The sequence below is a fragment of the Panthera pardus genome, unplaced genomic scaffold (assembly GCF_024362965.1).
Source record: "Panthera pardus isolate Hobbes unplaced genomic scaffold, ASM2436296v1 HiC_scaffold_10, whole genome shotgun sequence".
Lineage (NCBI taxonomy): Eukaryota > Metazoa > Chordata > Mammalia > Carnivora > Felidae > Panthera > Panthera pardus.
This window is the reverse complement of record NW_026526655.1, coordinates 86,368,801-86,473,800: the sequence shown is the minus strand read 5'-3', so window position 1 is coordinate 86,473,800 and position 105,000 is coordinate 86,368,801. Positions and strand designations below refer to the sequence as shown.

At 38.7% G+C, this 105,000-nt stretch overlaps 1 protein-coding gene and 1 long non-coding RNA gene across 21 annotated transcripts in view; both read right to left on the bottom strand.

Annotated features, from left to right (window-relative positions):
• Positions 1-25,497: 25,497 nt before the first annotated feature.
• LOC109270528 (uncharacterized) lies at positions 25,498-73,281 on the bottom strand. The gene is made up of 4 exons (XR_008424624.1): positions 66,412-73,281; positions 62,267-62,368; positions 28,055-28,154; positions 25,498-26,543 (listed from the first exon to the last, which is right to left on the bottom strand). It is a non-coding gene; the product is annotated as an uncharacterized LOC109270528 (long non-coding RNA).
• A 16,910-nt stretch (positions 73,282-90,191) lies between these two features.
• GTDC1 (glycosyltransferase like domain containing 1) overlaps positions 90,192-105,000 on the bottom strand; it is a 396,458-nt gene continuing 381,649 nt past the window's right edge. For 16 of the 20 annotated variants that reach the window (XM_053909095.1, XM_053909115.1, XM_053909118.1 and 13 more), the window contains 3 exons: positions 102,738-102,808; positions 101,944-102,035; positions 95,663-96,790 (listed from right to left, as the gene is read on the bottom strand). In XM_053909095.1, coding sequence (XP_053765070.1) covers positions 96,707-96,790; positions 101,944-102,035; positions 102,738-102,808 — 247 coding nt within the window. In that variant the 3' untranslated portion in view covers positions 95,663-96,706. Of the gene's footprint in view, positions 92,371-95,662; positions 96,791-101,943; positions 102,036-102,737; positions 102,809-105,000 lie in introns of those variants that run through there. The other 4 variants (XM_053909103.1, XM_053909117.1, XR_008424608.1 and 1 more) reach the window with 3 other exon arrangements.

Below are 105,000 nucleotides of genomic sequence, written 5' to 3'. Positions count from 1 at the left end.
TTCGGTCAACTGATACATATGAAAAGCCCCACAACTTAATCTGAAAGCTAAGCTGGTGTCCTCAGAGTGAAACTCATTTGGATATGTTGTAAAGGTCTCACTGGCCTTTTGGACTCCGGAGCTTGGGCACTTTCTCTTCACTGTGCCTAGAAGGTTCTTTCCTGTATGATCTCGTGGATCGTGTCTTTACTTCCTTCAGACTTCCGCTCACATGTCACCTCCTCAGAGAGGGCCACCCAGGCCATTCTACCTTACACCTATACATATTCCTTTGTTCACTTTCTGTTCTCTTCCATTGCTTTACTTCTCTTCACAGCTCATATCGCTACCAGGCATCACACAGTCTCGTGTTTATTTGTCACTGATTTCCTTCACTTAAATGTCACCTCCATGGGGAGGCACTTGGACCTATTCATCGGGTATGCCTGGTGCCTAAATAGTGCTCACAGTGGGTCCTCAGTAATATTTATTGAATGGATGACACCATTCTGAAAATCAACACTCCAAGTGAACTGCTGATTGCATCACTTCTGGCTCAAAGCAAACATCTAAGAAGGGAATTATGGTGGAATGGAAAGAAAACTGGAATCGGAGAGAAGAGAACCCAGCTCCATCCGTGGCTGCATGAGCCATGTCACTTCGGGAAAATGACTCCACCTTACTGGAATTTAATTTCCGTATAAAATGAAGGGCTTTGACAAGATGATTTTTTTAAAAATTCCTTCTCACTTTAAGTTTTCTCTGATTTTGTTATTTAATTTGTCCTATTTGGAAGAAAACAATTCTCCATTGTTCTTTTCTGGCTACGTCCTCTTTTGGAAAAAAAAATACAATAGAATCATGTGTGTTTCATAAAAATTGTTACCTCAGAAGGCTTTATGGAGTTAGAAAATGTCACTATAAAGTTAAATAAATGGCAGCCAAGGGAGAAATGAGTAAGGAATACAGGGAGAGGCTAGAAATTTTAAATGAAATTTCAAGTGAGACGTGAGATTTGAAGAGACAGTTGGAGCAAAGAGGGTCCTCTGACAGGGATGAGGAGAATTTGGGGTCAAAGTACTGAGAGGGGAAAATGCAAAGGTAAAATGGGCAAAAAATTGGGGAACTGTTTAAAATTTTGGACTTCAAGCAATACAATGTAATGGAGTAGTTTAATTTTAAGGAAAGAAAAACAACCATAATTCAGAAAGAGATGGCGAAACAGTCCCCAGAGGGGTGTGGGGGTAAGCTCCGGTGGTGATGTGAGTGGTGTGAATGATAACCCCACACATTCAGACAACCTTGAGCTCTTCAGACGCATCCGAGAATAAATAAATGTAGCCGGAATCAAAGCTTCTGGCTATAATGACATGGATTTTTACATTCTTGTTCCTCTTTCTTGAATCAGATCCAAGCCAAACTCCCTAAACCCCTAATACGCTGACCAGAAAAACTCACATTTTCCCTCAGAAATGTTAATCAAAGGCTTTAAATTTACCTCCTTTAGAAGGCAGTTGTTTGGGTCCTTCCCAGTTTTATCAGTTATCCTCTACCTGCTTGGATCTGTGTTTTTGTTTTAAGGAAAAAAGAAAAAAAAAAAAAAAAACGGAGAGAAGCTGGTCTAGTGACCTAAAGTCCCTCTTTCATCTTCCTTTTGTTGAAACGATACGCAGATACCCTGGGGTAAGGTGGGAAATCCTATTCCACACGGGATAGAGTCATAAACTCTTATGGAATGTCATTGTCACGGGCGAATTCAGATATTATTTCAATAAACTCCTTTGAGCAACATAATCTATGAGTTTATTAAAAGACCCTCAGGTTTATTTGGTGGACTATAAATAATCTATATGCTCTTTCAAACAAAAAATTCAAATGGCAGAGCAAAGGCATTAAGCTTTCCCCTCAAGTTACATTAGGAGTGGATCTGCTTGCTGCCAACGCGGCCTCCTGATACGCTAGCAGGGGCTGGATCGGTTCCTAATGTAGCTGTAGGAGAACAGCCACTGCATCTGGATTTCCCACAGCCTCTGAATTAGCGGTGGGTGAACCAGGGTTCAGAAACACACAAATAAGCCGAGGCTATTTCTTTCCGCTTCGTCAAAGGGAGCAAGTGAATTTCATTTGCTTCTCCTCTGTGTCCGTCCACAGAACTCTTCATTACCTTCTTCAATTCTTTCTGCTGCTGAACATCTTGGATTTTCTTCCAGCCGATACTGTGGCTCCACACCCCCTGCCCTCTCTCCCTTGTTACCTCCTCCCCTTTCTCATTCCCTGTGTTTCCTCACTCACACGTACCTTTAGATTCTACCAAGTTGAATAATGACAAATAAAACTTGATAATTTCCTTTTCTGCTAGAGTGCAATTTTTTAAGTCCTCTTGGGGATGATTTTATGGATCCTGAGACACATAACATGCTTCTCGATAATCTGAGGCCTCATTCAAAAGCCAGCCCAGAGTCAGAAAAGATGCTATCTTGAAAATGTTCTCTGATGGGATAAGTTTTTTGAAAACAGGAATCTGACTTCTTTGTCTTTCCATTTCCCACCTCGTCCAGCCTCTGTTTTACATTAACACAGAGTGAAGCAAATGCATGAATAAACTGAATGATTGTTTGGGTATAAGTTGAATGTAATGACAAAATGTAAATACATTAATAAATAACCTGGTGGTAGCATCCGAATATAAATAAATTAATAAAAGCCTTAAAAAGTACATTCAAAAGATAAAGTTAATTGTAAGCAATAAAAAAAACACTGGAGGCTAAAAGGCCAGAAGTCTTTGGGGGAGAGGGATGACGTACGGCAAAAACTGACCCAAGTCAAGTCTGTTGTAAATGTGGATAACATAGCAGAGAAAGCGATAGTTGGAGCAAATATACGGAGTATTAAAAGGAGATGGAGATTTCAAATAAAAGCATAAAAATATCAACTTTGAAAATATATATAATTGCATCACAAAAGAAAGATTTAGACCTACTATTTCCCAAAGCAGTTTGTCCTTTTCTAATTAGGATCCCATGCAGTTACTGCTAATGCGTCCTAATTCATTAGTAGTAAATGGGCCTGATTTTAAAGTAACTCTTCCCCGTGGCATTAGAGTAGAATTGTTGGGGCAGAATAGGATATTCTAAAGAAGAAAGCAGACTAAAAATCTACTTCTGAAAAACCAAAGAGTTAAATGTTGATGAATGTCAATTCCTTGGAATTGGTAGGTACCTTTACCTGCGTGTGTCAGAGGTGTGCCCAGCTACAGAATGGATCTGCCGGACTCTGGCTTTTCTATTATTGCTTATTTCAAGTACAGTCTATGGAACCTTCTACTTGCATTGTCAACCTATTTGTTTTCCACACGATTTGATTTAATTTATTAGATTTCATAAATTTACTAAATAACAACAGACCAATGCCTGTTGGAGACAATCTCAAATTTCAAACTATTTTTTAAGGAATTACTTAATTATAGGACCCATTTTTGACACTGGTCTGTACCCTTCAAATGATGAGAGAAGGGGACACTCAAAAAAAGAATAATGAAAAGGGGTATTTACATAGTCTCAAAATATTATTGATTACAATGGAAAAAATAGTAAGGGTACAGGGAAAAAACCCACAAAAATACTACCCTAACCAAGTGATCAGAGTTAATATCATCAGTTATGAGTTATATCAATGTTAGTAACCCTCAATGGGATGAGGACACAACATCACTTCTGTAGTATTCTTTTTTTTTTTTTTAATTTTTTAATGTTTTATTTATTTTTGAGAGAGAGATCACGAGCAGGAGAGGGGAATACAGAGCGGCGGGGGAACAGAGGATCCAAAGCAGGCCCTGCGCTGACAGCAGAGAGCCTGATGCAAGGCTCAAATCACAAACCACAAGATCATGACCTGAGCCGAGGTCAGATACTCTACTGAGTCACGCAGGCGCCCCTCGCTTATGTAGTATTCTTACCAAAAATGCAGAACTTCACTTTCACCATTGCAAAACATCAGTCAATTCCAAAAGGAGAGACATTCTACAATATAGCAGCCCATCAAAATGTTATTTAAAAAATGTCAACATCATAGAACACAAAAATAGATTAAGAAATTTTCACAGACTGAAAAAAAAAAAAAAGAAAACCTGACAGAGCAATTAAATACAATATGGGATCCTGGATTGGATCATGAAAAAAATGGGTGATTTTAAAATGGACTGTAAGTGTAGAAAAAGACACTATACCTGGCGGCTGGGTGGCTCAGTGGTTAAGTGTCCAACTTCAGCTCAGGTTATGATCTCACAGTTTATGGGTTTGAGCCCCACATCAGCTCTGTGCTGACGGCTCAGAGCCTGGAGCCTGCTTCGGATTCTGTGTTTCCCTCTCTCTGTGGCCCTCCCCCACTCATGATGGCTCGCCCACGCTCTATCTCAAAAAAAAAAAAAGTTTATAAAAAAAGAAAAAGACACTATACCAATGTGAACTTCTGGTTTTGATAACTGTACCATAGTTATGTAAGTTATTTTTTGTAACTTTCTGTAAGTCTAAAATTACTTCAAAATAAAATGTTTTGATAAAGAGTATTGTTGCATAAATATTTTAATGCAGAAATCTTATATAAGTAATGATTGAGAAGGTACACGAAAAAAGAGTACATGTAACCAAGAATTTTAGGGTCTATTGAATTTGTTATTATGAAAAGCTGAACTTGTGTTATAGAATGGCATTAATAAATATTGCAAATCTCCATTTCTAGTGAGAGAAAAAGAAAGAAATACAGACACTATGATAGGTTTGGAAGGAAGTAGTGGCATTCCTTTCTTTTCAGAACTTTAACAGGAAACCTTTCTTCCATGGCAATTTGAGAAATTATCTTTCTGTCACTCGTTCAGATTTCTATTCCCTGTGCTCAGAGAAGTGACTCAAACAGTGGGTGTTCTGTGAAGATCTGTTGAATAAAAGAAGGTAAACATTTTCAGAATGACTTGTGAAATTGTTGTGTTTTATATACCTGTGAACCCACATATATATCAGTCCAATCTTCAATACATCCTAACCCTAAATACATAGTATTTCTTCCATTAATTATAGGTTACGAGCTATTCCCCAAAACTAATATGCCAGAAAACTGGAAGCCATTTCATTTATATTATAAATTATCCCCATAATCTCAGTCTATTCATGAGAAAATCATCCAATAAATCCCCATTGAGGGATATTCTACAAAATGCCTAACAAATACTTCTTAAAACGTCAAGGTCATCAAAAACAAGGAAAGTCTGAGAAAGTCTAAAAGCCAAGAGGAAAAATCTGAAAAACTGTAGCAGTGAAGAGGAACCTAAGAAGACATAATAATTAATATAATGTGGAGTCTTAGATGGGATTCTGAGAAAAAGGACATTAGGAAAAAACTGAAGAAATGTGAATAAACTATGGACTTTAATTAACAGTAATGTATAGTTGAGTCTTGAACAACACAGGTCTGAACTGCATGGGTCCACTTCTACACAGATTTTTCTTTTTTTTCAATAAACACAATAAAGTATCGTAAATTTATTTTCCTTATAATTTTTAATAACATTTCTTTTCTCTAGCTTACTTTATTGTAAGAATACAATATTCTTCATGTCATATACCACACAAAAATATGTGTTAATTGACTATTTATGTTATCAGTAAGGCTCCAGGTTAACAGTAGGCTATTAGTAGTTAAGTTTTGGGAGAACCAAAGATTAGATGTGGATCTTTTATTGTGCAGGACGTTAGCATCCTTAACCCCTGCATTCATTGTTCAAAGTCAACTGTGTAAATATCGTCTCATTAACTATAAGAAATATACCATCCTAGCATAAAATGTTAATAGTAGGGGAAATGGGTGTGGGATATATGGGAACTTTCTGTATTACCTTTGTAGTTTCTTTGTAAATCTAAAACTATCCTTAAAATAAAGTTTACTTTAAAAAGTTCAATGTAAATATGGGGCGCCCGGATGGTTCAGTCAATTAAGCGTCCAACTTCACCTCAGGTCACAATCTCATGATTTGTGAGTTTGAGCCCCGGGTAGGGCTTTGTGCTGACAGCTTGGAGCCTGGAGACTGCTTTGGATTCTATGTCTCCCTCTCTCTCTGCCCCATTTCCTGTCCACACTCTGTCTCTCTCAAAAATCAATCAACTTTTTAAAATTAAAATCAAATTAAAATAAAAAGTTCAATGTAAATAAAACATTTTAATAATTCACTTTCATAGAAATGTTTTAAACATATATAACAAATTTCTCTACTTTTTTAAACAGCAGTTTCAAGCATAATTTAATCTTTTCTTAAAAACTAGAGTACATTATACGTATCAGTTTTTATCCCTTATTATAATACAATTATTATTTCCTCCTGACAGTCTGAGGCCAGTGTGCACTTCTACTTTAGCAAAGTACTCTTATTAATATATATAAAGCATTTAGAATGGTGCCTGGGGGCACCTCGGTGGCTCACTCTAAGCATCTGACTCTTGATCTCTGCTCAGGTCATTATCTTGCAGTTGTGAGTGCAAGCCCCTCATCGGACTCTGTGCTGATGGTGCAGAGCCTGCTTGGGATTCTGTTTCTCCTTCTCTCTGCCCCTCCCCCACTTGTGCATGCACATTCTCTCTCTCTCTCTCTCAAAATAAATAAAGATTAAAAAAAAAAGAATGGTGCCTGAACATAGAAAGTTTACGGTAACATTAATATTATATGAAGATAATTGTCATTTACCCACTGTAAGCGGATTATAAGCTTTGGATTTTTCTAGTTCAATGATGAACTAATTGTAATCTATCCATATTTTGCTCACATGGTTGCTGTGGTGACCAAATATCAACGTTAGTCAATGGTCAGTCAAGATAAGAAATTAAGTCTTTGAGCACGGAAGAGTGAAGTTAGATGATCCAGCAGGAAATTACTCCTGTGTTTTAGGTCCCACTGGCACCATCATGCATGCATGGGGGTCCACCCATACCCCTCTGCCGCACCACCACATACACGTACCATCTTCCTTCTCTCTATTGACTTGCCTCCATCTTCAGGGGCAAAATAGACCAAGATGTAAAGTACCACAGTGAGCTGACAGGTTGTCTGGAAAGGTGACTGTATACTACCTGCGTTTCTAAAGTTTCTATCCAGCTTTCAAATGCTTCATGACCGGAAACCCTCCAGTCAGCAGCATGGAAGAGGTCGTGGGTGACTGGTTCGGGTCACTCTGAGGCAACACTTGATTGGAAAATTCCTTGCAGGATGCTTACAACTACTCCCTGCCTGGCTCCAATCCTGCCAATCAAAAATGAGGCAGGCATCCCCTTTTGGCAAGTGGCCAGAGGAGGGTGCTCTGTTGTTAGGGGAAGACCCTCCAGGAAGAGAGGAAAACAGACAAATAAGGATCCTCTTTACTCTCCATCTCCCTTCAAACCTGCAAGTGGAGCCCTTGTGGTGTTTCTCCTTTTTTGTCTCATCCTGTCACTCTCTAGTCTTTGAACAATAGGGGCAACAATGGTCTTGTCTAAATGATTTCACAGGCTATTATTCAGACACTCAACTTTTAACATTTCAATTTTGTCATTCTGTTTCCACACAAAAGGTGCACTTCTACAGTATAATGTTCTCAGAATTATGTCAATGAGCAGTAATGGCTTTTAACATTAAGTTGATCATTAACAACTACATTATCTGAGGCATAATCAGTGCTTCAGCCTTTTGTGAGATTATGACACTACGGAATTTGAAACTAATAGGAGGATGCACTCATAACAACATATAAAAATATTTACATGGTAATAAAAGCTTAGTGAAAAGCAAACATCTAAAACAGCCTACTGAATAAAAATATAAACTTCCATTTTATTTGCACAAGGTGAGTCTCTAATGGAGAATATAGGTGAGCAATATTACTTCCACAAATTTCTTTGTTCATAAAGGTTTCTATATTGTATGTAAACGTTCTACATAGGCATAATTTCAGTGGAGCTTTATCAGAAGGGCTTATTCCAAAACGTTTGTATTTTTTAAAAAAGTGAAAAAATAGAAAGGAGATTCTGTTTTAAGTATTATTGTATCTTCTCAAACTTTCAAACCATTTGCCAAAGGATGTTTATTGATAATCTTGGGTATTGTTTTTAAAGTTGTTTTCTTCTCCCCGCCCCACCTCCAGCTCTTCGATGAGAACTCATTCAGGGAAGAATTGTGTATATTTGCCTACAATCCAATGTTTACAACCATGTACCATCCCAGTGGCATTCAAGCCACAGGAGAACAATCACAGTGGTGACACCAAATCCTGAAATCTAGAGACATGCCCAAGTCTAAATGGACAATGTCTTATATGTGATTTTGGGTCTTGATTAGAATTCATTAGTCATAAGGAGGAAATATATTTCACCAAAAAATCAAGCCAATGTTCAGATAATCGTAAAGAGTAACATATATGGTATTATTATCCTTTAATAAAGTAATAAAATTTACAGAAATCCATCTTTTAAGAAATTTCTAAATCCAGAAATAACTTAGTACACAAAGTTTACCATCACATCATCTATAACAGTGACTGTCAAACCAACCGAAATATCCAGAAACAGAGGGATGGTTAAGAAACCAATGGCTAGGGGCGCCTGGGTGGCTCAGTCAGTTGAGCGTCGGACTTCGGCTCAGGTCATGATCTCACGGTCCGTGAGTTCGAGCCCCACGTCGGGCTCTCTGCTGACAGCTCAGAGCCTGGAGCCTGTTTCTGATTCTGTGTCTCCCTCTCTCTCTGTCCCTCCCCTGTTCATGCTCTGTCTCTGTTTCAAAAATAAATAAACATTAAAAAAAAAAAAAAAGAAACCAATGGCTACATTTTCACACATGAAATGTGTGAGATAGCCTTGTGGTAAATGACATAGCCATTAACCAAAAAATTAATAAAAATTATTTATAAAATTAAATGAATAAGGACAAATACAAAATCATGGGTGTGTGTGAGTGTCAAGCACGCTGCATGGAAAAAAAGGAGGAAGTGGGCTGGAAGAAGAAAATATACCTAATATTTCAGGTATATTTTTTCACAGTGCAGTTTTTCAAAGCAGTTTATTTTTCTATTCTTCTTCCTTCTTCTCTACTCCTCTGTGTTTCCAAATTTTCTTCAAAGAGAATACATTCTTTTTACAATTAAAAACGATGTCTATTTCACTCTCCTGTGTAGTTGTCCTTCTTGGAAGATACCGAAACAAACATATATCCAACGAGAACAATGTGCAACAACCATGGTTTTCATTCTTCCAAGCATTGAAAATCAGTCTTTTAATTTGAAAATACAAAAACTTGGGGCGCCCGGGTGGCCCAGTCAGTTAGACATTCGACTTCAGCTCAAGTCATGATCTCGTGGTTTGGTTCGTGAGTTCAAGTCCCACGTCAGGCTCTGTGCTGACAGCCCAGAGCCTGGGGCCTGTTTCAGATTCTGGGGTCTCCCTTTCTCTCTGCCCCTCTCTCTCTCTCAAAAATGAAATAAACATTAAAAAAAAAAAAAGATTTGAAAATACAAAAACTCTGCGTGGAACACATGTATGATTTCTGTGACTCCATCCCGGCCCCAAATCTTCCTTTCTCTGACAGGCCCCATCCACGCTGAGAACTCGGTATCATTTCCAGGTACACCTCCCTGCGCCCAGAAGGTTGGCAGCATCTCTCTCTGTGTGGAGTAAGCTCATTGTCGTTCACACTGACCTTTTCTGAGCCCGTCTCCCAGCACCAATACAAGAGGTCTTATTTAAGGAATGGAAGCAGCATATTTTGAGGGAGAGGGGACAGCTTTTATTGCCTCCTTCCAGGAACCAGGGAAACACGTAAGAGAATGTATGTCCTCTGATTGCAGGGAGGGAACTTGAGATGACAAATTGTAGCGTGAGAAGGCAGATGGGCAAGAGAGGATTGTTCAGCACACACTCATTGCTCCAGTCAAAGAGTTCAACTTGCTGACCTTTGTATGGTCTCCTTCCATCTGTCTCCCTTTTCAAACACCTTATATTATTTCTCCCTCCTGGGGTACTCACTCTTACCCTGCCATTCTTATTCAAGCCCTGCCTCTCTTTTTCTTTTTAAACATAGCCCATTTAAAAATAATAGATATAATATGATAGATAGATATCTTACTGACAGTACTTCAGATCCCAGAGGACCCTTCCCAAGGGTTCCAACCGAAACTTCAACTCTGTAATTTTTCTTATTATTTCTCATTCCTCAATTGCATGTTGGAAAAATACTGATATACAGAAGCATTATGCAAAAATTATACACTTTTGCTGTACAGACCTCCTGTTACTCAGTGTTTGACTTCCTCCCATCCCTAGAAGCTAAGCAATGAGAATGCTGTTCATTGAATGGAGTACCATGACCTTCTTTCTTTCATGGTGCTATAAAACTGTGAGTCAAGTACTATGCTGCATGAGATTCACCAGTGGGGGAAAAAAAAACAAAGAGTGCCCCCAGGTTATCTTCAAAAATTACCTCTGTGTCATTTATCTACTGCTGTATAAAAAATTGCCCCCAAACTCAATAGTGTCAAGCAAAGGTAAATATTTATCACATCACAAAGGTTTTGTGGTCAGGATTCAGTAACTTCTTAGACTGGCGATATAAGCCTGAGGTCTCTCACAACATTGTACTCAAAATAATGACCTGAGTTGCAGTCACCTGAAGGCTTGACTGAGACTGAATGATCCACTTCCAAGGTGGCTCACTCCCATGGCTGACAAGTTTGTACTAGCTGTTGATGAAAGGCCTCAATTTCTCTCCTTGCGGGCCTCTCCAGAAGGAGGCTCCGTATGGGGACCAGCTCTCCTCAAGGATAGTGATACAAAAGAACAAGAGAGAAAGACTTTTATGACCTAGCCTGGGAAGTCACAGACCATCATTTCCACTGTGTCATATTGGTTACACAGGGTGAGCCCTGTCCAATATGGAATAGGACTCTACAGGGGCATGACAACAAAAGGCAAAGATCATTGGGGGTCATCTTGGTCATCTTGCCATTGCTCTTGAAACCCTCCGTCAAGATGTGGAGTTTTTCTTTGACCAGTTTGAATCTGGACTCACCTATGACTGTTTTGAACAATTGAACACAGTGGAAATGAGGCAATGCCAGTTCTAAGTTAAGAGTCTTTTAAAAAGAGTAGCGATTTTGATTTCCTGCCTTTTGGGGTCCTGAGCCACTGAGAAAGAAATTCAGGTTATGTTGCTAAAAGGATGGCTACCTGCAGATGTGCTGAGATATCAAGCATGTGAGCAAGAAAGGCCATCCTGGTTGATTTTTCAGAGGACTCCGGTACCTGGGGTATATGACTGCAACCTCATGAGAAACTCTGATTAAGAATCACCAGCTGAAGGGTGCCTGGGTGGCTCAGTCAGTTAACGATCTGACTTCAGTTCAGGTCATTATCTCACAGTTCATGAGTTCAAGCCCTGCATCAGTCCCTCTGCTGTCAGCACAGAGCCTGATTTGGATCCTCTGTCCCCTCTCTCATCGCCCCTCCCCCACTCATTCTCTTTCTCAAAATAAATTAATAAACGTTAAAAAGAAAAGAATCACTAGCTGAGCCCAGCTAACTCATAGAACTATGACCCATTATATAATAAATTGGTGTCTTTAGCCACTAAATTTTGAGATGGTTATGTGATGACACAACCAGAAAAAAAAGTTATACAAGTTTTTGGTACTCATTTTTGGTATTTTATGTACAACCTTTACAACATAAGTTCTGTGATAATAGGAAACATACCTGGATCGCTGTGATGGCCTTCTAACTGGATTTTTACATTACTCTTGCCCCCAACCTTCCAGTCCCCAAATAGCAGAGTGGCAATCATTATAATGTATATTAAAGTCATTTTTGGGGGCGCTTGGGTGGCTTAGTCAGTTGAGTATCCAACTTGGGCTCAGGTCATGATCTCACAGCTCATGTGTTTGAGCTCCGTGTCAGGCTCTGTGCTGACAGCTCAGAGCCAGAAGCCTGCTTCAGATTCTGTGTCTCCCGCTCTCTCTGCCCCTCCCCTGCTTGCTCTCTCTCTCTCTCTCTTTCTCAAAAATAAATAATAAAACATTAAAAAATATTTTTGAGTCTTTTCTGATAGTCAGACTAAGCTACGTTTGTATTATGTAGTCTATCTATTTCATAATGTTTATTGGACTGTGGTTTTATTTATAATTTACATAATCACTTTTTTAAGTTGGTGTCCCTCACTACATCCTAATGTCTGACAGCCAAGGTGCATAAATATCTTCTTCATTAGTCTGCCCTCAGTTTTAAGCACAGTGCCTAGAACACAGTAGGTTCTCCATAAATATTTTTTGAACGACTCAGTTCCAAAATATCGGTGCACTTCTCTTGATTTTGTAACAGAAACTTATTTTTTTTGATGCTTTCATCTTGCTTCTTTGAGCTGTTTCTGGTGGCAAAGAAAAAAAATAAAGCCAATTAATGTTTCAGATAATTTTTTACAGGCTTTTAGAAATAGGTCACGGAAATAGCTACCTGAAATGTGACCTCTTCCAGTCATTGGCTTGACTTTGGATTCTCTTACAGAAAGCAGAGATCCAGTCAGTCTTTATTGAGACCAGCTCTTCAGATTCTATGTTGTTCATCAACATAGGATAAAAAAGTAATTTACCCAATCCCTTTTTCCAATTCTCATTTGACTTTCTAAATGTACTATAATACTCTATTTTTATTTAAAAAACTGATTTTCTACCTTCTCTGTTGCATGTTTATATTTATTAACTTATTTAGACTAAGAATAAAAGATTCTCCAGCTCTTTCCTTCAGTGACCTTGGAAAGCATAAAGCTTTGGTTAATATAATTATACCAATCCTAGAAAATCAAAATCACTACCCCAAACTCTTCAACACTAATAAAAAATGGAGCCAGACAGACTGTTAGGTAAAGCATATGCTAATAAAGCACAGAAGTGGTTAAACACAAGGACATTTCCCTCTATAGGAGACCAAAGGCCCAAATATCCAATAACAAAAATTTTAGCCATATGTGCACTTATGTAGAACAGATTATTAACGGTTATCCTTCGTAAATATAAGAAATGAATTACAATAAATCTGAATAATTTTAGATTATTTTTCTGAAATCCCAGCCATTAAGCAGTGATGATCATTCAGGGGAAATTTTCATCAAGATACACGTATGACAGAAATACCAAGTTCATTCTGCAGTGTCAAGTGGAGGCAAATTCTACAAATGCTTATATTCAAAAACATTTTCAGAGTAATTACGTTTTTTTGGACAACACTTTTAGCATTCTTTTTTTTTCTTACATATGCTTCTAAATCTGTGTTTGGAATCCAAATTTTAAATTTAATTACAAGCAGAAGAATATGCCTACTTAACATCCAATTTAGGCCTAAATTACCCTTAAATTTATAGAGATTCATGGAAGTTTAGGGTTGGAAGTTTTTTTAAAGTTTACCTAACCCAGTGGCTTTCAAAGTTTAATGTGCATCAAAGAGCTTCTCGAAACACAGACTGCTGGATGCCACCCTCAGAGTTTCTGAATCGGTGAATCTGGGGTAAAGCCCAAGAATTTGCTTCTTTAAGGAGTTCCCGGATCATGTTAATGTGACTGGTCCAGGGACCACACTTTGAGGATCACTGATTTAACCCACATTTAAATTTTACAGATAAAGGCATAAAAGCCCAGAAAACCTGAGCTAAATGATTGGTTGAGTGATTCTGCCACAGTCAGTGGCAAAAATGGCAGGAAGAGGCAGAACTAGGATGCAGCATTTCTAATCGCAGGTAGGGTCTCCTTTGATTCGACTTTCCCAGTCCGAGGTGTTTCAGCACCATTTGAGGTGTTGATGAGTACGCTACAGAAAAAATAAGTCACAGCCGAGGAAAAGGGAAGGCAACCCCAACACCCTCTCTCCCAGATTGACAACATTAAAGACATGCCGGACCGCACCAAAAATGGCATGATTCAGGTATTTCTTTGCGGCCACTACTCTCCTTTTGAAGTTCCTATCCCTCTAAACATCTAAGGACTTACTTTGCATTCTTACATTGCAACGTCTTTGTTGATAACTTTTCAGTAATTCCATTACAGCAAATCACAGGGTTGTCAAATCTTCAAGGATCAGAAGATCATGAGTTGACAAGTAGCAGATGCGCAGAAAGAAGTTTTAAATAACGTGCATTCATTCCCCATGTGGAGCCAAGTAGAATACCTATTACCCCGTGATAGTAAAAACCAGCCGGGGAAGTAACAAAGAATAGAGTTATGCCATGATATTTACTGTTTCTCCCACTTTTATTCAGTGAAGAATCAAAGAATTCAGAAGAAAGAAAACTCTTAGATTTTCAAACAAGCTGTTTCTGTTTAAGGACAGAAGTTTCTGTTAAAATTTAGTATAATTGTGATGTCACTGAGCACAGTGAAAGCTGCAGGCAAACAGAGCATTCTCATTGTAATACCACTACTGTAGGCATATTTGAAACACTATCGCTTCTTCAGACTATAATTATAACTGTTTGTTGCTTCTGTGGTTTCAAAGATAATAGAAGCTGTTCACAAAATTTACACAACACTGATGTGTTGCATATAAAATGTAGACAGTCACGTGTAAAATATCCCATTATATATTTTCTCATAGACAGAAACAGCTGAGAAACCTACAGACCATCAAATTATGACTCCAGTGTTTCATTACAAGCAATTAGACTCCGGAACCCAAAGGTACAACCGAAATGCTTGGTGTAATCTGGTTAATACCACTGAAGAGCTGGCCCACAGGTGTTTGCGTCTGTAGAAAAGAAAACCTCTAGTGGCTATAGGGGCTTGTTATTTTACTGGTAACTACCTCCATAGGCAGAGCATCAAATGTGGAACTAGTGAGAAGATACATGGTAAGTGAAGCCAGATATTCAAAATTATACTCATTCCTTCCACTGAATGGCTACTCTCTGTTACATACAGTCCTTGCCCTCGATGAAATCAAAATCCAGCTGAGAGGTGGGCATGAATTCATTCCTTTGTCAAACATTGAACAGTGCTGTGAAGCTCTCAGTACAACCTGTTAGTAATATTACAGAACACAGTGGCTTACGTGTTCAAAGGACTGGGAAATTAGGAAATTATCTCTAAGAAATGACACCGACCTAGGTCTAGAACACTTAAAAAAGTAGTTTCCATCTAGAAAAGAAAATCCCGTGGTGGGAGATAAAGTTATGAAAGACAGACGTCATATCCCTCAGAAAATTATGCTAAACAATTTAGACACTGTTTCCACATAGCAGGAGCCATGGCGGGTGTTTGAGGGCTATAAGCAGAGTAATTTCTGAGAAAACTCTTCTGGGTGGCACACCTTAAAAAGTGGACAGAAAATAAAAGGCACTTTTGGTAATGCCTGAATGAGCTGTCGTAAATAGAGGACCAGCCAGGAACCCATTACAAAATACAAACAAACAAACAAACTAACTAAAAAACAAAACAAAGCAAGCAAACAAACAGACAAAAAAACCAAGGGAGGGGCTAAAGAAGTTTGGATGAAATTTTAGCCTGAGGCAACTGCTAATTCCTGGTGGCCTGGAACCCAAATTTCAAAGACTCATGCTTCAGTGACATGACACAAATCCAAGGTCAAGGTAGAAATGGGGTATGAACACAACAAAACAAATAGAAGGAGACAATAAAATAATAGAAAAGAACTAAATGAAACTCAAAAATGTAAGGAGAAAACTAAGGAACTAAGTAAGAGGTTCTGTCCCTTTTCACAAGCAGCTAATGAACTGACAGAAAAATGTATGGAGAATCAACATGAGACTATTATGAGACTAATAAGGAACAAATCTCTCACAATAATAGTCAAGAAAAAGAAGAATACAAAATATACAATATGAGGAATGAAAGGGGGACTTAATTAGTGATGCAGCACATACTAGAAAGATTATAGAATATTATATCAACTTTATTGCAGTAAACTTGAATGATTCCATGAAATAAAAAAAAAAATTAGAAAAATTCGTAACCAAACATATTCACAAAGACCTAGAAAAATCTGAATCACCTTAGAACCCTCTCAGTAAACTGATAAAGTCATTTAGAATTTCCGCAATGGAAAACACTTCCTTGAAATACTCCTTCTAATGCATTCTACCAAGCTGTCAAGAAGCAGATTATTCCACTTTTTTAGAGATGAAAAGAAGAAGAAATACTATCTAACATATTTGGTGAGACTAGCATATCTCTTACACCAAAACCATGCGGAGTCAGTTTGAAACAGAAAATTATGAGCCAATCTCACATGAAAAAGGATATTAACAAACTAAATCCAGGGAATATATGCAAAAGATAATACATTATTACCAAGTTGTGGTTATTTCATAAAATCAAAGTTGATTCAATATTAGAAAACTATGGGCTAACTTCATTACACTAAAAGATTAAAGGAAAAAATCAAAATCACCCCAATAGGTACAGCAAAAGCATTCAATATAATGCAGCCACCGTTCAGAATAAAATTCCTAGCAAACCAGGAATACAAGAGATCTTCTTTGACTAAACAAAGAATATCTACAAAAGCATCTACAACAACAATTATACAGACTATCTTTAAAATCAGGAATCTGACAGTATTACACTTTACCACTAATTCTATTCAGCATTGTACAGGAGATTCTTACCATAAGGCAAGGGGGTGGGAATACTCCATTTAATTTCATTTATATAACGCTTTTTAAGTGACAAAACTATAGAAATGGAGATCAGACTAGTGGTAAGCAGGGGTTATGAAGGAGGTGAAGATGAGAGGGAAGTTGAATGTAGCTCTAAAGAAACAACACATGGGGCCCTTGTGATAACGCCCTATTATGTATCTTGACTGTATTAATGTCAATATTCCATTTGTGACACTGTACTATACTTTTGTAACATGTTACCATTGAGGAAAACTGAGTAGAGAATACACAGGATCTCTGTATTATTTCTGCATTTAAATCTATAATTATCTGAACATAAAAAGTTTAACTGGGGGGTGGGCAGAAACAAATTTTGCATGGAACTTGACAAACTGATTCTAAAATGGATATAGAAAAGCAAAGAGCCAAGAATAGACGACTGGGCCAGGGACATCAACATAAATGGCGAAGTAGGAACTAAGTAAGCGGCTCCGTCCCTTTTCACAAGCAGCTAATGAACTGGCAAAACCTGTCAGAATGAACTCACGAAGAATACTGAAATCCAATCAAGAACTTACAACCAGAGGATGATTTTGGTGAAGAAAGAAACTGCTGCTTTGTAGTGAGAGAGTGCTGTGGCATTTTAAACTGCGTCCCACCGCCAGCCCCCCCCCAACCCCACCACCAACTCGGATCTGTGTCAAGACTGTAGAGCACACAGTCCTCATGCACCTTGCTGCAGGGACCAAGACTGACCTTATGCTCAAAGAACTGTGCTCTGGGGTCTCCACTGGAGTTTCCTTAATGAGCAGCGTAAAAGCTTCCCTTTGTGTCACCCCATTTGGAGCATTCCCAGGGCTGGGGTGGCTTTCCCAGGCAGCTTCTGCAAAACATTTAAAGGCATAGGTACTGGCCGGGGCCTGGGCAAGGGAAAATACTTGGAACAAGCAATGGATAGACTGAGAAGCTGGAAAGGCAGGGAATGGAAAAGGAGATAAATACAGGAATAGGGATTTGAACAGCTTCCATGTATACCACAGAAGGAAGAATGACATATGCGTGGCCAGGTTGGGACGTATGTTAGAAAAGGCCTCAGAAGACCTAAGCTTCCACTGCTGGCTGGCCTTCAGTCTCCACATGAGTGGGAAGTACGTACTAAGGCAGAGTTTTAAATAGACTAGCTAAACACTGAACGAGTGTCACAGCACAGAGCCCATCCGCAGAGTAATTTGTAATGCATATTTGTCTTATAATTCCTATTTATTTCTCCTTTTTTCCCTATATTATTTATTTTCTTGAAACAGTTATTTTTTATTTACTAAAAAGATTTTTTTAATGTTTATTTATTTTTGAGAGAGAGAGAGAGACAGAGCATGAGCAGGGGAGGGTCAGAGAGAGAGGGAGACACAGACTCTGAAGCAGGCTCCAAGCTCCAAGCTGTCAGCACAGAGCCCGACACAGAGCTCGAACACATGAGCTGTGAGATCACGACCTGAGCCGAAGACGGACACTTAAGTAACTGAGCCACCCAGGCGCCCCAAGAGTAATTTTTTTAAAGGTTATTTATTTTTGAGAGAGAGAGAGAGTGAACAGAAGAGGAGCAGAGAGAGTTGGAGACACAGAATCCAAAACAGGCCCCACGCTCTGATCTATCAGCACAGAGCCCGATGTGGGGCGTGAACTCATGAACCACGAGACCATGATTTGAGGCAAAGTCAGATGCTTAACCAACTGAGACACGCAGATGCCCCTTCCCTATATTATTTAGAAGATAAATGCAAATATATATATATATATAAATAATTTTAAAACTAGGTTAAAGGGTGGGAGATGGAGCTATAAAGGAACAAAGTTTTTCTCTACAACTGAAGAATAGTCTGAAGAAATTCTTATCTAAAGAATAATAACCAGAGGAGGGACCTGACCTATCAGATAGCAAGGCTTATTACACATCTGTAGTAACTAAGACTGTGTGAGATTAGGTGTATGTGGAGATAACCCTACAGACCAGTGAAATGGGACAGAGATTTCAGAATCCGATCTGGACACCTAGGTGGAAACTTGATATAGGAAAGAACTAGTATTGCAAATCAGTGGCAAAAGAATGAATTTATCATTGACCTCTGCAAGGACAACTGATGATCCACACGAAGGAAAAAACAAAGTGGTAGTGTCTTTGAACACATGAACACTCAGTTCGGGATGGCTCACGAACTTACATGGGAAAAGCAAGACTTTAAACCTCTAAAAGAGTATATAGGAAAATGCACTTAACACTTCAGGGTAATAAATAACTTTCAAAGTAAACAAAAACATAAACCAAAAAGGAAAAGAGTGATAAAGGATTGCTGCTGTCCAGAATAAAATTTGAAAGCCTATGAATTAAAATGAGAATGTCAAACAACCCCTAGAAATGGGAAAAAGACATAATGAATAGTTTTTCACAGAAGATGAATGGAGAGTAAGCATAGGAAAAATTTCTCCATGTCAATGGTAATCAAGGCAATGTATATTTAAACTATCATGAAATACAATGTCATGTCCAAGCAGACCAGTTCAAAGTTAAAAATCTAAAAATGTCACGAATTGGCAATATGTGGACTAAAGATACTTCTCATACACTACTGATGTAGAATGAAGTGGTTACAACTACTTTAGAAAACAATTTAAAATCACAGGACAGGTGAATTTGTGCATATACAACAATACCACTTTTAGATATATGTTCTAGAGAAATTCCTCTTTTAAAAAAAAATTTGAGAGAGTATGAGAGGGAGAGGGTCAGAGGGGAAGAAAGAGAGAGAGAGAATCTTAAACAAGCTCCACCCTCAGGGCAGAACCCGATATGGGGCTTGATCCCATGACCCTGTGATCACGACCTAAACCAAAATCAAGAGTCAGATGTTCAACTGACTGAGCCACTCAGGTATCCCTAGAGAAATTCTTAAATATATGAACATGAAGAAAGTTATACAAAAACAATTATAGTAAAACTGTTTTGCAACAATAAGTCAGTCCAAATGCCCAACAACAGTAAAATAGACCAAAAAAAAATCAGAATGTATTTTTGAAATGGAGTACTATGCAACAGTGAAAAACAGATTACAGATATATTTATCAACATAAATGGATCTCAAGAACATCATGTGAATGAAAATATCGAGTTATGGAATAACACATTATAATTCCCTTTATATAAAGTTCAAAACCAGGTAAAATGAAACAATATAGAGATGTAGTTTATTTTTTTATTTAAAAAAATTTTAATGTTTACTTATTTTTGGCAGAGAGAGAGAGAGCGAGAGCATGAGTAGGGGAGGGGCAGAGAGAGAGGAAGACACAGAATCTGAAACAGGTTTCAGGCTCTGAGCTGTTAGCACAGAGCCCAACGTGGGGCTCGAACTCACAGACAGCGAGATCATGACCTCAGCCAAAGTCAGATGCTCAACCGACTGAGCCACCCAGGCACCCCTAGCGATGTAGTTTATATAAATATATATATATATAATCTTTATATAGGTTAATATATATACCAAGATGGTAAACTGAGGAAAACAAGGGAATAACTAACATAATTTCAGGATAGTGGGTACCTTTGGGGCAAAGAAAGGGAGACGCAATTGGGCAAGAACTCAAAAAACGTAGGCTTTCAAAAGTAAAGGTAGTATCTTTTTGGAGCGCCTGGGTAGCTCAGGGGGGTGCCTGGGTAGCTCAGTCAGTTGAGCATCTGACTCTTAGTTTTGGCTCAGGTCATGATCTTGTAGTTTGGTGGGTTCAAGCCCCAGGTTGTGTTCTGCACTGGCAGTGTGGAGCCTGCTTGGGATTTTCTCTCTCCCTCTTTCTCTGCTCCTCCCCATCATGCTGTCTCTCTCTCTCTCAAAATATATAAATAAACTTTAAAAAAAAAAAGGTAGCATCTTATTTCTTAATCTGACTTGTGAGCAGTGATCATTTTACTAGTTTTTAAATGCTACTTATATGCTATATACATTCTTCTAGTATGCTATATTTCACAAGGTATAAAGCATTGCATTCACAACAAAAGACATTTTATTTACAGTAAAAAGGAAAAACAAAAAGAAAGTCTGAGTATGAAAAAATAGATCAAGTCCATGTTTTAGAAAGATTATTCTAGTGGACACGAAGAAGAGAAACACCAAAGGCTACTACTATCCAGGAGGAAGAAAATGAAGTTCTAACCTCAGCAATGCCAGTCAAGTACAGATTTAAAAGAGAAACCTTGTAAAAATAAGTAAATGAAAAATAAATAAGAGAGAAACCTTGGGAACACATAATTGACAGAATAGATAAGAAGATACTGATGTGTTTTGTGCCTGGCTTATTTGTGCCTGCGTTTATTTTTAAGATGATGATAATGACCAAAGAGGCCTGTAGGGAAGACCTGTGTGAAGGGTGGGAGGTAGAATAGGAGTAAGCCGTGGAAAGATAGACCCACAAAAGAACAATGTCCCCAAAGCCAGGTGAAGAGTAAGAAGTTAGAGTTTACGTTAGTTAGCTTCCATCGCCATAAAGTATGTTCTGAGGTCATCTGCTATTATGAAATTTACAAGAATGGTTTTCTGGACTTGAGGAGAATGGAAGGCTTTGGAGCAGCAGCTATGGGAAATATAATGGGGGGGGGGAGGGAAACAGAGACAAAATGCTGAACAGCAATGAGGGCTTGACTGAAGTTAGAAAGCATGAACCTGTAGGAGAGTCATCTGGCATGAGTCATGACCTGGTCCAGCCACCTTGACTATCATTGAGCAGTTACCAAGACTGTAAACATTATCATGTCCAAAACATACAGATTCACACATGCAAGCACTAGCACATACACTCACACACTCTGAAGTCTGGGCTAAGCGATTTGTCAAAAGTCCATCAAAGACCATAGACCATGGGGTAGAGGAGACTTTGTAAAAGCCCTTTTACTAGGTAATATAATTTCCATGGATAAGTATTTCCATCTAGGCACAGCTTCTTCAGGATTCTGGTTGGACAGCACTTCTGGGAAAACTTACAAGAGGAAAGTTGCTGGGACAAATTACAACCCCCACTGCCTTAGTTGACTGCAAGGCAGTAGCTGATATTCACCCTCTTTCTCGTTCTGACCTTCTCCCACTTTTAGCCACTACTCTGGCTGGTCCAGGTGGCTTGCTTGGTGGTATGACCTAAGTCCTCATCTCTGAAATCTGTTTCTGTGTCCTTCTCAAGCCACAGTTACTGCATTTGCTTTTCACAATGGGCAGGAGAGGTGCCCTACACCTTTATGTAGCAGCAGGGTACCTGCTCATAATCATGGTCAATTACTTCTGCCAGTATGGTAACTTTCCTTGCTTGCTGACCGGCTATAATAAGTGATGTGGTGCCAGCCAGGGCTTTGAGTTCTATGATCCATGATGGAAGCATCCTTATCTGAGAACAAGGACCTCAGGTTACTACGGTGATGAGAAAGAGGACTACTATTTCCAGCCCTAAACTTTCAGACCCATGTATTTTGCCTATTGAGTCCACAGTACTATATAATGTTTTTTGTTGCAGTTGCATAGCATATCCTAAAGAATAGGACCCCATACTTTGAGTGTGTCATCTCTAAACCAGCCCCTCAGCTTTACCCCTGCCTTCAAGAAGCCATGCAGTATACTCCACAGTCAAATGCCAACTGCCACACTTCATCTGTTGTAAAGTGGTCCCTTGTTCCAAGGTAATGTTATGCAAGATTGCTTGTCAATAAGTTAGACACTCAAGGAACCCTCAGATACTGGTGTTGACCAACAACCAGCAAGCAGAAAAAAACCAACTTATACCTGGACTATGAGTGGATCTCAGTTAAGATGAAACACTGTACTTTCTATAGTACAAAGAATCTGATGTAGTCAATTCCAGCAAGTAGCTTGATATTGCAGGGGATATTACAACATCCAGGGATATTACTGTATCAGAGTGTGGCAGTACTTAGCTATGATGGAAAATTCTGGCTACATGGTCACTGAATATCCTAAGTTTAGAAGCTCAATTTCCACCAGAGCCCAGTATAATGCCAGGAGCTGCTTTTCAAATGGCATACAGTTCTCTGTTGCAGATGATCTGTTCTTGCTCCTGAGGGCCTTCTCTGTGACTCACCTATGGGTCCATATCATAAGCTCTATATGCTGTCTTTCTCTTTCACACATATCTCTAATACTATGGAGTCTGCTATGTCATTGGCCAAGGAACAGGCCTGCTTGCAACAGAGTCTAAGACCTACTCAAATCTACAGTCCCTCTGTGTCATCCAAGACATAACTTATAGTATTCCTAAGAGCAGGTTATGCTGTCTCCAAACCCAAAGATGCCTACCAAATGTGCTTCTCTCTTAGTGGTAAGAAGTGGAAGATGTTGCTGGATACCCATCTGTCTTGCCTCTAAAAACACCACGTTCAGCGAACCATTCACATAGGTTCTTAAGGGTCATTCTCTTCTGCCGGCCATTATGACCTTGTTACTCACCATGGTAATTGTGCTATTTTATTTCTGACAGTTGAGTGTTGCTACTTGGCTTCTACTCCTCAGAAGTCCTATCATTCCCACTGTTACCAAGATCAGTTCTTTCACAGCATGCCCCTACAATTAGCCCCAGCTTACAGAGGACATTCTACCATTGGGCTGCTTTTTATTAAATGCTTATTTATTTTGAGAGAGTGGGGGAGGGGAAAAGAAGCAGAGAGAGAGAGTCCAAAGCATGTTCTGCATTGTCAGCATAGAGTCAGACATGGGAGCTCTATCTCACAAAATGTGAGATCATGACCTGAGCCAAAATCAAGAGTCGGACCCTTAACAACTGAGTCACCCAGGCACCCCTACCACCAGGCTTCTTAAAGACCCTGATGTCCCCATGACCACCACCAATATATCCCTTATTTCCTTGATAAACTGAATGCTTTCCAGCCCTTGTGAAGAACTTGGCCAGTCAATATATTTTTCAGCCTTATGTGCTAGATTCATTGTAGCATGCCTTGTCCTCTGAGCCTTTGGATCCTTTCCTCCACAATTTCTTCCACTGGACTCCATAGAGATTCTAGGACTTCTGCTTCATTTATTGTAGACCACTGGTCTTATCCAGCTTCCAAAACTATCCCAGCAGTATATTAGAACTACCCTTCCGACACTTGCTAGAGTGTTTAACAGTGTATCATGGGAGAATGCCCCATATCAACAAATTCACCCTTGACTGGCTTTTACTCCCCTGATCCCCACTTGATCCAACACTCTAATAGGCCATTCCCAAGCATATTCTCCCGGTTCTTTTTGGAGCATGCTAACCAAGTCTCACAAATCTCTATCTTTTTCCCAGTCTGTACTAAGATTTAGCCATTGTCATAGGTATGGGACCAAATGAAGAGATGAGGGAAGACCTGAGAAACAAAACCATTGTGTTGTAAGGAGTCGGCCTCGTTTGGAGCCTCTTGATAGCTTTCGGGCAAGGAGAGAATTTCTATTTTCCAACAAGGTGTAAGTCTTCCGTAGAACGAAAGGTCTCAGCGGAATTGGCAGATTCAAGGTCTCAGGATCTCATTTGCTTCTTATCATGGCCTAATTTTAACACAGAAGACTTGTGTAAGAATTTAGCCTTCTCTAAAATTCAGCCCACTTTTACAAGTAAATACAGGGTGACTAAGCATTGTCTAATGTTAGTTGTGTCTATCCTTCAACTACAGAAGATGAGAGCCTCAAATGCTCACAGGTGGCTTTCTAACACTTTGCTTTAAATTGGTAGCTAGTAGATGTAAGCAGGTCATTATTTTTCTTCATTGAATCAATAGCACTTAGCAATAGTCACCCAGTTCCATAGTCCTTACAGATACTATTTCCCCCATATTTCTCAAATACCTGAGACATTGCACCAATTATTACATTCCCTTCACCTGTACTCCATCCCTGTTCGCCACAGATGAAAGTCTTAGCAATGGCACTGCCACACTATACATGGGATGATCAATATTCCCCCTACCACCAGTGATTGCCTAACATCTAGACAACAAGGAATCCAACTTCAGAATTCTACCCTTACAGTTGCTTCCTAAGACCACTTCTGCTCTCGACTATCTTAGATCTTGTGCCCTAGAAGCAGCCTAAGAAAGGGATTCTTATTCAGGTTATTTTCTGAGAGAGGCGGGGCAGGGCAGCAGGAAGAACCAAGAGAGGCTGCGGTCTTGGTTTCCTTCTGTTCCCATAAGAAGCTCTGGAGCAGAAACTGTACTGCAGAGTTGGTCTCAGCTTGAGACAAAAGGTTGACAGTTTTCTTCCCTCGTGTCAGACAGTCAATGTCTATAGTCCATCACAGGGGGCAGTGTTGGAGCTGGGTGTGTAGCCTTCCTGGGTGAGGCCCCTCCCCGTCAAGGGTAATTCTGCAGACAAGGGGACAGCTGTGAATGGTAATCAGCCTACACTACAGCAGCTAGGCAATGGATGCATCACAGCATGCAAGAGACCCAGCGGCATCCACTAAACTACTACTTCTTAAGATATTCTTAGTGCTCCAAATTACAGTAGCACAGAAGAGCAATTGCATAAAATCAAACCGTAAACTTAAAGTCATACCGTGGTATGTTGGGAGCTGGCCTCTATCAAACCACAAGAGTAGATTATACACAGCTCTTTCCAAGTCAGCATTCAGTGATGTCATGTCGGTAGCTCAAAATTGTCTGTGGTGGGAATATTTACACCACGGAAACAGGCAGAAGCTACACACCCGGTCCTTTATCCATCTGTCTGTCTATCTGTCTATCTGCCTATCTGCCTGCCTATCTATCTATCTATCCATCTGGAAAGGACAGTCAAGTTGTTAGATATTTACCAGCACACACGGAAGCAGTGCAAGACAGAAAGCTTTATTCCTGATTTTAAATATGAGGAAAACAAGCTAAGAAAGAGCAATTAAGTGATAGTTTTAGAATTAAAACCTGTTGCTATCTACCTCATTGCAATGGGAATAATGAGGTTTAGTTCAACACACATTTATTGAGTGACAACCATGTGCGGGCACCGTCGTCACTAAGATACATTCTCAGTCCACAAAGGAAATGGGATGGAAGTTCAATCTTTGGAAAACAAAGAAGATGGTATCTTGAAACCTTGATTGGATTACTTCAAGTTATTTTCACATGTTTGAGATTTTAATAATGTTCTAAAGATTTTTCCCTTTCAAATTTATAAAATGAGGGTTAAAAAAATTGAATCCCAATGCTTCCATTTATGAGATATATACTTTTGAAATGCACAAAGCTTAACACAAATAAATGAATTGTTAATAGGAAAATCAATAGTAAAGGGAACCGTCCTGTTTCAAATGGCTGAAGGAGCAGATCCCTCAGAGTCAAGATGAGGGCGTGACTCGACTCTACTTTTCAATTGAGTCAAGACCGTTTTTTGTTGTGGTGTTTCAAGTGAGTTGGAACAACTTTGGGCTTTTATTTTAACAAGTGACGTTTTCATGTGATCAGAATTCTTGTGGCCCTGGAGAAACAAGCAGCATTTCTCTCTTCCAACATCTGATTCCATATTGTTTTCAGAGCCAGAACTAGAGTTGTTCTGAAGAAGTTTCCAAATAAAGACAGCTCCAGCTGCTCGTGGTACACGCATCTTCTCATGTCCATTCAGGAAAGGTCGATTAGTTCAGTGCCTTCCTCTCTTCGGATGTTTGCTGATCTGCCAGTTTTAAGACGGTCATATTTCAAACCTTCTCTTCTGTTCCTCCCTTTATTTTCTCACACCTTTGTCCATAACCCACTCCCTATCATCCTAGGATCTCCACTTCATTTTTCATCCCAGCTGCACTTGCTTGCTCCTCTCATTACTATTTCTGGCAGAACAGTACATTATGGTCACACTGTCACTGGTCTTCGGTGCCATCAGGATACTCTGATGGAAGGGGAGAAATTAAAAGATGGCTTTCTATTGCCATAGTTAGAGGTATAATCACAGCAACAGAAACACTCATAACACTGGTAAATGTACCAATCTGAGCACCTTACTGGTTCTTTGAGAACCCAATTCATGTGTGCGTAGAAATATTCACACACACGCACACCTATGCACACATACATATGCACACACTGCGTATGATTATATATCCTTTTCCTAACTGAACACAGCAAAGGCAACAGTACTCTTCAAAGGGTTTCTTCTCACTGGGCCAAATTTTGTAAGTGTGCTATCCGGGAAGGTTGTATACGACAGACAAAGACCAAAAAGATTGCTTGTTCCAAGAATTTACTGAACGATTTCATATTGTTGAATTTCACCCATTAACACATGGATTTAGATCCTAACAATGACTGACAGACATTTGGAAAGCAAAAGTAAAAGTTGACCTGCAGACAGTTCAAATTTGCCATATGCTTGCTGTCACCATTAACAGTTTGTAGACCATCCTAATTTATGCTTCAGCTAGCTAACCTGATATATTTTAAAGAGAGGGCATACCTGTTTCTTTTTCAAATAAGGTATTTTATTTTTCCCTATGATTCATAAGTATGACAACATAATAAATGATGAAGGATAAATTTAAGATAGTTTGAAGGGCGAGGAACAGTTTTTTTGCACCCTGGGACCTATCACAAATGTTTCCACCTGAATGCCTGCCTCACTGACGAAATTCTCTAACAATATTCATCAGGTACAATTTCAGAAATAAAAGGTACTTCCTTCAACATCACGTAACAGAATTTTTAAGGGGAACTTCTTGGTGCTTAGAAATCACTGTAGTTGGAATTGTATATACGTAAATAAATGACTACAAATACTCAGTTTTTACCCCAGTTTTTGCCTTTTTGGAAAAGAATTCTATTATCCTCTCGTGTGTTTAAACAACTAAACATCCCATTAACTAGCTGCCCTTTCTTTCACTTCTTGAAGCTTCATTTCTCAGGCACCATTATTGCTGGAAGGGAGTTCCGATGAAAGGGAAAAGAGAAAGAGGTCCATGTGAGTTGTTTCAGAATTTGACACTTCAGTGCCAACCTACTCACCCTTTCCCCTTCATGTACTTAAGGATGGGTCTTCAACTTTTCCAGTTTTAATCAGATAGCCCAGATGGTCATGCTCATAGTAAAAATGTTATTAAAGCCTGAGTAAATAAACTAATTAAGAGATTTACTAATTAATTTTTAAAATATTCTAGATTCTGAACAAGGGCTATAGATTGTGTCATACAATCTTTGTCCCTTCTGTTTGCAACATAGTTGTTGGGAGGTGGTGGTACTCAATAAATGAATTTTAATTAGTTAGTTAAAACAGTTATTTATAAGTCATAATATGTATTCTGCTTCAAAAAGTGCCACGCTTATGTCAAAATATTCTGAAACAATTAAACCAACCGTCTAAAACATAGAACCATTAATTATTTTATGATAAGATACTCAGTTGCTTACATTTTAGCAACCGTCACCTTTCAAAGATCTCTTCTGAGGACACGGAAGGCACGGATCAGGAAAACAAGAAGTAACTCGCGGTGAGCCACAGAAATGAGACCTGGAAAAAGAAAAACGGTTCGACTGCGGGCTTGTGCTCGTCGTCACGCCGAGGGACAAAGCCCTCGGAGATGCTTTCAAAAAGGACCCATGACTCGCCCGACGCCACCCCTCCGGTTTGTCACGGCAGGCCCTCCTTGCCCTCTAAACTGTCACTGGGAGGAGGGCGAAGGACGCCCCGCTTCACGTGAGGCCCCACCAAGACTCTCGGTTCCTCTGCGACAGCGAAGCCCTGGGCAGCTGGCACCCTTCCACAGGGAGCTCCAGACACCCCTTTGCCACATTGCGAGTTTCCTCAGGCAGCAGATGTCTTGGAGCTGCTGTGCAGGTCTCCAGCTCTACCGAGCCACCTGTACCACATATTTAATGCACCGGCAATGCTTTTGATGCCGCTTGGGAAAGATTTCTTTCTTTCTTTCTTTCTTTCTTTCTTTCTTTCTTTCTTTCTTTTTTTTTTTTTAATTTAATTTTTCTCTCAGCCCCTGCACGATCGGTGGCACTACTGCATGAAATTCGGCCCCCTGTTGCAAAGTTTTGTACTCCGAAACAGAAGGGAGAAGCCTCTCCCCCCAAAAGATTCAGGAAAAGGCTGTCGCCTTCTAGAGCATGACAGTTACGCTTCGTTCCTTAAAAATCGAATGGTTCCGAAAGGCAGTTTTGCTGAACCACTCCACAGCAAAGTTAAGCAGCTAACTGTTAAACTGCTGACCTTCTGCAGCACTCCGACACTACCAAACTTTAAACTGCGGGTGCAATCCTCTTAGAACATTATCTGGAACACATTCTGACTTTTTCGGCTGCTAAAGTGATACTTACAGTACCATTGTGTCTGTTTAGTTTAAAAATGAGGTTGATAACGATAATGCTTTTCCATAAGATGATCTTCTACTTTTTAATGATACCCGTAGTTTCCCCTACATAAATGACTAAATCCTTACAGAATCTCGGTCTTGATTAGCACTCCTGCTAGTAAAATTTCACATACTAAATCAGCACCAGCTGTAGCAAGAAAGAAAGAAAAAGGCAAGTGTAAATGTTCCATATGCCCCACCAAATTGGCATCTGTGTCAGTAACCCTTTTTTTTTAAGCTATTGTATACATACATTCTCTTAAGTGTTTTGTTCACAGAATACTGCTAACAAAATTCCTCTGTTGGCATCTCAAGGAAAGAGCCTGTCCTTGATATCATTCAACTGCACAAAACACAATTTCTCTTTCTCCCCTTGTGGTCACAGACACACCTGAACGTTCTATTTATGTAAGTTGCTTCAAGTTAGCGAACCTTTATTTTGACATCTGTTCTCTGTAATGTGACACTGCAGTGCTCTTATAAAGCTGTTTTACAGCTGGAGTTAAATGGATAGCAACACCAAATAGTGTCAGAGAGACAATAGAATTATTTCGGTCGACCTGAAAGGTATCTCGGAGAGCAGGCTCAAAACAAATAACCTGGAATGTGGTGGAGATAGGAAGCATTTGTGATCACTCTCATCTCGTCATCCATATTTTCTTCAAATTACGAGGTGCCTCTACATAGATAGGTGATATAGCTATACCAGAAATAGTCCGAATGACATATGTAAAGCACGGTGTTATACTACTTTAGGTGGTTTCCAATAGTTTACCCACCAAGACCTTATTAACTGTCTGAAACCCATTAAATACAGTTCTTCAGGGACATATTCAAACCATCCCTAGGAATCCTACAATAGCCATCAGAAAGCTACAAACACAGAGGAGCATACTAATTAAATGGTTTACATAGAAGAAGTAGTGGTCGGGTATGTCCCAGAGAGCTATCTCATTGGAGGAAAAAAAATGTATTCTCCTCTCTCTTTGGAACATGGTTATGTTGGTGAAGGCCAGCCGACACGAAAAAGAGAACTGACCACTCTTTCTTTGTGACAGTTTTGATTCCTGCTCATGCGTTCTCACACATGTCGAAAACCTTATGTTGTTCTTGTTTATTTGGAGGTCTGCCTCTCTTGATCTGACTCTAAGCTCCTCAAGAGTTGAGATAATATCTGTGTGGTCCTGTATCTATCTTACCAGAGTATCAGAATTTAGTAGATATGCAGGAAAGGTTTACCCACATCAAAATGGCTAAGAAGAACTAACAGTTTTTGTTAAACCTAAACGAACTAGTTGGGGAGCAACTTACCAACTCAGATCAAATGACCCAACTAAATGAGGACAAGGAAAAATGGATGAAAATGTCCCTTACTTTTCTGAAGTTTCCTACTACATAAATATCTTTCATCATGTGTTATCATAGTGCTCTTGAGATTTAGTCAAAGTTATACTTGATTACCATTTTATACCTAAGGGTGAACACCAGAAGATATTTTGGATACAAGTTTGAAAATCACTTTGACCTTAAGATCTAGTTTACCTAAATTCTTTTCTTTCCTTTTTTTAAGTTTATTTATTTATTTTGAGACAGACAGAGACGGCATGAGTTGGGGAGGGGCAGAGAGAGAGGGAGAGAGAGAGACTCCCAAGCAGGCTCTGCGCTGCCAGCACGGAGCCTGACGTGGGGCTCAAACCCACAAACCGTGAGCTCGTGACCCGAGCCGAAACCGAGAGTCGGACACTTAACCGACTGAGCCACCCAGCGGCCTCTACGTAAAGTCGTAATGAGTAATTTAGAGAAGGTCATGTGGGAAAATCCACAATTGTAGTATATCTTGCAAAGTGCTTTTTTAAATTCATTCTCTTAAAAATACGTAGCTTCTCTTATAAGACAATGGCCTCTCTCCCCAGTACTGTAAGTGATCCAACAAAGCTGCTAGCCACCTCTCAGGGAAGCTGTGATACTGAGAAGTTTGGATGAGATGATCCGATGTTTATATACATGAAATCCAACTGCACCTACCAACCCTAGAGAGATCTTGTAGCTGTTATAATGATTATACTGAGCTGATTCTTAAAACATTTGGTCATATTATAGTTGGCAGTAACCGTGGTAAGATTTCTATTTCTACTAACCTATATGCTCCTGAAATGTAAGTACCGTTGTTTTTAATCTCCAGATTCCCACAGTGATGCAGAGTATGTATTTTAAAATGACTGTTGAGTACCTGAACTTTTTTTGAACAATTGATTCCTTAACTTGGTTGTCCCCTTATTTTTAGACCGAAGTTTGTCATTGACATGCTTATTTTCATACAGTCGTGTGGATGGTAAAGGAACACGCTGATACGGGATTTCCTCAAAGGACAGACAAGTATGAAAATGAACTTGGGGAGTCAATCAATCAAAAAGTCCTTTCCAAGAACACTGTGTATGCAGTCCTATGACACTTCTTCATGTAGCGTCATCAACCCCAAAGAATGAGGACAGTAACTTGAGCAGGCCGAAACAGTGTCAAGCCAGCATTCTGGTCACTCTATGTCTGTGTCTGGTTGTTAAGCATTTTGAGCATCAGCTTTGGTTTCTGATCTAAGGCAATTTGTGACTACATTGAGAAGACACCATATCATTATAATCTTAAAAAAATGAAGCAATAAGCAGTATGTGAAAAATAGGGTCATTTAGCCAATGCTTATAAGGAGGTTGTGGAAAATGGTCATGTTTAGGAGGCAAAGTTGTGGAGGTGATGACATCTGGAATTTGTACTTAGAGCACTGGTCTTCATATCCCAAGGTGATGTTCGGACTAACATGGTCTATGCATACTGGGAACTGATAGGTACCACTTGTCATTGCCTTTTATAATTCCATAGTCTTTGCTCACCAAAAGCTACCTCGTTCTCTAGAGTTGCATGCCAGGGTGGTTTGTATGTGGTGGTTGCTTCTTAAGAGGCCACAGCCAGGTCACACGCTATTTAAAGCACTCCTTTATTTAAGACAACTTTCAAGTGTTTCTTCTCCCTTTGCTATCTATGATTGCCCCATTTCAGTTTGCCATAGAACAGCTGTTTCGATATCCAGCATTTATCCGTTCTCCGCATGCATCCAGCCCAGAGGGATTGTTAAGCAGATCATTGTTTTAATTCTGGCTACATTCCAGGTCCCCATTATTAGTGATCCTGTCTTAACATTTACTCTTCAGTTTGGCTCACAGGTGATGTTGATTAAATTGGAAATACCATCTGGGGTAGGTTCTCGTCTGGTAGGCACATTCAAGACTGAGCACACCATTCTCTCGTTTTGGTGTGACGCTTTATGCCAAATCTGATGGCCTTCTGGACATGGTTTCGTGCAACCTGGGTTTGACTCCTAGCTTATCCTTTTGGTAGTTGTGCAAAATTGGGCAATCTACCTCACTATAGGGTTTCGGTTTTCTAATGAATAGAACAGGGAGAATAATCATTAAGTCATTTGTTCACTTAGTTCCTTGTTAATTTTGTAACCATTTACTTGGCAACCACTTCGTGTCCGATACTGTGCTAGGTGTAGAGAAATCAGAGATAAAGAAGGAATCAAAGCGGAGGAGAGAAGACACATACCCAGAATGATGGCACGACTACATGTACTGTTTACAAAACGTCTCTTTGCTAACAGATATGAGCAAAGAGCTCTGCAGCCTGGAAGAGAGAGCAACAAAATGGGCCTAGGAATCATAGGATTTCTCCAGAAGGACATGAGCATTGAACTGCATCCTGAATATCAAAAGCTTCAAACTTTGCTTTTGTACATCTCATCGGTTAAAATGTCCGTGTCACGATAACATATGATAATTTTATCTCTTCCATTGGGGGAAAATATCAAACGTGTACAAATTACTTATTCATTTCATTAATTGATTTAAATGAGCAATGAAGACTTTAAAACATGTGCTTCACTGTTGGTGGGAATGCAAATTGATGCAGCCACTCTGGAAAACAGTGTGGACGTTCCTCAAAAAATTAAAAATAGACCTACCTTATGACCCAGCAGTAGCACTGCTAGGAATTGGCCCAAGGGATACAGGAGTACTGATGCATAGGGGCACTTGTACCCCAATGTTTATAACAGCACTCTCAACAATAGCCAAATTATGGAAAGAGCCTAAATGTCCATCAACTGATGAATGGATAAGGAAATTGTGGTTTATATACACAATGGAATACTATGTGGCAATGAGAAAGAATGAAATATGGCCTTTTGTAGCAACGTGGATGGAACTGGAGAGTGTGATGCTAAGTGAAATAAGCCATACAGAGAAAGACAGATACCATATGTGTTCACTCTTATGTGGATCCTGAGAAACTTAACAGAAGACCATGGGGGAGGGGAAGGAAAAAAAATGAGGTTAGAGTGGGAGAGAGCCAAAGCATAAGAGACTCTTAAAAAGTGAGAACAAACTGAGGGTTGATGGGGGGTGGGAGGGAGGGGAGGGTGGGTGATGGGCATTGAAGAGGGCATCTTTTGGGATGAGCACTCGGTGTTGTATGGAAACCAATTTGACAATAAATTTCATATATTAAAAAAATTTTTTAAAATTAAAAAAATTAAAAAAAAAACCATGTGCTCCATACCACATTGGATTGTTTTGCCAACCAAATGGTACAATTTGTGAACAAACACCTTTTAAAGTACTGGAGAAAGCTCTTTCAAACGTGTGGGTGACATTGCTTGTCCGGCCTATCCCGAGAGGCTATCACAGAAAAATGTGGAAAAATGTTGCAAATGTAGAACACCGATAATAATAAGATGATAATTGCTAACACTTAGTTTGTTCTTACAATGTACTAGACCCCATCCTAAATGTTTTATATATATTTGCTCCTTTAATCCTCACAACAGCCCGCAAGGCAGGTTCTGGAGGTAAGCCAAATAAACATGTCAGTATGGAACCATTTTTGACCTACAAAAATGACAGTTTCATACGGTTCAACCTGGTATTACACCAGTATTTTAGGTGTAATATATTACATCACTATATTAGATGAAGAAAAGAGGTGCAAATAGGTTAATTTACTCAAGATCACAGTGTTAGTAAAAGATTATTATTTTTCTTATTTTTTATGGACATTGTGAGTTTGTTAGAGTTCTTGGATTACAAGAATAAAAGTCCAAAATGTCTAACTTGACAGAGAAAAATAATTGATTGAAAAGATATAGAGTCGCTCATAGAATCAAAGGAAAAGCTGAACAACAGAATATTTCTAGAATCCCATGGTTTCTCATCACCTCAAGGTCTACATCCTCTTTAAAGCCACCATCATTCCTCACCTGGATGAATGCAGGAACCTCCCAACTAGTCCCTGGGTTTCTGCCCTTGACCTTCTTCAGGCGATTTCCAACCTAATAAACAAATAGATGGTTTGTTTCTTTCTTTGTTTGTTTGTTTGTCTTAATGTTTATTCATTTTTGAGAGAGAGAGAGAGAGACAGAGCACAAGCAGGTGAGGGGCAGAGAGAGAGAGGGAGACACAGAATCCAAAGCAGGCTCCAGACTTTGAGCTGCCAGCACAGAGCCTGACACAGGGCTTGAACTCACAAACCACAAGATCATGACCCGAGCTGAAGTTGGAAGGACCCACTGAGCCACCCAGGTGCCCCCAAATAGATGATATTAAATGTAGATCAAGAAATGCCACTCTCCTACTTAAACTGTTCAATGGCTCCATTTCACTCCAGGTCAAAGCCAACATCTTTTCTCTTGACCATGGAATCCCTATGTGATCTTCCCCCAGCCCCCAGACCACTCTGACCTCACCTCCTACCACCCTCTCTCTCCTTCCCTCTGCTCCACTCACATTCCTTGAAGACCCAGGGCATAATCCCACCTCAGACCTTTGCATCTTTGGGTCTTTCTCCAGATAACCCTGTAGCTCATTCCCACACCTCCTTCTGGTTTTTCTCACACCTCACCTTCTCAATGAGATCTTCCTTCACCCCCCATTTAAAGTTTCCTTTTTATTTAAATTTATTTATTTATTTTGAGAGAGACAGGGCTCAAGTGGGGGAGGAACAGAATAAATGAAACGGTCTCTGTGCTGAGAGCAGTGAGCCCATTGTGGGGCTGGAACACATAAAACATGAGAGATCATGACCTGAGCCAAAGTCAATACTTAACCAACTGAGCCACCCAGGCACCTCTTCCCCCCCATTTAAAATTTCAATCCCACGTGGCACCTGGGTGGTACATTTAGTTAAGCGACTGATTCTTGGTTTCAGCTCAGGTCACAGTCTCATGGTTCGTGAGATCCAGGCCCACGATGGGCTCCACGCCGACAGCACAGAGCCTGCTTCAGATTCACTCTGTCCCTCTCCCTCCCTCTCTCTCTCTGCCCCTTCCCCGTTCTTGCTCTCTCTTTCCCTCTCTCTCAAAATAAATAAGTAAACATTTAAAATTTCAACTCCGCCCCATAGAGAAGCATCCCATCCTCCTGCTTTCCTTAATTTTTTCTCTGTAGTACTTATTATTGTTTCACATATTATACGTTTGCTGACTTACATTTATTATTGATCTTAAGTAAAATACTAGGGCAGGGACATTTTGCACAGTAGATAGCACCTAAATAAATACTCGTTGAATAAATGAATGACTAAACCATGGAAAAGTAACACAAACAAAGAAACAAATAGAACAAAACTACACAAAAGTAGAGTGTTGCAGAGCCAGGATGTTCCCACTACTCTCCATGAAATTGTGTTCAAAATAATAATTCTTAGAAGAAAGTATGATGGGCATAGCTTAGGTCCCATGCTCATCCACTGGTCAGAATAGGACAAGACACAATGAGTCTCTAAAAAAAATAGCAGACGAAGGCATTATACTTCTAATACCATAAGAAGGAGGAATGGATTCTAGGTAAGTAAAAATCAATAGATATACCACCCACTGCACATGCTGACCTTCTTGATTGGCTTATCTACTTTTTACTGTATTTTCTAGGCATTCAATATATCATCTAGTATTCTTCAAAAACAGACTTCCATGAAAATTTGATTTAAAATCAGACTTCCCAGTGCAAACCATTATTGTTTCCATTTTCTTTGTATTGATTATCTTTCCACAGTTGTGGGTAAACTTTAAAATATACTATACATATATTAGAATACCGGTGTATCTTATAGAAGCGTTTTTGAATTCTTACATTTAGGATTTTTATTTTATCTTAATGAAAATACTGAAATTATCAGCTTCTAGCTGATTATACTGCTTTTGCTGACAACAAGGCAATGTGTGCTAATTGAAAAAAAAACTGGACACATAGACAAGTATGTAAAGCTACTTAGATCATGCCTTACCCCTTGTTTTCATCCTATCCCACAGATATAGTGTCTTTTAACATGTGGGATATGTACTTCCAGTATATTCTTCTTTAATTTTTTTAATGTTTTTTTTAAATTTATTTTTGAGAGAGAGAAAGAGAGAGACAGAGCACGAGCAGGGGAGGGGCAGAGAGAGAGGGAGACACAGAATCCAAAACAGGCTCCAGGCTCTCAGCTGTCAGCACAGAGCCCGACGCAGGGCTTGAATTCATAACTGTGAGATCATGACCTGAGCCGAAGCCGGACGCTTAACTGACTGAGCCTCCCAAGCACCCCTGTACTTCCAGTATATTCTTATATCCAGCATACAAAATCACTAGATAGAATATTTTATGCACTACTCTGTAAACTGCATATTAGATAAATTAGCATAATGCATGTTATTCTACAACTTGCATTCTTCATTTTACATTTTATCATGGACAACTTTTCATGCCACATCGGTCTACTTTATTCAAAGTCCATATAGTGTTCCATCAGATGAATGTATCATAACTTATTTAACCAAACCTTTAATGATGAATATTGCTGCTAAAAACAAGGCTACAACCGATGTCACTATATGTAAATGTTCATTTGCATTTTTAGGGTAAAGTCCAAACTGTACAATTACTGAGTGAAAGTGCAGATCTACTTTATATTTTGATACGTATTACTAGATTGTACTAGAGAAAATTTATCACAACAAACATTCCCATCAACGACATATGGTAATGTTCACTTCTTAACACTTACCATCATTTAATAAAAGGCATGGAATCTATTAGTTTGTCTGTGAACTCTAGACTTTAGATACCAGAACTTATACAGTTCCATTTTTCACTGGTAATAGGAGGTGAGTCAGACAACTTAGAGTCAAGGGGGTTTCAACATTTTCATCAAGACTGGATCCTCCCTGAAGTAGACAGATGGAGGCCGAAATATAGTACTTAGAAACACAGTATATGCCAACAATGGAAGTACAGGACACAGACACCTCCAGCCCACATTCTCTGGACTTTGGCAGACAAACATGTTTCCAGTGATCTGAGGTTCTACCTCTGATCCTTCACAATACAGCTACTACAAACTCATTGAGTAGACACATCAGATAAAACATACCTGCCATCCCTGAACTAAGCTGTTGGTTTTGTCACATGAATGGAATTCAGAAGATACAGAATTCTCACCAGATGTATTTCAGAGGACGGGGGAAGTGTATGTGGCATCTGATCAGTGGCTTTAAGTCCATTTTTTTAAAGTGCTCCCCGGGATGCCAGGGGGGCTCAGCTGGTTAAGTGTCTGACTTTGGCTCAGGTCATGATCTCATGGTTTGTGAGTTTGAGCCCTGCATCAGGCTATCTGCTGTCAGCACAGAGCCTGTTTGAGATCCTCTGTACCCTTTCTCTCTACCCCTCCCCTGCTTGCTCTTGTGTGTGCTCTCTCTCTCTCTAAAAAATAAATAAACTTAAAAATAAATAAGTAAATAAAAGTGTTCCCCAATGTTCAATAGTATCAAAGATGTGAACAGGTGGAAGCCTAAAGCTTGGTTTGTGGGTGCGCCTAGTGGAAAATAATAAATAGGCTGATTCAGAATGATTCTGGTCAGAACCTTGCTGGTGACAGAAACAAACATTACCAGAATAGCAACTACATCCATTTGATTTCATAAAACAATTAGAAATTCTGTAATTTTTGTCCAGTATATCTTCAATGGTACATATATTTCAATAAATAGATAAAACATAATCTGCTGTCCCAAATTTTTTTAAACGTCCTTGATACTATATTAGTAAGGACATTTAATGCTAGCTGCTATAACAAACAACCCCCAAATCTCGTGGGTTAACACAACAAAATATATTTCTTGTTCTCAAAGACATCTCTGATGTCTCAAAGTCTCAAAGACTCTCTGATGAGAGTTTTCCTGGGTGCCTCTTTCAAGTGGTGACTATCGGATCCAAGCCTTGTGTATCTTGTGACTTCAACGAATGACCTCCATTGTTACTTCCAAAGGAGAAGAAAAATCGTGAAAGATCACAGAGATGGTTTGCTAGGCAGTTCTGGAAGTGCTGTATCTCACTTCCATCCACTTCTGGATGGCCAAGACCTAATCTCATGACCAATCCTGAGGGAAGCTGGAAATGGAGTCTCCTTGTGTGCCAGAGAGAGGAAATGGGATGGGTGAACATCCAGAAGGGCCATCTCTGCCACAAGTACACAACCAGGCTTAGGAGTTTTATTGTTCTTTGTAAATCTAGCAGTAAAACTCACTTACTTAAAAATTTGAAGGGAAGCAGTGTCAGAGTGGCTCAGTTGGTTGTGAACATCTGACTCTTGATTTTGGTTCACTTTATATTCCCAGAGTCGTGGGATCAAGCCCCACGTCAAGCTCTGCGCTGAACGTGGAGGCTGCATAAGAATCTCTCTCCCTCCCTCTCTCTCTTTCTCTCTCCCTTTGCTCCTCTCCCCTGCTCACTCTCTCTCTCCCTAAAATAAAATTTTTAAAAAAATTTTGGAAGGAAAATTGTTTTGCTATATTTTACTGAGTTCTTTATGCCATACAATTCTTCATTCTTGGGAATAAAATTGTATTATGAATATGACTGAATTCATAGAATCTTAGATCTGAAAGCTGGAAGTGATCTCGAGAGTTTTCTTAGTTGAATTCACCTCCTCAGGCAGGTGATATTCTCTCCAAAAGTGCTCAACCTTTTTTAATCACCAAGAATACCTTCAGTTATTTCTCTACAAAGACCTTATGTTTAGAAATAATTTGTCTACCAAATCACATTTATGGGGCAACAGCATTCATTTTTACCATGTGTTACTAATCAGAAATAGATAAAGCTGCAAATCAAAAGTTCTGAGCAGAATGTGGAGACTAGTCTTACACTGAATTAATGTAAAAAGCCAGCCAGATACAAAGAAACCTGAAGTTCCAGTGAGCCTTTGCGTTATCTTAGCATTATGGACTAAACTGTGTCCTCTCCCAAAATCATACGTTAAAGCTCTAACACCCATGTGACTGTCTTTAGAGATAAGGCCTTTAAGGAGGTCATTAAGGTTAAGTGACGTCCTGAAAGTATGCCCTCATCCAGTAGGATCGGTGTTCTTATCAGAGGAAAAGACACCAACGGTTCTTTATGCACACACAAGAAAGTCCCTGTGATAACAGAGCAAGAAGGTGCTGTCTGCAAGGCAGGAAGAAAGGTTTCACCAGAAACCAGGCCTCCCGTCCTCTTGATCTTGGCCTTCAGACCTCCAGAACTGTAAGAAAATACATTTCTATTGTTTAAACCACTCAGTCTGCAGTATTCTGTTATGGCAGCCTGAGCAGAGTAAGATACTCAATTAAAAGTAAAAGTTTTATACATCTTTAAAATATGAAAATAGACCTCAAATGTTTACTCTGTCATAGTCCATTGTGACTAGGAACAACTGAATTATCCTCCTTTGGTAAAGAGCTTTACTTCTGAAGGATGGTGTCATCTTAAGTCTCATTTTTGCTAGATGCGAGTCTGTATATTGTGAGCCATGTATCAGAAAGTCCTGGCTGGAGGAAGAATGCACCCCACAGACATGGAATTAAATAAGACTTGGTGTTTGTTTATTTGCTTGTTCTTTAATATAATGTCCCACCTTCCGGAGATGCAGGTTCTAGCTGTGATATTCTCCCCAGCAATCTTCACATATAAGCATACATGTACGTTAAAGGATATTGAAAGTGTCAACCCAACTTATTATTTTTAGATTAGTGCAGAGGATAAAGATAAGGGAATCATGGCAATTAAATAAAACATTTCAATCTGCCACCGACAGATCATTTTCCCATCCCTCTTCAAGGCAAGCATCAGTACACACAGGTGAAGGAAAAGTTATGAGGCAGAATGCCAGGGTCATTTTTTGCAAAAATTTCAAGCCCTGTTTTGCAAAGAGGCACTAGTCAAAGGCATTTGCCATTGGGTCCTCTCTCCCTCCCCCTGCCCACATGACTCTCGTATTGTACTTCTTGAGTCTGCTTCTCTGACCAACACAGCCTTAAAGAATGTGAAGACTGTTAGAAAGCAGGATTTAGCATCCCCATTTTAATAATAAATACAAACACACACTTACCCAGTACGGTTTACGCCTGCCTGCAACCAAAACAGCTGAACAGATTGTGATGAAATTCAGAGACTGACAGTCTGACAAAAAAATCCCTTTTTGTCTAAAATCTGGCTTCCATAGGTTTTTGCAAATCTAAATATTTGATTTTGCACTGGAAAAGGAGCCAGTCTTATGTACAATTTATAAAATAAATGTGTAGATACATGTTTAAAAATCTCCAAATTTTGTCAACACATACTGTCCAACTTTAAAGACTTTTTCTCCCCCATTTTTTTCCCTATGACTTGGGTGTATTTTCCTCCTGCCTTTTAAGGCTTTAACTATATTTATCTAATAAGAACTCTTTTGCAAACCAGTGTTTCAATAGTGATTTAACAGTAGATTCAGTGTCAAGTTGGCCTTTCCGCAGCAGGGACTTTTAAGCCTTGCTGTATTATTCTTGCAAGACACTCAGGAGCTGGAGTTGGGACATATAATATTTTCTTTGAAGTTTGCCTTTCATGACACACGGGGATGCAAACAGGCTTCAGTTACTCAACAGTCAAATAATTCCACCACACAGCTACCAGGGCCATATGTTGTACCAAATTTTCTAATTATGTCTTTGGGATACTTGCTACATGAGGTCAGGCAAAGGCAGACTAGAATCAATACAAAACTCCTTGTCTACACAGGACATGTAGGCTTTGAGAAATTTCATTTATCGCTTCAAAATTCCTTTGGGAAGTCATAATTACAATAAAAATAACTTGATGAAAACCTTAAAGATATTTCTGATCAATTAACATATGTTAAAGGTACTTATTGTACCAGAGATTTTGTTTTTGTTTTTTTTTTTTCAGGATATATTTTTTTTAATATGAAATTTATTGTCAAATTGGTTTCCAGACAACACCCAGTGCTCATCCCAACAGGTGCCCTCCTCAATACCCATCACCCACCCTCCCCTCCCTCCCACCCCCCATCAACCCTCAGTTTGTTCTCACTTTTTAAGAGTCTCTTATGCTTTGGCTCTCTCCCACTCTAACCTCTTTTTTTTTTCCTTCCCCTCCCCCATGGTCTTCTGTTAAGTTTCTCAGGATCCACATAAGAGTGAACACATATGGTATCTGTCTTTCTCTGTATGGCTTATTTCACTTAGCATCACACTCTCCAGTTCCATCCACATTGCTACAAAAGGCCATATTTCATTCTTTCTCCTTGCCACATAGTATTCCATTGTGTATATAAACCACGATTTCTTTATCCATTCATCAGTTGATGGATATTTAGGCTCTTTCCATAATTTGGCTATTGTTGAGAGTGCTGCTATAAACATTGGGGTACAAGTGCCCCTATGCATCAGCACTCCTGTATCCCTGGGGTCATTCCTAGCAGTGCTCCTGTTGGGTCATAGGGTAGGTCTATTTTTAATTTTTTGAGGAACCTCCACACTGTTTTCCCGAGTGGCTGCACCAGTTTGCATGCCCACCAACAGTGCAAGAGGGTTCCCGTTTCTCCACATCCTCTCCAGCATCTACAGTCTCCTGATTTGTTCATTTTAGCCACTCTGACTGGCATGAGGTGATACCTCAGTGTGGTTTTGATTTGTATTTCCCTGATGAGGAGTGACATTGAGCATGTTTTCATGTGCCTATTGGCCATCTGGATGTCTTCTTTAGAGAAGTGCCTATTCATGTTTTCTGCCCATTTCTTCATTGGATTATTTGTTTTTCGGGTGTGGAGTTTGGTGAGTTCTTTATAGATTTTGGATACTAGCCCTTTGGCTGATATGTCATTTGCAAATATCTTTTCCCATTCTGATGGTTGCCTTTTAGTTTCGTTGATTGTTTCCTTTGCAGTGCAGAAGTTTTAATCTTCATGAGGTCCCAATAGTTCATTTTTGCTTTTAATTCCCTTGCCTTTGGAGATGTGTCAAGTAAGAAATTGCAGCGGCTGAGGTCAGAGAGGTTTTTTCCTGCTTTCTCCTCTAGGATTTTGATGGTTTCCTGTCTCACATTCAGGTCCTTTATCCATTTTGAGTTTATTTTTGTGAATGGTGTAAGAAAGTGGTCTAGTGTCATTCTTCTGTATGTTGCTGTCCAGCTCTCCCAGCACCATTTGTTAAAGAGACTGTCTTTTTTTCCAGTGGATATTCTTTCCTGCTTTGTCAAAGATTAGTTGGCCATACTTTTGTGGGTCCAATTCTGGAGTCTGTATTCTATTCCATTGGTCTGTGTGTCTGTTTTTGTGCCAATACCACGCTGTCTTGATGATTACAGCTTTGTAGTAGAGGCTAAAGTCTGGGATTGTGATGTCTCCCACTTTGGTCTTCTTCAATATTACTTTGGCTATCCGGGGTCTTTTGTGGTTCCATACAAATTTTAGGATTGCTTGTTCTAGCTTCAAGAAGAATGCTGGTGCAATTTTGATTGGGATTGCATTGAACGTGTAGATAGCTTTGGGTAGTATTGACATTTTAACAATATTTATTCTTCCAATCCATGAGCACGGAATGTTTTCCCATTTCTTTATATCTTCTTCAGTTTCCTTCATAAGCTCTCTATAGTTTTTTAGCATACAGATCTTTTACATCTTGGTTAGATTTATTCCTAGGGATTTTATGCTTCTTGGTGCACTTGTGAATGGGATCAGTTTCTTTATTTGTCTTTCTGTTGCTTCATTATTAGTGTATAAGAATGCAACTGATTTCTGTACATTGATTTTGTATCCTGCGACATTGCTGAATTCATGTATCAGTTCTAGCAGACTTTTGGTGGAGTCTTTCCGGTTTTCCACGTAGAGTGTCATGTCATCTGCAAGGAGTGAAAGCTTGACCTCATCTTTGCCAATCTTGATACCTTTGATTTCATTTTGTTGTCTGATTGCTGATGCTAGAACTTCTGACACTATGTTAAACAACAGCAGTGAGAGTGGACATCCCTGTCGAGTTCCTGATCTCAGGGGGAAAACTCTTCAGTTTTTCCCCATTGAGGATGATATTAGCTGTGGGCTTTTCATAAATGGCTTTTGTGATGTTTAATATGTTCCTTCTATCCCGACTTTCTCGAAGGTTTTTATTAAGAAACGTTGCTGAATTTTGTCAAATGCCTTTTCTGCATCGATTGACAGGATCATATGGTTCTTATCTTTTCTTTTATTAATGTGATGTACCACATTGATTGATTTGTGAATGTTGAACCAGCCCTGCATCCCAGGAATGAATCCCACTTGATCATGGTGAATAATTCTTTTTATATGCTGTTGAATTCGATTTGCTAGTATCTTATTGAGAATTTTTGCATCCATATTCATCAGGGATATTGGCCTGTAGTTCTCTTTTTTTGCTGGGTCTCTGTCTGGTTTAGGAATCAAAGTAATGCTGGCTTCATAAAATGAGTCTGGAAGTTTTCCTTCCCTTTCTATGTTTTTGGAACAGCTTGAGAAGAATAGGTATTATCTCTGCTTTAAATGTCTGGGAGAATTCCCCAGGGAAGCCATCTGGTCCTGGACTCTTTATTTGTTGGGAGATTTTTGATAACTGATTCAATTTTTTTGCTGGTTATGTGTCTGTTCAAGTTTTCTATTTCTTCCTGTTTGAGTTTTGGAAGTGTGTGGGTGCTTAGGAATTTGCCCATTTCTTCCAGGTTGTCCAGTTTGTTGGCATATAATTTTTCATAGTATTCCCTGATAATGCTTGTATTTCTGAGGGATTGGTTGTAATAACTCCATTTTCTTTCATGATTTTATCTATTTGGGTCATCTCCCTTTTCTTTTTGAGAAGCTTGGCTACAGGTTTATCAGTTTTGTTTATTTTTTCATAAAACCAACTCTTGGCTTCACTGATCTGCTCTACAGTTTTTTCAGATTCTATATTGTTTATTTCTGCTCTGATCTTTATTATTTCTCGTCTGCTGGGTTTGGGGTGTCTTTGCTGCCCTGCTTCTATTTCCTTTAGGTGTGCTGTTAGATTTTGTATTGGGGATTTTTCTTGTTTCTTGAGATAGGCCTGGATTGCAATGTATTTTCCTCTCAGGACTGCCTTCGCTGCATCCCAAAGTGTTTGGATTGTTGTATTCTCATTTTCATTTGTTTCTGTATATTTTTTAATTTCTTCTCTAATTGCCTGGTTGACCCATTCATTCTTTAGTAGGGTGTTCTTTAATTTCCATGCTTTTGGAGGTTTTCCAGACTTTTTCCTGTGGTTGATTTCAAGTTTCATACCATTGTGGTCTGAAAGTGTGCATGGTATGATCTCAATTCTTTTATACTTACGAAGGGCTGTTTTGTGACCCAGTCTGTGATCTATCTTGAAGAATGTTCCATGTGCACTCGAGAAGAAAGTATATTCTGTTGCTTTGGAATGCAGAGTTCTAAATATGTCTGTCAAGTCCATCTGGCCCACTTATTGTACCAGAAATTTTGTACGAACAGATTATATCACCTGCATTGTGAAGTTCCAGGTTAAAGCAGATACCTTTTATCCCTGTGCGTGTTATCATATTGTTTTTATGGTTTGTATATTGTAGTAATTCAGCTGCCTTAATGCCATTTCTATAAGGGAGTTCTTAATCATTTTTTATCCTAAAAAGGAGAGCTCCTCCTTTTATAAGATTTCTAAAGGTTATGCATGATTCTTTTCTTTCTTATTAACAGTATATAGAGAGAAAAAACAAGAACAACAATAAACGGCCAAGGAGGCATCTCACCCACTAGAGAGAAGTAAGGTGTTGAAAAGCATTCAATGACTCAATAAAAAGCATCACTATTCCCCACAGGAAATGCAAGCAAATTGGAGGGGCCTGAAGAGTCAGGCATGGCCACCGAGGCATCCATCCTGCAGTTCTGAAGAGCTGAGGAACTGAGGGAAATAGTTTTGTTTCATTACACAAATATAACCATTTCAATATTATCTTAAACTTTAAACAAGAATTCTGATGTACTTTAACATTCATTCATGTACAGCAGCATCTGAGCAATCTGTGTGGTAGAAAAGGGAAGACTGGGGGATTTCAGGAAGTTTGGGGTCTTCTGGAACACTCGTGGCATAGTAGAAAAGGGAGAGAGATTTGCACTCGTAAGAAAGGGACACTAGCAGGATTTCCGTGATGGCAGCCTTAGCTAATAAGAAGATCCAGCTCTGCCATAGCCATCAGATCACATCCTTGCCTGCAACGGGGCTGACCATTTCTAAGTCATAGAGCATGGAAAAGGGGGGGCAGGAAGGGCATACGCTGAAATAGTAACTGGCAGTCATCCTGGGACCTTGAACCCTGAATGATTTTTTCTTTCTGCATATTTATATTATTCTAACATTATAAAAATGAGCGAGATTGAACTATGTCATCAAAAAAAGCTCCTAAGAAGCAACCAAGGTTTCCACCAGTAAGTGAACGGATGAACTGTGGTACGCCGAGTCAATGGAATATTATTTGGGGCTAAAAACGAGCAAGTGATCAAGCCAAGAAAAGACGCGAAGGAAACTTCAGCGCAGATTACTAAGTGAAAGAAACCAATCTGAAAGGGCTACATACTGGATGATTCCAACTACATAACATCCTGCGAAAGGCAAAAATAGCTTAAAAATCAGCAGTTGCCAGGGATTAAGAGAGAGAGAGAGGGATGAATAAGCAGAACACAGAGGATATTTAGAGCAGTGAAACTAATACTAGACGATACTATAATGATGTGTGATATATGCCATTATGTATTTGTCCAAACCCATAGAATGTACAACATCAAGAGTGAACCTTAAAATAAGCTCTTCACTTTGGGTGGCTGTGAGGTGTCAATGTATATGTTCATCAGTTGTAACAAGTGCACATCTAGGATGTCGATTATGGGGGAAGCTGTCCATGTATGGGGGGGACAGGGTATATGGGAGCTCTCGGTACCTTCCTTTCAGTTTTGCTGAGAACCTAAAACTGCTCCAAAAAACTAGTCTTTAAAAAAAAACAACTAAAAGTCAGAGTAAGAGTGACCAAGTATCATGTGCTCTAAAGAAATTTATAAGCATTGGCCTGGCCTGTCTCTTGCATCCAGTAACTAAACATACACCAGCTTGTTATCTTCTCCAATACTAGTACCAAGGAAAGGTTGGCTAAATGTGCTTAAATAACTCATGAGGGTGAAAAAGGTAAATGCTCCATGTAGTCAACCACGTGGCACTCCATGTATCTTCAGAAAAAATTACGATTATAAAAATAAATATCATGTAAGCCATATTTGGAAGAATTACAAAGATGCACCAGAAACACCCTCCAGATGAAGCTTCACAAATTAAGTCATTGACCTGCATGGAGTTGAACACCAAACAAGGTGCCCCTTCTTCTAGGAGTAATGAATATTCTTCAAACGGCAAGGGAGCGCCGGCTGCTGTTTGATGCTGATGACATTGAAAATTTAGGAGAACGGAAAGCCCATCATTTTTCATTTGTATGCAAATTTATCTGTTCCAGAAATTAACCCCTGGACCCCACGTCAGTTTTCATCTCCAGGAATTTTCTTTGCCAGCACCACACGGTGTAGTCGTGTCACTATCCTGAGGTCACCGGTTTCCCCAGTTTAAAAACAACCACCATCCCCAAAGTCATAATGGTCCTTTGTTTACCCTCATTACTGGTGGATAAAGAGCCATAGAAGGAAAGGCCTGTTGTAAAATGCACATCTCTGATGGCCGCCCCGGTGCCAGCAGCATTGAAATGCAAACTGCATACTACTTTGGCCAAACAGCTCTCATTGACCACTGCTTCCCAGTCTTAAGGTGAACCCAGGACAATGGACCAATCCTATTACCCTCCTTTTCAGCCAGATCTTCAACTGTTAAAAAGTTCCTTTGTTATTTCCCACCTTAGACAAATGTCACCATCTACATGTGAAGGGGAGAGAGGTGATTGAGGTTTTTAATTGATGTGGATTTAATTATGCTAATTTAGACAGCTGTAAAGCATTTCAGTATAGCTGCATAATAGGACTAGCAAATACAGGCGCCCTTCACTGTAGGGGCTTAATTTTTAACCTAGGTAGCTTTAAAAGAGAAAAGGAGTTCAAAAGCCTGGGCAATTCGAGATTTGTAGAGGGAAGTCCATCCACCTCAGAAATACTTAGCCGACTCTCCCGCACCTAAGAGCCTGAAGAAACACTCATTCTTGACTGAAAACTCCAAACTTGTCTCTAATTAGAATAGACCATACTAAATGATGGATTTATCAAGAGATGATGTGAGATAACACTAAACTCGAATTTGGGGATTAAAAATGACCTTTATTTCCATCTCTGGAAATAATCACACAATGAAAATGATGATAAAAATGAGCAAGCATTTTTTTTTAATTTTCTTTTTTTAAAAGGAAGGGACTTCTGTTTGTTTGTTTAACTTTAATGACAAGGTGAGTTTACCTTACTGTGTATCTAACGTGACTTCCCCTACCAGCAACATGGAGATAAGATATTTAGCATCATCAGTGGGAATATAGTATTTGTTTAGTTTTTAAACTGCTGCATAATACTGCTTTGGTGTTTTTGGAGGAGTGGGGGTTGGTGAATAATGCAGCAAACCCTATTTAAGTTGTATTGTAAGAATGACACGGAATCCTATGCGCTGTCCTGATGCTGAAGAAATGCCAGCTGGTGAATTCACTGCTCTCGAAGGAGGCTTGGTTTTAAAGGGCAATATTGGACAGGCCAGTATATAATAGTATGAGTGGAGAGGAGGAAGGAGTTGAAGACCTTTTATGACTTTTTTTTTGTGGCTTGCTGAAGTAGGGAGGTCTGAAAATGCTTCACTTCTGTTTCCATTCACCTCTGGGTTAACGCTTTCTTCGGCACTCAAGCTGTCCCTACAGACACTGAAAGTCTCCTCCTAGGAGGCCTATTACATTTCTAGGGGACAAAGAGCTTATAAATGAATCATCTTCCTTTCTCCCGGCCATTTCCTTCTACCCTGTCAGCCTTCTCTTCTGTGCTTCTCCTTTGTCCTATACTAATCAGAGATGTAATTAACTAGCAAAGAAAAGAAGCAGGGGCATCTGTCTTGGGTTCCACACAGAGGGTGGAGAGGGACCTTTCCAATCCTGCCCCAGTTTTTGGTGAAAACACAGATTTGGGTTTGAATTTTGACTCTGGGTTTTACTAACCCTTCAGATCTTAGATGAGTTATTTAATTTCACTGACTGAACTGATTTACCAAATGAAATAACATAAGCACTCATAGTTCACACATTTGGTGGTGCTACGTGAGATATAAACAGTGCCTAATATTCTGTCCAGCACACAGGGGCATAAAGGAGTTTGTTGTTTTCCTCTTTTTATCACCCACAATACTTTATACCTTCTCCATCCCGGCACTCCTACCTTCTTTCTCTTTTCATTTGTCCAGTGCCTCTTTATTCATTCCCATCTTATTTTCTCCACTCCTAAAAATTTACTCTTTGACCTTTTTCACGTCCTTCTCCCCTTTTGCCAATTTATTACATAATTTTTGTTCTTTTGGTTATTTCGCGCAAATTCTTTCAGTATCTTCCTCTCATGTTTGCCCCCTTTGAGAGTTACAACAAGAGTGGAGAAGGGAGGAAGTTGTTAAAATGGGGATCTTAGAGGAATGGAGAGAAAAATAACGTTTAAGAACTTTATGGATGAAATTCTGAAATTCCTTTGCCTAAAGGAATTGAAAATAGTATGTTGACCGATATAAAGCTATACAAATTATTTCATTCTATCTCTATGCTATAAGCATAATCTAAAATATGGAAATCAGGTATGTAAAAACAATATGAAAAAGTGGCAACTCAGATTATTTGAGGATTTGATTCTAGCAGCCATACGATTCTGTTCTTAAAAGGTATAGAAAAGGCAAGAACAGTAAAGACGGTAGCAGTCTTTCGACAATGTTTTAATAAAATGCATTCACAATCATATAATAACAATCATGGGATTTTTGTTTCTAGCAACATGACAAGCTGAAGCAACACAAATAAATCTTTCTCTCCTAAATTGTGGGGATGCTGGATACAATATAACAAAAATTATAATACATAGTGAAGTTTGAAAGGAAAATGAAATTGCTTCAGAAATAAAGAAGAAATTTGTGGTCAGAGTGATAAGCACATATCTGACGAGACAGTCACTGTGGAAGATACTGGTTTAGGTAAGCAGCAAGAATATTTGCTTCTGCTTGCTACAGGGGAAGAAATAAATTCTCAGCAAATATTAAACCCCCAAAGATGAGCCTTATGCAAGTGTCCATTAATACGGAGTTATTTGAAAATCTCAAATAAAGAATATGATGTACAGGAAAAAAAAAAAAGTGAACTTGAGAAAACCAAATCCCAAACCTAGGTGTAAGGACTCTGGCACAGACTGGGGTCTCAACAATCTTACAGCTGAAGAAAAACCCACAATACTAAAATGACAAGCCACACAAGAACACAAATTTCTGAAAGGGAGAATCAGGAGACACAATAGAAAGGCTAGTACCCTTATGACCTTAATGTAATAAAGTAATCCACAAGAATCTACAAAATAGTATGTTTAGAATGATAAAATCGATTAGAGAAGGAATAGCTATGAAAATGAAACAAAATATAATTTTAAAAAAGGAAAGGCAAACTTGAAAAATAACCAAATAAAACTTGAAGAAATTTAAAAATATGTTCATTAAAATGAAAATCCTCAATGGATGAGCTGCTCAGTGGCTAAAGAGCCATTGCATAAACTGGAAGACATGTCAAAGGAAGAAATTATCCCTAATTAGTACAGAAGGAAGGAGATCAAATGCAATTTTCTTACTGCTGAGAGACATGAAGGAAAGAATGAGATGGTCAAACATAGGCCTAATAAGAATCACAGAAGGGAGCTCCTGGTGGCTCAGTCAGTTAAGTGTTCGACTCTTGCTTGGTTTTGGCTCAGGTCATGATCTCACGGTGTATGGGTTTGAGCCCCGACTAGGGCTTTGCATTGACAGTGTGGAGCCTGCCTGGGATTCTCTCTCTCCCTCTCTCTCTGACCCTCCCCCACTCATTCTCTCTGTCTCTCTTAAAATAAATAAATAAATGCAAATAAATGAATTATAGGGGATGAAATAAATACAAACAAACCCATATCTAGATACAATATAATAGAAATAAATAATGCTAAATTTAAAAATACATATATATTAAAAGAAACTGGAAAGAAAACTCAGATTAACTAAAGTACAATTAGCTGAAGCAAACTTTGCATCAATAAAATAGAACCAGCAGAAAATGGAAGAAGATACTCAAAAATGCTATGGAAAAACAACTGTCACTTTAAAATTTTATATTCAAATCAATTATAATTAAAGGGGAAGAAGATGATAAAGAGATTTTTGAGTAGAAACTGATAGAGTTGACCATTTTCAGATTCCTTACTGAAAGAACCACTAAAGGATGTTCTTCAGTAAGAAGAACATTGAACCAGAAGAAAGGAGAGACACGAATCAAATAATTTAGTAAATATGTGGGTAAATTGAAATAAATACTGCAGTAAAAATATAATAACTTCGTTTAGGAGACAAAACAAAGAGAAGCGAAATAAGACATTGATGGTAGAGGAGTGTAGTGATTGGAAATTAAAACAAGTATTTCAAGTGTTCTTGTTAAAAAAATGGAAGACTAGAAATAGAAAATATGGTTCCCATTTAATAACAAAAAAGGGGGAAATGCAAGCAATCTAAATAGGAATAGGGGAAAAATTAGAAAGTGAAACACGGTAAGTGGAAATCATAAACGCAATTTGAAATCATAGTAAGTCCAAATATTTCATTCATCTCAGCAAAGTTGTGTGGATTAGGTCTAACACATTGAAACCTCATTAGCCTACATCATGTTTCTATATCATGTTTCTATAACTAGTTGTAAGGAAGTCTTGGACATAATAGTTTGGGGAATTCTACTTGGAGAAGAACAGCTAAGATGAATAGTTAGAATTCAGTGACAGCACAATTACTGACTTCCCTTAGGATAAATTATGCAGCAACAAAAGTCAGACAAATAAAAAAATGACGGTATGGTACACAAGAAAGCTCACTGGACCAAACCAGGAAATGTGTGATTTTGTTCTAGATCTGCTACTAATTTTGTGATCTTAGAAAACTGATTGATCCCTTCTAGTTCTCTATTTCATCCCGGATACAATGAGGGGGTTAGTGTTTTTGTTAAGCTTTCCTCTGTCAAATAAAAAGACCATGATACTTTGAGGTAATAAGAAAAGCAAGGGCAAGAGGTATTCTAGGCCCTCCCTTTTCACACCCTCGTATATCCCTCCCACCTCTACAACTGGACTTCACTAATTTTAGTATGTCTGTTAATCAGAAGAAGGGTTGTTTCCAATGGGTTCTGTGGCAGACACCATTAATTGACTCTCCAATAGCCATCCCTTCCCTTCTTTACAAAAAAAGAATACGAATTTTGATCAGATTGGCACTAGGCCTATTTCAATACTTTTCTGATACCCTTCGCTAAAAAAAACTAATTCAACTGAGTAAAATTTAAAGATCTTTTTGGCTTTATTCAACAATTCATGAATCAGGCAAAATCCCATTTAACAGATAGAAAGAAGTTCTAATGAGCTGTACAAACTGGAACACTTCTATGGGCAGAAGGAAGCAGGATAAAAAAGTTATTAGCAAAGAGTAGATTATTTCAGACCAGGCCACCTTTCCATGGTGGATAGAAGGGGTCTATAGGGCAGATAACCTTACTGGTGCTGACCAGGTAATTCCAGATTGACTGGTTAAAGGTCACATCCCGGGGAGAGGCCGAAACTCCAATTAGGTTAGATATTAAGCCTTGATTTGCTATATGGGGCTTAGCACAAGTGACTCTATTTTGGACCTGTTGTCTCTTTTTTAACAGGTGCTAGGAAAGGCCATGTGACACAGATCTACCCAATGAGACAGAGGTGGAAGGCCAATAAGGATGTCTGGGAAAGCTTTGGCTTTCTTGATGTGTAGCAACCATCTTGTAGCCATAAGGCAACATAGCTGAGGAAAGAAACGAGAGAACTGTATTGAAATACGTCCTGATATTATTGAACTATTGACCCCAGACCAGCAGCTACCTTCCTCCAGACATTTTGTTAAGGAAGATAACGAAACCTCCATTGTTTAAGCCAAGTTTTCAGGTTTCTGTAACGTCTAGCCGAACATATTCTTAAATGATAAAGAAGGATTTATTAAGGTTTGATTGTGTGTGTGCAGAGCCATTAGTGATGAATCATAAAACTAGACAAATTAAAACATGAATTCAGAAAAGTAAAGTCGAATATTGAATCCCATCTGTACTTTGCATAATGAAAGATATTTTAAATGTGTTACTGAAAATTAAAACAAACAAACAAATAAATATATTTACTTATATTTCTAGATACTGATTGTACAAACTTGTAACTAAACTTTCAATACATGAATACTCTTCAAGGTTACCTGATCAGTTTGAAGCAGATGTTATAAATATGGTAAAACATCTGATGTTTAAACCTTTGAAATTCTGAGAGACACTTTAGTAAATGGGTAGGGCAAATAGAAAGAATATGTGATTTTCTTTCATTTTATGCACTTGGACTTTTAGCACCGGCAGAATTCAGGCATTAAAAAAACCCATGTCACTGAGATTCAATCTGATGTTGAGCGGTCTGAATATTTTGTATCCTGTAAAATATAATAGATTTACATAACATTCATCACCAATAAACATACATTCCTAAGTTTTGATCCATTTAGTTGGAATGTCTTAAATATAGAGTTTCAACTAGTGTTCTCACCTAAGTTCATTGAGGATATTTCCCAACGTTTCTGATTTTTCATGGACTAATCAATACTGATTCCAAGATATATTTGAGATGCCTGCTTTAATAGTTTCTTTAAAACCTTTACCATGGATCAAAAAACGACTGTCACACATTCTGTATGCATGTTTGAAAACTTGGTTTGCTGGGCTAAAACAGAGATAGAGAAAAGGGAAATCTCATTCCAACATTTAGTGCCTAGAGAGGGAAAATTTTATTAATAGCAAAATGACATTGAGGTGCTGTTTTAAAAATGGGCTTCTTCTTATGTAGAGTTCCAACTGGGGCAGGGGTTGGGACAGGAGGCCAGGTGCTTTCCTGTTTATTTTTTAAAAAGTCAGAAACCTGTTCATTTTTAAGGGAAGGAATCAGAAAGCCATGTGATGCAAAGGAAGATAGCATGGACTGCAGCCTCAGACAGATTTGGTTGCAAATTCACTCACATTACTTTACTTAATATATAGTCACTGAGTCATTACCACATTCAAAGTACTTCGCTAGGGCCCAGAGATAAAATGATGAACAAAATAGCTGCATTTCTTGATCTCATGCAACTTACGGTCCAGTACAGAAAACTCATTTCAAGAAATGCTCGCACACAAACGCATACTATGAAAAAAATGATCGGGAGCTTGCAGCTATAAGTGGTCCTGATTCAGTCCGGGGCAAGACAGAAATGAGTCCCTAAAGAGAACGTTCAGGCTGCAATTTAAAAGATATAAAGAAAAAAAACCCTGAAGCAGGGTCAAGTTTCCACGCCAAGGGTACAGCATGCACGGCAGTCCTGAGGTGAAGGCGAGTTCAGTCCATTCAAGCAAGTAATGAGCGACTCTGTCTGGGTATCTTAGTCAAGAAGAGAGTCATCTCTTGCTTTCTGAGTAACCATTGGCAAGTTACTGGACCTCCTTAAATCTCAGGGTCCAACTCTGCAGGATATTGTGGTTATTAAATGGGATAAATGAAATTCTATGGTGATAATTCAATATTGTGAAATTAAATGTTAATTAAGTGATGACTTTCTGTACATAAAAGGGCCTGGCATCTAGTAGATGCTGAATAAAACTAAGTTCCCTTTCCTTTTCTCAAGCTGAAATTATACTAAGTCATTCTACTCGTTTTTATCTCATTGGAAGCGGTAACTTCAGATATAATGAAACTTTTCATATGATTGACTGTCTGATATTCCATGTGCAAATTCAAAGCCATCTCATGTTTATTTATTTAAGGTATTCTTAGTCTTGTCACTCATTTCTCAGATCAACTAGTTAGTTTCCATTCTTATCATCTCTGATTATATTGGATACAGTGCATTTTCTTATCAGAGCTCACTATCTTTTTGAGCCCACTACCCTGGTCTATTAGGGTTCTCCAGGGAAACAGACCAAGGGGATACGAATATACGTAGAAAGAGAGAGGGATTTATTTTAAGGAATTGGCTCAGGAGATTGTGGGGCCTAGCGAGTTTGCAATCTACAGATCAGGCAGCAGGCTGGAGACCCAGGAAAAAGTTGATGCTGCATCTTGATAATGAAGGCAGTCTGGAGGCCGACTTCCTTCTTTGTGGAGGGACCTCAATCTTTTCTCTTAAGGCTTTCAACTGACTGGATGAGGGCTAGCTACATTATGGACAGTAATCTGCTCTTCTCAAAGTCTACTGATTTAAACGTTAATCACATCTACAAAATATCTTCACAGCAACATGTAGACTGCTGTTTCACAAAAAAAACTGGGTACCCTAACCTAGCCAAGTTGACACAGAAAATTAACCATCACACCTGGTCATGCAGATTGAGTTCAATTCAGAGAAGTACTTTACCCAAAGGCTGCTGTCTCCGTCAGGGCCTGGATCTCTGGGGTGCCTGAGGACACAGGACTTCTCCCCAGGGGAACGATTGCATGCCAGCTGACCTCTAAGCCAGTCTCAGAGACACGTGAATTCAAGACATCAGGGAAGGCCACAGTGAGAGAGGTTCAGAGACTGAAATGCATCCTCACAGGAAGCAGGAAGTGAGCAGGGATCACGAGGCAAAGGAAGGCTTGGTTGCCTAGAAGTCAGGGGGAGAAAGGAGTCTCGGGAGTGTACAAGTGTGAAGCAGCAGGAGAGATACCAACAGAGAGGGTCACAAGGACCCACGAGGATGGTAACACTCAACAATAGGAAGCTGCAGACACTGTTGTTGAGAAGACAAGATAACTGGATCTCCAGAGGCGCATTCTTCGCCAAGCGATATATCAGTTTCCACCTGAGTCCTGAATGTGCAGCTGTTGTTATGCCTGAACAATGCTCCAGAACCCCCAGTCCTATGACTATAAAATTACTATTCTTCCATATTGTCATATATTGTCTTTGTCCGTTTGGAGGGCTATAACAACACCACAGACAGGGTAACTTAAAAACAGCAGATACTGATTTCTCACACTTCTGGAGACTGATGTCCAAGATCAAGGTGCCAGCATGGATTCTGGCGAAGGCCTGTTTTCTGGTTCATAGAAAGCCATCCTCTCCTTGTGTTCTCACATGGTTGAAGGGGTGAGAGGGGTATTAATCCCATTTGTGACGGCTCCACTCTCATGACTTAATCACCTCTTGAGGGCCCTGCCTCCTAATATTATCACATAGTGCATTAGGATTTCAACATCTGCATTTGGAGGGGGACACAAAACAAGCATTCAGATCATAGTGTTTTCTGGCTGCGGACCTTGGCTTGCCTCCCTACCCACCTTGGGCAATGATTTTGAAATTTGAGGCCCAGTTTTCACATCTGTAAAGTGGAAATAATAATAGTACAGCTGTAGTGAAAATTTAACGAAATAATCAATATACCAAAAGCTATTAATACTGTGGTTGGCCAAGAGTAAGTGTTTAATAAATGTTAACTGTTATCATAAATCCATCTCCTCCATCAGAACCATGTTGGGGGCACCTGGGGGCTCAGTCGGTTGAGCGTCCGACTTCAGCTCAGGTCATGATCTCGCCATGTGGGTTCAGGCCCCGCATCGGGCTCTGTGCTGACAGCTGGGAGTCCGGAGCCTGCTTTGGATTCTGTGTCTTCCTCTCTCTCTGTCCTTCCCCCACTCATACTCTCTCTCTCAAAAATAAATAAACATAAAAAAAAAAAGAACCATGTTAGAAAGTTAATCTCTTGGCCACAACAAATGCCTCTCTTTATGCATGTGTATATGACATTTTTAATTCTGTGTATGTTAGTATATTTCTATTATATTTCATTCGTGTTTGTCCTGTACCTTCTGTATTTTCCACTAAAAGTCAGGATCTTACAATATGTCTCATACTTCCCAGAATGCCTCACAATTCCTAGTGACGATTATTAAAATTAACAAACGTTTATTGAGAACATATTACATTCAGTGTCCCATACCAGGTGCTGTTCACTACAGTGGACTAATATAGTTATCAATACGGAACATTTTCATAAAGTTTGCATACAAAGTCTCACCACCAAAGTGAGAGTATAACAGTATAAACCTGGAGGCCACACGACTGGGTGACTAGACAAACTCAAGATTCAGTAAGTCATATTCAGTTTTCAACATTTATGAAACGCCTGCTTTATGCAAGCAGGACACTCCTGAGCTTCAAAGGTGTTATACATTGACTTGACATAAAGATGTATTCTTCTCTGTTTAGACATTTTTGTTTGAAGAGGTGATCTATGATTTCAATTTTGATCAGATGCTAGCAGCATTCTTGACACTAAACAGACACAGTAAGTTGCTAATCACAGCAAGGGTCACTTATTTTCTCTATTGAGTGAAAGAAACATGACAGCTCTCTGTTCATAATGCCAAATTCAAAAACCCATTTTCCTTTTAAAACCCAAGTATCACGTTCCCTCTAACCACACCTCTCCTTTAAACCTGGTATTCACTTCTCTCGCCGTAGTTTGCAAGGCCCTGCTTAGTAAACAAAACGTGCTATCTGCAGGAATTGAGGGTTAAAGGAAAACTGAGCCCCATAACCAGGTCCTATGAGCAGAGGGGTCAATTATGTCCTCAGCATTGCTACATGCATTCTCCATGGGCCCTCCTTCCCCACAGAACCCAAAGAGCAAAACAGAGTATCTTCCCGTGAATACGTTATCAGTACTAACTTGAGAGTCTTGCTGTTGACAATATTGATTGTATTTCACTCCCTTCCTGTGATCTAAAACCAGATCCAACACCCCTGGGCCCACACTGGGGATGTACAGCAGCTGAAGGGCCAACTGCCAATGGATCTGGAACAGAGTCTTTCCAGCCCCGGCACCTGACTTCCTGGCTGCCTCCCGTTCAGGTCTCATTGGTTGATGCGGCAGCTGTGGTTCTGACAATGAGCTTGGTGTTGGGTCAAGTTTTTGTCTGGCTGACTTACTCCCTTGTATGCCATTTTCTTGACTCACCCTTGATTACAGGGAATGTTCTTTATTACCTTTTAAAATCGTATGATATCCATAAGCAAAGCTTTGGATTAGAATTTTTGAAGGCATTACCCATGACTGATTTTTTTTTTCAAAGCTGAAATGCAAGAAGTAGAGCCAGAGTCAGCCCAAACCCTGTGTTTAGCCCAGCAGTGTATCAAATATCATTTGTAACTTCAGAATCGAATGCACAGATTTGTTTTCCCTTCCTAGGAACCTGGATGCAATGTCTGCCTGTGTAAACAATTTATAAATGCAAAAGTAGTAAGCATTTTATGCATTAGAAAGGGTGTGAGAATCTTCCTTTCCCCAAAACTGTAAAAGACTAAATATTTGTGTTATATATAGCAAATGTGAAATAAAAAGAAGTATAACTCTATCTATATAACAGAGCTTTATACAATAGTTATAAGATAAGTCACTTGCAAAACTTGCTTACGCAAGGAAAACACTCTCAGTGTTGTTTTTTTAAATCACAGAACACCATCGCCCTGTGATAATTAATGTCCATGGTATGAAAATTCTATGTGATATAATTTATTTCTGCTTTGTTATAAAAAAGGTAAATTGACTGCCAGCACTAGAGATGTTGAAAATAATGCTGCATATGTTGAAAAAATAATTCATTGCTTTTATTGATTCTGCTAATTATACATTGATATCTTTAAAGAACTATCTTTATGGTTTATCATATATATATATTTATATACATAAAATATCTAAATATTACAGAAATATACAAAGTAGAAACTAAGACTCCTGCAGAAACTCTTACACACCAGTCTGGTGAATATTCCTTCAAACTTTTCTCTTCATATTCTAATGTACATGGACATAATTTTTACCAAAATGAAAGCATACTATAATTCCTCTTTGTGATTTCATTTTTTAAGATTATATTTAATATTAAAACATTTTTTTAATGTTTATTTATTTCTGAGACAGAGAGAGACAGAGCATGAGTGGGGGGGGGGGGCACAGAGAGCAAGGGAGACACAGAATCCAAAGCAGGCTCCAGGCTCTGAGCTGTCAGCACAGAGCCTGATGCGGGGCTCAAACTCACAAACCTTGAGATCATGACCTGAGCTGAAGTTGGTCACTCAACAGACTGAGCCACCCAGGCGTCCCATATTTAATATTTCTTAGAAATCTCTTCTCTTTCATGATGTCTAAAACTGTCTCATTCTTCAAAACAAAACAAAACAAAACAGGGGCACCTGGGTGTCTCAGTTGGTTAAGCGCCCGACTTAGGCTCAGGTCATGATCTCACAGTTCATGAGATTAAGCCCCACATCAGGCTCTGTGCTACAGCTTGGAGCCTGGAGCTTGTCTCCCAAGCTCTCTGCCCCTTCCCCACCCCTGCTTGTTCTCTCTCTCTCTCAAAAATAAATAAACATTTAAAAAAACTATCCCATTCTTTGAATATGTATAAGTATTATAGTAAGGGATTTATGGGCTCTGAACCAAATGTCTCGGTTGGATCTGAATTTTAGTTCTACCATTAGTAATTCTGTGATTTTGACATGTTACTTAATTTCTCTGGACTTCACTTCCTAAACCCATAAAATGTGATGGTAACAACATCTACCCAAAAATAGTTTCTGTGTGGAAGGAAGAGGTGCTGTTTAGCACTTGGTAGGCCAGCAACTATGGCCATGCTGCTGCCATGGACGATGGATGTCTTGTTAGCAATGCAGTGTTGATAGGCATTTAGATTGCAGTTTTTATTCTCACACATGATGCAATAGTGACCATCCTTCTCACTACAGCTGTACCAATGTTGTAAGTATTCCTAAAGGTCAAATTTTTGGAAGTACAATTTCTTGATCATAGGTGACGCACATTTTTTTCAACTGATAGATACTCCAGAGTAACTATCTCCAAAACTATTTACGCTATAAATCAGAGAAAAAAATAGAGTCAGTTTGGGATTAGGAGAAATACTTTGTTAAATCTTTGTCCTGTACACAAAAATGCACAGTATTTTTTTTTTTTACAAACAAGCTGGGGATTGCCATAACACAACATATAATAAGTTAACACATATTATCCATAAAAATCAGAAACCATTTTCTATAATTCCCACCATGCTCACATTTCTGTAAGACTTTGAGCCCTCTTTCCCCAGAGAAAGAATTCATAGCATCTTATCTATTTTAACTATGAACTGTTACTATGATAATAAGTGACTATGAACTGCAGAAAATGATATTCCATCAGGCAACTACTCATAAATACCTACCAATCAGATATGTAACAAATGTTTATGGAAATTAATAAGTTGAGATATGGAATTATGTCATCTTCTACAAGTATGGTAACGTTTCTGAAACCCAAATCGAACACATCACTTGACAACCCTACCACATATTCAGAATTGAGATTGTTCCAAGCTGCTTTCTGTAGTTAATCAGATCTCAAAGAGGAGGAAATCATTGTGATACCAATCACCTTAATGTTTAGTAATAGATGTTATATGGTGGCATGGGAGAGTATTCCTTCAAACAGTAAGCACTGAATTTAACAGTGCCTGGAAATACTTATATATTTATTTCTAGCTCTTTGGCATAAAGCTAATTTGAGGCTTTGTCAGGGATAATAACATCTGATACAATGACAGCATAAGAGTAAGTAGATATCTCTTTATCAAGATAAAGTCTATAAGGGAGAAGAAATTTTTTCTCTACTTTTCTAGGTTTGTTGTCTGGTCTAAGAAATTTTTTTAAGTTAATTTATTTAATTTGAGAGGGAGAGCAAGAGAGCAGGGGAGGAGCAGAGAGCGAGGGAGAGAGAGAATCCCAAGCAAGCTTCGCACTGTCAGTGCAGAGCCCAGCATGGGGCTTGATCTCATGAACCATGAGATCATGGCCTGAGCTGAAATCAGAGTTGGACACTTAACTGACTGAGCCACCCCATGGCTGGTCTAATAATTATATTGACATAAGACAGATTAACAAGAGAAAAATAAATTTAATTACACATGTACAGGAGCCCCATAAAAATATGAGACCCAAGGGCAAGTCAAACAGCTGAGGCTTATATCCCATCCTGAACTAAGGAATGAGATAGGGGCCTGGTCTTTAAAGGAAAGGAAGGCAATTCATTAGGCAACAAGAAAAGCAGATGTTTGGTTAAGTAGATGTTTGTTCTGCCATACGGATAGGTCTTTCAGATAAAAGTTACAATAGCTTTCTGATAATCACTTTCTTTCTGGATCAAGCCCCCTATCTATATCATTTCGGGGAGTCAAGGAGAGGAAAAGGTTTTTCTTTAGTCTGCTGGATCTTGGTCACCTTCAGCTCAAAATAATCCACTTGCCAAAGTGGCATATTTTAGGGTCCCATAGTTTACTCTCCTTCAAGCCAAAAAAATTTTTAAATAATGAAAAGGTTTTGCATCACATGAATAGAAAGGTAAAGATAGTCACATAGAAGAAGTTCCCGTGGGTAAATCTGTTCTTTTTACATACAACAGCAAATACTGTGCTCTTTACAAAGTTTTATTGTTTCCACACTCATTGGTTAAATGCCCTAGAATTTCTGCACAATGGCGTTTTCAAGTGAAACAAATAAAAACATTTGAATATTACAATGGAGAATTTTATTCTACCCTTTCTCAAAATAGGTTAATAGGTGGCACTGATACTTTGAAGGCAGTTGAATTTTTCCTTTCTAAAAATGGGAATTGGGGGCCAAATAAAAAACGAATGCACATGTATATTTATTTAAAGAAGAGTTACTCAAAAACAATGCTTACTTGATCTAGTTTCATATTTAACAGATTTTAAACACAATCAATTCTCTACCCAATCTCTTAAACTATAATTTGTCTACAATAATAAAGCCTAATTCTTTGGAAATAATGCTCTGCTAGCATAATTGGCATTATAGAGTTTTAAAGTATATTATAGAATATTCTGTCACTCAACACTAAATTGAAATTTTAAAGAAAATGATGGAAATAGCTGTAAGGGGGAAAAAGTAGCCTTTTAAATCTAATTTGTTATGCACTGCAGTAGGGTAATGGATGCAATGGAAGTTCTTTTATTGACTTCCCATGTCCAAGAGGTATTTAGGTAGCAAAAGATGTTAAGCAGACCCCCTGCAATCCCCTTTTAACTGAAGATAGCAGGAAATAAGGAATATAGGTCTGTGTCCTCCTGATTTTTTATTTCCTTAGGAGTACAACTTATGCAAAGGACACCTTAGGCTGCTTAGCAGATCACAAAGGGTGCACTGGACCCCCTTGCTGTCTGCTTAAATAGAGTGATCTAAAGGATGGCTGAAACCATACCGGGAGTTCAATCCTTCAGGTGGGTCTTTTCAAATTCCAATAGTGAGGAGTTACTGGAGAATTGGTAAGGATTTCACTAGGTCCCAGCAGGTTTGAGATCAAAAGCTTTGGTTAAATAGAAGCCTGTTGGGAAATCTTAAAACCTCTTTGTAATGTAACTTTAAAAAGTTAATACAAAGAACCCTTAGACTGAAGCTCGTAACAGCGCGAACAAAGAGTATATCAAAACTGATTCCATTAAGAGAAAGCGGACATACAAATTCAGTTAATTTAAAGAGCAATCCGTTATATTACTTTGTGAGAGAATAGAACTTATACCATACCACTGAGCCCATTTAGAAGATGTGCTCATTTCTTGTTACATATGCCAGACTTCATTCTTTGTCATTCAGATATGCTTTTTAAACAACATATATATTCATTTTCTGAAAAGAGAGAGAGCAATGTGCATTTAAATTCACTCCTAAAGAAGATACTTTTAAAACAAATTAAAATTAAACTTGATGGGGACCCATCAGTCAGTTGGTTATCTCTTTTTCATGGTGTCAAACTGCTAATTGCCCATTCTCCTTAAAATAATAAACCTTCAATTGATATTGATTGGTAGATCATTAATGAGTGCATTAATTATAATATAATTTTTATAATTAATACCAATCCATTTCTTCACAAGTCACACAATTTTATTAACTGAACTCATCCATTAATGGTGTAGTGGAAATATTTTGCTCAGTCAACAACGGCCCCCCCTCCCCCGAATCTTTATTTGGTTTTAGAGTCTGAATTTTACAGTTAGTTTTGAATCTTTCAAAGCACTTTCACGTACCCAGTGTGTCTCATATTTTCACATTAGGCATGTGGGATGGGCGGGTTAGGGGTTGTTTCCCTTTTTGTTTTTAATAAATAGGGACACTGAAGCACACTGGTAGGACAAATAATGTGCTCTTGATTGCACAGTCGTTTTGAGACGGCTTGGACTAGAACCTTTAGCTCCCAATGTCAAGCGTAGAAATTTTTCAAGTGAGCAATGTCTCCCAGATCCCAGAAGGTAATTATAGCTTAAGTTAAAAGATAAACTGAAGTTTATTAACGTTAAGAGTTTATTTGAGCAACAATCGATTCAAATAGGGGCAGAATCCAATCTAGCAGATAGAAAGGAGCTCTGAGGAGCTGTACTAAATGAAAGACATTTATAGGCTGATGGGAGCAGGAGCCAGAAGTTATACTAAACAAAAAAAGGGAGCTTGTTATTCCTAGGTCACTTCCCTTTAGGGGATAGCAGGGGCCTATCTAGTGCTGATTGGGGGATACCCAGCTGATTGGTTTAAGATTCCATTTCTGGAAGTGCCGAAACTATAAGTCTCAGTTTTGGGACATGGGCTTAGCATAAACGACTCCATCTTGGGCCTGTTGTCTGGTTTTTAACACTCAAACCACACACGGTTGTATTTCTTCCAAAGAACTCTTTCCCAAGTGTGGCCATTATGGACAGCAAATATCCTGAAATTCTCATATTGATAGATGGAGAAACTGTGGTTTGTGTACCCATATTCAATTTTTTATCTGAATTTTCTCTTGTCTTCTTTACTCATATCTTTTTTTACTTCTCCCCTTCCACCTCTGTTCTTCTCTTCACGTGTCATTTGATTAATGATAGGAAAATGAAAAAAGGAGAATGGCAGATTATGTCTGTGAGACTTTCTGTGGGAAAGGTATAAACAGCTTTGGAAAAGAGTCAAATATTCCTTGAATGAACCATCCCAATGAGTTTTTTTTTTACCAAGTACCAGCAGTCCCTTAAAAAAATATATGAACAAAGATCTCAATTGACTCTATTGAAAACAAATTTACATTTTTGACAATCCTATATTCTCAGAGTCACCACTGAAACTCTGAGCCAGCACCTTACCCTGCTGGACCAGTGGACCAGTGGACCAGTCATCAGACACTGGTCCACTGAAAGCTATTCAGCAAGCTCTTATTGATGTCTGTCCTGATGGAATGTTGACTCACCTAGGTCGTCTACCATGCAACTTTCTGTTTGTGATATATATAAAAACTTCAAATCAATAATGAAGGGTGCACATTATCCCCAAATATGTATATATGAGTATGCATTGTGTCAGTGTATTTATGTATATATTCTCCATGGATTACATACGTGCTTATATCAATATAGTCAACCTCTGAGGTGTTATTAGAGTATATTCTGCTCCAACACTGACTCCATGCTCAGTGAGAACTGTGTGACCAGCTTATCCCAATTGGATATTTTGGATACCTTTATAGATATACTAAGACCTTAATATTCCTGAAGTTATTGCTTACACCTTTAGTGGGCTTTGAATTGTAAAATCCATTCCAATGCAAATTCTAGTATTTGAACATAAGTCTTGAATTTCAAAAGTTCAAAAATCACCACACTAGCAATAAATAACTTGAATGTAAAGGTGTTCTTTGAAACCTTGGCACATTGTCAGCAAGACCTTAAGACACTAAAAAGATTATTTTCTTTTCTTTTATTTAAAAAAAAAAAAATCAGGTAGGCTTCACACCCAGTATGGAGCCCAATGTGGGACTTGAACTCATGATCCTGAGATCAAGACCTGAGCTGAGACCGAGAGTCAGACACTGAACCGATTGAGCCACCCAGGAGCCCCGAAAGAGATTGTTTTGTCTTATTTTATTTTATTTATTTATTTAATTAATTAATTTTTTATTTTTTGAAAGATTCATTTATTTATTTTGAGAGAGAACACGAGCTGGGGAGGGATAGAGAGGGGAAAAGAAAGAATCTCAATCAGCTTCTGTGTTGACAGCACAGAAACTGATGTGGGGCTTGAACTCATGTTTGAGATCATGACCTGAGCCCAAAACCAAGAGTTGGTCACTTAACCCACTGAGCCACCCCAGCACCCCTAAAGAGATTATTTTAAAAGTGTGTTATAGGACATTTATAATTTTGTGGTAGATGGAATACCTGCAAAGCTGACACAAAAATTCATGAATTGTTCCATATTGTTTCTTCAGTGAACAGGACAAAGGACACATGCTAGGTGCTTAATAAATGTTAACTGAGCTAATGAATAAAAAATAGATGAACAATCAGAGGCCAAAGGGAAACAGATGATTATGTGTTGAATTTTTTTCAGCGACCAAAGGACAAAAAACAAAAATTAATATCTAGAATTTTTCAAAGTGAAAAGACTTGTCTTTTCTAGCGAATAATGTATGCTCACTGGAAAGTATTCAGATGTCTCACAATAATTCCTCTATGAAAGGAAATCAGTTTTACTGATTTAGTATATGTTGTTCATCCACACATATTTAAGGTTGACATTTTTAAAAACACAATTGAAACCAAAATAAATATATATATATATATTATATATGAAATAATATATATATTTATTTCAATGACTAACTTTAAAAATTTAAAAATATATTGCTGATACCTCTCTACAGATACAAATGCCCTCTTTAACTGGTTAAGGCAGCTTATATTTTGTATATATGATAATGTATTTAGCTCTATTAACAGATATTATCTAAACTGCAGTAAATTTTTTATTCTTATAAACAATGTTTCAATAAATATCTTTTAACATTTTTCAATTTCAGATTTATTTTCTTGGCATAAATTCTGACTCATGAAATGGGCTTAAAATGTTGAAGTATTTTGGTAGAATTATTCTCTAAAATGGTTGTGCCAATTTATACTCCCAGCAACTATGTATAAACCATTTTCTCTATAAATTAGATTGGATAGAACTCATCTAAAAAATCTTTGTTAATCTAATAAGGAAAAAAATCTCATTGTTTTCTTTCTTTTTTAAATTTTTATGCTTGTTTTCATTTTTGAGAGGGAGAGAGAGAGAGAGAGAGACAGAGCTCGAGCGGGGGAGGGGCAGAGAGAGAGGGACACAGAATCTGAAGTAGGCTCCAGGCTCTGAGCTGTCAGTACAGGGCCTGATGCGGGGCTCAAACCCACCAACTGTGAGATCATGACCTGAGCCCAAGTCGGACACTCAACTGACTGAGCCACCCAGGCGCCCCTCATTGTTTTCTTTTTCCTTACTGTTATTTTAAATCTTAGGCTACATAGGGATCTTTCAAATAAATCAATTGTTTGATAAATCACAGATGGCCCACCCATGGAGTATGTTCAGTATCAAACTGACTTCCCTCTTCTATCCAACACCTTACTGGATTGTGTTTGTGCAGCAGATATGGATCAAGGAAATAAGATGATCTTAATACTGGGTTAAACACACTTAGGAAAGATCAAATCTATATATTAAATCTGAGAATAAAAAGCTTTGATTATTGACCACTATAATTATTTTTCATCACTATTCCCCTCTGGTCACGTGGATAATTAAGGAAATAAAATAGTTCACAGAACATATGACCCTGTTTTAGGACACATTCTTCAAATCGTCTTGCTACCAGTAATAAGACAAGCTACCTGTAATTGTTTGGAAAGCTCCAGTGGGATTGTCCACTACAAACTCAACGAGCTGCTGACATGATGTGATGATGGGAGAAAGAATCTGTGAAACAAACAGACATATCTCAGAATATGCCATCAGCAACAAGAATAAAAGCCATTTTATACTTCCATAGTACCAGTCTGTATATGTGCTAAACCCTGTCATGGAAAAACAAATTGTACTTTTATAATACTATCCTAAAGAGTAACCACTAGTCAATACCTCTTGCCCATGAAGAATGGCAGGATCTTTGTGAGAAGGTCCTAAAGATGTCACACATTTCTTCATGGACTTGGTGGGCATTTGCATGTAGCCTGCCCCTGGGTATGAAACTGTCTGTTTTGAAGGCAAAAGTGTAAAGGTCTCCAGTCCCACTGTTTTACTACTCACTACAAAAGGAAAATAGTGAGCTACCTCGTATGTTCACTATCAGATAGTAGTTGTGTTAGTTGTCTATTGCGATACAACAAATAAACCCACAGTTTAGTGGTTTAAAACCCCACACATTGACTCTCTCGCAGTTTCTGTGTTTGGAATCTGGGTACAACCTCCAGGATCTTTTGTTTCAGGGTCTTGCAGTAGAGATGATATCTGGTATCACAGTCACACCAAGATTCAGCTGAGGCAGGATCCACTTCCAAGCACACATTAGTAATTGGCTGGACTCAGTTCCTCACTGGCTATTGCAATGAGAGTTCCAGTTCCTGCTGGCCACTGGCCAGCGGCTACTCTCAGTTCTTTGCCACATGGGGCTCTTCAATACAGAAGCATGGTTCATCAAAACCAGCAAGGAAGTCGTTATGCAAAAGTCATAGTCTTTACAACCTAATTGTAGAAGTGACATCTAATAACTTTAGTCATATTCTTTAATTAAAACCAAGTCACCAGGTTCAGCCCACACTCAAAGGGAGGGAGGATTAGACAATTTGGGGAATACTGGGAGGCAGGGATCATTGGAAGCCATCTTAGAAGGCTGCCACAACAAGTGATTTCTCAGTTGGTGGCAGTAGAGGATATTGGGGGAAAGTAGGAAGGAGAATGCCAGGAAACATGGTGGGAGAGAAATTCCTTGGAAAAAGGCTCATAAAACCCCAGTGATACACACATTGTCAGTAAACACAGTTGAATCTGGGAGGTGTTAGCTGCCTTGAGAAAGTGTGTTAAGTCCCAGGTCAAATTAATATGTACCCTTTCAAAGCAATAATCCTTCCAATTTCATATACATTGGGAAAAATCGAAATAGGTATTACTGGGTGATGATGGCAAAATCTAAGACAAAGGCAATAATTGATAACAAAGAAACACAACCTCAAGAAAAAGGGAAAATATTCCATAGCTAATGCAAAAAAACCCCATAATTCTTATACCCTTAAAATGCTGTATCTAATAATTAACATCAATACAATGAAATTAATGACATTCAAAAGACTCTGAATCTGCATTTATTTATCGTTTATTTATCCATTTATTTATAATTTGTCAAGCTGAAATTCTAAGTTTGTTTTGTAAAGAACATAGACCTAGTGGTAATTTAATGTTTGCCCTTACTGTGCACCCACCCCTCATTTTGATAGGATAGTTGGCTCAAGGGGCATCTGAGTGCCTCAGTCATTTAAGCATCTGACTCTTGATTTCAGCTCAGGTCATGATTTCATTGTGAATTCGAGCCCTGCATCGGGCTCTGCACTGACAGTGCGGAGCCTGCTTGGGATTCTCTGTCTCCTTCTCTTTCTGCCCCTCCCCTCTCATGCTGTCTCTCTCATGCTCTCTCTCATGCTCTCTTTCTCCCTGTTTCTCTCTCTTTCTCTCTCTCTATCTCAAGAATAAATAAATAAATAAATTTTAGAAAAAAAGGGAATAGTTGGTTCAAGTTAGGGGTATATTTGGAGACCATTAAACAAAATATAGAAAGTATAGCTTACTGATCCACAAGGGAATGGGGGGGGATTCATTCTTATGATTTGTTATTAGCATGGCTGTTCTAATAACTTGAGCTAATAAGCTGAGTGTATGCACGTATGGGTTATATACATGTTTTTATGATAGCAAAAATGAACAGAGATACAACAGATAAATTGTCTTAACAGGTTATGCTTGGTTTTCGTGTAAAAACTTCCTAATTAATGCCAGTGTTGCAATCATTTTTATGACATTCCCCAAAGATGGCACTTTAAGGGTTATGCCATATGCTGATTGACAGCAGCCATAATTCCATACAATGAGACTGTATCATATTGTTTGAAGTGAGGTGATATTCATCTCTTGAAACTGATCAAACATACGACTGCATCAAACAGTATTACAACATAATCACGCTGTATGTAGGGACTGCCAGGGTTGATCACCATGTTGTGCTCCTTTTCCTTGGACTTCTCTAATAGCAGTTGTGACTGCTTCCACATTTTCCTTTAAGAACTGCAAAATCTAAGACAGAAGAAAAAAAAACCTGCATAAAATTGTGATTTCGCTATGCTGTGTGAGTGTACATCTGTAGACTGCTTTAGAATAACAAATTTGCTCCTGCTAAGATCTCCCTAAATATACAAATAAAAACATAGTAAGGCCAAGATAAGAAGCGGAGATTTGAAACACGGTGAAAATAATTCAAATACCCTTTCTTTCTTTCTTTCTTTCTTTCTTTCTTCTTTCTTTTCTTTTCTCTTCTTCTTCTTCTTCTTCTTCTTCTTCTTCTTCTTCTTCTTCTTAAGTAAACAGGAAACCTGGAAGAAATGTCTTTTTAAAAAATACTTTCCAGTGTCTGAAACTCCCGGTGGTATTTTTTTCTAATGTGTTGTTTTGTGAAGCCACTTAATTTTTCTACTGACCTTGGGGCTATTTTTATTTTGGCTTCAGATGAAAATGATCAAGAATCTGTTCCTCTCCCACTCTCAGTTACTGCTGATCTTGGAAAGAAGTGTGAGAATGGGCATGAGTGAATGAAGGTGATTTGGTTATTCTCTTAGTGACATGACATCCTATAACGCAGTGGCTTGTAGAGTGATGTAAGTTAGGGACTGCCCTTTTATTATCCATCCATCCACCCACCTGTCCAATATACTAAAAAAGCCACTGTGGGGGGTGCCTGGGTGGCTCAGACAGTTAAGTGTCTGACTTCACTCAGGTCATGGTCTATGAGTTTGAGCCCAACGTGGGGCTCTGTGCTGACAGCTCAGAGTCTGGAGGCCGTTTCAGATTCTGTGTCTCCCTCTCTCTCCGCCCCTCCCCCAATCACACTCTGTCTCATTCTGTCGCTCAAAAGTAAAATTAAAAAAAAACTAACAAATTTTTAAAAAGAGCCATCAAGATACTTTTGGGACTATGATCAGAATAGTTTACAAAGAAACAGGGTGCTTGGTTGAGAGTCCTTTCTTCATGCTGACATTCACTGAGAGATAGGTTAACTATTCTGATTCTCCAGTGCGAATCCATGGGAGTCTGAAGGATATCACCATCCTCTCTGGACTTTATCCCTTTGTGTAACTCTACCCTAACCCTGACTTCTTAGGCTTAAACATCCTGCCTTTTAGGCCTAAAGAAACTTCATGGTTCTTTGAGAGACTCATTGGGATGTGAGGAACACAGAGGCTCTCTCTGATTGGTTCCCTGCACACCCACACAGCCATCTGTCTTGTACTGTTCCTGCGTTATGGTGGGCACCAAGGAATCTGTGAGGTTGGAGGCCTCTTTCGGTTCTCCCAAGATAGAAGATCAGATCGCTCTCTGCTCCCAGATTCCTTCATTTAACCTTGGACATTTCTCTCAGATTAGGTGTGGGAGCGTCAGGCCAAAGTCCCTTCACAGAGACATCACCAATATTTAAGCTCTGTGTTTTCCTTCTGACCATTTTCTCTTTTTCTTCCCTTCAGCCTGTCTATGGGGTCTTCATTTAAAATGAGGTGGAAAACACTGGATTTTCTTCTGTTTTACCCAAATCTTTGCCTTGTGATATTAACGTCATGCTTTGAGATCATAGGGCCTTCATGCTTGATACACAAATGCCCAGGGTTTCAAAATTAAAATTTAGGAACTGACTTTTCCTTTATCTTTCTGCAAGAGCATCCATTTCCTGAGCAATAAGGAAGTTCTAGCTGCTACCCAAATGTGGAGAAGGGCTACTATGGACCCTCTCTCTTACTTCTTTGCTTTCAAATGAATTCATTTTGTTATTTGACCTTTTTCTTTCCTTTTCTCTCCATTTTCTTAGAGTTCAATTACCCGGGGTCTTTTTTTTTTTTTCCTAGTGTATTGAATGGAATAATTAACTTGCTATTTTTCATCTTTCTTCTTTTTAATTATAAATCGTGAAGACTATGTAGTTACCTCTAAGCACTACTTAAACTACATCACAGATTTTTGTTTGCTTGCTATTGGTTGCTTTCCTAAAATTTTGGTTTTTTTTTTTAAGTTTCTATTTTATTTAATTCCAGTTAGTTAACATACAGTGTTGTATTAGTGGCAGCTGTACAATATAGTGACTCAACAATTCCACACATCAATCAAAAATCTGCTAAGAAATCTAGACACAGAGTACAAATAATTCATTTTTTAATGTTTATTTTGACAGAGAGAGAGAGAGAGAGAGCACGCAATGATTAAGGGAGGGGCAGAGAGAGAGAGAGAGAGAATCCCAAGCAGGTTCCATGCTCAGCACAAAGCCTGATTCACGATCTCAGGACTGTGAGATCATGCCTGAGCCTAAATCAAGAGTCAGATACTCAACTGACTGGGCCACCCAGGTGCCCCCAAATGAATCATTTTTTTCTGAATACTTTTAAATTGCTGACCTGATGTTCTGTAAGCCCCACTTTAATATGTTTTTACAAAGGAGAACAACTCCCTATTTAACTGCAACACAACCAATAAAAGTAGAATATGAACTTTGATACACTCCTGCCCTTTAGTCAACAGATCACATTTCAGAGTCATCAGTTGATATAACAATATTTTTTTTTACCAAAGGATCCAGTTTAGAATCACACACTGCATTTAGTTGTCATGTCTCTTTAGTCCCCTCCAGTCTAGAATATTTCTCAGTCTGCCCTTGATTTTTATGACTTTCGTGCTGTCGAAGATGAGTATAGGTATTTTGTAGAATTTACCTTGATTTAAGTTTGTCTGATGTTTCCTGATGATTAGATTCAGGTTATAGTATCATAGAAGAGATGCTGAGTTCCTTTCAATGCATCAAACCAATTCACGCATGATTTCAGTAACTGATATCTTCTTTGACCACTTGATAAAAGTGATGTTTTCTAGGCTTTTCCATCATAAGTTACTTTTTGCTCCTTTCGTGGGGCAGTACCTTGAAATCATATAGATATCATATTCTACATAAAACTTAAGTTTATTCGTTAATGTCAGTATGGTTTCATGGTTTCCTATTTTACTTAAGATTGTAAATTCTATAAGTTGTTATATTACTCTCAATATTAACTCTGATACTTGAATTGTGGCCAATGTGGTCAGTAGGAGCCCCTTAAAGCTGGTTTCTAGGGTCTTCTCTTATAAGTTTCCTCTCTGTAGCCCCAGAATCAGCCATTTCTCTAGGAAATCCTATTTTCTTTTACTGGACAATGGTATTTAGAAGCCAAGATCTGTGTGCTCTCTGTGCTCATTGTTATCAGAGTGTTGCTGCTTCCAGGCCCTATCAAAAGACAGAACCAGGAAGTAAATGTATGCCTATACCATATATTTACATGTAAATTTATTTCTTTGTCTATCTATCTATACGTATTGAAAACCATGAGTTCAAGCTGACATTTACAATTTCACTGTAGTTTTTTCCCTCTCCATGTATGTAACTACCTTCTCTATTAGTGAGAAGCCTAGTTTCCATACTTCTTCAGATATTTACTTATGTGATCAACCTCACTTTATGCAACCAATCTCCCATTCCCATGATAACCTATTTCTCCACATAGATGCCTTCCTTTTCCTGCTTGGGCTCTGATTCAGCTGCACGGAAACTTTCTCATGCTGATTCCTCATGCTAAAGTACCTGCTATCCCCAAGTGGATGTTCTCCTCATCTTTCTTGGGCTCTGATATCCTCCTCTGAGCCACTGCTGTTCCACCTACCTAATCTGTTTCCCCTAATAGCATTAAGATTGAATTATTCAGGGAGGGGAAGGAGTATCACTCAAGTTTTGCCATTTAATGTTTTTATTATCCTTCAATTCTTCAAGTCATAAGTTAGTTTATGGATATTTTGCATTTTTCAAATGTATTGGGTCTTTTGTTATGGAGTTTTAATTCAATGACATTGTATTCAACTCTATTTTCTAATTTCTAAATTAATCCAATTTAGATCAGTTCTTGTATTTGTCAAGACTTCTTTGAGATTCAATTAGTGATCAATTTGGTGAGTGCTCCAAGTTTGCCTCAAAAGATTTCATGTTCTCAAACTCTTGGGTTCAAGGTTCACTATATATCCATCATAGCAGGCTTATAATTTGTGTTGTCCAAATTTTCTCTATCCATACTAAGATTTTTATCTGCTTGATTTACCAATTACAGAGGTAAAACCATTAAAAATATTTCCACTGTGATTGTATATTTGTCCTTTGTCTTTTTTCCCCAAAAATTTGATCAATTTTTACTTCATGTATTTTGAATGTATGCTATTTGATGAATACAAGTTCAGAAGTGGCATATCATCCAGGTGACATTCTTTTTATCATCATGAGCTAACCAAAATTAATTATTCCTGACAATGTTTCAATAATGGTTTTTGCCTTAATGTCTATTTTTCTGATATTAATATAGCAATACCAGTTTTTTTTTAGTTGTTATAAAAATAATGTTTTCTATATTTGGATTTAGTTCCACCATCATATTTTGTGCTTTTTTTTTTTATTTTTTATTTTTTTTTATTATTATTATTTTTTTTAACATTTATTTTTGAGACAGGGAGAGACAGAGCATGAACAGGGGAGGGTCAGAGAGAGGGAGACACAGAATCCGAAACAGGCTCCAGGCTCTGAGCTGTCAGCACAGAGCCCGATGCGGGGCTCGAACTCACAGACCGTGAGATCATGACCTGAGCCGAAGTTGGCCGCTTAACCGACTGAGCCACCCAGGCGCCCCGTGCTTTTTTTTTTTTTAAACATGATTCTGTTTTTCTTCTTTCTTGCTATTTTTTGGGTCAATTGAGTTTGTTTTCTTTACATTTTTTTTTCTTGTTTGGAAGTAATATATTTTATTTCAGTTCTTTTACTGTAACTTTGTAAGGGCTAAGGTTAATGAATATGCTTACTTTTCTTTTAACTAATACAAAAATGTAATGACACTTAAAGTATGATTATTCTTCACGTGCCATATATTATTGTTTTTCAGACTTTTATCCACTCTGCTTTTCAAAAATATTTACTTCTGAATTTCTTATGATACATTATCCAGATCAAAAGAAATGAAGAGTTATAGAATCACAACCTCTGTCCATTGTCTAATTTAAGAAATAAAACTTTATTCATATAGTTGAATTAACCAGTGTAGCCCTCCTCCCTTCAGAAAGGACTACTATGAGGTCAAGAGATATTTCATCTTGCTTTTATGCCCCAAGTGGTTATTTTTATTATTTTATACAGAAAATGCTCATTTAGACTTATTATGTATTTACCATTTTATTTTGTCACTATTGCTTCTTTTATCTCATTCTTGTCTGGGTTCAGTTTCTTTCTATGAAGAACATTCTGAATTGGCTCTTTCAGGAAAGTTCTATAAGTGTTCAGCATTCTCATTATTTATCTGGAAAGAAGTATTTGCTTTTGACCTCATTCTCAAATGATATAGGTATAGAGTATGAAATAGATATGAAAATAGAATTGTTAATTGACAGCTATTTTCTGTCAACAATTTACAGATATTATTTTATTTGCCTATTACGCTGCAATTGAGAAAAATCTGTTGTCAATATCATTAGCATTCCTTTGTAGATAATCTGCCTTAATAGGTGGATGTTTGTCCTATTGCTTGTACTAAATCCTTGTGAAATTTCTATTATAAGGACTTTTTCATTCAAACCTCTCTTTGTATATGTATTTGTGTGTGTATGTGTGTGTAAATTATATATACATACATATGTATAATCTCAGATTTATTTTCTTTATAACCTCAGATTTACTCCTAAATTCATGAATTCTGCCTAAACTGTGTGCAATATGCCCTTAAAACCACTGATTGCATTAACTTTGAGGGCAATATTTTACATTTTTAGAATTTCTAATTGGTTCTTTTTCAAATCTATCTGTTATCTTGTTTTTAATGCTTCCTTTTTCTTTTTCTAATGCTTCAGACATTTTAAATCTATATATGTTATAGTCTCTCTGATATTTCTATTATTATCTGATAGTTCAAAAATTCCTTGGAGTATAATTCTGTTGTTTTTTCTCTTTCATAAATCTTTCAAGATGGACCTTGTATGTTTTGGAATTTTGAATGATGAGCTCAATGTTGATAGGCTTCATCTGGAGACATCATGATGACCTGGGATAAGGTGGTATCACACCAGATTTGCTCTCAGTTTGCTTCTGCTGGGAACACATTGACATCTCAACAGGAAATCTTTGGGGCCATGCAGTTTGAACACCAAGCTCATATGATTGGTGTTCAATCATATCAGTCACATGACTGACATGTCAGTGTTTACAAATTCCCCAGGGAGGCTTATTTTCCACCTTACACCCAAGACTAGAAGGTTTCCGTCATTGTTTTCTCTTTGTGCTAGTTTACAGATTATTTCCAGTCTACAATTTTACTGAAAGGGTAGCCCTTAAATGATCCTGGATTTATGTAAGTTTCAGTTTCAACCGCCCCCCACCCCCATCTCTCTCCAGAATTTTTAAAGCCTTGTTTTCTATGTGTCTCTGAACATGAAAATGAAAGCTTCTAAGTTTCTGAGACATAACCATCACCCTAGCCTACCCCAGCTCTTATAACCTGCCTCGTTGGTTTATGTCATTACCACCTGGGCTCTCTGTTCTCTCTTCCTTTGGGTCCCTGGTGATGTTTCTTACTTTCTCATGAACTCAACAATGGATTGAAGAGCATTTATTTTATTGTCTCTAGAATTTTAGAATTTGTGGTGGGCGAAGTTTCAGGGTATCTAGACCATAATAATACTGTAACTGGAAGTCCCTCTTAACTTCCCGTAGGCCTTTCAATTTGCTGCAAACCATTCTGGTGGGCTTCCTCACAAATCTGGATCTCTGCAAGGGTTTCCCATCTCAATTTCACAAACCAGAAAGTCATTCTGACTCCTCCTTCTTCTTCATGGTCCAACCAACTACCAAGCTCCATTGATTTCTCTACAGAATGTATCCTAAACCAATCTACTTGTCTGTCTCCCCCTGCTTTAGTGTAAGTCACCACCATCTTCCCCTGGACTACCATAACATCCTCCTAATTCTCCTCCCCTCTAATCCATTATTTACACTGTAGCCAGAAAAAACTTCCTAAAAACTAAATCCGATAAATGTACTTTCCTGCTTAAATCCATCAATAGCTTTCTATTATGCTTTAGATAAAAAGTTTTTTAATTCCTTAATATGATCTATTTCACATGGCTTATTCACTTCCATCTTTAATTAATCTAACAAATATATACTGAGCAGCCACTACTTCTGGGCATTGTACTTAGAACTGGGCTTGCAGTGTGTATTAATTTCCTATAATAACTGAATGTTTGTGTCCCCCCCCCCCCCGCCCCAAATTCAGAGTTGAAATTCAAATCCCCGATTTGATGGTATTAGGAGGTGAGGTCTTTGGGAAGTGATTAAGTCATGAGGGTGGCCTTCATGAATGGTGGGTTTAATGCCCTTATAAAAGAGTTCCCGACCATCTCCTCTGTCCCGTCCATTATGTAAGAACACAGCAAGAAAATGAGAGTCTATGAAAAGAAAATAGGCTCTTAACAGATACTGTCATTAGACACTTAATCTGAAACTTCCCAGCCTCCAGATCTATGAAGAATACATTTCTGCTTAAAAAAAATTTTTTTTTAAGTTTATTTATTTTTGAGAGACAGAGAGATAATATGAGTCAGGAAGGGGCAACGAGAGAGGGAGACACAGAATCTGAAGCAGGCTCCTGGCTCTGAGCTGTCAGCACAGAGCCCGACGCAGACCTTGAACTCACATATTGTGAGATACGACCTGAGCCGTAGTCAGATGCTCAACCGACTGAACTACCAAGGCACCCCTAAATTTCTGGGGTTTTTTTAGCCACTCAGTGTGTGGTATCTTTGTTGTAGCAATTGAATGGACAAACTACCATAACAAAGTGCCAGACTAGCTGGTTTAATTAACAGAAACTTATTTTCTCACAATTCTTGAGTCTCTGGAAGCTAGAAGTCCAAGAGCAAGGTATTGATAGGGTTGATTTCTTCTGGGGCCCCTCTTGGTGGCTTATAGATGATGGTCTTCTCCCAGGTCTTCAGATGATTTTCTTTTTGAGTGTGTCTATGTCTTAATCTTCTCTTCTTATACAGATACCAGTCAGACTTGTATAGGGCTTACCCTAATAACCTCATTTTCATTTAAACACCCTATCTCCAAATACAGTCACATTCTAACATACTGAGTGGTCAGACTTGACTATATGAAGTTTAGGAGAGACGCACAATTCAACCCTTAATACTGTAGTAAACCTCATCAAACTTTGTTCTTGCAGTTTCCTGTTTCCTCTGCTTTCCAGATACTTCTCTGTAAGAAGTGGGCTTCTCTTTCTTTCCTTAGGGGCTTTGCAAAGATTGTTCCCTTCACTTGGAATGCTTTTCTCCCTGCCCCCCTTCCCCCTTTGCTTATCCAAAGGCTAGATCTCAGCTTCAATGTCCCTTCCTCAGAGAAACATTTCCTGACTCAGATTAGATTAGGCCTCTGTGTTTTGTGTTTTCGCATCCTTTTTGTACAACTTCCTATAATTCTAATTAAATGATTAACTGTATAATTAGTGAATTTCCTTGATCCTACAATTCTATGAGTTGTTAGATGCACCATCAATTTCAAAACACTTGTAGGGAGAGGAAAGAAATACCACTCTATTAGTCAGCTATTGCTATAATAATGCTGCATAAAAAACCACTCCAAAATTCAGTGACTTAAAACAGTAAGCATTTTCTTTTCTCTCATGAGTCTGTGAGTTGCTGTAATTCACCTGCGTAAGACTCAGTTTCAGGTTCCCAGCTCTGGGCTCCAGGCTGAAGGCTGGGTTCAGGTCTACTTCATGTATCTCCATATTCTCCTTGGAATACTGGTCACCCAGTATTGGTTAGATCCTTCAATCTAACCCAGTGCTCTCCCAGTGAATGACAGAAGTTCAGGCGGAGGGCATATGCAGTGTCTATTACAGCCTCAGCTTGGGATAGGTGTACTCTCACTTCCATGGAATTTTGTTGTTCAAAGCCAGTGCCAGCCAAGCCTAAATTCAACATGCTGGGGAAAGTACCCTGCCTCCACTAGTAGGATCCCTGCAAAGGTACATGGAAAAGTGTAATGTATATAAGAAAGAGTTCTATGATAAGAAAGAGTTGGGAACAATAATCCGATCTACCATAACCATAGTAAATAGTATGCACATACATTTTGTATTAAGTTTATCTATTTTATTTTGAGAGAGAGCAAGCAAGTGGAGGAGGGGCAGAGGGAGAGAGAGAATCCCAAGCAGCTCCACGCTGTCAGCACAGAGCCCGATGTGAGCTCCAACTCATGAACCGTGAGATCATGACCTGAGCCGAAACTGAGAGTCGGATGCTTAACTGGCTGAGCCACCCAGGCACCCCTGCACATACATTTTTATTTTGCTTACTTAAAATAGATTATCTAAATAGTTTGTCTAAACAAAGACATACCACTTTCTTCTGTAGTAGGAGCAAATATTCACAGAGTCTAAAGTATCTTCTGAGTCACTTTTGGCCACCAGCAGTTAGGCACAACATTCTAGTGACCGGTCCTTTAGATAGCCCAGGTGTGGGGTCTTGACTTCTTTAAGAGTTGTGCAAGTTTTAGGCATACAAAAGAATACTACAGTTGCATTTGCACTTTCAATTTAGTTAAACTCAGACATCCCCCCCCCCCCCCGCCAAACTAATTTTCTTATCATTGGAAATTAAAAACTTTTTAAAAATAAAAATCAACAAGTAGTTTTTGACAGATACTTGACACCTGACTGATAATCCTTCAAATGCATGAAACTCTCAAGCTTGGAAATTCTACCATCCGTTTCCAATGGCAATTGTACTGTCTAGTATGTGACAGGTAATTCTTTTGAGTAGGTTTTAATAAGAAAAGAAAACACACGTTTATCTCCTGGTGGATATCTGTCTACCTTAGGGGGGCTGCAAAGGACTTGAGTATTTCTACATGACATTTCAGTGAAAATGGGTCATTTCTCTGGTGATGAATGTTAGCTTCACTCATACTGTCATGTGGCTCAATTTCCAGGTTTTTCCACATATGCCATAACTTTCATTTCAAAGCTATGGGAGTGTAATCCTTTGAAAGAAATTTGACAAGACAATTAGAAATGTAAATTTAAGTTAAAATTCAAACTTGTGTGGTGATAGTGGTGTAAATAACTCAAGTAAGAAAGTATTTGTTTAACAAGAAATACAATGTCAACTGTATCACAACTTATTCCTCTGCTTAATAGCTGGAAAGTTTCTTTTAACATGGATTGAAGGATCTAACCAATGTAATGCTGGAGTGGTCATCTGAAATTACATCTTGCTCCCCTAAGTCCCCTACCACAAGTGTGGGGAAAGTAAGGCAGGTGGGGTGAATAAGTGTCCTTTTTACCAGGGTATGATAGGTTCTTTCTTCTGAGGCTGTAAGGAGCATGTGAAATATACAACACTGAGGTAGCCTTCTAGAGAAAACAACAACAACAACAACAACAATCCAGATGAGGACCTAGAGAGAGAGAGAGAGAGAGAGAGAGAGAGAGAGAGAGAAGCTGAGCCAGATCCCAGAGGACAGTGCTTGCATATGGAAATCTCTTCTAGGACCCAGGATTATCTTCGAGGATTTTTTGACACATAAGCCAAACTTTATGCCTGATTAGTGTGAGTTGATTTCCATCACTTGCAGTCTAATAGAGAAATACAGATAGAGTCCCGGGCACTACAAAATAATACCCCACGTGAACAGCATCATGGTTAGAAACAACACACAACGCAGCAATCAAAACTAAATTCTTAAAAAAATAATTTCTGAATTCCTCAAGTTCTTCATTTGTTTTTTTGAAGAAGATGGGGGGAACAGGGATCCTTAAAAATCCCCCTTCGCCTCCCCCGTCTAGAGGTTCACATGTGGCAGTGGCTTCTGCTCCCTTACATCTGTCTTTGAATTCCAGTCTCTTGTCAAGATAACCTCCTCCCCCAGACTTAACCTCTGGAACTTTTGTTCTCTTTTCCTTTCCTCCCTAGTCTCACGCCTACAGCCCCAAAGAACCTGTCAAAGAAGCGCTCTCAAGGCAGGACGCATCTCAGAACACGAGAAACTTTAACAAGATGAAGAAAGCCTGAGAACGTCCAGTGCTCCTCATTTTCGTCCCATTGCTCCCTTTTTAAAAATGTTATAAAATGAAAAAAAAATATACACCTTATGTTTGAGCTTACACAGATATTTTTCAGCATTTTTTTTTCTTGCTCACCTTCCATGTACATATTAAGTACCTAATAACAATTTTTTGAATCACCAAAGAGGAACTTGCTGGCCACACGAATTACTGAGTGAACAAAGAAAGGAATGTATGAATAAATGGAAAAATAAGACATGACAATAATTTGGGGAAATTATCACTGAGAAATTTCAGGGCATGGCCAATAAATGCTTGATTAAAAAATACATTTCTAAAATCCAAGTCTTTCTTTCACATACATTAAAAAACAAAGAATGGAAAAAAAAAAAAAAGGACTTTGAAAATAAAAGCAAGTCCTCTACAAGCCAGAATAGAGTATCACATTTGTCTGCGGTTCTTGATCAAAAGTTATCAAAAATATTTAAAGATCCTTAAATTATGAGTTGAAATTATTTGAGACTAGGGTTCGGTCCTAACTGATAGAAGTCATTCCTGTTCCCACTCCAGTTTATGCATTAATGATGCAATCAGGTGGATGGGGAATTCTCTGAATGGGCTTCTGGAAAAAGCTTTCCTTGACTGCAGAGACTCTAGCAAGAAAAAGTCCTTTCTCCCGCATTTGGAAAGAAGGTGTGGTAAAAATGTGATGGCTGGATTGCTGAAGGCCTTTCGTGAACATAAGGGGGATGGCCAAAAAGAAGGTGATATATCACGATGGAAGAGTGGAAAGACGTAGGTACGCTACCTCTGTACCTCTAGCTGTCGGGAATGATCATTTTTCCTTACTGAGCAACTCAGTTGAGCCAGATCTTTCTGCTCTTTGCCCCTGACGGAATCCTAATAGAGAACCATATAAAGGAGAAGCTGGACATCTGAGTGTGGGACTGAGAAGAACCTCACAGGCTGGAGGTTAAGAAGCAGACCCCAACACCTATCTTTTGGTAGAAATAGTCTGGTGGAGCTGTTCCGGGTTGGGACTGGAACATGGGACTAGAATTCCAATGTTTTCTTTGGTTCCCCTATTCAAGGCAGAAATTTAATCCTCAGGCCTGACTGCATTTAGCAAGAAAGAATTAATTCCTTAACTAGAACTTCAGATTCTAACAGAAGTTTAGGTAGATGTTGAATAGCTAAAAATATCAAGTGTCTACCACATAAAAATTAGCTGGTTTTCCCAAGACTTCCTGTATTATGAGTTTCCTTGTTTCTCGGTATTCATTCTCAGAGGGCCTCCATTTCTCCTGATCATCTCTTGTCCTTATTTCCTGTTTCCACAAAATTCTATGCCTTCATTTTAAATCATGCCTTCTGCAAAGTCACCCTTGGCCGCCTTCCCTATGCCTTCATTCCCCAAATGTGGAACTAAATCAAGCCAGTTTTGTGTCTCAGACATTCAGTGGAGATTTGGGGTTACAAATGGAGACTACATTGGAATGAATATAAGCTTAGAACGGAGTGTAATATACTCCTTTAATAAGAAAATAATAATCAACTGTATCCCACCCTGGGGAATTTGTTGCTGGCTATGTTATCTTTAAGACATAACTTATGTCCCTCCATTCTTTGACCATTTTCTTTTTCTCTCTGGTGTGTGTGTGTGTTTCAATTTCTCCAAATTCCTATTAATTTCTTAAACAGAATAGTTCTCCATCTTGCACTCAAAATCAAGCTTGTGGCCTACTCATGCACATCCAAGATTCATTCAGGAGCTCTGTCAGTAGATTACCTACTTCAGATCTCTATCTTTTAAAGCACAAAGCACTGTGATAGCTTTGGAATTAGCTTTTCCTTCATATGATACAAATTTTAGGAAGTGCTTTCCTCCTTCCTAGTCTGCGTAAGCAGAAGGGGAGCAACTTAAAGATTTATTCTTCCCCACATCACAGAAAACTCTGCAGGGATCGTTTTGGTTTTTCCCCTTCCTTTCTTCTTCTTATTTCCCATCTTCCTTCTGCTCCTGCTCCTCCTCCTTTTCCTTCTTTCTACCCACCACAAAGACTGCAGTTTTGATTTATTGTCATAACCACCATTCAAATATGAAATCCAGTCTAAAGGAAAGGGAGAAACTGGGCATGATGTGGTATGACTTCCAGTCCCAGCTCCGCAACATGCTAGTGGTAAGATTTTGAGCGCTTCTTCTGAACTTTGCAACTAAAGCTCTGGTTTTCCTCTTTCACAAGAGTATTGCAAAGACCAAATTAGATGATGGATGAAAAGAATGCATCTTCAACTACCAAGGACTAACTAAACATGGTAAGAACGAATATGAGAGAGAAGATGCCACCAAGAGAGGTCCAATAGAACAAGGAAGAACCCAGCGGCAGACTATCTGTGTTAGGGGCAGGAATTTAATCAAAGAGTAAAGCCCTCAGGGACTGCGGTGTTGGGGCACCAGCATCAGAGTGGGGCCAAAAACAAGGTTGGAGCTTGAGCTGCAGAGCTACTAGGATTCCTTTTATTTTATTTTGTAAAGGCAGATTTGATCTCTGAGGTTGCTGCAGGTCAAACTTAAAAGAAATCTTACCCTCTGTGTTAAGGCTGAAGGAGCAAAGAGTTAATTACCTTGTTCTATTCGTCTCTCTTCCAAATTTTTCACATGGGCTTTTCCCTTAATTAGCCATCATAGGAAACTGAAGAATATTTATTATTTATTGTGTGTATTAAATTTTATGTCTTTTCTTCTTAATTTTTAAAATGGGTGAATTTATTACTTTTTCGTGTTTTTCTCCTAAACAAGCAAGGTTTGTTGTTATTGTTGTTGCTTTTATTGTTTGTTTAGTGGTAGTCCTCATCTGACTTTTCTTTGGGTCGGTAATTCTTCATAAAAAGCAAAATGAGAAAAAGCTTCTGGCATGTTTTATATTAATTGGAAGAAGCAAATAGTTTCCCATACGTTTTTTTTTTTAATTCTCAATTCTTTTCTTTTTATCTCTTACTCAATTTAAACATGATACCTAGAAATGCCCACTCAGTATTGATTAAGTTATATGGTTTAACTTCAGGGCTCTGTGGTAACTTATTAAAGTATATTTTATAAAGTGATTTTGGTTGTCAAGATAGCACGACTCTACAATGACTGATGTGCACGCGTGGATCGTGGATATGGTTCTAACTCAGCTCTAAAGGGAACACGAAATGAGCACCTATGTGCCAATTTCAATTTTGATTATATTACCTACCACAATTCATTAGACTCCTCTAGTTCCAAAGGGGTTAGGCATTTAAGGACTTGCTTAACCTGTTTAGAAATTCACTGCTAGCCAAGGTGCTCAGAAGGAAAGCATGTCTGAATAACTCGTCCATTTAAAACAGTCTTTATTTTTACACCTACAGCATGTAGCATATATAACAATGCTTATACATAGTCTCATTTATTTTATGTATCCGTGGCTTACTTGTAGACTGTAAATGCCTTGAAAGCAAAGAGAGCCTCTATTCCTCTTTCTGTCTCCCGCAGTGTGAATATGGATATCTAGGGCAAGCTTCAATGAAGAAGGTTGGACTTGAATGGAAAAACTGATCCACAAGTATCAATCAAATTTCACTTAAGAGTTTCCCTTAGCTGTTTAATATCTGAATGCAACAATCTAAGTTTTACTTGGAAAGGATGATGCTTCTAATGATTATAGCTTATGGCGCTCAAGCAGTGTTGAAAGTTTTGTATGATGAGCCTTTTTCATCCCAGCTCTAGTGTCGGCTCCCTTACTTCCTTCCCCCCGTATTTTCTCCAATTTCTCTTCTTACCCCCCACATTTCTCTCTTTTTGGTACTGTCTCTGTACACTTGAGCCACTACTTAAGAAAAAGGAGTCTGGCATTTTCTTATCTTAACTCAAGGGAAAACAAGCCTACGTAAAACCACGTGGATTCATTGTTTGGGGGGAAAAATCTGACCAGAATGAAAATAAACAGACGTTTAAAATGTAACAATTAGATTGAAAAAAAACAATTATGTATAGATGGGTTTGTTTACTTAGATAAGGTATTCTTAGTGTTCTTAATTATTTGTAAGTAAATATTCTTCGTTGATAGAATTTTAGATGAAGCTGCTAAAACTAAAAGGTCTGAGAAAACAGATATCATTAAATGAAGAGAGAAACCACTTTATAGAGCACCCGTTGAACACTCAACTGAGAAGTAAAACATCCAGAACATGCCCAGCTCGTTGGGAGTGTGTTTTCATATTTCTGCATGCGTTTGTCTATAAAAGCATTTTGAGGAGTAGCTTTTTACTGATTCTACCTTGCCAAAAAAAAAAAAAAACAAAAAAAAAACACAACCCAACCAAGCAACCATCATTATGCTAATAAATGTTTTTGTCACATTTTCAAACTTTATCAGGCCTTCTGAGTTTTTAATTCCTTCTTCTTGGAAAGAGACCCCACGGTGTAAGACCTCTGGATTTCAACACAACGTTTGCCCTAAACTGAAGGCTCGGTTGCTGAGTTTCTCTAGTTTATTAAGGAAGGGAAAATTCCTCACTGTATAACTTGAGTTATATAAAAACCTCCAAACCTGCTCGTCTGTTGCAAGTAAGTGTACTCCCTTTGTTACATGGTATGCAATTAGATGCATTCGAAATAAATAAGTTAAATCAGAAGTCTCAGGGACAAGAATGTACTATTTTAAAACAGGGAGTGTCAAATGTTGTTTTTCAACCCAGAACCAAAGGGTGTTTCACAGGTAATTTCTCAGGGCTGATGTTAGCTAATTATTAGCTACCATACCCTGCCTCCCATTCTAAGTGACTATCTCCTGGCAGAAAGGCACAGCTAGGAATGTTTTGTTTCATTTGTCCTTGGAGTTTTTATCAGCATCAAGAAGGTGGACTGAGCCAAAGTTAGAAGAATTCTGGAGCTAAGCAAAAAGCGACCCGTTTAACAGCCCCCATTAATTGGGGCTGTTACATGATTAATTTGAGAAAAACAGAAGAGACGGATTTCTTTACAACTCACAGTTGGACGCCATGCACTAAAAGTAATCCCGTAAATTACATTTTAAATCTTCAACATATTCCGAGCAGATAAAATAGTGGCATGATTGACCAAACTCCTTTTAAAAGTACACATATTACGATGCATCATAGTTATAAACAGATGGTATTTGGCCTCCTTCCTATTCTCAACATTTGGAATTTCTAAACTATGTGAATTAAACAATAATATTTTATAAACATACAAGGGATTTTGCTCACTGCTTTGTTAACATAGAAATTATACAATGCTGACATTTATTTAAATTTTAAAAAGTAAACAACAGTGTGCATTGAAATAAAGCAAACTAAAATCAACATAGAGAAGTACGTTCTGTGTGCATATTACCTACAGTGGCACTGGCCTTTTAAAGGAAAGACATAATAGGTTGAAGAACAAATGGTAGCTTAGACGGGCCTAATCCTTTGTACTCCAAAGGCTCATTTAACACCTCTGTGTAAACAACGGATATTTATACCATAATTGGCTCTTTGACCATCGTGTTCATTTACTATGTAACCTGCTATTATGGAGTTAAAAGAAGTTCTCCTTCATTGGCTTGTCAGCTTTCATAGTAGTGAAAGTGTCCTCGCAGTTTTAAAAACACTTGCACAAACAGGAATCGTTCTGACACTTGTACTCATGATGAGAAACATTATCATCATATCAATAAGTAGATCTTCTTTTTTTCCTTTGGGGGATATTATTGCCAGAAATAAAGGGAAATGTATCAGATCTTAATGTCATTTCCTGAGATACTTTTCTAAAATTACAGCTTTAACCCTTTAGCTACATTTTGAAAGGGAGACCCATCTGCTGAGTTGATGTACAAAATAGAAGGCACTTGGTTTTCAAACACTATTCTTGGATTTGCAAAGTTGTGCTGCGATGAATAAATAATGAATCGGATATTTCAATCAGTTTTATGATTTTTGAAAGCCCTGGTTATCACTGTTTAGCGACAGTCTTTTCTCCATGCACTTCCCACGCGTTCTGGTTCAGCCTTTCAAGGGTAGGCTTATGTAGGCCAACCTCCCCTACCTCGGTTTACCGTTGGGCTGCTTTTCTTACATTTTAACCAACCAGCCTACCAACCAACCCATCAACCCATATTTCCAAGTCTACAATTCAAGTAATATTTCAAACAGAGGGGGTAGAATCTTGAGAGATGGATGCCAACTGAGGTCATGAACACTCCAGATTAAGGTTTCTTCTATTTGGTCATGGCGTAAGCCACTTTAGCTCACGATCTCTATTGGTGGGAAAGAGAGACGATAACGCAAACGGCATTGGTGAAACCAAGGACAAGGGGGATTTTTTTCCTCTTACACATACAATTCTAAATGTGTACACTCAAATAAACATCGAATGCGAAAAAAATAATACTAGTGCAGGGAGGCTCTAAAAATTTTAGAAACCTCAAAATGACATTAAACGTCCGAAATTACAAGTGTTTCAGAAACGCGATGCTTCTAAATATTCTCCTGCCTGAATACCTCTTAACCCCTCTTCTCCTCTCCTCCTAAATAACCAATTGGTGGTTGGTTAGGAGGAGAAACAAAGTTGGTAATCCTAAACACAGGTAAGAAGTGAAAAGGACAGCGCTGGGGGCCTGGGGTAGGATTTAAATCACACGTCGGGATATACGAGAGAAGGAGAAGAAAATTTAAGCTAATAGCCAGAATCTCTGCCTGGAGAGTGTCTGCGCCCATCCCCACTCCCTCCTCGGTTTTTTTCCTTAAGATAATCTTTTTTTTTTTAAGGGGAGGGGGCACAGAAATCAGTACTGTTGCTTTTGCTCATCAGAGCGTCTCACTGAGGACTGCGGCCGACTCCGGGAACCCAGTTCAGTAAAATACTTCGACGACTGGAGAGAGTGCTGTCCTGCCCCCACCCCCCCAGAGCTGCGCTGCCTTCCCCGGGCTCCCACAGGGAAGGTTCCCGCCCCGCGCAAGCAAGGGCAGCGGTGGGCCACGCGGCGCGTGTGCGTGGCAGCGCGTGAGTGCCGGAACGCGCGTGGCGGTGTGCGTGTCAGTGTCGGTGCGCGCCAGCGCGCGGGGCTGCAAGGGATCCCCGCGACTGTGGGCGCCGGCGTGGGCGTGAGCGCGGCCGCCGCCCGGGGTTCGCTCGGCCCTCGGCCTCGAGGCTCTACGTAGCCGAGCGGGCTCGGCCACGACCCCGTGACCTCACCGTCGCCCCCCTGCCCCCTTTCCTAGCGCCCGGGGACGTGCAGATCGCCGTCCGCTCGTTCCGGACGGCGCCACGCAGGGCATCGAGGGCGCCGCGGAGGACGGGAGCGCGGGCTCGCCGGCCGCGGAGGCCCCGCGACGCGGGGGAGAGGACGAGCGGCGAGGGCGGCGGCTTCCAGGGGACCCGCGGGCGACCCGTCCCGCTGCGGGCAGCCTTGGCGCAGCGGCCCCGACGCCGGGCACAGGCTCGCGGGGGCTGGGGGGAGGAGGGGGATCGGGACCGGGCGGGGCGGGGCAGCGCCGGGGCGCGCGCTCCCGGGCGGGCGAGCGCAGGGCCGGGCCGAGGACCCCGCGCCCCGCCGCGTCCCCGCTGCCCCGGGGCCCAGCCGGGCGACCTCGAGCCCCCGCCTGCAGCGGCGGGGCCAGACCCGACCCGGAGCGGAAGACCCGAGAGGCGGGGAGGGAAGGCGAAAAGAGGTAGTAGCAAGCCCCAGACAAGGAATCCTTAATTACAGATTAAAGGCAGGAAAACGTACAGCACAGTTTCCATGTGTCAGCTGACGGCCGCGACAAAAGGAAACACGGAACGCTGAGGGGGAAAGCGGCCCCTTCTCGTCCCCCCCCACCCCCCCACACTTTTATTATCTGTGCAAATGTAAAATGCCTTTGGTAGTGACTCTGGGTAGGTGGTGCCTGGGGCCAAATCGCAGCTGCACGCTCCGGTAGGAGGACAGTTTGCTGATGCACCCAGAGGTCTGGGGGCCCTCTCACAAAAAAAGGACTATAAATACTCCGCTCGAGCACATTTCGCTTCTTCAAAACTCCATTACTCATACTTTTTAAGTTTTAAAATTTGGTGCTTAGACTGTTGCAATTCATTTATCTTCAGCGAAATCCACCGGCGCGCGCGCACACACACATACACACAGGCACACACGTATTTTGTTTTTCAGTTTTGTAGATTCCTTTTTTTTTTTTTCCCCCTGGCCTGCTATCACAGCATTAGAAATCCAGAGAAAAAGCTAAGCCGACTGAAAGCCAGGGAAGATAGCAGCAAGCACAGACAGAGAGAGCACGAGTTCCCTACCATGGCTCTGCAGCTCATGAGGAATAAAGGAAAAAGGTGTGTGCTTTGATGACTTTCCTCTTAACTATGATTACAGAACACCCTGTCCCTGGGATGTGAGACATTGGTTCACCTCCACAATATGCTGAATTCTCCACAGATGAAGGAGTGTTCAGAATCCAAAGCCCACTCACTGCGCATTACAAACCGCTAGTTCTGTGCCCTCATTTTTAACACTAGAGTTACACGACCTTTGAGGGTCACCCTGAGCCACGGGGCAATGTACTCCTCTGTGTTTTCTCCCTCTTGTTGCTAGGTCAGTTTTAGAAATAGAAGGCTTCACCTCTTTGTCAGTTATCTATTTACTGACAGAATCGATGCACTAGGTTGAAGGCCACCAGGCCACCTTGTTCAGTCATTTTACCGGATCTTCCTCTTTGTAGATGATACTTTCCCATTTTTCATTTGTATTTTTCACCAATGTCATTTTCCCCCACAGATTTTATAAAAAGTGCCTTTTCATGTGGTTCCAGTTCAGTGATTTGCCCACCCCCTGAATAATGCAATTTGCATTCCCGATTAATAGTTGTGAATCAGTAATTCTTAAGTACCTCCTGATCCATATTTTCAGTTTAAATGATTCCTAATGTTATTGGCCAGGCGTGTGCTTGAACCCAGTACCTTCGTGGACTGGTTCCACCCCCAGGACAGCAGAATTACACTCAGGGAATGTGAACATGCTTAAGTCTCTGCCCTGATCTCTTTGGATGCAGAAGGCAGACAGCCTGCTTTCCCACCTCCCCCAGAAGTGGTAATAGGTGAGCAGATTAATAAATTGATAAAAATCACACTGGGTTCCAAGCGCATCTCCTCTTCTGGTACATATTTAGGAAGACTTTAAAAATCTCCTTCAAGCATCTGGTCCTTCTTTGATTTGGCTCTGCCCTCCCCACTTTTTGACTTTATCCTTCAGTAAAATAAATAAAGTGAAAGAGCATATTAGGAGTTTCTCTTTCCTTATGGCTTCCCAGTATTTGAGAGAATCATCCTGTTTTAGGCCAGTTGTTGTTAGTTCATGTTTTTACCACCCACCAAAGAACAGCACAGGATTAAGTTTATATTAATAAATGATGTTCATGACTAGGTTTCTACATGCCAAAGTTATGATTTATTTTTTTTAATGGGTGGAGAAAGGAGAGCAGCAATAAACTAGCCTCTAAGTCACTCAAAATCCTTGGCTTGACACATCTCTGTGGGTGTTTTTGTCTTTTTTTTTTTTTTTTTGTATGTACCTCTAATTCTCCTTTAAGTTCTATTATAATGAACTACATATTTTGTTGACTACCTTTGTCCATGGCTTCAAACCCTGTTTATTTTAGTTAAATTTATGAAAAGTATGGTATGTTCCCCTTTTCTACCTTCTGTTTATAATTGTCCCTACTTATCCCTCCACCCCCTTAAGAATTTCACAAGAAAACCCTGCACCAAATAAATTAAAAGCTGCAACTTCAGACACCCCAAGAAGAGGACATTAATCCACTTAGTAAAATACCCATACCTCCCCCTCTCAATTTCAGCTCTTCTTAATGTAACATTTAGTAATTGCAGCTGGCTCCTTATACTTTCCTCCCTCCTTTTCATTCTGAATCATATTGGCCTTGTTTGACCTTCATTTCCTTTCCTGCCCCCCACATTTGTCCACATACTTTTCTTTGACCATGTTGGTCTTTCTTTTGCTGCCTGGATTAAAAGCAATAAATAGAGCTTTCTAAGAGTATAATACTTTCTGTTAAAATCCCACTCTACCTCCCCATTCACTGTTAACGCTTTGTACAATTTTTACATATCTTTCTTGTTGTGTAGTTACTGCTCTATATTTTTCTGATTGATCATTAAGTTACGCTGGCTTTTGAGAACTGCCTCCATAATCCTGAAGCAAAGGCTTTTTACTTGGCATGCTCTTTTCCTTTGGAATGCCTTTCCTGGCAAGGACAGGCATTTCGGTTTGACTACGATTCTTAAGTTACAATTCAAGGCTAATTTGTTCAGTTAGGCTTCTACTATGAGCGGCTCTGGTTCTCACTGTGAAGTACTCCATGAGGTTGCTTAGTTGAAGGGTGTGTTGTAAGTACAAGATGTAATATACTTACATTGTACTTGATTATCAGTTTTCAAAAACAGCTGCATGCTTTGATATCTGTGTAAGGAAATATCAGAAGATAATATACCATTGGTATTTATTACTCTATAATTAAGGATGTGTCAGTGTTTCTCTTTTTTTAAAAAAAAACCCTATTTTCAGAAATTCATATCTCAGGCATAAATTTCCCTATGAATTACAGTCTAATACCATATTAGAAGTATCTTCTTTTTAAGTTATCCCTCCCCTTCCTTTTCTTTCTGGGGAAGTAAGTTTCAGGATGTAATTTCTGGGTTATCTATTGGGGATGAGAGGAAGCAGTCCCTATCCTGCACAATTAAAGGTGCCTCTGCCGCCAATGCCACCTGCCCCCTGTATCCTAGACCCTCTGTGCACCAGGTGAGATCGTGGGGGCTGCCTCTGGATAAAGGGCCAGCCTCCCATCTATTTGGATAAGCAACTTCATCATGGTATGAGGTGAAAGGCAACAGAGAAGGCTCAGCTGTCCAGAAGTACTGCAGGTGCCAGAGAGTCTGAAATTTTAGTGCCAGGAATCAATTCTTATACATTCCTCCCTCTATGGTCACTTAGAATACAAATGTGGCCAGGAGTAACATGAAATAAATCTACGGAAAGGTACTGGCAACTTATCGACCCATGTTCCTTCTGCCAGTAGAAGAAGCAGAAGGAAGAAGGAGGGGAGGAAAAGAGAGAGAGAGAGAGATAGAGATTTGCCCCTTTCCCTCAAGGGTGGTCTCAACCAATTGAATTGACCGTGGCCTTCTGCAAGAAGCTGTTTCTACACCTGCCTCTACTACCAGGGGACCCATGGCAACTGGGCTTCTCTTTAGGCCCTCAGTTTCTCCAAAGGTTTCAAAAGCAAATGCTTACCAGGAGGGCCAGGGAAGGTACCTATATGCATAAAGCCGCATGTAAAGACCACAGGGCATGGTGGGTCCTATGATGGATGTGGAGGCTGAATGCCTCCCGGCAGGTGCAGTAATAGTAACAATAAAGACACAACATTGGCTTCACTGCATGGTCTCTCCTTCCTCTTTCAAGACCAACAACATAGGCCACAAAGCAGCTCCCTGCTACCCCCTGCACTCTCTTGCCTAGGGGTCCAATAGTCATGCACACTGACCTTGGTGCTTCCTGAAAGACACATCGGTGACAATGACACCATCCCATGGAGGGGAAGGCTTATACAAAAAGTCTCTGTTTCTACAACATAGTCTGGTTCCTAAATATGCCTTTAGGCGACCCCTTAATTTTCTCATTTGTGAGGTGATCACGGAAATCTTAAATTGTCAAATATAAAGGACTTCGAATTCCTAAGAGAAACAAATCGCTCAAGTATTCCCAGAAGTCCCTTCTAGCACGCCACCTTAGGTCAGCTATTTAAAAATGCAGTAACTGTTAGGAGAGTAACAAGCATCTTGGAGTATCTCCCAAGGAGAAGCAATTCCTCATATTCATTTGTGAGAACAATTATGAACCTGTCTTAGGGTTGAAACTCATAACCATAGAGTTGCAAGGGAGAAGAAGGCATCATCACTTGGGTAATGATAATGGGAGGGTCCCTGAAGACACTGACCTCACATTCCACTGAGGGGAAATGGGCCCAGTAGGGTGAGAGAGGATCCTGGTCCCTGAAGTCATACATACCTCAAGTACAGCTAGGAATTCCAAAGACATGAGAGAGAACTCCCTCCCATGGATCGCAATGAAGGACAGAGTCCATAATTCACCCTGTCTTCAAGAGGAAAGGGAACAGGTGCCAGTATGGGAGATAGGTACTGTGGCTAGGAGCTCAGACAGCTCTGTGCTCTACCACACAGCTCTGAATTTTCCAAGACGCGAGGACTGGCTCATGTAACATCATCCTTTTTCTTCCTCCCATTACCTTTCAAAAGGGAGTTTCCAGAACTATGGTTTTCCATCTTGAGTTTGTAATGTTACAGGAATTAGTGAGAAATGGTGATCAGCAGCCCTAGGAAAAAGAGACCCATGGACAATCAAGTCAGACTTTTTCAAAGTATGATTTGTTTCAGTATCAAGGTTAAGTCCTTGGCTCCCGGTAAGCAGAGGAAAGTCTTCTCATGCAAAATTGGCAGGACGGTTTCTTCCACTGTTTGAAGGGAAATGGTTATCTGACCGGATCAGGAACTTAAGAGTCAAGAAATGTCAAGGAAGGCATGGTAGCAAAACTAACCAAAGTAGTCCTAGCTCCTATCAGAAGGCACATCTAACAATAACATGTAAGACACGTAAAAAGTCAGAGTGTGAAAAGACTTTGGGTAGAATGAGCCAGCTTCAGAAATAAGCCACTAATCATAGAGTAAATGTTACTCTCCCAGTTGCATGTCTGTGCCTTCTACCATCACTCCTCTGACTTAAAAGTTAGTGTACATTTGGTGTAAATCCCATGGTTTGTTGTTGTTGTCCTGTTGTAATCACAAATGCACAAAGCTTTCAGCAGCATGTAGAATTGTATGCATGTTTTTAAACTTTCCCAGTTACATTTTAATGGACAGCCTTGAAGGGAGGATTTACCATGGAAGCATTAGTCTCCTAGGGGCGCCTGGGTGGCTCAGTTGGTTAAGCGTCCGACTCTTGATCTACACTCAGGTCATGGTCTCACGCTTTGTGAGTTCAAGCGCCACACTGGGCTCTGCGATGACAGCACACAGCCTGTTTGGGATTCTCCCTCTCCCTGCCCCTGCCCTACCTGCTTTCTGTCCGCCTCTCACAAAATAAATAAATACACTTAAAAAATAAAAGCATTAGTTGTCCTATATCTCAATTCAAATTTTAAAATGAAACGTGTTCATGTCAGTGATTTATAACATAGTCTCTTCCCTGTTAAATAAAAGATCTAATATTAAATACTACCTGATTTTTCACCGAAAGAGAGAGGCACTTAGGGTGATACTTGTCCACAGTCAGCAGAAGAATAAAACCCATAGACTGTGTCGACATTAAAAGACAGCATGGACTCTCATTTGAAAATTGATTCTATCACCCACAGAAAGTATCTTGAGACTTAACTGAAAATTTTATTGTGGCTCATAATATTTCTGGGTAGCAGATGCTTTCTCAAAAACAGATTTTACTTTTAAAAATATCAAATATAATTAACACCTTCAACATAAAATGAAATCTTTGCTTCCAGATGCATTTCAAGGTGTTGAAATGAATCTGTGCAGCCCTGTGTGGCTGCGAGTTTCCATCGACTTCCTGATTCTGCTGCCATCTTTATGTGGCATGTCTGAAGATGTGAGAGAGCAGGGCATTCACACCTAGCCATAGTGGAAGGATTCTTACTAAACCGCAAGCTTTTTGAGAAAGGTCTTCTGACCTATTCCTGATCAACGTGGTATAAGTGAATAGGTTAAGAACCAGGTGCCCTGCTTTTTATTACAGAAACACGTAACCAGAAACACAGATTAGGTAAATTCATGGCACGTATATCCTGGATGCTGTATCAAGGTCTTGATAATGAGCAGACTTTTAAAGATACTTAAAATTGAAATTGGCTTAATCATTTATTTTAAAAGAATAAAATTAACAGGATTGAATGTTCCAAAAAAGGAAGATCAAAATTTGCAACAACCATACTCAAAATAAGAAATAATGAGAGTGTTCAATTTCTTTACTCAGAGTAAGGGAACTACGAATTAACAAGTCAACTTGTGGGGCACCTGGGTGGCTCAGTCGGTTAAGCATGAGACTTTGGCCTCAGGTCATGATCCCACAGTTTTGTGGGTTTGAGCCCCGTGTCAGCTGTGCTGACAACTTGGAGCCTGCTTGGGATTCTCTGTCTCCCTCTCTCTCTGTACCCACCTACTTCCACACTCGCGCTCTCAGAAATAAATAAATAAATAACATTAAAAAAAAGTCAACTTGTATTCTCAATTATCCTGTGACTTCAATGAAACATGGGTTAATTTACTTAATAACACTCTATCCACAAAATGGGTTTGAGAAGCACACAAAACACACACACACACTTCAAGTTTCAATTGTTAAGAATTACACATTTACAAAATTTTTTTATTGCTCACTTGCACTGAGACCAAGTCTGATAGCATAGTTCTAAGAAGTGACAACTTTAATGTAAATTTTTATTCTAGAAGGAATGCTGGGCATGGCTAACGACAAAATCTGATTTGAGTTTATGGGTGTAGGAAAAAAAAAACCCCTCCATACACAGGTAACTTTCAACTATGTCTACACTGAGATGGGAGCCCATTGTTTTCAGGATAGTAAAACACAGTAAACTCAACACTGTTTCTTGGCTGTAAGATCATACTATTATTTCTAGAAGACATCTTCTGACTGAAGCAAATTTACTGGTATAGTTCATCTTCTTAGATGATAAACCCTGCCTAGAAGTATCTAAGAACCTCTTAGGCATATTGACATCCAGTTTGCACTCAAGAGGAGCACCCCTGGTAGATTCCGAGTTCCCCAGTTTCAGACCACAAGCGACGTCAGAAATAATCCCTGAGCCCTTTGTTTTATGAGTGAGGATGTAATTTGTTCAGTGACTTCCCTGCAAGCGATACGACTCGAAGCCAGAGCAGTGATGTCCAGTCATGCGTTAAGGGTCTCACATTGGTTAGGGAGAGGACTCGGTGCAGAGATAGAGTTTGTTGTTTCTGCTTCTTAATCTTCCTGCTTTTAAATTCTCAGACCTCAGGGATTCTGAATTCCTGCCTTCTTTGATCTGTAAGATCACCTCTATCCTGAGGGCTCTCTCCGTCTGGCTCCTTGACCTTGATCTGTTTCCTGCTGACAATTTCGCTACCTGTCAAATGGGCCCTCCTGCTGACGATTTTGCTACCTGTCAAATGGGCCCTTCTAGAATTCTGAATCACTGCCTGCTCAATCTCGGATGCTTGCTAGACCAGTCAATCCTTCTAGAAGCCGGAAGGCCACACTTGGCCCCTGCCTACCCTCCTCTCCCTGGCTGTTTCTCACTCTGTAGTGTATAAAAGTTATTTGTTTCAAAAGCTAGGAAACTTACAATTTACCTGTCAGTAAACAGAAGATGGTTTATCAACAGACTTTACCTTAATGACTACAAATGTTTACCTCCTGCTTTCCAGAATGCAAAGAAAATCTTGGAAATGTCATAATATCTTACAAACATTTGCAAAACAGATCCTTGTACAACCGGAAAAGAAACAATTGTATTCGTTGTCTCTGACACAAGAATAGTGTTCAGTGAGAAACATACAGATAGATGTACACTCTTACACAGAAATGAGATATGCTAATTAAAAATTGCAGTAGGCACTTTATTAAAAATTTATTTTACAATCTAGCCGTTCAAAACATCTTTATATCAACAAATACAGCAGCTTGACTATTGGAATCATAAGTGATTTATCTTGAAAAGATCATATTTGTAGCTGGATGCAAATATTTTTGAGGAATATTTATATCAAAATTACTGTTTTTAGTAGAAGTATTTTGATTTCTCTATTTTTACCCCAGGGGAAAAAAAATTGAAACGAGTATCTCAGTGTTCATTTTATGGGCAAGATGGCTCCACTTAGTGTATTTCCCATGTTTGTCCAAATTACAGCTGTTTATCTCGCAACTTTAAAATAAATTAAATGCAAATGTAACTCTGCGGATCATGGGAATACCTGCCAGACCCCTTATTAATACCTTCACTTAAACACCCCCGTGCCAGAGAGTCATTAATTGGCTAAAATAAAAGTGCTAAAGCAGCCCTTTGCCCACAAACAACTCTGAGATGGCTGCCCAATTAGTCCGGTAGCATTCTGATCCTCCCTTCAGACCCTGTGGCCCTTTGAGGACACAAGAAGGTTCCGATGATAACCTGGCAACCTAGGTAGAAACACAGCCAAGTGCGAGCTTTTGAAGCTGCAGTTCGGCTGCCATCGTGTCGGCAAAAAGAAAGAATTCAGGCACCATGTCATCCAGTACAAAGGATAAAAACGGATTCAACCGGAAATTCAATGTGGCACCACATATGGGATACATGAGTGCGGTTATACAACAGGCCACATATTTTTTTGAACAGTCTCCTCCATGTGATGCCGAGGACATGTGTAACCATCATAACGTCTCTAGGAATCTGTATTTAATTTGAGTTGGGGTGGTGGCAGGGATGGGAGATCTGAAGCCGCCACAGGTTTGTGGCAGATGGCTCTGTGTCAGCTATGACAAGCAGCCAGGCTCAGCTTCCTCTGCAGATTTTCTTTTCTCTCTGATCAGGTAAATATGGGCACACTCTGGAAAGTTCTACAGATTCTGCCTTAGGCTGCAAGTTTGTGACTTAGCCCCATCTGTCACAAATCTTCCCTAGGTTCTGTTGTAAGCAGAGACCTGAATTTACCATGTAGGGCCGCCCAAGAAAAAGGAGTCATTTCACCCTGCGAGGGGGAGGGAGAGAAGAGAAAGCAAGGAAGAAGCATTAACAACCGAAAGACGAAAGGATGTTCAAAATTCATATTGCAAATTTGCATAACTTACGTCAATTAGATTTCAAAAGCCACCTAGTACATGGTTCTCGAGTTTCATCAACTCAGGAAATCCCAGTTTCTGATTGGTTTAAAGTGGAACTGTATTTTCAACCGTACGGGAAAGCTCCCGATTTTTCGCAAATGGGTACATTCCACCGCACACATATTTCCTGGTTTATGTTAGCGATGACAGCTGCTCAAAGTTTATCATCCAACTTTTAACTTTTATAAACACACGATACCCAACGCCCTTAACCCATGTTTTTGCTAATGTGAATTTTACTTTTAAGTGGCTAAGGCACAAGAGAAATGCCATTACTCCTACGTTAAACGCATAAAGCACTTTGAGTTTACAAACAGGTTTATATTCGTTATTTCATTATAGCAGTACCTCGGCGGGGGGCGGGGGGGATGCTCTTAAGAATTGAGGGAGAAAAAAAATTCTTCTAAGTTTACAGATGAATCAGAGAGACAGGCTAAGAAGTTCACCTAGAGCCAGGCTACAAATGAGTAGCAGAGAAGAACAAGCCGCCAAAACCTCTCACTGTTCTTGATCACCCAAAGTGTATCTATTGTGCTGAAGGTTTTTGCTTTTATTTTACTTAGACAAACCAAAGGAAAACCAAGCCAAAAGAAATCAAGGAAGGAAGTGAAGAAGGAGAGAGGGAGAAGACTAGGGAGGAGGGAGAGAGGGAGGGAGAGAGATTGGGAAGTTGCCTTAAACTGTGCTCGTGCAGTTGAGAGATTTTTAGAAGTTCTAAAAATGTCACAAGCTTTTACGTTTTCATTTTTAAGGAAACAAGTAATGACTTCGGAGTGTTAATACAAGTGAGCAACACCTTATTGGCATCTAGAGTGTAATCTCGAATTAAAAGGGGACTATAAAGTGACCAGTCCCTTGAAGGAAACTTACAGTGGCCTGGCTATGGTCCGGGTAGACAGAGGCTGATAGAATTAAGACAACCACAAACGGTTTCTCTGCGCACTGAATGTCAGCTGTAAGCTTAATCATTGTTTGGAGGCATTTTTAGGCAGAAATCTGAAAATTCTTCTTTCCTCCAATTAGGAGCAGGTTACAAAGGTTCCCAGAATGTTGAAGTACGTGAAGAGGAGAACAGAATAAAAACCAGCAGCTGGCATTTGAACAATCTTAAGAAACACAGGTCACTCTCAGAAAGCAGAGGAGAGAACGCATCTCTTTTTTCCCCACTCAGAATTTCGCTCAATTTGTAAATAAAAATAAATGAGAAATAGGATGGGAACGAAAAGCTATCCGGGTTGTCCGGGCAGTATCTACTTTACACAGTGCCCTGTTTGTGCCCTGCGCTCTTTTCAGTATTTGTAACAATATAAGGTCCATAATTTTTTCTCTAAAGCATTTTAAAATATAATGATGAAAAGTCTGTAGAAACATAAGGAACTGATCTCAGAAGGTTGTTGGGAATTTTCAGTAAGTAAACTCACATAGTAAAAAGGAGGCAAAAATACAACTTCATGGTGTTGAGCTTACCGGGGTTGGAAAAGGGAAAACTATTGTTAGTGTTAAGAAGTCAATCCTGGGCTAATTATTTTATGATTACTTCTAGAATCTTGTGTTCAAGTTAGGTTGGAGTCATAAAAAGCTCCCCATCGTGGATGAAATGAAACCTATTTTTAATCTGTGTGACAAGTATGTGGCCAATGTGTCTGACCTGCTCAGAAAAGGAAGTGTTCTGAAAGTACGAGAAAGCTGTAGTCAATGACTAAACTTGGATGTAAACTTTTTAAAGAGGTGGTTTAGATTTTTTAAATTATGAAAATGGTTTTAGATTTTTAAAATGCTTAAAAAACATTTAATTTCAGTATGCATTGTATTTCTCTTAAGAAAGATCTTAAGAAAAGTGTGTGTGTGTGTGTGTGTGAGAGAGAGAGAGAGAGAGAGAGAGAGAGGGAGACAGGGAGAGGGAGGAGGGAGAACATACTTGCATGCATGTGAGGAATTTAAACATTTCAAATCTGAAACCATTTCAGGTGAGAAGTCATGGGCACAGTGTTCTGTAGTAGAAAGAGCCACTTTAAGAAAAAAAAAGTATCCAATTCTGTTTCTGCTTTTCAGTTACTAGCATTCTGTTTCAAATCCTGCTTCAAGTTATAGCCCCCAAACTCTCACTCATATTGAAAGTATAATGTCTCATGTGAGAAGAAAGCCAAGTGTTAGTAGCCTTATTCTAGTCATTAAATTTCTAAGTGTGAATCCATATGAAAAATCCTATCCTAAAGTGAACCCTATGTGAAAAGCAGTTGAGATGATTTTAAAATGTAAACTTTTGACAAAAAAAGAGAGTAAGGTGTAAAAATGTAAAAGGAGCAAATTAAAGAATTCAGTGACATTCTATCCTTTTAGATCTTAGAAGCATATGTTTTATAAAAGCAAAACAGCACTGTCCAATGGAATAAGTCTAAAAAAAAACCCCAACATTCTCGTTAACAGTACACACAAAAGACTCTTCCATTGCATAAGAAAAGTAAGGAAAATACTGCCTTGGGGGGAATAGTTCTCTTGTATTTAGTGAAGGCAAAGGTCACCAGAAAATGTGCATATTTATAAACCATAAGGTGAAAAGATAGCATAGCTGTTTATATCTTAATTGTAAAGTTTTAGAAGGCATCCTTTTTCTGTTTTGGCTCTACATCCTATTACAATAACCAAACTAAATCTGTGGTTCTTTCCTGTGGTTTTTTTTTTTTTACCAGTTTCTCCTGAAAAATGCATCACAAAGCTCGGTTACCTTAATTCTTGGACTAATTTATTAATTTTAAGACTAATATTCAGATATAATATCATCAAGATCTATAAATGAGGGCACCTCTGAAAGCGTATAATAGACTTATAAGAAAAAAAAATCCACGGCAAAAATACATAAAAAAGAATTATACATACAAATTCCTATAAATGCTTACACATGAAATATTAATTTATAAAACTTGGAGCTGGAATACTTGAGGATGTTCGGTCTAAAAACATATGTAAAAAGTAATTACAGGAAATAACATGTAAGGCGTAGGTTATCTTTTAAGCTGTACGAAGAACAATTTGATATACTAACAGCATTACCACTGAGCTGACAATGTTTCGGAGTTTTTCCAGAAGTTGTTTGTAAAATAAATAATTATAGCTATGTTATAGAGTATCATATTAAAATATTTCAACCAGATGTCTGTTTTCCTTTGCAACTAAAGGTAACTTGTCACAGTAACTTTTGTAATGGTTAAAAATTTCTAAACAAAGACTAACAGAGATAATGAGGCCTAACCTGAAGCAAAGTTAAAAACCGTTAAATTTTGATGGTGGGAATAGCATTATAAAACCTTCACCATTCTCTTCACAAGAAAATAAACATTTTCTTTCTTTCCTTCTTTCTTTTCTTTCTTTCTTTCTTTCTTTCTTTCTTTCTTTCTTTCTTTCTTTCTTTCTTTCCTTTTCTTTTCTTTTTTTTTTTGTATCTACATGAGATGATGGATGCGAATGAAATGTATGGTGGTAACCATTCCACAATAAACGCATGTCAAGTCATTATGCGGTACTGTGGTTCGTAAGCGGACACAGTACTGTCAGTCATATCTCAATAAAACCGAAAAACAAGCACAACTTCACCTAAAATTCACCAGAAGGCGGGGAGAGATTAGTAATTTGATGGTGAACTCACTGAAGAGATCTGTGTCATATACAGAAAATAAATCCATTTACATAAATACTTCTATTTCTTCCATTTTCATAATCTGCACATTTTGATAGCCTGTCACGTGGAGAACTACTTGATTAACATTTGATACAAACCTGACCGCTACTGAACTTCAAAAATTAGGGAGTTTGGATGTAAACCTGTTTTCTCTGTGGAGCTTCCCCTGTATACGGTACAATCGTATTGACTCAAGGAGTAATACTGAAGCCTGGAACTGTTCAGTCAGCATTTTAAACTATTATGAGCTACCTTCTGAACCATTGCCAAGTTAATAGACAATGAAAGATAATGAGCTTGAAATTGGGTGTTAAATTGCATTTTTGGTTCTCTCCCTTTTTCTTGAAGTTTAACTGTTTCCTGCAGAAACAAAGTCCTGTTTTGATGTATCACTATGTAAATATGTATTTTAGGCCATGAAAAGAGAAAGGAGAGAAAAAAGGCAGCAAACTGTATTTCATGTAGGAAGGTTATACATTAACATAGGAAAATTAAAATATACTGGATTATAAAACTGCTAGATTGTAAACTATACTGAATTTATGTAAAATGAAGATGCTACATTCAAAGAATATAAAAAGGTATATTACTCATGGCCTAGAGCCACCTTCCAAACTCATAAAGCAGATTTATCCCAGTTCAATTACTTAGACTTTTAGCAGGGCCTCTTTGTGTTGTCATTTCAACAATGTAAAATTCTTGATTCAAACAATGGGAAAAAAAAAAAAAGATAATGAAGGAGGGGACTGCATGATGATGCTCTTTAAACTATTTTCTTTCTGCCTTTGCCATTCAGAGAGGAGACGGGCAGTGTCATTCTAAACAAACTGAGGATTTTTATGTAATTTTATTAAACCGGATAAGGGAAACATTTGATTCTTGAAAATCATCTTCAAAGTAGTTAAAAAATGAACACCAAACTTCACGAATGTCATTCACCTGAATTTTTGAGGCCTGAAGATTTCATTATGATGGGAAGAAAGGCTTATCCTCATTAGTATAATTGTGGAATCTTTCCTTTACTTCCTTTTAAACTAATGAGTTACATTAATCCAGGTTCATTTTTATAAGCCTCTTGGGGCTAAATGTAAAGGACAGTCATCTTAGAAAACAATAAATTAAAAAAAAGCATGTACCATGCATTAAGTGCACGTATTTCATAAGACCTAGGTTAATACAACTGGCATCCAGTTTAATTAATCCTTGTTAGTGTAACAACTAATATCCCTCCCTAGCATGTTTCCTTTAAACATTAGTATGTTAATTAAATGTTTTTTTTAAAAAGATTTTTCTTTGTACTTCAATATGGCATTTATACCACGTAAATCTCTCCTCAATATCTACCTTATAAAGATGTTTTCTTATAATATCTGGTCTCTTGCAGAAATTCTGGAGCCTTTTTGAAAGCTGTTCAGGTGTAGAATACAGATATTCAGCTGCAGGAAAAACAGATACATTTTTAATGAAACAAAAACCTCAAAGCACACACTCGATATTAGTCACTTTACTAATTAAAAATGCATATTGCTCTGTGCTGCCTCGTGTTTTACATTATTTAAGCATGATTTTATAAGGTTACCTCAGCTCACAAGGATGCTTAATGCTAAATAAGACTGTGTAGTTGTGCTGTTTAGACATCTCCTTTGGGTGATTAAAATACATTATTCTAATGTAACACAATGCATATGTGATATATTTAGTGATGGGAATTTTTTCAAAGAACTGGTACTATAGCCGTATGTACCCTGTGCAAGAGTTGCATATTATTAACTAGTCAATTGTTTAAATAATTTGGTGTGATTTCCAGTCCTCGATTTTTCTCTGTGTATATCATTAGAAAAAATCTGTAAGCAATCGCAGCAACACTGACCTGCTTATAAAAATCCATCATTATGGGATGTGTATGCTAACAATGAAGAATGCTATTTGAAAACTTGCTTTTTTGTTATCTTAAAAGAACAGATGGTAAATATAAGCTTACTCTAATGTATTAAAACACATAAAATTTTCCTTAACACTAACATGTTGACTTGCCAAATAAACAATTGCTCCCGCCTAAGTTTATTTTCAAACTTTCTAATTTAGCATGAATCATGTATTAAATCTCAACCAAGATGAAAGTACATTAAAGAGGCTACCTGGAAATATCTCAGGATAAACCAAATCTTTGGGACAAAGTGGGTAGCAACCACAATACACAGCTTCCAACCTAAAGAAATTTTAGAGAAGATAAAAAAAAATATTAAAAGGACATTACTCTGATAGCCAGATAGTGGTTTTGTTTGCCTAAGTTAACAGTATGAGCCCTGAGTTAACTGGGACGAAAAACATGGTCGGCAGTCCAAGCCTTAAAGCCAAAGTTGCTCTTTTAAAAGATTTTATTGATCATATATGAATTTCGTAGAACAGAACCAACAGCATATGTTTTGTTCACTGAATTAATCAAAGCGCAGCTCTGCATTTTTTTTTTTTGTTTTTAAAATACTGTTTAACACATTTTATAATCAGCAGATAAACACATGTAACAACATGGTAAAGTATGGACAGCTTTTCTTAATAATGCTGCAAAGCCCCAGAATGTTCATTTTTCAAAAATGTTTAAATAAAATAGCAAATACTTAACTTTAACATTGTAGCCGTAGAAATGATCGAGGCACTTTTAAAAGCATCAGAAAAAAAAAATTACAATCTGTTGTTGGGGCATTTTTATATTTTAAGCTCATGCTTCAAAATAATTTGTTATTTTTGTAGAATGCAAAATAATTCCCCTTTTACTGAAAAATCCTCATGGAGATTACCTTAATGAAAATTTTACTTTCTTGGCCAAAAATTCAGCTCATTTTCCATTTTATCAGAAAAGAATACTTTCTTATTAAACAAATAAGCAAGAAAGTTTCACTTTGAGAGGATTTCTCCAAGGAGCACCTATAGGAAGTTTTTTTTTTTTTTTTTTTTTTCATGTCATAGTAGTAAGGGTTAAGCAGAGAGAAGGTATTGCATCTCAAAGGTTGTTGGCCCTGTATAATGGCTATTGATCTGACATATAATAAACCTTAAAGATACCACTGTAATTTCTGTTGGCTAGAAATTACACAGTGAAATTCAAAGCACTCTCTAAAATATGTTTATTTTATGAGAGACTTTGAATTGCATCCAAAATGTTGACCAAAGGCGGATTTTTATTTTGAACTGCAGATTTTTTTTCAACCCAAGAATAATTTGAAGTTATGTCAATGTTTACCTTGTTTGTTTACAGTGACAAAGCACATGCAATTTAAGCTGTTTTTAAGTGGGTGATGTTTTCTCTATTTTATTATGTTGACTGAAATTAGTTTAAATGAAAGGTATTTACTTTGAGCTGCAAAGTTTGGAAAAATACTGAGTTCAAAGTTTTGCTTGAGAACTGACAAGAGTTACAAGATAACATAGTGAAAAGGCACAGGATCTAGTTACCCATTATTAATTTCAAAATCCAAACTAATATCTAATAGATTTTTTTCTCTACAGACGTAGGGTATGCATAGGAATTCTTATCCCAAATACAGCTACAAACCACATGGCAACTGCATTATAAAACAGTGTCTAAAGTTTGAGCACATAAACCAGAGAGACTCTTTATGAACCAAAAGAAAATACGCACTTTATCTGAAGACACTCAGTTTTAAAATGCTGTGCCAATCGAAAAGTAAATACATATGAACATTCTCTTATAATTGCACAAAATCAAAAGAGTGAAGTCACAGCCATTTCAGAAAGTGCACATGTTATCTGCTTTTTAATAATGGATTTGAATTAGTGTTCTGTTCCCCGAAAGAAAATTGCAGGCCAAGTTACATTTTGAGTCATCGTATGAGCATGTATCATGTCACTTCCAAAAACCTCTGCTAATTAAAATACAGTGAGATAAGAGTGGCATTATTTGACTTAGGGAGAAAAAATTTACAAATTTTGGATTTCAACTTTTATTTACAAATTATCTTATTTGTAGTGATATTTCTAATTCATCAAGGAAACACACACACGCACACACACACACACACACACACACACACACACACACACAAACCAGCCACCACCTTTGGTACAATTTTGACTTGTTAAATACTAAACTTTATTATCTAGATTATTTAGATCAGAACTATGTTTTAAAATATATTACATAGGCCATAATATTTTTAAAGAAATTTGTAAAATTCATTGCCATAAGTTTCTCATATTTTGCTATGTTGAAGAAAATGATCATCTCATGACAATAATACAATTATTCACCATTTCAATTCTTATGCACTACCAGTTAAATAATAAATAGGGTTCCAATTGATCTATTGTTAAAATGACTAGCAAATGACCTTTTTATTCCAATTAACAAATCATCTGCTAAATCTATGAATCTTAATATTC